Below are 133,000 nucleotides of genomic sequence, written 5' to 3'. Positions count from 1 at the left end.
GCTTATATGGCCAATTACTTTGACTAAAAATAAACAAAAAGTTTCAATGTGTGTATATGTAATTTGTATACTGGCTAACAAAAATTTTCTTAAAATACGACTTGTGAGGTTTAGGCCTAAAGTCCACGAGATTATCTAAATTTTCATTTACAATGTACAATGTAACCGTTACATATTTTGGTCACAAAATATATTAAGATATTATTCACTAGTGATTACTCCGTCGCTGATACCATGTGTATTGAGCTAAAGTGAGTTTAACTTTGGATTCTTCGTAATTTCACCTATTATTTTTCTCTTGTTTTGTTTTTCTTACAATCCCTTTGTATACTCTAACTTTCTCGAGTCATAATCTTACCAAAAATATTAAAGCTGCTCAGATTTAATTGTATCCATTTATAACAATATCAACATATTTCCTCGTACCCCATGTATCAAATGATCTTTTGGAAAACTAGTTGCCACTGTATAGCGTGCAAATTGTTTAAAATAAAATAAAAGAGAAACCTCCTTAGTTTAACAAAAATGAAAACAAGATCCAAATCTAGCAAAAGACTATTCTAAAGTTTAACAGAATAAAAATAAACTAATTTTACCATATATCTTGCATTTGATACAGTCTATTATATCGAATCGTTGGTAACAACTAACAACAGCTACACCTACATATCTGCCTCATTTTTAGAACAGATCAACAAAAATAAAGGCATTTGTTCTTTTTCTAAATCAAATTTTCAAAAGATTGCATTAACAGCAAGCTATATTATAGGATCTAAGTGGATTTGTTAAAAGACATTTTACTGTTATTATCTCTGTCACCTATTAAATATTTTGTAATATATATTTATTTTAATTTGTTGGGGGTAACAAAAAATTACTTTAACCATTGGATAACTACAAATCAGTCTGAAATTTGGGTAATTAAAAACCTGTCTAAGCTCTTGGATAAATACAATTTTGTTTCTAACTTTTTTGAATATCTACTTCAAAATAATATGTAAAAACACAAAATTAAAGTCATTTGTTCTTTTTTCTTAATCAAATTTTCAAAAGATTGCATTAACAGCAAGCTATATTATAGGATATAAGTGGAGTTGTTAAAAGATATTTTACTGTTACCATTTCTGTCACCTATTAATTATTTTGTAATATATATTTATTCTAATTTGTTGGGGGTAACAAAAAATTACTTTAACCATTGGATAACTACAAATCAGTCTGACTCTTGGGTAATTAAAAGCCTGTCTAACCTCTTGGGTAAATACAATTTTGTTTCCACATTTTTTGAATATCTACTTCAAAATAATATGTAAAAACACAAATTAAATTACAAACAACAATTTTTCACATGATCTTAATAAATTATACTAATTTCAACTAGAATGTACTAAAACATTGTAAATAACCATGATGTTAACAAAAGGAGCAAATGTTGAAAACTTGTCTTGTGAAAAAACCTTGATTGCTAAAAATAAGTTTGTTATTTCTTCATTCCAAACGGTTGCGAACAGTACGATTGGTATCGCACTTATGATGAAGCTTTAAAATGCAACTCGCATAGCCTCCTAACGTACTGTTTTTGGTGATGACTTTGACTTTTCTATATTCCAATACGATATAAATATATTCTTATTTTTGTATATTATCTAATTATTAAAAGAGGTCACCATCATCTGTTAATATAACTTCTCTGCCCGGTTGGTTTTCATCACTAGTTCTAGAATATGAGTTCTCAAAACGTTCGAAGTTCATTATAATTGGTCATTGATCGTGGGAAGCCAGCGGGTTGAATTCACGTGAAGACCCAACAGCTCGAGCCACCGTGGAGGCGATGGAGCCGACGAAGAGACAGACGTAACTGGTGATGAGGAGAGTGAGAGATCGCTAGTTGTTGTTGTTGATTTGGGATGACTCTACCATCACTCAGTTTTATCTCTATTTGTTTTGTTAATCTTTTCTTAATTATGTCAATTTTGTTTGTTTTCTTGATTTATTTGTAACAGTGTTTTTGCATGGAAGAGAGAAATGACGAGGAGAATGAAGAAGAAGTGTTGAAAAAGCGATGATGATTCAGTCTCCAACAACCACAACACATACACACACTCACTCGATATACATATATTCTGGTTTTTATCGAAATCAAGAAACTACTAAATTATTATATTCAGAGTCAAATGAATTCATTTTTCAATTAATGTTGATGCATTAATAATACTAAAAATGCAGTTAGGTCTAAAAATGACTATTAATAAGAGATTATCGTAGTTTTTAGTTAGGATTTTTAGCATGTCATTCATAAAATATTCTTCTAGAGAGGGAATCTTCTATATATATAAAAAATGATCAAAAATTTCCCTCAAATATATAATTTTTATATATTTTTTTGTTGGACAAAACTAAATTTCTTATCTAAAAAGTCTAATAATATATCTTCTATAAATTAATGTTATATTAAGATCGTGGACAAAAGAGTTAAAAAAAAAAAAAAAAAGAGAGAGAGAGTTCGCCTTAGCCGTCTCCCAAACTTTGAGATCTCCGTTTGCCCTCTCCGGTGACCGGCGCTCTTCGCCGTAACCGTGAGAGGGCCTCTGTTCCTCTGTGGTTCGTTAATTCCTGTTTTTGTTTCGCATTGGTGAGATCTGGTAGTTTGATGGGGTTGTTAGTGAGTCAATCCTTAGTTGGTCTTCATGGTGAGGTTTGGTAGGCGTTCGTTGGAGTGTTGCCCTTCCTCCCCAGCGGTTTCAGGAGAAGTCTCCTTTGGTGCTTCTCGTTTTTGTGACCATGGGCTTTTGTGGTCTTCTGATTGTGTAAGCTAATCCTCCCATCTTTCTCCTCCGTCTCTTAGCTTGGTTTAGGTGTTTAGTTTTGGTTGCAGTGGTGTTGGCCTTCGATTGGGGAGTATTTGTTTGTTTCGTGTTCAGACTTTGTGTTTGTGTTGAGGAAGCAGTTTGAGCAGCCTTATCTTTGAAGGTCTCTGATTACAAGTAAAGATGATGATGCCGGATTATAGATCAACGGTTGGTTTGAAGAATAAATGCCATTGTCGTTTGCTTGTTTCTGTCTCAGATGTTGTAGTTACTCTTGTTCTTATCTTCGTTTCGAAGCTGCAGTTGTGGTTTGGTTGTGTAGTGGATCTTCGTCAGTTCCGTCCAGCCGTTGCCTTTCCTCCCGTTCATTGTCTCTTCGGTTCAGCTTGTGCTCCTTGCAGGTTCGATTTCTTTCTTAGCAGAAGTTTCGTGTTTTAGTGATTGGTTGTGGTAGTCTTCAAAGATTAGAGAGATTCTTCTCCTTGGCATTCACGGTGTGTGTTAGCTAGCTTGATCCTTCGTCAGTCTCGATCCTGTGATTGGTGTTTTTTCGAGAAGTTGTTCCTTGCTCCTTGTCTCTGCCTTCGTGATCGGTGTAGATCAGTTAGCTTTTTGGCGGACTCTAGTTAGACGTTAAGAGACGTATCAGTCGTCATCGTCGCATCTGGAAGTGTGTTCGAGGCTCTATGTCCTTCTATGAGGCTCTTTACTTGCCGGGTTATGTTGTCCTTGTTCTTGAGAGATTGGCTCTCTTTGTGATAGGAGAAGGTAGATGTTATCTACGATTTGGCCGTGGGCTTTCGTGATAAATTGCATTTGCTGGTGTTTCAGGAGAAGAAGTCTCTCTTTTCTTTTGGTGCTATCCTTTTTTAAGGTCTGCCTAAAACTTCTGCTTTTATGTTTAGGAATTGTCCTCTTTCGATTTTGGTCTTAGTATTATCTGCTTGCATTTGTAGTTTTCTTCGTCTCCTTTGGATAAGGTTTAGTTTCCGGGAACTTCTCTTTGTTTGCCGGCTTAGTTTCCCTCTTTTGGGCTGTAGACTCTGGGGATATCTTTGTTTTCCGCCGGCATAAATTGTAATTCACAATATATCTTTTATGTTCTATAATATTATCAGATGACAAAAAAAGATTAATGTTATATTAAAATCTTTATATTGGTAAAAACAAGAAAATAAAAGTAACTTTGACAAAGTATGCGTAACATCTTCTTTTTTTTCTCATGAGTTTTCCAGAAATGAAACTTCCTTTTTACTTTTCTTACACACTAATATTAAAAGAAGTTATATTGAGTTTTTCTATCCATTTTTAGCTTATATAGAAGATTCAATGTGTGTAACACGTTCAGTCTGCAGTCTCCACGCATAAATACACACACCCACAATATACACTAATTAATGACTAATGTGCATATATATATATATATATATATATATGTGTGTGTGCTAGCTTTTTGGCATAGATACAAATGTATTCATTTTATATATATAGTCGAATAAATTATTCTAGATAACGTGATGTTCGTTAGTCGTCGTTACTAACAAATGTACTTAAAATACGGCTTATGAGGGTTAGCCTAATGTCCACGAGATTATCAAATTTTTTTGTTAGCTTTTTAGCACATCGTCCGTACGTATACGTATTATGATATGCTTTTGAAATTGTTATATCTCACGATACTAAAATTTACATCACGATATTTTTTCTTGAATTATCTAAATATGATAAATGCAAAATTTACGTCACGATTCTTAAAAAAAATGAGAGGGAAACAAAATTATTTTCCTTTTGTTCTTTTTCTTCTTAAAAATCCATCGTATAGTAATAGACTAATAGTATATACTATATACTCATACGAAAAAAAATCATAAGAGCTGGCCACATTTAATTGTATCCATTTATAACACAATCTTATCAACACATTTCCTCGTAGACCCCTAGTTTCAGAAATAGAGTGCAGAGAATTTGTGGCATAGATGATCTAGGAAAACTATAATGCCGCTGTATATCATGCATATTTTAAATGAAAACATAATGAGAAAACAATGAAAACAAGATTCCAAACTGAACGAAAGAATATTCTAAAGTTTAAGAGAATAAAAATAAACTAATTTTACCATAGATCTTGATACTGTCTGTTTAAACTTTTTAAACAAACATGTATGACACGAATTGTTGGTAACAACAACTACATATCCGCATGATTCCTAGAACAGACAAATTAAAATAAAGGCTTTGTATTTTCTTATCAAATCTCAAAAGAAAATTTAAAAAAATTATTAAAAGTTACTGTTATGATCTCTGTCACCTATTAATTATCTTTTCAATATATATTTATTTTATTTTTTTGGGCTTTTAAACAAAATTTACTTAACTATTGATTAACTACAAATCAGTTTGACTTTTGCATTAATTACAAATCATTAATTACAAATTAGTTTGACTCTTGCATAAACATAAATTTTTTTTTATTTTTTATTTATTACTTAAAAGTTGAAGTTAGTTTTAAAAATTTATCATATATAATTACAAATATTAAAAGAATCAAGATGATTTTAGAAAAACATACATTTGAATACTTACTAAAAATGATCTAAAACACACAAAATTTAAATTACAAAACAACAATTCACACACAATATGATTTTTTTTACACTAACATATTATTGAAAAATCAAATGCTCGTTTGATTGGATTCTAAAAACTATTGTATCTTATTCAATAGAAACTCTTGACTTATAAAGCCTTTTACAATAACATGATCCAAAAATTAAGCCACAAGAACAGAAAAACAAACTTGACTCTAACTTGACTGTAATACTCGATCTATTATTGATTACTAATTTAAGACTCGATCAGACTTACAACAACTTCAACGGCTCCTTTATTCCAATGTTGATTTGCTCCAACAAACCCTCCTTAAACTAAACTTGATGCTCAAAGCTTAGCTTATCTGTGACATAGCAAATTCCCAACTTGCTCCATAGACTTTCAAACACATCATGTTTTAACGCCTTCGTGAAAATGTCTGCAACTTGCTCACTTGATCCGCAATGCTTGAGATGTATTACTCCTTCGTTCACCAGATCCCTTACGAAATGAAAACGAACTCCTATGTGTTTGCATCTTCCATAAAAGACTGGATATTTCGATAACTTGATCGTAGACGTGCTGTCATACATGATGACAGTGCTTTCTTCTCCATCATATCCCAGTTCCTTAAAGACCCTCTTGAACCAAATAGCTTGGCATGCACATATTGATGCTGCTACATACTCCGCTTCAGTTGTAAAGAGTGTAATGATAGGTTGTTTCTTTGATAACCAAGCAACAACTACTTCATCCTGATGTGCTCTTTCTACCGTCGGCATCTGCAGCAAAATCACTATCGGTGTAAACCCAAACCTCTATAGTTTCTTCCCGTTTGTACCAAATTCCATAATCCATAGTACCTCTCAAGTTTCTCAGTATTCTCTTAGCTGCTTGCAGATGTAATTGAGTAGGCTTAGCCATGTGCCGACTTAAAAGACTTACAGTGAATTGCAGATTAGGTCTCGTGGTGGTGAGATACATGAGACTTCCAATTATATGTTTGTAGAGAGTATTATCTATCTTCTCTCCTTCTTCATCCACATCAAGTTTACTTCCAGGCACCATTAGATTGTAGACTACATTGCAATTCTCCATGTTGAAATGCTTCAGCACTTCAAGAGCATACTTTGCCTAAGAAATATGAATTCTGTTTGATGTCTGGAGTACTTCAATTCCCAAAAAATACGTCATCTTGCCTAAATCAGTCATGTCAAACTCTCTCTGCATCGACTGATTGAATTCTCTCATCATTGAGACATCATCACCAGTGTAGATTAGATCATCTACATAAACACTAACAAAGAGAATGTTACTGTGTTTATTGCTCTTAAGGAACAAAGTTTCTTCATTATGAGATTTCTTGAAACCTTCCTTGACAAAGAATTTCTCAATTCGACTAAACCAGGTCCTTGGAGTTTGTTTTAGTCCATACAACACTTTGTGAAGCTTGTACACTTTGTCTTCATCTTCCTCAACTACATACCTCTTTGGTTATTATGTAGACATCTTCCACAAAAACTCCATGGAGAAAAGCTGATGGATGTCCCATCCTTTGTGTGCTGTTGTAGATAGAATCATTTTGATAGTATCCGTTCTAGCAATGAGCATAAAATTTAGTGTAATCGATTCCATATTCTTGAGAATATCCCTTGGCTACCAAACGAGCTTTGAATTTGGTTATTCCTCATGTTCGTTGAGCTTTTCTTGTAAATCCACTTTACTCCAATACACTTTGCTCCTTTTGGTAAGTCTGTAAGTTACCATGTCTGATTTTTCTCGATTGACTTTATCTCCTCATCCATAGCTTCTTTCCAGTTAAGATATTTTTCTGCTTCTTCAAAAGTTGATGAATCTGACGAATTAATCTCCACCATATTAACTTTGTCTTCTTCATCATCAATCTCATCCCCAGTGACATAGTCATTGAGGTAACGAGGACGCCTCGTAGTTCATTCCTCCCTGACTTCAGGTTGATGCTCAATTCCATCAGTTTGAGCTTCTTCTACAATTTATGTGGCATGCTCCTCTGCATCACCATCAAAATCTTCTTGATCAATTGCTTCCAATGACATGTTATCATCATTCCACATAAGCTCAATTTCCTTTGGACCTTAAACTTCCTAATTCCAGTCTCTTGTTTCTTCAAATACCACGTCTCTGCTTACTACAATTTTCTTGTTTCTTGGATTGTATAAGCGATATCCCTTTGATTCATCAGAGAAACCAAGTAAATATACAGGTAATACTCTTGTCATCGAGCTTACCTTGTTTCTCAGATGGATCTTATGCTCCTCAGGACTCTTGGAATACACCAGGATGTTAGCGATGAAGATGATGACAAACTCATCCAAAAAATCCTGGAACACATTGTTCATTAACCTCATAAATGCAGTTGGCGCATTATTCAAACCAAAGGGCATCACCACAAACTCATAGTGCCCATACCTCGTCCAACTCGTTTATCGGAATCTGATGGTACCCAAATCCCAAGTAAATCTTGGAGAACCAAGTAGCACCCCTCAACTGATCCAACAACTCATTAATCCGTGGAAGAGGGTACTTGTTCTTCATAGTGACTCGGTGCAAACCCCGATAATCTATGAACAAGTAGAAACTTCCGTCTTTCTTCTTAACAAACAATATCAGTGTTTCCCACGATGAAGTGCTAGGACGAATGAATCCCTTATCTAACAAATCCTCCAACTGATTCTTCAGCTCTGCCATCTTCGCTGGAACCATCTGTAGGGTGCCTTAGACAATGGCGTTGTCCCTGGTTCAAAATCTATCGTGAAGGGATGAGATCGTGATGGAGGTAACCCCTTGAACAACTGAAAAACCTCCTCAAACTCCCAAACCACAGGGATCTCACCCACATCAACCTGCCCTACAGACTCCAGCATAGAGATAGTAGCCAAGTGCGCCTCCCGAACCTTACTGATCATCTTCTCTGCTTGCACAGCTGAGATAACCAGAGTCCCTGAAGTCGGACTCACTCCCTGATAAACCAGTCTCTTCGCTCTGGGCTGCTCAAATACAACTCTACTCCGATGACAATCCAAATGGACTCTATAGCAATGCAACCAATCCATGCCAACTATAACATCATACAACTCCACTGGGCTGATAACCATATATGCTAGCATTGACTCTCCAACAAACTGAATATCCACACCTCTCTCCCGTCCATGGACCTAGATCATCCCGCCTCCAACAACCTTAACGGCCTTGTATTGTTCTCTAGGATCTCCATGAATGTTGCCACTCTCGGTACACTCTGGGGTAATGAAGCATTGAGTTTCTCCATAATCAAACAACATGTGCGACCTAAACCCGCCCACCAACAGGGTCCCTTCACAAATCTAATGTGCTAAGAAACCTAACATCTTTACCAGAGGAAATTATCAAATTTAAACTACTTAAATTTATCAAGTTTAAGTCTTAGAAGTTATACTTCTGATCGCTACGGCACTGGTTCCTCCCATCTCTACAGTCGTGTACAGACGCGGTGACGCTGGTAATGGCAACACCGTCTATCCAACGTGTTGCACTCTTGGCTGCATCGCTGCCACAACCATCAGATGTAGCTTGGGACACGCTGATCTGAGGTGTCCAGCCTCTATGAAATGGTAGCATACCACGTCATCAGCGATGCTGGCAGGTTGCCCCTCTTTGCTCCAAGTTACCACACCCAAAGCACCACATATAGCTGGACACGGCCCGTTGTAAGGCATCAAACTTCAGCTTCTGCCCCTGCGCAGGCTTGCCTTCCTTGCTAGGAACAGAATGCGGTTGAGTCTGCTTTGGCTGCACTGGAAGACTCCCCACCACCACATGTGCTCTCAAGTCATCCTCTAATCCAGCTGCAGTCTCCACCAACTCCACTCTTGTAGCGTAACTCCTCACCCTGCACCGATTCCTCAGGTCATCGCGAAGAGCCAGCAAGAATCTCCGCACCTGAGTCGATTCTGATTCCAAAGCACGGCCTGCATACACCACAAGCCGACTGAACTCCGCGTCTAGCTCCCGCACAGTGCGGTTTCCTTGGGTTAACCCCAAGACTGCACCTCCATGTGATCAAGTGCCTCTTGCGGGAAATACTTAGCATTAAACTCTCCCACAAAGTCCATCTAACTCATTTCTCGTCGCACTCTACGGGCCGTCACCAACCTCCACCACATATGCGCATTTCCTGAAAGGTAGTGCGCTACCAAGTTCAACCGATACAGGTCGGGACACCGAAGCGACTGGAACAAGTCTTCCATCTGCTCTCTCCACTCATACGCCACACTCAGATCTGTGCCTGCTGGGAAGTATCCTGCACCAGAATGCCGTAACTGCACCAACATCTGAACATATTATGCATCCACTACCTCGGCCCCCGGCTGCTTACTTGCCTGCAAGCCAAGCACATGTTGCACCCTGGAGCCAGTCCACCAACCATTGGCGGCACTACAAGAGCCTGCGCCAGCACCTGAGCCAGTAAGTTTGTCAGAAAATCATCCCAACCTGGGGTACCACCCGCTGCAACCCTCACACCCGGCGCAACACCATTACTGACACCGAGCCCACCAGCCCCGTGGATACTACCACCAGCCAAGCCCCCAGGCTCTCCAGGATGAACCTGCGTCTCTGCCACCTCTTCACTGGCCATGCTCTGGACTACACTCACACTGGTCTCAGGAACCTGTCCCCGACCCCTACCACGACTACGCCCACGGCCACGACCACGACCACGATCATGCCCAACAACTCCAACATCTTTAACCATCTGTATCACCAAGAACAGAAAGCTAAGAAAACAACTTAACGCACTACTCAAGGAAAACAAAACTTACCGTGGAATCACATTGAATGCTCGAAGAGGATGTTCTAGGACCTCATGCCACACACAAGCATTCAATCCAAACAACCATATCACAAAGCACACAGTGAACCTATACCTAGAACCGTAACGGCTCTGATAGCAAACTGAAACAACCCGACCCATTTTTTTTTAATACCCTAATATCTAATGATCCCATACTCACTAGCAACCTAACCCCATCAAACAACAGCGAATAACATGAAAAAATACTATTTATCCAATAACCAACAACGAATAAACGACTAAAATAATTCCAACATCTTAAACATGTCATAAAAAAAAATCATAGAACCAACAACCTAGCATCCATTCTAGACTACTAAGTTCCACTCTAGCATTCTAACAGAAGCACAAAGCAAATAACCGAGCCTCTAGAACATCTTCCTTTTCATCGCTTTGATTCCACGATCACACTTTACCTTTACCTGCACCACAACACAAATGAGATGCGTGAGTATTATCATAAATACTCTAAGAGGCGATTCTCCCATCTACTGAACTATACACACAAGCAGAAAGACAAACACAACAATATACAAAGAAATAAGCAATCCCCGATAACTCTGAACACACGCGTCGAGTCTGTGCACTTGCGTCGACCAACGCACTCCTTTCATCGACCGACACACTCTTTTCGTCGATCGATGCATCGTTCGATGCAAGGCGTCGATCGATGCACTTCTTGCATCGACCAATGCAACTCTTTGCGTCGCTCTAAAATCCCTAACTGCATCGACCAATGCACACCTTGCATCGATCGATGCAGTCACGCGTGTCATCACCTCTTGCACTCTCTCGGCTCCAAACCATCGCCTCAACATCGGTAGGGCCAAATCTGCCTCCCATGAGCCACGAACATCACGAAAAACGCTCACATCAAACACAAAAGAAATCAAAACACACCAAATCATACAAATTACACATCTAACGGCTTAGAGCATGACCAATGCACATCCTTAAATGAGTGTCACAAACTTTTAATAATATTAAAAGTAATATTAATCTAAGTTAGATCTTCAAATCCTTGTTTTTATTTTTTGTCCTCCCACTAGTCATCCTTGGGTGTCTTATACAATCCCTTGAAGATTCTCACAACTCCAAACCATAAAATCCAGAGACATATCACATAACTAATCACAATTATATACCATGGATCATCGGATACAAAGCAAAGATTCATTAGATACAAAGCGAAGGTTCTGAGTGATGAAGGCTAGAGAGAGAGAGAGAGAGGCTTACTTCGACATGTACCATGGATCATCGACTTCATTGTTTACTCGAGAAGAAACTTGTAATTAGAAAAGATGACCACGACATGTGACAGAGAGTTGAAACTTGAAAAGATTACCCATTCAATGCACCACCTGAGAGCACAAAAAATGAAAGTCTCTTTATCGGTCAAGTCTAGGTATTGCTTGAGCTTGTAGCTATCAAGTATCAATTATGGAGAGACCCCGATTGAGCTTCCCTGCAAAAAAAAAAAATAGAATACACAAGTGTTTGATGTGAGTTGATTAAGTTTTGATGAACCGCATACATTTTAGTCAAGTCTTGTCCATTCGAAGAACATGATCATTTACCTCTTCACCAGCAGGGAGCAAATGGATTGAACGCAAGAGCCAACTGTTGTCCTGCAACATCAAATCAAAATGCATTAGATACTTTTTACATTCTCAGCCTAAGGAAGAGCATACTTTCTGCTTGAGTCATCTTCGGATAGATCACAAGTGACGATATCTCCAGGACCAGAAGGGTTTGCACCAGACTCTTCATATTCCAAGGGAACAGATTCGTCATTCTCATGCTTGTAGTAACGACCATCCTTGCTACAATAATACCAACCATCATCTAGATCATGATAAAACCCACTACTGCAATTCAAAAGATTCAAAACAAAGTTAGCATCCTAAAAACCAATACAATTATCAAAAACATAAGGTAATATCTTATATTGTAAAATTATAAAAGATCCAAGCTTTTTAACACAAGGACATCATCAGACCTAAACAGCGAGCTAAGGAAATTAGGTAAATATAATAAAATCCCTAGAGTCGAGAGAACATGAGTAAAATTTGAAAAGAGAAGGACATCATCAGACCTAAACAGCGAGCCAAGGTTCTTGGTCGTTGGGTTCCTGCTGTAACTCTTTATCGTTGTCGGACATGAGGATTAGCCTGGAGGACAATCAAAAAGATCACTACTTTGACGTAATCAAATTAGCACTCGATCCAATTAACAAAGGACTTTTCTATAATAGATTTCGACATCAAATGAATATGTGGAAAAGAAGATGTTTGCTTCAATTGGTTTGTTCTGGTTTTTTTCATTGTTCGTGAGAGAGAGAGGAACAAACAAAGAAGAGAGAAAGAAAAAAAATAGAACAAAGCCAATGCATTTTTGACACGTGGGTGTCTCTGGATATCTAAATTGGTATGGGCAGAGACCTGTGTCTCTGAAAAATAAGGATTAAAACTTTATTTTTTTATTATATTACTAAAAAAATAAAACACATCCCACAGGATGTGCAATGGGATTGTTCTTAGAAAAACAATGATCACGCACTCACCTTTGCAAAACAGAGAGAATGGACCACACACAAACAGAGACAGCACCACAACACACTCCTAACACGTTCACGACCTCAGATCTCTAACCACAAGAACATATCTCTCAGGAACAAGCACAAAACTTACAGGAAATTCTCTGGAAACTTTTCTCTCTTTTGCAGAAGAAAAAATGGCTAAAACAAACCAAAGGCATTGACAATAAGTTTTTATAGAGGATCCCTAGATTTCCAGAACCCCAAAACGCAGCAACATGTGTATTTGACTTAACTTGTCCTGCAGAAGAATACATTTCATCGATCGATACAGGCTTGCATCGATCGAGACACATTCCAAAAACGGAATTTCGGTTAACAGATATTACAGTTTTGATAACTGTGTTTTTGCATGAAAGAGAGATTTGAGGGAGAAGATAAGAAGTGTTGAAAAAGCGTTGATGGTTTAGTATCCAACAACATATACACACACTTACTCAATATATATACTGCGTTTTTTTATCTAAATCAATATACTATTCTTTTCTTTTTTCTTCACATCAAGTACATTGCATGGCATTGAGTCCGTTACTAAAACTAGTAAACTACGGTTAGGTTTAGGTTTAAAGAGGGTTATTAATTAAGAGATTAGTTTTTTGTTAGGATTTCTAGCATGTTAATCACTCCACGCATAAACAAACACACACACTCACACACTAATGTACGTAGAATAAATTGTTCTAGATAATGTGATGTTGTGAGATTTAGGCCTGAAGTCCACGAGATTATTTTTAACATTGTTATATATAAAGAATACTCAAATTTACATCACGATATTTTTCTTGAATTGGCTAAATATGATAATAATAAAATAACAGTATTTGTTACAAAATAAATTAAGATTTCATTGATACCATGTCTTTTTCTAAACAATATATAAAGTTTTTTCAGCTAAAGTGAGTTTAACTTTGGATTCATCTTAACTTTCACCTTTTCTCTCTTGTTTTGTTTTTGATAATTCCATTGTATACTCTAATTTTCTTGAGTCATACTCATATAAAAAAATATAGAAGCTGGTCACATTTAATAATTGTATCCATTTATAACAATCTTATCAACATATTTCCTCGTAGACCCCTACTTTCAGAAATATATTACAGAGATTTTGTGGCATCAGTGATCTAGGGAAACTAGTTGCCACTGTATATATAGCGTGCAAATTTTTTTAAATAACCTAAAGAGAAAACTCCTTCATTTTTAAAAAAAAAATGAAAAAAGATCCAAGTCTAGCTAAAGAATATTCTAAAGTAGAGAATTAAAAAATTATATCGAATTGTTGGTAACAATATCTACCTAAAAAAAACATGTATCTAGAACAGATCAACTGAAATAAATGTATTTGTTTTCACATTAACAGCAACCTATACAATAGGATGTGATTTAAGTTTTAAAAATAACATTTTACTTTTGTATTCAATTTTTTTTCAAATTCTTTTGAATATATTTAGGTAGGCTATGCGAGTTGCGTTTTTAAAGCTTCATCATTAGTGTGATACCAATCTTACTATCGTAGTTTGTATTTGTATAAACAATAGTAGCAATAAACAATGAACAATCGTAGTAGTTTCTTACCTCGATAATCGTGGTTTGTATTTGTAATCGTGGTTTCTATCGTTAGTTTATTGGTTTTTCAGAAAAACTTTTTTCTGTAATTGTGTTTTTGCATTGAGTGACTGAGTGAATGTGTTATTGTTGGGGACTGAACCATCATCGCTTTTTCAACACTTCTTCTATTTTGTCTTTTATTTCTCTCTTCCATGCAGAAGCACAAATATAATTACAAATATATTTTATAGTTTATTTGTAATTGTGTTTTTGCATAGAAAAAAATGAAAAATAAGAGAAAGCTCTGAAAAAGCGATGATGGTTCAGTATCCAACCACAACACATACACACACTCACTCAAAGTATATATATATATATTGTGGTTTTAATCGAAATCAAGATACCACAAAATTGTTATATTCAGAGTCAAATAAATTTATTTTATAAATAATGTTGATGCATTAACACTAAAAATACGGTTAGGTCTAAAGAGGATTTCTAAGAGATTATCGTAGTTTTTAGTTAGGATTTTAAGCATGTCATTCATAAGATATGCTTCTAGAAAGAGGATAAAAGAAATAAATAAATTCCTTATTTAACATCGCGATATATTTCCTTGAATTGTCTAAATATGATAACTGCAAAATTTACAATACGATTATTCTTAATTTTCACTTATTAAGAAAAATGAGAGGAAACAATATTATTTTTCATTTGTGTTTTTTCTTCTTCTAATTTCATTGTATACCTAACTTTCTCCAGTCATACTCATACCAAAACTATAAAAGCTTGCCACATTTAATTGCATCCATTTATAACAATCTTATCAACATATGTCCTCGTAGACCCCTGGTTTCAAATTAGAGTGCAGAGAATTTATGGCATAGATGATCTAGAAAAACTATAATGAGAAAATAAAGAGAAAAATATGAAAACAAGATTCCAACTAAACCGCATTCTAAACGAAAGAATATTCTAAATTTTAAGTAAACAAAAATAAACTGATTTTACCATATATTTGGCGTTTGATACAGTCTGTTTTAACAAATAAATATGACACGAATCGTTGGTAACAAACAACAGCTACATATCCGCATAATTCCTAGAACAGACAAATTAAAATAAAGCATTTGTATATTCTTATCAATTGTCAAAAGAAATCAAATAAACTAAAAGCTATTGTTATGATCTTTGTCATCAATTGATTATCACTTTAATATACATTTATTTTGATTTTTTGAAATAATAAAAAGATTTACTTTAACCATTGGTTAACTACAGATCAGTTTGACTTTTGCATTAATTACAAACTAGTGTGACTGTTGAACCAAAAATAAATTTTTTTAATTTTTTCTTTTTTTTTGTTACTCAAAGTTAGTTTCATTTCAAAAGATTAGAGGGAGGTATTCAACTTATATTTTAAAAGATTCTAGAGTAATACTTGTTATTCAATTGATGATTTTTAAAAATCTTTTAAAATCCTATGTTATTCAACCTAAACTTTATGTAAAATCACTTAGAATAATTTACAATCTCTTGTTATTCAATCAGTCATTTATAAAACTTACTTGAAATATATTGTTATTCAATATATCACAATTTTTTTAAAAAATGGTATTTTGAATGATTCTAGGAGACTTGTTTTGTTTTTTTAGTTGAAAAGTATGTCTAATAAAATCATACATTTTGAAGTAGAATTTTGAAAGATTTCAAAAAAAAAAAAAACTGTCTAATACGAAAGATAAACTCAACTATTTTTTGTTTTTTTGATAAACTTCAATCGATGTCTGCAACTTTCTTACCGGCAACAAATGCGTCTTCCACCGGTCTCAACGTTGTTAGAGATCTCTTTGCTGGAGATTTTCCGACGACAGCTCGAAACCTTAAAACTTCCGCCGATCAACAGCCACCTTCTCTAGCGCTGAAGTCTCTGCCGCCAATTTCAACTATGGAAACCTCAGATTGAAACAGTCCTTGGTTTAGTATTGACGTACGTGCGGGGAAGTTTTTAATACAAATGAATTAGCGTTATGCCCTTTTCTAATCTGTTGCCACTGCACACTCCATTATGCAGAGTTGAAGTACTGATGTCCTTTGATAGTAAAATCTTTTATGACATTGTTGTCTGAAATGTGTGACTTCCATGAGTTATAGCTTTGGTTTAAACCCATCATGATTTTACTGGGCATTTCATGGTCATGAGTGCCTCCTCAACCTGAAGCTTCGTTCGTCTACCACCATCTTTGTTTGGACAAAATTCTCTGTTTTGTCATCTTCTTATTATGCTTTTTTTTTTCTTTATATTCAATACCAACAAAATAGACACTTTGTTTCCTCTAACTACAATGTCTTTTTCTATTATTAGTGCTGTTTTATATTTTTCTCCGTGAATAATTTTCAATTTCTCATGTTCATAACTCTTCTAATAAATATATAAGACCAAACCAAGAGGCTTCCCTCTGCCTGCTCCACTCGTATGTGAAGTTTAACTTCCTAAATCATTGAATACTAGATCAGCTTGACCAGATTTAAACTCTGGTGGTTGGATTGTAATTGTTGTTGCTGTTGCGGTGGAAGCGGCGATTGCCGATCAAGGAGGTTCAATAGCAAAAGGTGAACCTGAGAAATCAAAAATGATTTGTGACTGTTGTTGCTGTGGTGGAGGCTGCCTTTTCCGTTTAATGAACACAGGACATAGCTCCAGAATCTTGATCTGAATTTGTTAATGATACTTAGAATTATATACATGTTGTTACGTTCTTAAGAAGATGCAGACACTGTTACATCTAGGCCTGCGACTTCGGTTTATTCGGATCAATTCGGTTCGGTTTTTCGGTTTAATCGGAAACTGAAAACTCTACCGAAAATAACCGAATAAGATTACGGTTCGGGTCGGTTTGGTTTCAGTTAATTTCGGTTTAACCGAAACTAACCGAAAATTTTTGAGTTTTGGTGACCGATAGTGAAAATCGTTGTATTCCATGGCCATGAGAAAGGCATATAAAGTCACGATTCATGAGCCACTCTACTCTGCGGAACATAAAATAATCTAAGTAGAAGAAGAATTATAATCTAAGGAGTAGATATGAGAAAAAAGAAGAAAACTTAGAAAAGGAACAGATAAGAGGAGTAGGAATGAAGAAGAGGGGGGCCGAATAAAGAAGCAAATAAATGAGAATATCTTTGTGCTTTTAGGGTTTGTATTCTAAATGGGTTTGAAATAAACTGGGCTTCTGTTTCGTGTAGCCCAAATTCTAATATTGTTTTTTCTCCTAATTTAAACTGTAGAAATTAAATTGGCCACTTTCTTTGGGCTTTTTTTTTTTTTTTTTTTGAGGTTTTTATGTTATATACATACACATATATGTATTTTCTTCTTTGTGTATGCTCGACCACAATCGTGGAAAACAGATCTTGGGAATGATTATGGTGTAGACGACAACGTCGGCTGAGGATTGAGGAAGATGGTGAAGTGATTCATATCTTTCGGTTAACCATTCGGATATGATGAACCGAACCGAACCGAAGCGATAACCGAACTTGATTTATAAAGCTGCCGATCGGTTCAGCTCTCTTCACTGAAGCCAACCCGAAAACCGAGAATTTCGGTTCGGTTCGGTTCGGTATTCTCGGTTCGGGTAATTATCGCAGGCCTAGTTACATCTTTAAAAAAACAAAGATATATTTGAGTTATAAAATATTTTAAAATCACCCAAAGTTTAACGATAGAATCTCATAGAATCACATTTCATTTATAAAAAAAATAATATAAAAGCTATAAAACACAATCAAATCTCTTAAAAGCTCATCTAAATCTTCCAAAATTCCAAAATGTTAAAATCTTATCAAATCCTTTAAAATTCAAGTTGAATACCCCTCTATATATAGATACACAGATTAGAATAATCAAAGATGATTTTAATAAAATCAACATACATTTGAATACTTACTAAAAAATGATGTAAAACACACAAAATTTAATTTGCAAAACAATAATTCAACACATTATGATTTTTTAACATTAACATAGTCTACTTATTTCAGTTGAAATGTACCAAGACATTAGAAACAACCGAGCCTTTTCCTCCGAACTCCTCCTCTTCCTAGAGCCAAACAAAAGTAAAACGAAAGAATATCGATCATTGTATGTAGTCTTACTTTGCCATAAAAAAATTTTTTCACATCGGCTCCACTATGTTTCAACACCTTAAATCCTAGACAAACCACCACTTCCACCAATTGCACCAAATATTTAGAGATCAATATTAATAGTGTAACGTAAACATAGTAACTAGTTTTTAAAACTAAAAAGAAAAAGAAAAAACTTAGCAACATTTAGTTATATTACAATGATAATCGAATAAGAAATTACAATGGAAGAGAGAAAAATGATAAAATGGAAAATGGCCAAAGAAAATCCAGGAAAGCGGAAATAAATTAGACGGAGCATAGGTCACTTAGTTGATCGAACCATCGACTAACCACCGACAGTTAGAATGTAAGAATTGGTCTGAAATATTGCCAGTAACATAACTGGCGAACATAAAAATTAAAAAATCGCCGATCTCGATCCAAGGACAATCTAACCATCAATTCATCTTCACAGGTATAGGCAAATTCAATCCATACAAAACCTCAACATGCCATAATTGTACTCAAAGCTAAATCATCAAATTCGTTGCAACAACCTTCGTCATTAATCACTATTATCGAGCCGAGTTATCAATTTGGTCATATAAGCAAACAACGCACACAAAAGCCAAAATGTCTGAAAATTTTGTCGAAAGAAGTTCTCAAGACACATAGTGCAACTCACCGAGCCTATGCGCAAATGAATTCCATTTAAAATAACCACTATCACGATGAAAAATTTAGCATGATAAACAATCTAAAACAATGACCAGTCAAGCAGAAAATGTCTCACTTTGCTACAAGAATATCTCATCACAACAACTCCACCAAGCTTGAACAAATATAAAGGCATTTGTTTTCTTTTATCAAATTCTCAAAAAATCAATAAAACAATTTTTTAGCCAAAAATAAATAAATAAAATCATTACCACCAAGCTAAATTACACACCCCATGAATTCTAGAATAGATCAACTAAAATAAAGACATTTTATTATTATATAAAATTCTCACCAAAGTAAAATAAAAATAAAAACATCAACTACAAACTAAATTATAGGATGTGATTAAAGTTGTTAAAAAGTGATTTTACTGTTATGATCTCTGTCACCTATTAATTATCTTTTAAATATATATTTATTTGAAACTTTTGTAGTTACAAAAAGTTACTTTAGCCATTGAATAATTACAAAAATTTGACTCTTGCGTACAAATTTATCTTACTTTTGGATAAATAATATTTTTAATATTTTTCATATTTTTGTTCTTTTTTTTTGTCAATCAAATGCTCGAGTTAGTTTTAAATTTTATCATATGTAAATATTTCAGATATAGATATATATAGGAAAAAGTAAGCTGATTTTAAAAAACATAAAAAAGTAAATAAGTTAGCAAGTGCAATAGGTGGAAAATTGCGGGAAAAATGTTTGAAGTTGTTTATGTTTGCCGGTTATGTTATGGGTTTCAAAAAAATGAAGATCGACTAAGGAATAACAACAAAAATATATAAAACAAATGATAAAAAAATAAAAAAAAATGGACAACGACGACAGAAGAAGACGAATGAAAAATTGAATGAAAGAAAGGTCAATTAGTGGATCAAACCATCGACTAACCACTGATAGTTACAGTGGAAGAATTGATGCGAGATACCACCAATAACATAACCGACGAATCAAAGTAATATATGATCCACATCTAAGGCGCGCTTAACCACCGATTTATCCTATAGATGAACAATTTCAACCTATCATATATGTATCCTAAGCCGAATCACCAACTTCATTGCAACTAACCACTGCCACTAACCGATACTATCGGGTTTATTGATTTATTTCCTTGAGCAAGCAACACATAATAACAACCAAAAATTCCAGAGGCATCGTCGAAAGCCTCTACGCAAAATCAAGTTGATCCTAGTTAACCACCAGTATGATGAACAAACGAAGCCTTTTCCTCCGAACCATTCCCCGTCCTAAAGCAAAACAAAAGTAGGAAGAGAGAGCACGAACATTAGAATACCTTATCACATCGACTCAACTATGCTTCAACAACACCAAAACCCTGGACAATCTACCAACTCCGCCAATTGTACTTTATATCTGGGACATTATTAATAATGAAACATAGACAAAATATATACGTTTTGAAATTATAGATAATTGAGTTTCTAGAACATATCAACTAAAATAAAGTCACTTGATTTCGTTTATCAAATTTTTTTTGAAGTATTAACAGCAAGCTAAATTATAGGATGTGATTAAAGTTGTTAGAATAGATGTTAGGGAATTGTTTTGATATTATATAATCTAGTAATTATCATTCTAATATAGATTTCTTCAAGCTTGCTGAGGTATCTAGTAAAGTTGTGGCCCAATGGTTGAAGGAAAAAAAAAAAAAAAAAAAGCTTGAGTCATAAGGAATCCTAATCCTACCAAGTTGTGGTTACCAAAAGGATTAGGATAACAACAAAAATATATTTAGGAGTTATCTAAATATACAAAGTCTAATAGGATTGGGTTTTGGTTTTATAAGTTCTCTATATAAAGAGATGCAGGGTGTTGCATAATTTATAGAGTTGAGAGAACAAAAGAACAAGCTTTAGGTTTTGAGAAAGTTTCCTAAAGATTAATAAAAGAGAGTGATTCTTTTAATTCTCGTGTTCTACAATCTTTTTGATACTATTAAAAGTTATATCAAAACTATATGTTATTTCTAATTCCCTGCCAATCTTTTAAACACTGATTAATAAAGTTGTTTAGGCCACTATTCCATAATTGGTACTAGTTCTGCTGTGATAATTTAATATACAATGCATTCTTAATATATAACTCATTCGTTACATTCAAGTAGTATTTGCTCTCTTGACTTGTGGAGAAGCTCATAAAGTGTGCACGAACAAAAATATGGGAGTAAGTAAAAGTAGATAAAAACAAAAAAATTCTTAGAGCTTTACTAGCCAACTAGATAATAACCCGTGCTGGTAGCGAGGAGAATTTTTTTTTATTTTGTTATTTGTTAATAGTCTCTCCGTTTCAAAATATAGGATGTTTTAAGCAAAACACGCATATTAAGAAGTTTTTACTTTTAAAAAGTTCAACCAATCAGAAACAATACTGCATAATATAAAATACTAAACTAATCTAAAAGTTGTATTGAAATTTGAAAGCATCCTATATTATGAAACAAAAAACTTCTCCAAAACATCTTATATTTTGAAACGGAGGGAGTATTATGTTTATGTTGTATCATTCATTTACATGTTATATAATATAGTACTATATGGTGAATTTTGATTCATATTAAACTACTAATAGGTAGGCTTGGAAACTACTACCGATACTCGTATTGGACCCGTTTTTCGGTTTGTATACGTCCTGTAAAAAGGTACCCGCAGCTTTAGGGTCGTGTGAAGGGTATAATAATTATATTATCCATGAATAATGATCGAGTATCGGATATTAATTTAATTTTTGAGCGTCTCGTTACCCGTCTCATTACCCGTTTTATTACCCGACTCATAAATACACGTTAATATTTTGTAGAATAATGTTACCAGCATGAGGAAATATTTATGTAAATTTGGATTGGTTTGGTACAAAATAATAGTAGAAAATTTATTAATTCTATACATTTTATAAAATCATATATTTAATTTACTTAAGGTCATACTCTGATTTTGACCCGTAGTTGGTACTACTATTTTGGTTTGGTGCAATATCAAATTCGTTAATTATACATTCGGTCAAGCCAAAAAAATCCAACAAAATATGTATTGACCTGTGATTTGGTATTAAAAATTGATGTGATCGTGTTTAGAGATCTTAATATACCAAATTTACAAATTGAAGTTATTGGTATAACATGTTGTATATTAATTTTATAGGTGAAAATTACAATTAGGTTATATATATTATCAATATTATACACTTAGTATTGTTTATATAGTGAATATTGTGTATAAACAATTAAGTTTTAGCCAATTAAATAGTTTGTTATTATTTCCTAAGATTTATGAAACAATAAATAGAGTTTTATTATTTTGTAAACAAATCTAAACTTTCTTTTTGTTAGTTATTAGAATAATTAAAATATAATAGCATTTTCGTAATATGTCACATCAGAACTGGTTAAATTTTTAACAACTTAGCTTAAATAAGTATATAGATATATTTCAAAAATATAAACAATGTTGTATCCTAATTTTAATATATATTTGTTATTATTAAATAATTTAGATATTTAAATATTTAATCTTAGTTTTATAAATAAATTTAAGTTTTATAATTTTCTAAATAGTTTGTTATTGTTTCCTAAGAATTTTGAAACAATAAATATAATCTGTTTAATTATTTTATTACATAATTTCGAAATAATTTTATTAAATAATTTCAAAATTATTTTATTAATGATTTCTTGTAACCTAATAAATTAATAATTACTATTTTTCTGGATAATCATTTTCAGGTTACAACAAATTAATATTAAAATTCTGTTATTATATTTTGTATTAAAATACAGTGACATTTTGTGTAATATTTTACATAGAATAAGATTATTTGTTTAAAGGGTTGCTTAAATAAGTATATAGATTCCCACAATATCATAACAGAAGATATTATCTCAAGTTTTTTTTTTTTATAAATTGATTCACTAATCTGTCATGAGATAATAAGTTTTGAGTAAAAAACTTACGCATAAATATTTGGGTAATATTAATAGATACCACAATTCTAAAACTAAATTAAGTAAATACCATCGGTTTGGTTTTATGTTAATAAATACCATCGGCTGGCTAAATGAGAGTAAGTATAAAGTCATAAACACCCTCACATGTGTGAGAGAGTTTAATTGTGTACTTAAAACTATCTGTGTATTAAAAAAAAAACATTTAAAAAAAAACACATATAATGGAAACATGTAATGTGAGAGAGATTCAACGATTCAACGTAGGGAAGAGAGAGAGGTAGAGAGAGAGGAAGGGAGAGAGGGGAAGAGGAGAAGGGATTCACTTTTTCAGATTCAACGTAGGGAAGAGAGAGGGAGGGAGAGAGGGGAGAGAGAGGAAGGGATTCACTTTTTCAGAACGTTGGGGAGGGAAAGAGGGGGAGAGAGAGAGGTGAGAGAGAGGAAGGGAGAAAGGGGAAGAAGGCTAAAGTAGTCACATAAAAATGTAAAATTGTGCAATCTGCTAATGTACTATTGTGGTATTTACTTAATTTTGTTTTAAAATTGTGCTATTCAGTACATATTCTCTAAATATTTCATGATTTTCGACATCACAAAATGTTGTCTATTGTTGTTGTATCTTTTTTTTTTGTCAACTATTAGGCCACAACTGGCCGGCCCATTAGCCAAATTCCTATATTCGTAGAAGCCGGGACTCGATCCCGGTATGATGGTGCCTTCTACAAATGAATTTACCTCCTGCCACTGCACTAATGTCACTTCACTATTATTGTTGTATCATGATACCCACATTTGGCAATATCCGATTTATGTAGAATGTTGCATACGGTTTATCATTTCAAATTATTAGAAAATATTTGTGTTATCTGCTTGCTTGAGTAACGAATCTTCACATCACACCAAACCAGCATAATTAGATTAGTAAGTTGGTTGGATATAACTTTTTGATATATATTTATATCTAACAATTATTTTATTAATATTTGTTGTTAAGCATCTAATACATTTTTGAAAAAAATGTCACAAAATAAACTTACAACCAAAATAATAAACGTACACCACAAGCCAACAAATCAGCCTTCTAGTCAAACAGTGATTAGGAAGCCGTTGGGTACACCGCACATCATTAAACACATGAAAAGTTTGAGAATCTTAATAAAGCGGATGTTACACGTGTACCAAGCTTGCCATGCAGCATACGTTACATTACATTCTTACTTTTGGTTTCCTATTTTGAGAGGTGTTTAATATATCTAAATTAACCATTGTTTAGTATACACTTTTAATTGTTTCAAATTAATTAATCGTATGATATTAGGCAAATTAATTAAAATTTGAACTTATGTATAATGTATGGTATATATCTCCAATCTCCAATATAATAGATAAAATAACATGACATTAATTAAATCGATGTAATACCACATTTGGTCTAGTGTTAAATGGATCTTGGATAAATACAATTCATATCCAAAAACAATCAGACAAAACTTCTTTATTGGAAAGACAAAAGAAAACATCGTTGTCAAATAAAATTTTGCCAACACATGATGATTGATAAGCGGAAACTTTTCCTCACCACTATGAGAAACAAAAATTGTAATTCTTTTTTTTTTGCCAGTCACTAGCCAAATGTCGTAAAAGACTAGTAACTTCGAAGTCAAGCTTCTAAAGACTATAAGCAAATCGGCGACTGATGCAACAAGGGATCATTGGAAAATGATGTGTAAATTTCATCAAGTCTTGGAATTTCTGAACGAGCAATTTTGTATTTTGGTTAGAGGGATATAATATTTTCTGGATATAATATTTCAATATGTTTTATACAAACTCATTTTTCTCTGAATGCATGTGTAATATTGAAAAAATCACAATTTTTCCTTGAATACATGAGTCAAATGCTATTTCAAATTTACAAATTAGGCTACTTTTAAAGTAAAACAGGGTTTGTATAGTTCTTTTGTTAAACTTTTGGTTTAACTTTTGTTAAACTTTTTATAAAACATGTTGTTAAACTTTTATAAAACATGAACAAACAGAGTGATCTCACTTCTGTCTCAAAGCACATCAATAAATGGTGATAATGTTCACGTTGCAAATAAAATTTAAGATGGTAATTAATCATGTTTCTCTCGCATAGCATATCTCCCATAAGAAAATGTTTTGCGTTTGCGAGCAAACAAATGTGGTTGGGGAAAAAAACAATGAAATAGTAGATAAATAAAAAAATTAATTAGAGGAAAATGATCAAAACGGTTTCGTGGTGTAGTTGGTTATCACGTCAGTCTAACACACTGAAGGTCTCCGGTTCGAACCCGGGCGAAGCCAATACTTTGGTGTTCTTCTTTTTATTTTTTGTGCAGGCATATACACATTGGGCCTTTATGAAAAGTGTAATGTACGTAGACTATGAATGGATCTGTTTTAGACTAGATGCTTCAAACATTTTTAAGCGACCCGTAAACAGATTTCGAGTTTTGCCTTAAAAGAAAAAAAATGGTAACCTCTTTGATGTTCAAAATGGTTTCGTGATGTAGTTGGTTCTCACGTCAGCATAACACACTGAAGGTCTTGGTTCAAACCCGGGCGCAGCCGTATATCTTTATTTCATTATTAAGATAGGATCAATTTCTTGTTTTTTTTTTTTTTTTTTTTGTTGAAACACCAAGTTTAGATCAAGATAGACACAGTTCATATCAAAAGGTGAATTTCCTACAGAATTAACATTATACATTTGTTCAAATATTTAGCAGGATCCTATGTATAGAGTATCTGAAAAGAATTGTACAAACATCCAAATCTGAAACGTAAAAATAAATAATCAGAGATTGAATCCAATTTTAAAAGAAGAAAAAAACATGTCTCAGCTACTCACAAAATTATACAAAATTGCTTTGTGAGAAATTGAACTACTTCGAGTTGGTGTGGTTGACATCGTTGAGTCCCTGTGAGGAAGAAGAAGAAGACACAAAGCTCAAAAACAATGCAAACAAAAACACATTGTTTACAGGGACATGGTTTTCGAAACTTACTAGACGTTTAAATGATTTGTTGTTCATCGATCTTGCTTTCTCCAACGGCTTAGCTTGATCCAGAGCCTGAGACAACACGGTTTTGTTAACTATAGAACATATTCAAGAAACCGTTTTAATAAGCTGAAGAGAAAGGACAAAAGACAAATCGAGTTTTGTGTTTCACCTGAATCATAGACTCCACACGACGCCGCATTCTGGTATGCATAAATCCCTCTGAGAACTGTGATAATACAACAAAACAAATTCATATTCGCAAAGAGACAGAGAGAGACTTGAGTGTTTAGTATTTTTAGTGCATATGAAAGAAAGATTAACCTTGACATGGTAACTAACATAAGCATGAAAGGTTGATAAATTCCAGACAGTACGATCAAGCTTTTTCCCTTCTACATGCCGAGGAAATATGACTGCGATATATCGATGTTCTCAAAGTAAGTCTCTTTCAGATTGGTACTACTACCGACGCAAATTGAGATCAAACAGAATACTTTTTAGAGAGATCATACCAAAAGTAACAAAACCGGCATTAGCAGATAGTGTTTCTTTAGGAGCTCCCTCTAATTCCTGCGGTGCGGTTGGAGACCACGAACAAGATGGTGCAGTATTAAGCGCAGCAGCACGCCTAGCCTCTACAAATTCCTATATTATAAGATCCAATCTTTTCAGTAAGAAACTACAGAGGTCAAAACCTGTCTCAACATTTTAACTTTGTCCATTATGTCACCTTTAGGAAAGAAGTCGCTAGAACTGTGTCGACAGAGTCTTTAAACCTCATAGGAAAAGCCACGGTGACTTTATCCGCCTGTGATGCACACTTAAGTTATTTATCCCTCTATAACCTTACTAGAAATAAGAATCAACATCAATTGTTAAAACATGAAACTCTTCACGAGTGGATATATACCTGAGGCACGAGGAAAAATGTCTCGTTAGGTCTATGCATAATTGCTACAAGCCTATCCAGCTCAGGAGCAACCGTCCTTGAAGCTAAATGCTTGAAAATGATTTTTAACGGCGCACCCATTACCACTTCTCTAATGGAAGCTAACTTCGTTAATAACTCTGCCAAAATGAATGAGAGAATTAAAACAGACTTCCAAATCGAAACAAATCAAGTCATTTTATCGATTAGAGAAAGAGACTCTCAACCTTCATCAGGACGAACTTTAGAGAAATTGAGCTTAAGGGTAAGACTAAAACCATCTCTTGGAGGATCAAGAATTTGGAAACCAGTCCCGTAAGTAGTTTTAATAGCTTCTATAGCTCCTAAAGGAAGTCCATCAAAGGACATTGCTTCAGGTGGTGGGTTTGGTAACGAAACCGAAAGCAACAAAAGATTTGGATTCTTCATTGTCACCTAACCAAACAAAATCCCCATTATATATGTATATCTCAGAACATATAACAAAGAATCATATGGATCTCACACAGGTCAAAAAAAAAAAAAAAAAAAAAATCACCTGAACATGGTAACGAACATCATCGAATTCAATCCATTGATAATCTAGCTCCACTGCTTTATCAAGACTGAACCACACAAAACACACAAAACAAAGTATTGAACTTTATCACCATTCTACAAAACCGATTTCTAAGATTCCTTAACCAAATCAAAATCAAACAAATGGGTCTAATTGCTACAGAGTATCTAAAACTAAAACTACAAGAAAGATGAGAGATTTTTAAGAATCGAAATGACTCACTTCTGAGCTCGTGTCAATAGCGTCTGAAGAAGAAACCTTGAATGCGATTGCAACAGTATCATCGATCACCTTTCTCGCGAATTCCTCAAAAACAGTCGATCTTTTTCTCACGGGATCTAATCGGAGAAGCGAGAGAAGAGAGAGAGCTCGTCGGAGATAAAAAAAACAAAAAAGACGACCGATCCCTGAGAGAGATTCTCTCTGGTCGCTACTTGAACGTTTCTTCGATAACTTTTTTGGAATTTTACTCTCTGTTAATTTTTTTTCAACTCAGACATATCAAACTACGCCGTTTTTGTGAATTTTAATGGCCCATAGGCCCAATTATATAAGACCAGCCCAGTTCTTGCTATATAAGTTCTTTGACCTTAAACATTCCAAAATATTGAATTTGAATGTTGCAAATATTTGTATGTTTTGTGTAAGCAGTGGCAAAATTAGGGTTTTGAAGATATTTTTTTGGCTGTTGTTTATATCTGGTTATGTTGGTTGTAGTGTGGCTTTTTCTAATATTTAAGAATGTAATAAAAATGAATGCTTTTTTTTAGAATATGCTTTAAATCTTATTATATAAACTTGGGTTTTGAAAGTTAGCCATTAACAAGATTTTGACATGTGTCAAATTATCAATTTCAGATTTTGACATGTGTAAAAGTTACTATTTAATAAGAAGAATTTGATTACAACAAAATAAAAAATTTTGTATTTAAAAAATCTTATTATATTAAGTTGAGTTTTGAAAGTTAGCCATTAATAAGATTTAGACATGTGTCAAGTTATCAATCTAAGATTTTGACATGTGTAAAAGTTAATATTTAATAGGAGAAATTTGATTATAACAAAAATAAAATATTTTGATTAAAAAATTATTAATAATGTAAATAGATAAATATCAAAAATTACAGAATTTATTAAAAATTATTAATAATGTAAATAGATAAATATCAAAAATTACAGAATTTATAAAAATATTTAATTTTTAAAAAAATAATAATCTAAGATTTTGACATGTGTAAAAGTTAATATTTAATAGGAGGAATTTGATTACAGCAAAAATAAAATATTTTGTTTAAAAAATTATTAAGAATGTAAATAGATAAATATCAAAAAATACAGAATTTATAAAAAAAATAAAAATTTTTAAAAAATAATTATAATCTAAGATTTTGACATGTGTAAAAGTTAATATTTAATAGGAGGAATTGGATTACAGCAAAAAAAAAATATATTTTGTTCAAAAAAATATTAATAATGCAAATAGATAAATATCAAAAATTACAGAACTTATAAAAAATATAATTATAAAAAGATTATATATATATTAATATATATCATTAAATTCGAAATTATAATATTATTTACTTATTTTTAATTTTAAGTTATTAATTCTACAAAAAAATAGGAAAAGGGATTAAGGAAAATATACAGTTAATTATTAATTCTAAATTTTGTAAATGCTCACTTATATAAACATAGATAGTCTCATATTTAAATAATTTATTTAAAAACACTACTTTCAATTTTGTTTAATTGAGAACATTTTTTAAATGGGGAGGTTAATTTTCCTTATTTTTTAAATCCAAAATTTTTTCATGCTTTCTTCTTTTTTCAGTTGAGAATAGGTAAGATTAATATGTTGACAAAAAAAAAGATTAATATATGCGTATTCTTTTCCTAATACTGTATTTTAAAATTTATTGAACGATTTTCAGATTGTTTTATTTAATTTATATTTTCATATTTAAATTATTTGTGATTCATATACTACCGTGCTTATAATTATTGGTTGGTCATAAACCCTTCTTTTTTTTTGTAAACATAATTGTTACCATTATTCATTCAATCTCAAAGGGAGATAATGAGTAGAACCTCATCAACCTAATGGATGAATAAATAAGCTAATCTAACACAAACTTACAACAAACATAGATATATAGATTGGAAAAACATAAATCGTAGTTGATAGATCTACGGGAGCTCATAGACTGTGACACCCTGGTTTGCAAAAATGTTTAAAAGAATTGATTTTGCCACATATGTCACCAAAATGAAATTATTTTTTCGGTCAAGGGTCCTGAGAGAACTTCATGATGGGTGATTTTCTTGGAAATGATTGTCGGAACTGTACGAGTGAGAACAAAACATAGAAAAAATCATTTGTTGATTTGTAAGGTCGGTAAACAAGTTTTTAAAGCTTCCCAGACGTAACAAACCGACCATCAAATATGGGTGGGTTCACGGACCGGGAATAGATGTAGGGCCCACTTAGGAAGGTGGGCCTATGGACTGAGAGTGGACATGGGCTCACTAAACATGGTGGCGGTTGGAGCGTTACAGAGACAGAGGCTACATCGTGGTGTGTCAAAGACATTTACACGAATACATTGGGAAATATAGCATTAGTTATTATCGAAAGATTTTGTGACGTTCGAAAAAAAGTTTTTACTTTCATTGGTTGTTGGAGCAAGCCCTTTTGAGATAACAAAAAAACGTGAATATGTTCTCTCCACAAAGAAGGAGGACAGAGCCGAGGTTTTCTCTATGGTGTAGAAGGTTGAACACAAGGTTATCTCTCCAAGGGAGGAAGGTGGAGGAGGTTGGACGCAAGGTTATCTTCCCAAGAGAGGAAGACGGAGCCAAGGTTTTCTCCATGGTGGAGGAGGTTGAATGCAAGGTTCTCTCCATAAGGGATGAGGGCAGAGCCAAGGTGTTCTCTATGATGATCATACATTATTGTGATGATACATCATTGATTAGTATATTATGTAATATATTTTTAATTCGAAATGTTTTTTGAGCCAACAATTTTAGTAATTAAAAAAATATGCAGAAGTGAAAGTAAAATAGTTGGATTAGTGTGTTCATATAGACATTTTCTAAGTGGTGATAAAAAATATATTTGTAACATAAAGTATATTTAGGTGTAAAAAAATAAAAATACAACAAATTTTAATATATTTAATTTAATTTAATTTATAAAATATCAAACCCGCACATCGTGCAGTTGAACATAAAAGACAAAAATTAGTGGAGCAATATTTTTGTATTAAATAACTTGGAAAATGACCGTTTTTGTGTGCTTTTAAAATTGAGAAATTTTAATTTGGATAAGATTACAAAAAATTTAGCCCTATTCAGATTTTTCTGTCGAAGATTTAATTAGAAAATAATATACATTAGCTTTTCATCGATGAAAAGATAAGATATTTGATCTATATGGTATATATATATCTAGATATATATATCAAAATTTTAAATTGACCAGTGGGACAAAGACAAATAGCATATGCATGTGAAGTGTTTATTTTAATAAATAGGAAAATAGACTAGTATAGTTTGTAAATGTAATTTAACGAACAATAAATGTTTATACGATCAATTTAGTTATTTTTAGTTTTAATGACCTTAAGCTTTTAAAATATTCCATTAAAATTATTATTTTATCTTTTGACGACAAATATGTTTTTTAGGTTAGATATGAAAGCTACATATCTATATAAAAAGAGGATCGTTTTTATATAGCTTTAAAATGTCTATTGAGCTTTGATCGTGGCCCGACGGATGTGAGAGGTGAAGGAAGGAGCCTCAAAAACAAAACTGGCTCACGTATCTATACGCACACATATACACATACGGTCATACTGCATCGATATATATATATATATATATATATATAGATAGATATATATGCATGTACATATAAATATGCGAAGATATATATACATTTCTTAATCTTTATATATATACGACATAGCAAAATGAGTAATGTTAGCAAGATAGGTCGTCGCATGGTCTTGGCAAAAGAGGAACTGCTAGTGACGTATCTTCGCCATTGCAAATAGATCCATAAGACCAAGCAAGAATTTTTGAAAGAAAAGAAGAACAGTCGTACGTACGTTATTTATATAACTAGAAATTTTGGATTCAAGTACAGACTGTGTACCCAAGACTCGTTAAAGAATCGAATACTTTTATCTTTAGAAACATGCCAATATCATAATTGAAATCTTTATAGAAAGAAAACAAATTAAACCTGTATGACAGTATCCCTAATATCTAGATGGATTTTTCAACAATGACGAAGTTCTTTTCTTCTATGCTTATTATTTTTGTTTATAAATCGTGAAAGATTTAAATCTTTGCTATATATAAATAGTCTTGCTCAATACTCGAAATTAACTTTTGAAAGTTAAAAATAACTCTCCGAACCAAAGAGTGACTGAACCCGGATACAGGAGAACTAATTAATTAATCTCTCTTGTACGACCACCAAAACTTATAGTATGTTGCAGTACTTTTTGTTTCATTATAGTGATAGGTTAGACTACTAATGTAACCTGTGTGATATGTTAGATTACTACAGTAAAACCTCTATAAATTAATAAAGTCGGGACCATGAAATTTTATTAATTTATAGAGGTTTTATTTTATCGATAAATTAATAATTTATAGAGAGATTTTCCTAATTTGGTAAAAAAATATTAAAAATAAGATTTAATCTTTATAACTAATATTTTTATAAAATAAATTACAATGAAAATAATAATTATCATGTTTTGAAGATAGCACTCAAAGATTTTTATATAGTAAAAATATTAAAAATGAACTCTAATAAAAATTAATGTGTAGATATATATATATATATATATATATATATTAAGATAATTTTATATAATTATTAATTTATTTTATTGATGGGACCATATATTTACAAAAGAATTTCAAACAAAATATTATTTTATTATATTATCGAATAATATCCAAAATTACACTAGTCCCAATTTGGGACAAGAGAAATTTATTAATTTACCGAGTATTAATTTATAGAGGTTCTACTGTACGTAGTAATTATACGAATTTCATGACGTCTTTTATGATACAAGACATTGACAAATAAACTTCGCAACAAGAATTCATGAACTAGTCTACAGTAAATCGTATTCTTTTTGTTTGGTGTATATACATATTTACAATCAAATTAGTTGATATAGTGTTAGATTCCATTGGAATATCATTCCAGAATAATGTAACTGTTATGGTACAATTAGTAAGCACAATTTATTACTTATGAAGTTGTAAGACTTTTAAACGGTTCTAAAAATCTAATACACAATTATCGTTAAATATTACTATTGGTAATTTGGTATACCAGTCTACGGGTCTAATTAAATATTACCAGAAAGTGTCGTAAAAACAAGGAGTACTAGAAAGTAATATCAAATATGGATAAGGTGAGTCATTGCCACGCATGTTGTCGAGTACGTACAATTACGAAGGCCCATCATTTTTTATATTATACGTCATTGAATCGACGAATTGAACACTATATATCTGCGTATATATAATATTATATATAAGTTACTTGTACGTATATTAAGTGAAAGATTCTTGTAGGACAGTATAATACAATGGATAAAGTCTTAACTTATGAGTTCAATTCAATTGACTGCACAACTATGCAGCGATAACCTTTCTACTATTATTTTCCGTAGTTCTATATGAATAACAAACCATAAACACAACTATACACATATATAGTCTAGTGTGTTGATAAGTTGTTATAAGAATTGTGTTACAAAATGCAACACGTAAATAGCTAGCTAGAACCAAGTAAAACCATACATCACATGCATGTGCTAAATGTGTGAAAACAGATACATTCATATCGAATAATGAACGTGAATTCGAGTGATCACATGGACTACCTTTAATTTCAAACCTTGTTTTGTCTCATTACATGTCGGAGAACGAAACCACCTAATTTCTAGTTTGCCCATCACGGGATGCTCTCTACTTCTTCTTGATATATTCGCTTCAGTATTCTTTAACAAAAATTTATATGATAAAAAAACATAACTTAATTTGTATGGCTTGGCTACATAACTTAACTGATATATATATTCCCTTTCTCTCAACTGATCCTAATTTTATTATTAATCCAGGTTCTAAAATTAACTACATTAACGTAGTCGTAGATACTCTAAATACACACCAATGTTCGGCCAGATAATTAGTCGTGCCGAAACAGAATATATTTCAGTTTCTCTCATGTACGTAGCAATCATGACTCATGCGTGATGTTCTTAAAATTTTTATCTTAATGAAAATAATTCTACGAAAGGGTACTAAAAGTGATATATATGATTATATATAGTTCTAATTAACCAGAGTAGATATATTAAATATCTTTGCTGCTTACAAAATGAAAGATTCCATCTAAGATATGATTTTCTCATTTCATCTTGTTTGACAAATACATTTTGTTTTTGTTCAGCACTAATCATATCAATCACTTGTTATGCACTAATGGCAACGTTTATTAAGCAACAACAAATTTGGAACCTGTTTTCTAAACAGTAAAAAAAAAAAATGTTTTATTGGTTTTGCGGTGGTCCCTTTGTTTTGTAATCTCATTTTCACCGCAAACTAAAACTAGATTTTGTTTGATTTGGTGATCTTGTATCGCAGTGAGTGGTTAAGACTTAAAGATCTCACGTGACGATGCATTGACTCATCAACGCGAATTTTACACGGCTCGATTTAATTATAAACCATTACTTCAAAACTAATTAATTTAACAACAGCGACCAGTATATATAACTTAATAGTAATTGTTTTCAAGCAAAACCCAATAATTGATATATAAAATACTAAAACTTTAATAACGACTAGATTAGGATGCGTGGTACACCGCGGAGCAAAATTATTTATAATTAAAATATTTAAATTATAAGTTATATTTATTGGTTAAATATGTTATAATTATATAATAATTGTTAAATAAATTATATAATACCACAATATAATTTATTTTTTACATAATATTTATTTGATTAGATATGTATATTCTCTGATACCGACAGTGTTAACAAAATAATGAAATAATGTTTTATCCGTGTAATACCGAATTAATGATATTTTATAATTTATATAAATATCGATAAAACTCGTCCCGCTATATAACCCCGTCCCAAGATATTTTAACTCACACTATATCATCTTAATTTTTTATATTTATTGTGTATCTACGGTATAATATTTATCATATTTAACTTTTTAAAAGTTTTAAATATTTTCATATTTAACCTTTTAAAATTCTTTGAAATAAAGAACCGGAATAAACTGAACAAAAGTTTTTAAAGTTTGAATTCAGAATCATTTTAGTCTCTTTTATAGTATGATTCTAAACTATTGCCATTTTTTTTTAATGATGTGGGATATTGTACCCATATTTTTTATTCATCTATTGAATAATAATATATGTCCGTTTTAAAAATTTTGCATTACATCATATGCAGGAAAAAATCACAATTTTTATTAACTAAATGTAATATAGAATAATTCAAGTTAATTTAAATGTAAATTCAAATAAAAATGAAAGGGAATGAGGTAGAAAGACTTCCTTATTTTTTTAATCTTACCTATAATTAATTTTGAAGTTTTGGTAACTAATATTAAAGTCAATGCATTAAATGTAAAAACCTTCTCAAAAGTATTTTTAAGCAAAAACTGCTGCAAAAATACTAGTATATATATGGGAATTTTAACAACGATATGGGTATAATTCATAACCCAGCTAAACAATTATGATAATTACTTTTGTTAGAAAACACAAGAAAAATATAATTAAAAGTGATAAGTAAAATGTAAATTTTTAAAAATTTCCGTATGGATTTATAGTAATGATCTGTAAGTGAAAGTTCAAATAGTGCTATTAATTAGCTATAAATATGTCAATAGAAATCATATGTACTTTATACTATATTTTTACTGAAAATTTTGTACAAAGAAACAATAAAAGTAGATAAAATATATTCCTGTGCAGCACAGGCTGTGCTACAAATAATTAAATTATTTTAAAGAGTAATATGTATTTATTTATTTAAATATACTCTTTTTGTTTTTGAATAAATTGTAATCATCTTATTTCATTATTATTTACCGTATTTTTCAATCAATAAGGAGTTCAATATTCATTCTGTCTCAACTACATTGATGTTTTGACAATTTCACATATATTAAAAAATTAAAATTTTATTTATAAATTAATTTATAATTATATTTTGGTAGAAAGAGAAAATCTAGACTATAGAAAGCATGCTATGTGGAGAAAACATAAATTTAAAAATTATTTCAATTTTTTCAATATATAATATCAATTTTTTAGAGACAAGAAAAAATTCTAAAATATCAATGTATCAGAGACAAAGACTGAGAGATTACTCAATAATAAACAGTAATGTGTGAAGGAATTTTAGGTATTGATTGGTAACCACTTTACAAAGCGGTACAAAGCTGTACAAACATACAGTTTTAAAGTTTACCAATCACAAAAACTTAATCAAAAATTTTATTAAAAGTTTTACTCTTAACTTTTTTGTACAGCTTTCACTTAAAGTTTTTTCTTACAGCTTTGCACTATTCATTAAAACCTTACAGCTTTTTTGTACAGCTTTGGCTACGTTAACAATCAGACCCTTAAAATTTGGAGAAGTTAAGAATAATTAAAAATTATTAAAAAAAAAGAAGAAGAAAGAAATGGTAGTTGTCGGCAAAGAAATAGAAAGAGTGGGACCAATCCCGTAAATAAGAACGGTCAACTGTCACTTTGTCAGTAGGTCAACAGAAGAGTGGGACCCACGAAGGCTTGTAAGATGAGATGACGTGGCCCAACCGTTAGTAGCCGACACCCAACGGACCAACCTCCCCCTTCCTCTATCTTCCGACATTCACTTTGGTTCCTCTCTTAATCTCTCTCTCTCTCAACCTTTTTCGGATTTATCTTATGAACCACATATTAGTTTCATTTCATTCATCACAACATTATTTATTTTTCTGTTAATTATTATTTATTCCATCGCTACTATTTTGTTTATACTCATTTCGCATGTTCACATATTTTATAAGGAGTTCCTTGTCCCTAATTATATAGTATTATTCATTAGCTTGGATGGTGAAGTGCATTTGACACGTTCGATACATTTTAGAGTGTTCAATACAGTACTCATTGATTAAGGGTACCCATTACCATTGGTTGAAACTATTTATTTACAATCTACGAAATAAATAAATAAAGTATCATATATGGGTGATTATAATAAGATTTTATCTCTAATAACAAAAGTTTAGTCACTTTGTGCAAGGACTTTCTTGGTTCAGCGAAATCACTTTCACACGTAACACATGAAAAGATGCAAAATGACGATTTTGATTCCCTTACGTGTCGCGTCATGTATTAGAGTGAAGAATCTAAATACTATATTACTCATGTATTTGATTGTAATTGTACTTCTATTTACTTAGTATTACATCAAATATTAAAGTCATATTGTTTTTCTTATGCGCTAAAAAAAACAATACAAAAATGGAAGTGTCAAGTTTCAATATATATATATACATATTGTATATATATATATATATATATATATATATGTGTGTGTGTGTGTGTGTTGATGTTGAAATATAGATATTTGCATCATGTTTGTAATTTTTAAAACCAAAGTTTAACCGTTGGGAAAGTAGATGAACATGCATTAAGGAGTAATCGTTATTATTGTCTTGGTCTCATGGAGAACACATGGGAATAAATATGCGTTTGTCCAAAAAAAAAAAAAAAAAAGGTATAAATATGCTTTCCGAATAGAAAACAACAGAGAAATAATTATAGAGTAGACATATCAAGTGTTATACGAACTTACGAAACATTAATGTTTCCACACCAGATGGTGTTTTTTCTCTCTAAAATATAGTATTATCTCAAAGAGAGATTGTGAATGGATTCCGATCAAAACTCTCTTTTAAAAGGGATGATCCTGTTCGAGTTCGGACATTAGCTAGCTAGATACAGCTTCAGCAGTGTGGCGTGTGTTCATACGTTGGGTTGCCACATAAATTAAACACTGAACTCGTATCTTTCTGTTTGGGCAACCAATCATGGAGTTCTCTTTTAATTTTATTATAGTTTGGTTGAAAAAAAAAAAAAAAAAAAAAATTAAACACTGAAAAAATAGGTTGGGCGGCATACTAGCTTTTTTCAACACCCCACCATCGTATGTGCGTGGATAGGGTAGCACAATTATGTCATACTCTTTCTTTCAACGATGTGCGTACTTGGTTGCTTATATTACTTGATGGATTGATGCAAAAGAATACATCTTAATGCTAATGCGGAAGACTACTTATTCAAGTGTTCCTTTGAAGACTATGAATGTTACATGTCGACTGGTACATAAAAACAAAAACCAAAAAAAGTTATGTCGAGTTTTGATTGACCAAAGAACTTATAGTTATCAACAAACATCCACATAGACATCGTAACCATATTATAACTATATGATTTAAATTATATGAATATACATATCCGATTGTTTTACTCTTGTGGTGATTAAATTAAATTTTGATATGATTTTTTGCATTAGTTTTCTATGCTTAAATTTATATTAAAATGCTAATTGGTAACATCAAATTTAAATTAAAAATAATTTGAAATGATAGAAACATTGTAACTGACTAAGTTAACACCTAGTTTAATAAAATGATTTGAATATAAATTATTAATAAAATAATACAACATTATAATTAATTTCAACATCAATAAGACTATTTGATATAAGGGATATAATAAAATAATACAACATTATAACTTTTCTTGTATCAATTCAGTTTTTCTGATCATGTTGTGGATGTTGTCAAAGAGGATCAATGTAATAGATCACTTAAAAGTAAACTGAATCAATTTACGAATTTTATCCAAAAAAGTGAAGTGACAGGATATTTGAAAAAAACAAATTCTAACTTAAGGAAAAAATTAACCAAATATACTTCCACTTTAATTGATTGGTGCACTTTGAAGCAATAGAGAGAAAAATATAATAGAATATGAATAGGAAACAAAGTAAATGTGAAAACTGAAAATTAATGATATAACATTTTCCTCCACCAAATATAAGAAAAAACGATTTATTCTCCTTTAACACAGTAGAAAAAAGTATCAGTTCAATTACTTTGTTGGTAATTTTTTTAACAATACACAGAGTAATATTACTAGTTTTTACTTTTTGCTCTTTAACAAAGCTTTTCAACTACTACTGTATTAAGTTTTAACCATTGGCATTGTATTCTTCATATAAACAAAGAAAAGTACATTTTGATTGCGACCCAAAACAAACAAAAAAAGTTTAATTTGTACTGAATACAAAAAAAACACTAGGAGGAAATTCATTAAGACAAAAGTTATGAACATTGATTATGTTTGACCACCAATAAGTTGACATGTGGAGCTGACGATGTACCGACACGACGCTAACTAGGCGCCACACTAGACATGGCTCTTCCAGTCACCACCACGTCACCCTCACCCTTTTAAGAAAAGAATAAAACAACTTAGGTCACTCTCTTCTTTTTTTCATCGTTCATATAACTCTTTCTTTGGGAAACTTATTGCCCTTACAAGTTTTAAATATTAATATATATATATAAGTGTTTTGTCATATGATACAGTCACACATATCTCACTATTCGTTTGTAATACATAATCGCATGTGCAAAATTCAAAGTGGATAGAATTTATATAGTTGGCCTATTGTTGTCTTATTATATATCATTAATTACTGGAAAAGCCAAACTAGTTATTAGCCTACACTCATTTTGTTATGGGCATATAAATATTATATCATTTTGGTACTTACTTACACTTTATTTTTTGATAACCAGACCATTTTTTACATCTGATTTATATTTATGTTTTAAATTTTAATATAAATTTGGAATCATTTTTAATAAGATTATGATGAATCCACGTACATTAACTTAGAATTTGAATTCGGATATATATGGTAGAATTAAAAAAGATCTTTCTATCTAGTTGAACGGGCATTGCACTTGGGTAAATGGACATTAGGTTATATATGATGTAACAATATGATATATAGGTAACTGCAAATGAGCGATATACACACTGAATAAATAATTCCAATCTACCAACATATAAATTTAAATATTAGAAATGCTGATTGTGAAGATCTCAGTCCGATAAAAATCAAAGTTATGCAGCGTTATCCATACTTTTCAAAAATGGATTACGGGTCAAATTTGGTGTGACGTAGACCAACTAACCTGATCCAATGGATGAATTTAAATTAATTTGCAAGGAAGTTTAGTTTAATATAATATATCGTAAAAAAGAGCATGGACTTTGTCACTCTTGTCTCAATAGGAATAGAATAATCGTTAAGCTTCCGAAACAAACGCAGATGCAACATTTGACCAGACCCAAGAGATATGACACGTGGCGTACAGTGGGACACACTGATGGGTTTGGTAAAGGACCGACAGAGCCACCGATTCACTCTCTCACATTCGTGGCTCGTGGGTTGCAATGTCATGTCCCTAATAATAATAATAAGGAATGATTTAGAAAAGAAAAAAACATCGATCCTACGTGATTACAAGTGTTCGATCGATTCATGGATGATTTTGGTCCCATTTGACTACATTAAGCAATAAGCAGGTGTAATAACTAAATTTGGGGTCACTATTATAAATGCAAGTTAATTGCAACTCTGCGGAAATTTTAGAAAAAAGTAGAAATAAAGTTGGTTCCCACCCATTCCATCACATACTCGAAAGTAGTATATGCAAGAAAAAAACAATAGTATATAACAATATTATATAAACAATATGGCACCAGATAAAGATGCAAATAAAAACTAATGTTTCATGCATGTTTTGTTGATAATTTACTAGGATTTGTACTCTTTGTTTGTGTCAAATAGTTCAAGTGGTTGTATATATATAATTTATTTGTTGTCATGCATTTTATTTTTATTCACTCAGTTTGTTCAGCAGATTTAGATACTTATAGTAATTCTTGCCAGAATAATAATGATAGAATTTAACCAAAAGGTAAACTAAAATGAAAGGATAAAAAAAAAAATTCCATGTTAATAGAGAGTCATTGGACAGTAGAAGATAGGATCATAAAGTGTGCATATGCATGTATGAATGTTAGTTGGTAGTTATAAGTTTGGTGGGTTTCTTAAAAATTAAATATTAAAGATTACTCCTTTGACCCTTTCTTTACTTTTTTTGTTTTGTTTTGTTTACCTTTCTCTAATTATTTCCCTCTTCTTTGCAATTTAATTTCTCATTTTTTTCTTAATTTACTTTTTGACTTACACAAAGATAAAAAGCACACATTTCTTTAAAATTTATAGTGATAACTAAATAGTAGTAAATTATCTGTTCCGTTCCACTCATATTTACGATATGATTAAAGAACACCTATATTCGTGTATTTAAAATTTTTAATTGTTGATTTTACCAAAGAAAACTAGCAATACCATTTTCACAGTAGACTTTTACATTTCTTAGTAATTTCTCGATATATAAAAATATACTATGTCCAACGATCGGTTAGAAACTCGACGAATGTCGCAATACTTAACCAACAATGCCACATATCAACATTTTTGTTCATGTATGTAAATGAAAAACAAAAGATTAAAAAAAAAACAGTAAAGCAATAGAAGATAACATTGTTTTATTTTTCTTTAGTAATAAATTTTGATAGAAAGATAACATTGTTGGGCTCAAATGATTATGGTATTTCAATTGTTTATTACAACAATTAACCAATTGTTTAAATACCGTAGAGTAAAAACATGGTAACTACGCCATTATACGATTCGTATGATCATGGCCATGAATGATTAACCAATGCTAGGATTCCCTTTCAGAAACTAATTTTTAAATGGCAATTGTCTTACATGCGTTGAAAGATCCAGTGACCAATAATTAGTAATCTGATCTCTTGATTATATTCTGATTTTGGTTTCAGATTTTTTTTTTTAATTTGAATTTCGATATCAAATTATTTATTTACAATAAAGGAGTTCCCTGGTTTGGGCCAAACGGAAAACGTAAAAAATGCGAACAACGTCGTTGTAAACTTCCACGTTTATGCGGACAGGGATCAAACCGGTGGGTCCAATACGACCAATGCTAGATCTCTAAAGCATGTGATCACAAGATCTTGCTTCAGTAAAAAGTAAAATCCAAAATAAATATAAACCATAAGAATTTTAAACGGGGTTGTTAACCAAATTAAAATAAATTGATCAAAATTAAGGATTTTAAAAAATATTTTATAGAAGTATATATTGGTTATAATCGGGCCCAAATAGAATTATTCGAAATTCGATTGTCCTTATAGTTTTATATTACATAAGCATAATATAAAAAAATCATCAAGTCCATAACTAAAAACCGGTTGGTCAGCTTCACTTAGAAAAAACAAACACATTTCTATATCTCTAGTCGAATTGATTAAGTTGTGTGCAATTTAGATACGTGGTCAAAAGAAGGAAAAAGAAAGATAACATTAGTGATTAGTCGGAGAAGAATAGTGATTAGTTAATACCGTTATAGTGGTCCATCTGAGTGGTCACAGTGCTAAAGACAGGCCGATAACTCATGTCCACAGAACCTTTCATATTTCACATCCAATACGCAAAATGGAGCACATATATATATATTTTAACTATAATAAAGTTACTACATGTAAATCTGAGTGACTAGTTCAATTTATAATAATCCGCGCTACCAGCGCGGAGAATTTTTTTTATTTTTTTATTTTATTTTGTTATTTGTTAATATTATGTTTATGTTGTATCATTTATTTACATGTTATATAATATAATACTATATGGTGAATTTTGATTCATATTAAAATACTAATAGGTAGGTCTGGAAACTACTACCGATACTCGTATTGGACCCGTTTTTTGGTTTGTATCCGTCCCGAAAAAAGGTACCCGCAGCTTTAGGATCGAGTGAAGGGTATAATAATTATATTATCCATGAATAATGATCGAGTATCGGATATTAATTTAATTTTTGAGCGTTTCGTTACCCGTCTTATTACCCGTTTTATTACCCGACTCATAGATACACGTTAATATTTTGTAGAATAATGTTACCAGCGTGAGAAAATATTTATGTAAATTTGGATTTTTTTGTTACAAAATAATAGTAGAAAATTTATTAATTCTATACATTTTATAAAATCATATAATTAATTTACTTATGGTCATACTCTGATTTCGATCCGTAGTTGGTACTACTATTTTGGTTTGGTGCAATATCAAATTCGTTAATTATACATTCGGTAAAGCCAAAAAAATCTAATAAAACATGTATTGACCCGTGATTTGGTATTACAAATTGATGTGATCGTGTTTAGAGATCTTAATATAGCAAATTTACAAATTGAAGTTATTGGTATAAGTATAACATGTTGTATGTTAATTTTATAGGTGAAAATTACAATTAGGTTATGTATATTATCAATATTATACACTTAGTATTGTTTATATAGTGAATATTGTATATAAACAATTAAGTTTTAGCCAATTAAATAGTTTGTTACTATTTCCTAAGATTTATGAAACAATAAATAGAGTTTTATTATTTTGTAAACAAATTTAAACTTTTCTTTTGTTAGTTATTAGAATAATTAAAATATAATAGCATTTTCGTAATATGTCACATCAGAACTGGTTAAATTTTTAACAACATAGCTTAAATAAGTATATAGATATATTTTAAAAATATAAACAATGTTGTATCCTAATTTTAATATATATTTGTTATTATTTAATATAGATATGTAAATATTTAATCTTAGTTTTATAAATAAATTTAAGTTTTATAATTTTCTAATAGTTTGTTATTGTTTCCTAAGATTTCTGAAACAATAAATCGAATCTGTTTAATTATTTTATTAAATAATTTCGAAATTATTTTATTAATGATTTCTTGTAATCTAATAAATTAATAATAATTATTTTTTTTGGATAAATTAATATTAAGATTCTGTTATTATATTTTGTATTGAAATACAATGACATTTTGTGTAATATTTTACATGGAGTAGGGTTATTTGTTTAAAGGATTACTTAAATAAGTATATAAATACACCGTTATTAATCTTTTGACATATTTTCTTACTCGAATATATATATTACCTTGAAATTAACCAACATTATTTATCAATTATCTAATTTTGTGTATTAGGTAACTAACAAATTTTGTTTTACCGTATACTACTAGTTGTTAGTATGTGTTTTTTGGGTTCATGGTAAGAAATTTTAATGTACTAAGATGAAATCATGAAAAACAAACAAGAGCATTCCGAACCATAATATTGTTGTTGTTGTTTTTTTTTTTTTTTTTTTTTTTATTAGAAATTACAATATCTTTTGAGCCCTTCAAATTCTTAATTCATTTTTGTGCTATACTACAAAGTTTGTTACCAGACAATTCGATGTTATGAAGACACAAAATATTATCTAATGCATATTATGATTCATGAGTTATGAAGATTTATATTCCTGTTGTTTTCATATTCTGTGTTTAATGAAGATTGTTATACAACTTCTGGCAAACCTAAATATTCAATATGTTTTTTCTCTTAATGATTAATTTTTACATTTTAAATGAGGATTAGGAATTTGAATAAACTAAAAATCATATATATATATATATATATATATATATATTTAACAAAGCCAAAATAAAATTATTATTGAAAAATGAATTTATAGATGCACCTATAAATTAACCATTTTGAGTAATATAACAAACTCAGCTTGTGAAGTGACTTTAGTGTAATGACCAATAGTAAGTCTTTAATGCACAAGACACAATCACAACATGGATCGAATCCCGTTCTCTACGAATGTATGAATTAGATTAATGGACCGGTTTGTTGTGGCCCAATGGTTGACAAAAAAAAAAAAAACTCAGGTTAACTTGAAAAGAGGGAAAGAGTAATTTTAAAATAAAAATATTAATAAAGTTGATTAAAATTTACAATTAATTTAACAAAAATAAATGTTACAAATTATCAAACTACATATTTTTTTAAATAAAAAAAACCCATACATACGTCCGGGCATCGGCAAAATTTTGAGAAATATGACAATCAAATCATATCAGAGTATAAATAAATAATTATACCGTAGTTATTTCATTAGTGATTTAATTAAATTTGTTTACAATCAGAGATAGGTAAAATAAGAACAATACTTCGGTTCACCCCTAGGGATGAACCTCTCCATTCACCCCCTTAAAAAATAAGGAAATAAAATCTATATATATTATTATAAAATTAAAAACTTAAACCGCTCTTTAATAAACCCAAACCGACATATATAAAATCTAAACCCTAACCATCTTATTTATGAACCCAACTGATATATAATTTCATTCTACTTATAAAATCTAAACCCTAACCATCTCATTTGTAAACCCAAACCGACATATAATTTCGTTCTAATTGTGAAATCTAAACCCTAACATCTCATTTGTGAACCCAAACCGACATATAATTTTGTTCTACTTGTAAAATGTAAACCCTAACTATCTCATTTGTGAACCCAAACCGACATATAATTTCGTTCTAATTGTAAAATCTAAACCCTAACCACCTCATTTGTAAACCTAAACCGACATATAATTTCGTTTTAATTATAAAATGTAAACTCTAACCACTTCATTTGTAAATCCAAACCGACATATAATTTTATTCTAATTTTAAAAATCTAAACCAAGCCAATATTTAACTTTCCTTAATTAAAAGTATACAGAATTTATTTCCTTAATTTGGTTTGCTTTTTAATTTAATTTTGATTTATTTTTTAAATGAAATATTAGATGGAAGATTCTGATTGGTTGAAAGAAGAGAGGATGAATAGAAACCTAAATATTTTTCGTAAAATAAATATAACAGTAGGATCCGCAAATATAAATCCAAATATAGAAATGAATAAAGAAAATAAAATATAGGTGGAGCCGTGGAGGGTTTTTACATTGGGGGGTTTTTGAGAGTGAGAGAGAGAGAGAGAGAGGCGCTCTTCTTCGCTGCTATTACAGTGTTTCTCTCTTCTCTTTATAAAACGGCTTCCGTCGTCAATGGCGTGAACCTAAAAAAAAAATTAAAACTCTCATTCTTCTCTCTTCTCTCTTCTCTCTTCTCCATCGTTTTCACACTTTTCTCGCCGCCCTTTATCCTTATCCGATAAACCCACAAACCCCAACAAGACACAGTTTCTCTCTTTTCTTCTATTTAATAAATCCAGAGCCGTCGGGAAAAACAAACACAACCGCTGGTGCTTACCCTCAGGTCAGTCTCTTTCACTCTCTCTGATTTAGGAATCTCTCTGTGTTCTGAGTTTGATACACATGGAAATGTAACAGCTTTTGCTCTGTTTTGGATACTGATTTCGAAACCAATAACCAGAGAAAGTTTCATATTTTTCAAAAATATTTTTTTTTTTTTTTTTGGTCATTCTCTGTGTTTTGCGTTTAAGGAGATGTTAAATCTACAACAATCCAATTTCTCTTTTAAGCATTTCAAAAGCTTCGTCCTTTCCCATTTTCTGGTTTCTGCTACTCTGCTTGTAACCATCCACTTGCTTCTGTTTCTTTGACTGTCGACTGATTTGGTTTCTCCTCCTTTGGTTGCTGGTACAGGAGGACTAGTTGAATTTACACTTAAGAAAAAGTTTTGTTTTGAAATCGGAAGGAAGAAGATGAAGTACGTGCTTGTGACAGGCGGTGTTGTGAGTGGATTAGGCAAAGGAGTAACAGCTAGTAGTATTGGTGTTCTCCTTAAAGCTTGTGGTCTTCGTGTTACTTCTATCAAAATCGGTACTTTACTTGCTTTTTTATACTCTTCTCTCTTCTCTCTGGTTGAGTCAATTCAAATGATGTTTTTGCTTACGGAGCACTCAAAAATCTTCTTCCAGATCCTTATCTAAACACTGATGCTGGAACCATGTCTCCATTTGAGCATGGTGAAGTCTTTGTCTTGGACGATGGTGGTGAGGTAAACTAAATATGTCTTTCTTTCTTTTTGTTTTGTAACTTTTTGGAAAAGATTAAAAGACTTGAGCTTTTTGACAACTTTTTTTTTTTTTTTTTTTTTGATGTGATTCTTGGAAAAAGGTGGATCTTGATCTTGGGAACTACGAGAGGTTTTTAGATATTAAATTAACCAGAGACAATAACATCACTACTGGAAAAATTTACCAGGTAAGTAAGATCTAGATCTCAACTAATTGTTAGGTTGATTGATGAGTTAGGTTGCGAGTTAATCTTCTTATACACTTCTCTGTCTGTTTCACACAGCATGTTATTGCTAAAGAGAGGAAAGGAGATTATTTGGGAAAGACTGTTCAGGTTGATAAATAAGAACTCTTTTACTTTTCTTTTTTTTCTTTCTAATTACATGTTCTCGTGTTGGTTTTCTTGTAACTCATAAAGTGTTTTGGTTGTAATGATCTAAGGTTGTTCCTCATGTCACTGATGCTATTCAAGATTGGATTGAGAGAGTTGCTGTTATTCCTGTTGATGGAGAAGAGGGTCCTGCTGATGTTTGTGTTATCGAATTAGGGGGAACTATAGGTTACACACAAAAAAAACTACAAAATTAAGTTTTTTTTTTTGTTTCTTGGCTTTGCTTCTTCTGTGTAAACAGAGATTTTGTTTTTATGTATGCAGGTGATATTGAATCTGCACCTTTTATTGAGGCGCTAGGCCAATTCTCTTACCGTGTTGGTAAGCATCATTTTCCTCATACCATTTGAATCCAAAAGAAAAGACTGAGGGGATTTGGTGGATATGATGAAATTAACTAATGGATCTTTTGGTTGGTGGTTGAGTTCAGGCCCAGGGAATTTCTGTCTGGTCCATGTCAGCCTCGTGCCTGTGCTTAATGTTGTTGGTGAACAGGTATATATATATATAACTTTTCTTGAAATGAAGCAACCATGATGTGACATCATTTGATTATGTATGTCTACATTTACTTCATTTGCTTTTGTTACTTTTTCTTTCAGAAAACTAAGCCAACACAGCATAGTGTCCGAGGACTACGAGGCTTGGGCTTGACGCCGGATATCTTAGCTTGTCGGAGCACAAAGGTTCGTTTTCTTTGCTTGCTTCTTCATCTTGACTTTCAAATCTGTTTCCATCCCAAAGTTATGTTCTGATATAAAAAAGTCTCAAACTTTTGCTTCATTAAGGCACTTGAAGATAATGTGAAAGAGAAACTAGCTCAATTTTGCCATGTCCCAGTAAGATTCTATACGATGCTGTTTATTGTCCCTTGTTGTTATGTTCTGTACTTGAAATCTCTTTAATTTACCAGCTTATGGTTCTTGTTTCAGCTTGAGTATATCTTCACTCTCTATGATATTCCCAACATTTGGCATATTCCTTTGTTGCTAAAGGTACCTTTTCTCAACTAAAACTATTTGTAGTCACTGAACCGGTTATTATAAATCCATCAAGACAACATTGCTCAATGCACATATTTTGCTTGAACAGGAGCAGAAAGCTCACCTGGCAATCTCAAAAGTGCTCAATCTTGCTAGGTATGTATCGTGTCTTGTTTTTCTTGGTATGTGGCTTGTTTGATTTGCGACTGAAATGGATTGGAACTGATCTTTTATTGTTTATTAAACAGTATTCTTAAAGAGCCTTCTCTAGGGGAATGGACTTCCAGAGCTGAATTATGTGACAATTTACATGTGCCGGTGGGTCTCAGCTCTCAGCTACTTCTTAGAAACTGTAACCTTAACATCTCTTACTTAAAGCATCCAATCATTTTTACAGGTGAGAATCGCTGTTGTGGGGAAATATACAGGTCTCTCCGATGCTTATCTCTCAGTCTTGAAGGTAGAAACTTAAGCATCAACCTCTCATTTGATAGTGTATGAATAAACTAAATGATTTCCTTGCTTCGGTTCTCACATTTGGATTAACTTGTTTAGGCTCTCTTACATGCTTCTGTGGCTTGTCGCAAAAAGCTCGTAGTTGATTGGGTTCCAGCTTGTGATCTTGAAAAAGAAACTGAGAAAGAGGTTCGTAAACTGATATTACATGTATGCATCTACCTTCTAACCAAAACTTAAGCTAAGTCATGGTTTTATTTTTGTTTCGTTTAAGCAGAATCCAGATGCGTATAAAGCTGCTTGGAAGTTGCTAAAGGTTTGAACTGTTTGCCCATTTTTACAACTTCAATCATCAAGAAGCCTTGTGTAAGCTCATTCTCTATTGGTATCTTCTTCAGGGAGTAGATGGAGTTCTTGTCCCTGGAGGTTTTGGTGATAGGGGAGTGGAAGGGAAGATTCTTGCTGCAAAATATGCTCGTGAAAACAAAATCCCTTTCCTTGGTATTTGTCTCGGGATGCAGATTGCTGTCATCGAGTTTGCACGATCAGTTCTCTCCTTGCACGATGCCAACAGCACTGAATTTAAACCCGAAACCAAACATCCGTGCATCGTTTTCATGCCCGAGGTTCGAACATTCTTCGTCTCTTTACTCGGAAATGAAACTGTTTCACCTGATTTTAATATATTTCCATGCTCGGTGGGTTTATATATAGGGTTCGAGAACTCATATGGGAGGCACTATGCGCTTAGGTTCAAGAAAATCCTTCTTCAATGTCAAAGACAGCAAATCCGCAAAACTGTAAGAACCATTGACCTATAGTTACTCCCTTAGTTCATCTTCAACATTTTGAATGCGAAAGATTACTTAACATGATTCTTTCACCTCGTTTCTTACAGATACGGGAACAAAAGCTTTGTCGATGAGAGGCATCGCCATAGATATGAGGTATGGATATTGTATACAAATTCTCTTATATCCACCAGTTAATATGAAAAAGGTGAGTTTTTTTTTAATATAGACACACATACACAAACACTTGCAGGTGAATCCTGATATGGTTGAACGCCTTGAGAAGGCTGGTCTCTCTTTTGCTGCAAAAGATGAAACTGGCAAACGCATGGAGGTCTGTTTTATTCTTTTAAACTATTGTCTCTCTAGTACAAATCCAAATCATTGACTAATCTTATACTGAAAATTGTAGATCATTGAACTCCCGAACCATCCTTTCTTTATCGGTGCTCAATTCCACCCTGAGTTCAAATCCAGACCCGGGAAAGCTTCTCCTCTATTTTTAGGTCCGAACCCTTTTCTTAATCAGTCTGAAAGACCAAACTTTAAAACAACTCATGTCTTTATAACAATCTTTTGCACATTCTTTTTATTGCAGGACTCATTGCAGCATCGTGTGGGGAGCTAGACACAGTCATGAATCCAGCAGCTGTTCCTCAACATCTGATTAGTAGCAACGGTCCAAAAAATGTTTTTGTCAATGGAACCTTAAAGAAATCTCCCAACGGCGTGGCTGATGTAAGATATAACAACGGCTACTGCAATGGCCTCTACACTAGATAGCTTGCATTAGCCGAGTTCTCTACCGCTTTCTCTCTCCATTAGAATTGCTTCGTCTTTCGATTCTAGTTTGGATTTTGGTTTGCTTTTCTTTTTTTTCATAATGTTAGGATTTTTTCCTCTGTGCATATGATCCAAAGCCTTTTTGTTCAGGTTGTGTTAGACTCTTTTTAACAGACTATGTTCTGGAAAAGACTCTAGCGTGAAACGTCTGAAAGTGGCGGGTTGATTCCCCTGGTTTGTTTGTTTTTTTCTCATCGAAAGGGGATTTCATATGATCATATGTATTGGTGGAACATTTTGTATCTTGATTTGGTCTGAATGTGGAAGACGCATTTGATAAATAAAACTCTTAGCAAGACTTTATGAAATAACTCTGTATTTAGTAGGTTTGGTTAGCATTGTTACAAAAGCTTTTGGTTTCGTTTCAGCTCACTCAAAAATAATAAAATTAAATGGTTTTTTTTTTATTCCGGTTTTTAATTTAAATTTGAATACTTTTTGTTTAATATTTGGTAAGCAAAATTGTCATTTTTAAGCCTTGAATGGATGCAGATATTGGAGTAGTTTTTGATTTTCTATTTTGCAAAAATCAAAATTTTTAGCCATTCAAGATTATGGTTTTTTTTCCTCAAAACCATTCCAAGATTATGTGATAAACATAGTTTTTTTCCAACAAATTTCCAGTAATATTTTTTTTTGAAAAATCATTATCATTCTTTTCATAAGAATAAAATGAAAAGACTTAAAAAACGTTCTTAAAAAGAGAGTTATAGATAAAAACCAAGTTCTCATTCAAAATTTGCAAGAACTATTACACTAAAAAACAAAAACCAGAAAAATCAAAACTAAAAACCATGAACCAAAAACCAAAAACTAATTAAAAACTGCAAAACGTTAATTTGAAATTTCAGCATCATCACTACTAACATTTTCTTGTATATTTCTCATTTTGCTCATTCTAGTTGAACTAATTTTGTGTATTACTTACAGCATCCTCCTCCCCAGTCCCATCTTTGCTTAGTTAGTACAAAACTCTTGATTTTGGCTTTCATATTAAATCGAGCTATGCATTATTAAATTATTTGCTAAATGTTGAAATTTTAGTTATAATAGTATGTTAAAAATAGTATTTTCTATTAAATTCTTTGTTGATATTTCTGGTTGTCATTGAAATTTGAAACTACCATACTAAACCGAATTGCATATAGCCCTTTTTCCTTTTCTGGTTTTAACTTTTGCAAAACTGATAAACCACAAACCAAATTGTACAAAATCAAATGACATACAAATTTAAAGGATTTCCTATTGCACTCCTCATCTACTATGACCATACAACTAGAATCACCATATACTTTCACCCTCTATCCAATTCACCTTTATAATAACTATAATTTTCCTAACTCAATCCAATCTAAAAAATTATTCTTAATTAACCAAATTCAATTAATTTATTTAATTACGATTTAAAATTGTAAAATCGCTTTTTTTTTTTTGTTTTGCGACTAGAGTAATTTTTATCAATTCGCGTTTGTTATTTCATTCCTTATGATTCGAACGATGAATGATAGAGAAGTGAATATACACGATGCTTTCGGAATGAAAGCTTTATTCGCTAACAAATTAACATATATTATTTTCTTTCTTCAGAATCAATTCTAATCTAATATGATAGTCCTTCTTGACTATCATTCTTTGGATGAATTTTCCAAATCTTCTAATATTAACAACATTTTCTTTTATATCGATTCGTTTATTCATTTTCTTTAATCTTGTTTCGAAATAAAGGAAATTTATCGAAAATAGATAAAAATATATTCAAGTTAATGTATCTAAATTAAGTTTTATATATGAAGAGGTGCAAAAGAACGTACCTTCGTAACTGTTCGTGGCTACTTAAAAGACCAACAAAGACTCTTTAGCTCTTTTCATATCAAAACTCCTTTTTCATCTTCTTCCTTCAGCAAGGTAAAAGTCCTTTGATCTTCTCTTCAAAGTTTTAAAACTATAGGTCTCTCTATCTTTTTTAATCTTTTGGTTTGTGTGTTCTCAGAGCTATGCAGGACCATCACAGAGCTATTCTGAAAGAAAAACTTGAGGCTAACCTAGGAAGAAGAATCATTTTTGCTGAGCTTGATACAGGAGGAAAAATTCTCCGATGTCCAAATTGTCACGGTCCAGTCAAAACTGATCTCGGTATATATATAACATCAAATTTTTGTTTACTTTCTCTATTGTTACATTTTTTTTTTGTGTGTGTTTTTTTTTCCTAACTATTTTTAATGACTATAGGAGACTGGATGGCATATAAGTTTCAATGTGAAAGATGCAAAGCTAATTTATCTTTTAGAAACAGCACAGCAGAAACAGCGAGATTTTGTAATATCTCACGTCGTCCTGTGCAAAGTACGTAGGTTCTTGAAAAAATCAAGAAACAGAAATTTTTTGAGGTTCCTAAAATTGAATCAATGGATCTGATTTTTCTAATCTTATTTTTGTTTCATGAAAATATTATTTTAGACAATCTTGTAATGCTTGTGTGTGGCGGGTGTCAAGCGAAAGTGATTCACCAAAGAGGTGACAAAACTGTGAAATGTTCTGACTGCCAACACATCAATATTACAACAGTAATTTCTCTATTTTTCTCTTATCATTTTAAAGAATTGTTGGCAAACTCTATCAAAACTCTAATGTTTGTTTTTTGTTTTAGGTTGGAAGAACTTATGGGGTTCGTCCACCTAACCAAGGTCCTCCGCAATTTAGCCGGTTTGTTCGGCCTCAAGTTAACCTAATTGATTGTCCTCAAGGTACCCAGGTTGTTCCTCCTCACGTTAACCTGGTTCTTCCTCCTCACGTTAACGTGCTTGTTCCTCCTCAAGCTAACCGAGATCATCTGCCAGCTTACCGGGTTTTACCTGTTCAAGTTAACAAGGATCTTCCTCTAGTTTACCGGCTTGTTCCTGATCAACATAACCTGCAGGGCAATCCACAATTTAACCGGTTTGCTCCTCAGCACGTTAACCGGGTTGCTCCTCAGCAAGTTAACCGGGTTGCTCCTCAGCACGTTAACCGGGTTACTCCTGAGCAAGTTAGCCAGGTTACTCAGCAAGTTAGTCAGGTTACTCAGCAAGTTAACCGGGTTGTTCCTCCTAGAGTTAATCAAGATCCTCTGCAAGTTTACCAGGTTGCTCTTCAGCAAGTTAACCAGGTTGTTCCTCAGCAAGTTAACCGGGTTGTTCCTCCTCGAGTTTACCGCCGGAGGAACCGTGTAGCAACTGCTGAAACTGAATCAACTGCGAGTTCTCCTTTCATTGTGAGTAAAAATGTTAAACCGTTATCTCTCTCTCTCTCTTAAAATGTACTAATAATAAGATGCTTTTACTCTTGTTGCAGCCAAGGCCTGAGATCACTGTAGTTGAATACCCTGATAATGCTGTTTCTGAATCTGTAATTATCTCTTCTACTTCTCTCACTGATTCATTCATACAAACCTTTTTAGGTTGCATTCTATTGTTTTTTTTTTTTTTTGAAAACATTGTGTTCTTTTGATTGTGTTTCGTTTAGGTAAGGAATGTTGCAACCAAGAGAGTAATAGAAGTAGAAGAAGACAAGACAGAAGCAGCAGGAAGCAAGAAGACTCGTCTCTGATCGATTCAAAGTAGTGCCAAAAATTTCTATTTGTTTGTTTTTACACATTTTAGTTTCGTTTAGTTCTTTCCTCAGTTAGATCAAACTCTCTCTTGTGGAGATGTTGTTTTGGTCTCTTTCCTGCTTTTTAATTTTTATTTTTTTTTGTAATTTGAACTAAGAAATTTATAGTTCGTACCTGTTTTGATTGATTTCAAAGTTATGGTTCCAAAATATAAGAAATATAAAAGCACGGGGATGAAATTCGAAATTTCTATAAAAAGAGGCGTTTTGGATTAAGGGAAAAAAAAAGAAAGAAAGAAAGAATCGGTCAAACACTTTACTTTTTCCGACGCGGAGAGAAAACAAAACAAAACCCGAAGACGACGTATCGTTCAACGGCGATGGCATGGAGCCGTAATTAACCACACAATCTAAAGGGTAATATAGTAACTTTAGCTTCAAAGATGAGATCGTACGGTACGATGATGTTACTTAACGCAGATCTGTTATAAAAAAAAGAACACTGTGTTGCGTTTCTCTCCTTTGGCGGGTGTGTTGGTTGTCTAACTTCCTCGTGTTTTTCTTGTCTTTCTCTGTCTCAATCTCTAAATTTTTTTTAATCTTTATTCTTTATTTTATTTTTATTTAGTATTATCGATTCGATTTTTTTTTATTATTTTTTATAATTTATAAAATATTCTATGTTTCGATAGAAGAAAAAAGTAGATTCTTGTAATCAGAGAAAATAAATCGCAAAGACACTTCTTCTCCTCATGAAATCTCAGCCGTTGGTTTGAGGTATACTCCATCCATCTCCTTACGACCTTTCCTTTTTCTAAAAAAAATTTGTAAACTTGTTGAATACTAATATAATTTCCTAATCCTGGTAAACTAGTGAATTAATATTAGTATTATTTTTTGTAAATGGATATTTTTATAAGTTCCTAATCCTGGTTAAGGTCGGTTTTGTTATTTTCTGAGTTCCTTCTTATATTCGTTACTAGGTCAATTAAAATCTCATTCTTAAATTTTCCCAGATTCGGGTATTTCTACTTTAACTGCGAATTCAATTTCTAATATCATTAATTTGGAAACAAAAATAAAACGAAAAAAAAACAAAGAAGCAAAACAACTTTCAAAGCTTTCTCGTTTATTATAAGGTAAAAAAACAAAAATTTATCTCTGATTGAATATAAATCAATATATATGTGATATTTTGATGTTCTTGTTATCTGATTGAATATAAATCAAATTGATCCTATCTCTCTGTTTCTTCTGTGAATTGAATTCTAGGGTTAGGGCTCTTCTTTAACTTTTCTTTATTTTGGATATAGCTTTAAGCCTTTGGATATATATATATATGTAATTTTGTTTGATAAACATCGTTTTCTTATCTTTTTTTTTTTTTTTTTTTTTTTTTTTTTTTTTCTTCTTCTCAGTTTCATTGGCTCTCAATCGAAGAAAACTTTTTAGCTTATAGAATTTTGCTATTGAGGATTGATTTTTAATTCAATATGGGCAATCTCAACGTTGTTCCATTAGATTCTGAGATCAAAGAGGTTCGTTTCTCCATGTTTTCATTCGTATCTGATATCGTTATTGTTTACTGGTTTCTTGTGAATTACTGAGATTGTAAAATTTAGCTATTGGTGTTATTCATCATAATAGATAGAGACAATTATTTATTTTTCCCGGATCTCGTTTGTTAACTTGATTTGGCAAGATAACTAATCAATCATAAGATCATTAGATCCCTTTGTTAATGTTGAATTCTGTATTGGTTTTTGTTGTTTTGGTTGATCTTGTGATGATGATCACAGTTTCTAGCTCTGTTTAATTTGAATTCGTTATGCATAAATCGAAACACAAATCTATGAGAATTTGGTGAAGTGATAAACTTATGTGGGGTGTTTTTTTTTTTAAAAACAGGAGGATATATCTTTGAAGAATCATAATCCAGACAAGGACAAGGACACAAACATGGAACCACCTACTAGTCCACGTCATAGGAAGGTAAGAGAGTTTATGATGTAATCTGATGCAAACCAAAAAGTTTTAAAATCTTGTTAACAACTTTGATCTTACATCATGTTTTTTTTTTATTGTATATGTTAAAGGTTGATGCTAGATGGTTACCAGCTGAAGCTCAGAGGCCGATCATCGATGACGCACCGGTGTTCAATCCATCGTTAGAGGTACTTTAACTTCTTTGTTTCTGTGAAATTGATTGAGATTTTTGAAGTTTCTTTTGTTTGATGTTTTGAGTTCTTGATCATTAGGAGTTTGAAGATCCACTATCTTACATCGAAAAGATACGTCCACAAGCAGAACCGTTTGGTATCTGTCGAATCATCCCACCACCGACATGGAAACCTCCTTGCAGGCTGAAGGAGAAGAGTATATGGGAGAATATAAAGTTTCCTACCCGGATTCAGACGGTGGACCTTCTTCAGAACCGAGAGCCGATGAAAAAGAAACCGAAGAGTAGAAAACGGAAAAGGAGAAGAAACTCTAGGATGGGTTCGTCTAAGAGACGATCTGGTTCCTCTCCTTCTGAATCGACTTCATCTCCCGAGGCTGAGGAGAAGTTTGGTTTCAACTCTGGTTCAGACTTCACTCTTGATGAGTTTGAGAAATATGCTCTGCATTTTAAAGACTCCTACTTCGAAAAGAAAGATTCTGGTGGAGATATAGTGAAATGGACACCGTCTGTGGATGACATAGAAGGCGAGTACTGGCGTATAATCGAACAACCAACAGATGAAGTGGAGGTAAAGAAACAGACCCTTTCACCAATACAACACATACAGTACATACATATATAAAATTATTAAAATACAATTTTGTATTTCAGGTATACTATGGTGCTGACTTGGAGAATGGGGTACTTGGAAGCGGGTTTTATAAAAGAACAGAACAGTTATCCGGTAGCGAGATGGATCAGTACACAGTTTCTGGCTGGAACTTGAATAACTTACCGCGTCTCCCTGGCTCTGTACTCTCTTTTGAGGATTGTGATATCTCAGGAGTTCTAGTTCCATGGCTCTATGTGGGAATGTGTTTTTCATCATTTTGTTGGGTAAGTGCACTTTCACAATTTGATTAGTTATAAAATTTTCTTCTCTTATGTGTGGATGGTTGATTGTTTCTTTGTGTTTGAACAGCATGTGGAGGACCATCATTTATATTCACTGAACTATCATCACTTTGGGGAGCCAAAAGTATGGTATGGTGTACCAGGAAGCAATGCAACCGCTCTCGAGAAGGCGATGAGGAAACACCTACCTGACCTGTTTGGTGAACAGCCTGATCTACTTCATGGCCTGGTTAGGAAGCAAACCATCTACTTGATTTATACTTTGTTCCTGTTTCATCTCCACCATGTTTAGAGACTAACTCTTCGTTTTTTAACTTGATTCAGGTTACTCAGTTTTCACCTTCAATCCTGAAAGATGAAGGAGTTCAAGCTTACAGGGTGGTTCAGAATGCAGGGGAGTATGTACTGACATTCCCGAGGGCGTATCATGCTGGATTCAACTGCGGTTTCAACTGCGCAGAAGCGGTTAATGTTGCTCCTGTTGATTGGTTGGCTCATGGACAGAACGCTGTGGAACTATACAGTAAAGAGACAAGAAAGACTTCTCTGTCTCACGACAAACTTCTTCTTGGAGCAGCTTATGAAGCGGTTAAGGCTCTTTGGGAACTCTCAGCTTCTGAGGAAAAAGGAAGTACAACCAACTTGCGATGGAAGAGTTTCTGTGGGAAGAACGGAACACTTACCAACGCGATACAGGTAATGAAAAAGGATCACTACTCGAGTCATGATACTGAATATGGTTTGAACTTTCTAATGCTTACTTGGTTCATTTTGTTTTGACAGGCTCGGTTACAGATGGAGGAGGAAAGAATTGCAGCTCTTGGAAGGGACTCTTCGAGCTTGATGAAGATGGAGAAGGACTTTGATTCAAACTGCGAAAGGGAATGCTTCTCATGCTTTTATGATCTGCATCTGGCAGCTTCTGGCTGCAAGTGCTCTCCTGATGAATACGCGTGCCTTAAACACGCAGATGATCTTTGTTCATGCGATGAGAAAGATGACTTTATCCTTCTCCGGTACACAATGGATGAGTTAAGCTCATTGGTCAGAGCATTGGAAGGGGAATCAGATGATTTAAAGATATGGGCTTCCAAGGTCTTAGGCATTGAACACAGTGATGAAGATCAGACAAAGACTAGTTCAGTTGTAAGTGAGGAGAAGAAGCTAAAGGAAGGTTCGTTTGATCTGAACATTGACTTAGAGTTGGATTGCCAAGAGGACCTTAAAGAAGAAGAAGTCAGCACCAGTGGCGGCGAGTTAACCTCCTCAGAGAATCTTGGTGTATCGGTCGAGCCTATAAACCTTGGGAGCTTGAATTTTGGAAAGCTTTGGTGCAATAAGCATGCTATTTTCCCAAAAAGTACAATCTTTGAGAAACCTTTTCTTTAATGTTACTTAACCAGAAGCTTGCTCAAAAAGGTTGTTAAGATGTTTTTACTACTTTTGCAGAGTTCAGGAGTCGTGTCAAGTTCTACAATGTGCGTGATCCAACAAAAATGAGCAATTACATCTCTGAGGTTTTGGATGGAGGACTCATGGGTCCATTGTTCAAAGTAAAGCCTTTCCCCACAACAATACAATTCTATTTGATAAAACTGAATCATGAAAAGTAATGCTAACACTAGAATTTTCTTGCTTGCTCAGGTTACTCTGGAAGAATCTTCAGACGAGATCTTCTACAATGTCTCAGCCCAACTATGCTGGGAAATGGTGTTGCAGAGAGTTAAAGATACATCCAATAGTCTTGGTCTTCCTAGTTTACCGCAGTTGGAGAATATCAATGGGCTTCAAATGTTTGGTTTCCTCTCACCCTCTATAGTTCAGGTAACAAATTCAATTCCTAGCCTTGTTCTACATTAAAGTCCTATCGTTCTTTACTCTTTACACAACTTGCAATCCTTCTCTACAGGCCATTGAAGCTCTTGACCCAAACCATCAACTCGTTGAGTACTGGAACCACAAGAACCAAGCCTCATCAGACTCAAAAGATCACTTCATGTCATCAAACTGTTCCGTGAGTTTAACCAAAGGAAAACTTTTTGGAGTAGATTTGATGTAACTCAAGAAGCCAACAAGACAGTTCCAACTCCAAGACGACGACAACAAAAACAACAATGACATCTTTTAGATAGATAGAATAAATTTATTTCTGATTATATTTTCTTTTTGGTTTTGGGAGCATTTATACATAATCTTTTGTTCTTTTTTTTGTTTTTTTTCTTTTCGTGAACAATAACCTAAGCTTAGCGTTAGAAGTGTAAACTAGAAAGTTCGATTCTTTCGCTAATGCGGAAACTCATACAATAAAATAGAAAAATTCTTCTTTAAATTCAAGAAAATTCATATTTCTTAATGTGACAAAACTTCACATTATGTACAGAGTTTCACAAAATCTTGAAAAGACTAAAAAATCTTGAAAATAACCAAAAAGAAACCCCTATATTTTTCCCGCCTTTAGTTGAATCTTGACGGTTAATACTCCGGAAAACGTCACCGGAACATAGAGTCAGAACAAAGCCAGAGCCACCAATGGAACCAAGAACGAGCCAGTTGATGAGTAATGTGCAGTGAACAACGAAACAGAGGTTTGATTGGTATCATCACCGTCACCATTATCGTCGTTACCACCAAGAGGTCCAAAACCACCATGCTGATGACGACGGCGGCGACGAGAACGTCGACGAGGACGGAGACTATCAGCAAAAGCAGTATCACCGTTACCTAGATCGCCGTAACGTGAGAAATCAAGCGTGGAAGCAACACCGTGAAGAGCGATAGAAGAAGAGATGAAAAGATCCGGTTCAGAGACAAGAACGCCGTCGAGGGTGTAACCGGAAGCAGAGTTGTTAGTGACTACGATTGAGTTTCCGGGGAGAAGAGTGGGAAGACGAGAGAGTGGTTTCAAGAGACGGAGATCAGTGAACGAGAGACGTTGAGGTACGATGTGGTAAGCGACGGAGAGACGAAGTGGGTTATTAGCATTGTCTCCGGTGGAGGAGGAGGAGACGTCGGCGGAGTCGAAATCGCTTGGGATGAAAAAGGTGGCGGAGAGAGGGATACCGAACTGATCGTCGACGGAGGAGAGGAAATCGGCGGCCCAGTCACGGAAATCTCCGGCTCCGATCATTGCTTCGATGATTCTGTCGGCGTGTTGGTGATCTTGCGACGTGAGATACGGAGGAGGAGAAGCGGCGGAGGTGAGGAGTGAGACGGTGGTGATGAGGATGATGAGGAGGAGATGGCTTGAGGTGGCCATCGGAGAATTAAAACGGCGGGCGAAGTTGTAACAGAAACAGAGAGAATCTTTTTTTTTTGAGTTCGTTCGTTAGGATTATGTAAACAGTGAAAGAAGAAAGAACTAACTTCTTCTTTTATATACTTCTTTCATATACCTCTCTGGTTAAATCGTTGTGGTTGTGGAGAGGAAGGATGAGTTAAACCGGTTTGGTTTTGGGGATGGTTTTAGTTATTAACGGAGATTTTTGATTGTATAGAATAATACTATAGAACTGTGAAATTGATCAGTTTCGGTTTCGACTTTTGGGCAAAGAGTCAAAACCAAAATGTTTATTCTCAAAATTCTCGGTGATGATGGGCTAACTACTTTTTTAATCATAAATAATTAAAGACAAGTGGTTTTTCTAATTTATGTGAAAATTTTGAATTAGATCACAAAAATACTAAAAAAATATAATATATTGTTTAGTATTAAAATTTAAATTTGCTATGTGAATTACATGAAATATTGTCAATTTCAACATATACTGGAATAGTATTAAGTCGAAGTTTAACGATTACGAGTTAGACGATCCATGTCGTTCTGCAAGTCATTTTGGTCATTTTTGGATGTCATATGACAAAAAATGACTAAAAATGAAGTCGTACAACACATCAAAAAAACGGATTTCAATATCTAGTTTTTTTTGCCACACCACATCCAAAAATGCTTTAGAAATAATAATTTTTTGAACTTTTTATTATATATGGTCTCATCAATAATATAAATTAATAATTTTATAAAATTATCGATATATATATATATATATATATATATACACATTCATTTTTGTTAGAGTTTTTTTCTAATATTTTTACTGTGTCGGAAACGTTTATATTATCTTCAAATATGATAATTGCTGTTTTCTTTGTAACTGATTCTAATAAAAGATTTTTTTAACGATAAAATCTATTTAAAAAAAATTATGAAAAACTTCTCTAGAAATTATTAATTATTAGTTTATTGATAAATTAAAACTTTTCTAAATGAATAAATTTTCACTATTCCAATGTTATTAATTTATAGAAATTTTATTGTTTCTTGATATAAAAAATCAATCGTGTGGTAAAATATAAAATAAAAAATGTTATTTGGCTTGGATCATGTCTCTTCATCTGCGTACCTGTTGGATCATCCAATAGATGGTCTATGGCTTTGCTGGAGTGTTGCCAGTTATATGTTTGAGATTCAGACATTTAAATGGACAGATGTATTCTGGTGTTTTGGTGGAATTTAGGAACGATATTACGAGTCAGATTTATCAGTTTATTGATACAATATGGGATATGGGACTAAACATGGAGGAGGTGCATAAGATTGCGTAGTTTTAGTTGCTTCGATTTAATCAAATGTGTAGTTTTAGTTGCTTCAATTTAATACTGAAATATGTCATGTGTAATATATATATATATATATATATTTTTTTTTGACAACTCATGTGTAATATAATATGATAGACTTTTGATTAATTACTTCAATATATATAAGAAAAATTACCAAAAAGGTCAAATGTGTTGTCTAATATTTAAGAGAATCATAAAATTATGTATATCATTGTTATTTTAAAATGAAGGAAATTAGAAAACACAATGACGATAACCAAAAGGATCGTAAAACTAGTATACTATTAGAATATTAACTCTAATTAATTAGAAGACGGTTAGAGGCACTATATGTATGAGAAACAATTTAATGCATTTTTTTAAGGAAAAAAGATAGCTACCTACACGAAGTATTGGTGAATACATGGTCACAAATGCCAAGTATAGTATTGTATACTCAACTACACAAAGTATATGTATTACATGACCACATGCATGAACTATATGATGTTATGCAGTCAACATCATAGACATATAATCTAGTACACCGGTCAGTTGACTCCGGCGAAGACCGACGTTGACTCCGGCATTGACCAACACTAAAAAAATCTAAATTAAAAAAAAAAAATATTATAGTAAATTATTTATGGGTTTTCATGATTAAAAGACATTTTCTATTCAATATCTAAATATTTTATATATATCTCTAATATATTCATTCTTATAATTAATTACTTTTTATTTTTCAAGCTAAAGTAAATAGTTAAATAAAAATCATTTATAATTATTTTTCAAGATATAAAAACAATTTATAATTATTTTCAAGATATATATGTATATATATATAAATCTCTCATAATCAGATTATTTAATTACTACAAAATCAATAAAATCAAATTCAACTACTTTCATTAGAAAATAATATGCAAAAGATTGAGTATATGACTCTTTACTCTAAATTTTGCATGGTAAATGTTATAAAAAAGTTTAGACACTCTTTACTTTAAAATTTACAAACTCAAAATAACATATAACCAACAAAAAATTAACAATATTTACTTTTAACATATGAACATTTTCATTTTTACTCTCTTTTACACAATTACAATATGTTAAATTATTTTTTAGAAATTTTTTTTAAGATTTGGGTTCTCTATATTACATTTAGGATATATTTAGGAAATATATTAAAAATATCTTTAGATATTGAATTAACATATAAACAACAACAAAAAAATTCACAATATTTACTTTTAACATATGAACATTTTCATTTTTACCCTCTTTTACACAATTACAATATGTTAAATTAATTTTTAGAATTTTTTTTAAGGTTTGGGTTTTCTATTTTACATTTAAGATATATTTAAGAAATATATAAAAATATTTAGATATTGAATAGAATATTTTTTAATTAATACAAACCATAAATGATTTAATATAATAATTTCTTATTTTTATTTTTAATTTTAGAAAAAATTTGGTCAACACCGGAGTCAACACCGGTCTTCACCGGAATTAATCAATCAGTGTACCAAATTGTATGTCTATAGTGTTGAACACATAACATCATATAGTTCATGCATGTGGTCATGTAATACATATATTTCGTGTAGTTGAGTATACAATAATATAGTTGGTATGTGTGGCCATGTATTCACCTATACTTCATGTAGCTAGCCATCTTTTTTCCTTTTTTTAACTACAGTTATTGTCCACTTTTTCTATAATCAGTCACGAGATTTGATGAACACTACTCTCTTAATAGAGGCAATCGGAAAATTCTCAATCAAGGTAATGATCACCAAAATTCTTAAAACACACTATCCAAAATTTAAATACAATTGTTTCCTTATTTCATAAAAAATAATTTTATATGTTTTGTAATGCTTTTTAAGTAGTAATAATAATAAATTTTCAAAAAAAAACTAGTGATTGAAAATATAAATAATTATATGAAATACTTTTGATTTATAGTTTTGGATAAATGTCGATGTACAAGAGTTGCGCATACATAATTGTGTGGCGGTGAGATAATTCAAGATAACACTTGTGTAGATAATTCAAGGTTCGTATTTATTACTCAATGAGATAAGTTTTTTTTATTACATAGTTTACATTCATCTAGTTAATAGTCACATGAATTTTGGAAAAACACCATAGGATGAGATTAAATTTGCAAATTACCATTTTTTAATATATATCTTTGTAATTATCTGTCATATGGCTTGAATAATGATCTTCAATTTCTCCTTATAAAATGTTTTAGTATTGTTGACAAAAAAAAAACAAATGCTTTTGTATTTTTTTTTGCCTTTTTCCATATAATATCAATATCTTGTTTTTTTTTTTTTTTTACTTTTCCCTAAAATTATTAAATCCATAAAAAAATCGTTAGTATCGTTTTTAACTTCAAAGATAGAACATCTTTGTGTGGATTATTTGTTGATGATAATAAACCGACAAATGGATTATTTATTACTCGATCTATAAATACCAATAAATAGTTCTCTAAGACATCAACTATTAAAGTTATTGTATCTAAAACCACAATCTGAAATATGTGATCGGGACCTTTGTATGGAGTCAAAGCATCTTGTGAATTTGCATACTCCAAGCAATCCATCATTTTTAGGAAATGAGCAGAAAGCTCAACTGGAATCTGGATGAGTGTAGGAAATAATATCTCTATCTGATGAAAATGAAAACAATTTTTTTTTGATTAGGTGTAAGGAAATAAAGAGAGAACTAATATAATGATAATAGAACTGATGCATAATCCAACAAAATACACAACTGATGCTTTGCCTCTAATGGAATCATAAATAAAAAAAATTTGTGGAAGGCATATATATACTGATCCAGTTATGTTAATTTCATATCAAGTTAGTACATGTGTGTTTAGAAATGTCACCCGCTAATCCTATAATAAAAAAGTGATCTTATTTCCCACACATCAACAAGCCACAAAACCACTAGCATTTAGACAAACTCCATCATATCTCAGCAAACCTAGAAAGATGAACCAATCAATCATCAGCATGCAATATAGTAATTGACTTGTGATCCAAGTTCATCAAGTACTTGTTTTTCCCCACAACTAAAAAAATATAGAAAAACTCACTAACTAATCAAAATGTAAGTCGATTCTAATTGGTAAACGAAATTGACTTTTCCATAAATTTCCCAAGTAGACCAGAAACATAATGTAGGATCAAAACTGAAATTGTGTTCATGAAGAAATAAAGAAAGTTGGTAAGAAAATACAAAATACAATGTGAAAAGATCAAGATAGTAGCGAGCATCATCTTACTACTATAAACGATCAAGATCGTAGGGAGTACCTTGACGCGTTTTTGAAGCTAATTGAACTTCCAACTTGGACTTTCGATGTTGTTGCACCGAACGATGATTGAAGCAAATTTTTCCTACAAATCTACGGATTCAATGAAAAAGATAGAGAGAAGCCAATGTACCAAAAACTAGAGACGCTGATTATATTTAAAAGCAGAGTGGCGTAAGCTTTTTTGCCGACACATGACGATGAAAGATAAAGGTTCCAACTGAAATAAATTGCTCCTTACGTCGGGGTTTGAATTCAGATTTGTGATATTTAGTCTTTTTTTTTTTTTGGTTTGGTTTCGAATTTAAAGATTTAGTGTATATGCCTTTTCTAAAACTGGAATTATATGCTGGATTCTGTAACGCCCGCGTCCTGCGATCCTAAAGGGGGGCAATTTGTGTTAAGGAAAATGATCGCTAGTTGAGCTAAAGTAGCTAAGATACTAGCTCAACTAGCTGGAATATAAGCTGAACGAGATGAACGAGCTCGATGAACAAGTCAGTCCAGCTGCGGACAGCTGCGTCCAGCTGCGTCCAGCTGCGTCCAGCTGCCAGTCAGCTACCACTAGCTCGACCAAGCTCGTCCAGCGGTAGTGGACAGTGTGCGGGTCAGCTGGGGAGCTCGTGGACGGTCATGGGACGCGGTGACGGACGGGCATGACTGAACAGGCATGACCGAATAGGCATGACCGTCGTTCGTATTGGCCATGACCAATAGTTCATGACCGTCGTTTGTGTCGGCCATGATCAATCGGCCATGACCAATCGTTCGTGTCGGTTCGGTCATGCCTGTTCGGTCATATATGTTCGGTCATGCCTGTTCGATCATGCCTGTTCGGTCATGCCTATTCGGTCATGCCTGTTCGGTCATGCCCGTCCGTCACCACGTCCCATGACCGTCCACGAGATCCCCAGCTGACCCGCACACTGTCCACTACCGTCCAGCTGGACGAGCTTGGTCGAGCTAGTGGTAGCTGACTGACAGCTGGCCGAGCTGACGCTAGCTGGCCGAGAGCTGTCCTCAGCTGGACAGACTTGTTCGTCGAGCTCGTTCAGCTCGTTCAGCTTATATTCCAGCTAGTTGAGCTAGTATCTTAGCTACTTTAACTCAACTAGCGATCATTTTCCTTAAAACAAATTGCCCCCCTTTAGGATCGCGGGACGTGGGCGTTACAAATCTACCCCCTTAAAATGAATTCGTCCTCGAATTCGGTGGGTTTAGTAATTCCCAACCTTTTGGTCGCTGTATCCCGACCTTCTGGTCGATGTCTTCTGACCGTGGTCCTACTCGGACGCGGTCGTATTCCGACCTTCTGGTCAATGTTTCCCGAACGTTGTCCTTCCCAGACGCGGTCATAATTTCCAACCTTCTGGTCGATGTTTCCCGACCGTGGTCCTTGTCTCCTGACCGTGTTCCTACCCAGACACGGTCGTAATTTCCGACCTTTAGTCGATACTTTCCCGACCTTCTGGTCGATATGCTATGTGTTCGACGTTTTGAACCATCGCTCGATTCACAAGTGCATCTTGGCGAATACATTCACATTCCCAAGCATGCTGCCGATCTTATTAGAGATTTCAATTTCGTCCGAACACATAACACAATTGCATACGTCCTCACAGGATCGCGCATGCTCTGATACCAACTTGAAAGACTCCGACCCGGATGTCCCAACGTCCACGGTCACAGCTTCCATTCGGCCCCATTCCCGGCCGAATATCCTTTAACTCGTCTACTTAGCTTTGGCTCGCGGTCTTGCTTTGTAGACCTTTATACGCAGCGGAATATCATATGAACCTTGACCATCCCTTTGTGCTTAGCCATACAACCAACCAACCCCACAGGCTTTGCACAGATTAGGGATGGGGACTTATAGTCCCTTCGGTTCACGGCGATCGGTTGCGCTGTCGGCTTCCTGTACCACTCGTGTCCGAAGCTTGGTACCGGACGTACCATCCGTTGACCTATCGGTCTTACCTTGGTACCTCGGTCGACTTGTCGGTCTTGGTATCAGAGCCACGTCCGATCGAACAATCCGACACCATAATCAAATTGCCGATCGACCACTGACCGGGCCGATACGTTCGACTGACTTGTCGACCACCCGACCGATCAATCCAACCTACGGCTCGTATCGTTGATCCTTTGATCTCCCGATCCGACTAGCGATTGATTCACCGGTCGACCCTCGATCGATCCGTCTATTGTCGCGGATCATCGATTACCTTTCGATCAGTCCGACGCTACGATCGAACCGTCGATCATCCTGCGATCAGTCCGACTCTATGGCCAAACTGCCGCTTATCCTTCAATCGGTTCGACCCGATTGTCGAACCGTCGCTCGTCTCATCGTACCGTCGATAGAGAGATAGCGTGCACATCAGTTCGGACGATGTACCGTAGTACTCGCCGAGCCGCACCTCCTTTTCTTCTTAGGCGTTGATGGATGATGGTGGTGTTAGAAATGAAGGCAACACCCTCTATTTATAGGGTTCTGGCCAAAGTCTAGGTCCCCAAAGGTACCTGTCCGACAAGACCCTTCGATCGTGTACGTTCGGCCGTACCTGTTCGGCCATGACCGATCGTCCGTGTCGGTTCGGTCATGCCTGTTCAGTCATGCCCGTCCGTCCATACCCGTTCGTCATCGCGTCCCATGATCGTCCACGAGCTCCCCAGCTGACCCGCACACTGTCCACTACCGTCCAGCTGGACGAGCTTGGTCGAGCTAGTGGTAGCTTACTGGCAGCTGGCCGAGCTGACGCTAGCTGGCTAAGAGCTATCCGCAGCTGGACGCAGCTGGACGCAGCTTGCCGCAGCTGAACTGACTTGTTCATCGAACTCGTTCAGCTCGTTCAGCTTATATTCCAACTAGTTGAGCTAGTAGCTTAGCTACTTAAGCTCAGCTAGCGATCATTTTCCTTAAAACAAATTGCCCCTCTTTAGGATCGCGGGACGCGGGCGTTACAAATCTACTCGTCCTCGAATTCGGTGGGTTTAGTAATTTCCGACCTTTTGGTCGACATTTCCTGACCGTGGTCCTTCCCGGACGCGGTCATAATTTCTGACCTTCGGGTTGATATTTCTTGACCTTGGTCCTTTCCGGACGCGGTCATAATTCCCGACCTTCTGGTCGATGTTTCCTGACCGTGGTCCTTCCCGGACGCGGTCTCAATTTCTGACCCTTGGTCGATATGCTATGTGTTCGACGTTTGAACAATCGCTCGATTCACGAGCACATCTTGGCGAACACATTCCCGTTCCCAAGCATGTTTTCAGTCTTATCAGAGATTTCCATTTCGTCCGAACACATAGCATAACTGCACACGTCCTCACAGGATCGCGCATGCTATGATACCAACTAAAGGTCTACACTTGAATTCCCACACTTGAATTCATCAGATGACTCAGGTAGAGGGGGATAATATGGATTCGACCTCTACCCATCTCGCTACAGATCCCAACAGAGGGTGGCTGCCACTAATTTCCCTGCATTTTTACGGGTTATCGCTGCTTTGTAGATGGATCTTAGAAAGCGTGGGATCTGTTTGCTAGTGCAGAATGGCTTTGTACCTCGTTTCAGGATGCGTCGCTGACTAGAGGAGCCACCAATTTCCGACGAAGTCTCTCTCCCTTACATGCTGAAGTAGAAGCTTTCATTTGGGTGGTTGGGTGCATGATCAGACATGACTTTAGAGATGTAGCGTTTTATACAGACTGTTCAGACTTGGTGAAGATAGTGTCTTTTCCTTCGGACTGTCCAGCTTCTCGGCGTACCTCGACGACATCAAGATTGACATGAAAGAATTTTTGTCTTTCTCATTATCTTTTATCTCTAGAAACGCAAATGTAATTGCGGATTCTTTGGCACGCAAAGCGCGTACTTCTTCGCAAGAAAAAGAGGATAACAAAACAAGAAACAAAGCAAGGACTGAGGGAGAAATCACGGGGAGGCAGGCGTCTGAGGGTCTTTGTTGCAAGATTGAACACATGAAAATGAAAACTCAAGAGAAACTCTTAAAAACACCAAATCAAGCTGAGGAGAGAAACCACTGCGCATCCTTGAGTTATAAGGTGGAGCCAATGAGGAAGCGTTTGATGGTCCTTGTTGCAATATTGTACACACATATGCTGAGGCATGGACTATTACACTTCTTGTGACCAAAACGGTCATTACGGGTGAAATAGATGGAGTTTGGCTCAGTACCAAGGGTATGGTCAGCAGACATGGTGATACCCAATTAAAAAACAGGGCCTCGTCACCTATAGATTCAACCTCAACAAGGTTGGTGTCGTAGATATTCAGGTCTAGCCCTTTCGGATCACTCTTGAAGACGCGGAAGATCCTAGAGCTTTCACAGACTGGCTCGTTAGCCTAGTATAGACCAAAAACCTCTCCTAATGTTGTAACAGCAATGCTATCGCCAAATGAGATAAGCTTTTTTCCAAAACTACCACTAGGCCTATTTGGCTTTCACATTGGACAGCTAGGGAACACAGACACATCCTTGAAACCATCTTATCCAGACAAATCCATGTGTCGATTGCAGCCACAGTGTGCTAGGTAGTAAAGACTGTAACCTTTGAGCACAACATCTTTTAGGCCTTGGAACTCCCTGCGAACATTGAGCCATATTGGAATAACTCGCGGTAACGTAAATTCCTTTTCTTGCAAAAGCCTAAAAACTGACCTTGATGAAATTACCACATATTTACACGTCTATTTGTAAATTCTCAACCAAGATAATGAATGATCATCGAAATATATAAATTAAGATAGGGGATTAATTACTAACAAGTAACATATCTAAATTTCAACCGAGATAATGAATGATCATCGAAATTCTTGGAACACACTATTCTAAATTAAAAATTCAAATAACTATTTACCTTGTTAATAGAAAATAATTTTATACTTTTTTGTAATGCACTTTTAATAGCAATAACCATAACAATCAAAAACTAGTAATTGAATATATATAAATTAATAATGAAATTTTTCTCCAAATACCACATTTTATGTTTTTTCCAAAAATATCACACTTTAGTTTTTTTCAAAAATACCAAAAAAATTATTTTACAATAATACCACCAACTTTTAAGGATGTAGAATTCGTTTTTCTAGGTTTGGATTGACAATTTTAGATTTATGGTATAATTTTTATTTAGAATAAAGTTTTAGTTTTTAAGATTTAGGGTTTAGTTTTGAATATTAAACACTGTATCAATAAAATTGTAACATGTCAACAAAACCAAATTAATTTTTAAAAACATATAAAACAATAAATTATTGTCGATCAAATAAAGAAAACGAAAACAATTTAACACATATTTTTAATAAAATAATTAATTAAAAAAACACAAACTAATATTTTGGTTTGTTCTAATTCCACATATATCTCCCCACCTTCCCACCTTCTCTACGGTTTTCTTTTTTCATAGCATAACTAATCTTAATGAAAGTTAAATCAGTTGTTTCAAAACCGATAAATATTTAAAAGAAAATTTCTCATTCTCTGTATTTTGTCTCTCCACTGAAATTTGGAAGAAGGTTAAATATGCAGTCTATGTAAAGGTATAGACAACGACAATCACTTAAACCGCTTGGAAACGCGCCAAGCAAACGCTTTTATTCAAACTTATAAAACTCCCTTTTACAAGTTATGAATCTAAGCCTACTCTTTTGTCTATCTAACACAACACCATGTGTAGATCTAAAAGAGTAAAACACACTCACCTTCAAAGCTCTTTTTGTTTGCTTGAAGGTTTACAAATCTCTCAAACTTATCCCACGAGTGCTGGCTCTTTTTGCGGCTAGCCCTCGTCTCTTTTAAACCCTTCACTCACGATCTCTAACCTAGATCTTGTGAATCCCTAACTAAAAGGAAATATTCCTTATCCTAAGAAATATCCTCCCTTAACTCTCTCAATCAAATATACACTCAATATCTTCGTGTATATCTTGATCTTCTTCTTCCTTCCTCTTCACGCTTCTTATCACGGCATCCATAATCTTCTTTCACGTCAGCCCATCTGCCACGTCAGCATATCAGCACTCTGAGACACTTCGCAAGCTCCTGTCACCTTCAGAGCTCTGATGCACTTACAATCTCCCCCTTTTTGACTGAATCTTGCCACACAAGCAACCGCAGCATCAAACCTGAAAACACACAGACAACACAGCCAAGACAAGAACACAACCGTACTAGCAAAATATTCAAGCAATCAACATAAAACGGTTAACCGATAAAGACTTGTAAAAATAAATTGTTCAAAGCCAAAACAGAAACAAAATAAAACAAGTCTCAAGTCTTAAACAGGGGAGAAACAATAAAAACAGAAACAATAAAAACAGTGAGCAACAATAACAACTGCTCCCCCATAGCTTAATCTCCCCCTCAGGCCTCTGAATCAGACTCATCTCCCCCTGCATGTTTGGCACAATTTAGTCAAAAATACCAAGAAACTAAACATGAAACTGGAGCAAACATCAAAGTAAGAAACTACTTACCAGCGTCCAAGGCATCTTGCAGGATCTTGATCGCCAACCGGATGGCTTTGCGCTCTGCAGATGTACCATTGTGAATAGTCTTTTCAGCGGGCTGCGACACAGTCTTCTTCCTCTTTGTCTTTTTCACATCTTGTTGCTGAAGACTCGGAACAGGTCGCTGAGCTGCAAGGAGCTGATGAATAAGGCTAGGAAAAGGTAGACAAAACCCTGACTGAGCTTGCAGACCCAACTGTATGATCTGTTCATAGATCATCCTCCCAAAATCAAATGGAATACGATGCATGATCATGTAGATCACCATGGCTCTGTTCGCGGATATGTATCCTGTATTCACCGTGGGAGACCAGTTGCTGCAACAAATCTTATTCAGATGCTTGATCACTGGGTCCTTGATTGCCGTCGACACAAGCTGCTTGCAGGTCTTCACTTGACCACCAGACAAAAAGAGTGCGAGATCCTCCTCCAAGATTGCAGCTGTCTGTAGCTTTTGTTCACGAACATCAACTGATTGGAGACCAAACAAGGCATTGATGCGGCTTGGGGAAAACTCGTACATCTAATCTCTGACAAGCACATCAACTGAGTTTCCTTCAACCTTAACTGTAGGAAGATTTGCCCAGAACTCACAAACAACCTCAGAATCATAAGGGACAATTTGGGTGACTGTTTTCAACAGACCAGCTTGATCAAGCAGCTCCCTAGTAGAAACACCTACTCCCTGAGTATAGCAAACCTCAGCAGCTATGGTTCGAGAGGTGAAGAAACCATACCGTCGAGCAGCCTCAGCAGACATGAACCGTTTTGTGTCAAAGTCCTTTGATGATGCACCGCGTGAGGAGGACACACTCTTGTCCTTTCGGAGAGACGGACGCTTGGATTCACGACCATCCGTATCCGCAGCTAATTGTCTTTTATGCAGACGAGACGAGATCCCCTGATTCGACACTGTGGGAACAGGAACATCACCAGTGAGATCGACCACCGGAAATCGAGAAGTCACCTCTCTCGGTGGAGAAGACGAGGAGTCGCAGGTCTCTTGGTTCCCGTGAGACGGCGAGGGAACGTGATTCACCCGAGTCGGTGATGCGGTGACAGATTCCTCCCGAGGTTGGTAAACCACCATAGCAGTTGCGGGATCGATCAGAGCATGTGGAGTGGGCGGAGGCAACGAGGACGGTGGAGTGTGAAGCTCCTCATCTGAGCTGGAGTCATAGTGGAAACCACTAAAGATGGACTTCATCGTTGATAGAGCGTTGATCGAATGGAGAAAGAGAGATTTTGAGCAGAAGATTAATCCACACAGGATTGAAATTGCAAAGGTGATGAGGAAAACGCCAAAACCCTAGCTCCTATATATTCCAGGATTTCTATGATCTGTTCTAGCTCCAGTTCCTGCCTTAGACCAACACAACTCAGAGAAATAGTTAGACTTCCTCAGATTTATGAATCTGTTGAAATCCAGAGGCTTAGTAAACAAATCAGCCAATTGAAAATCAGTGCTCACATGGTCTATCTCAATCAGTTTTGCCTCAACAAGTTCACGAATAAAGTGGTGTCTAATATCTATGTGTTTTGTTCTAGAATGCTGGACAGGATTCTTAGAGATGTTTATAGCACTCAAATTATCGCAATGAATTAACAAAGTGTCAGAATCCATACCATAGTCAGAGGACATTTGTCGCATCCATAGGAGCTGGGTACAACAGCTGCCCAAGGCAATGTATTCTGCCTCAGCGGTTGACAGTGAGACACTGTTCTGCTTCTTGCTGTGCCATGAAATTAGATTGTTGCCCATAAAGAAGCATCCTCTACTAGTACTTCGGCGATCATCCACAGAACCTGCCCAATCAGCATCGTAGTACTCGCTCAGACTGGTGTTGGTATCCTTGGTGAAGGAAATACCAAAGTTCACTGTCCCCTTGACGTATTTGATGATCTTCTTGACTACTAGTAAGTGAGACAACTTAGGCTTGGCCTGGTACCGTGCGCAAATCCCCATTGACAGACAAATATCAGGCCTACTTGCTGTCAGGTAGAGCAAGCTCCCAATCATACCTCTGTATAGTCGTTCATCCACATCCTCTCCTTCCTCATCTTTTGAAAGCTTGTCATTGACTCCCATAGGTACCTTGGCTTCTTTACTCTTCCCTAAACCAAATCGCTGTACCAATTCTTTAGCATAGGTGCTTTGAGACACAAAGATCCCATCAGCTGATTGTTCTACTTGCAGACCAAGGAAGTATTTCAGCTCTCCCACCATACTCATCTCAAACTCCTGTGACATGTTCTTCACAAACCTTTGCACCAGAGATTGACAGGTAGAACCAAAAATAATATCGTCCACGTAGATCTGAACAAACATCAAGGCATTGTCGCTGTTGAGAACAAACAGTGTCTTGTCTACACTTCCACGAACATATCCTTGATCCAGAAGAAACGTTGTTAACCTCTCATACCATGCTCTTGGAGCCTGCTTGAGACCATATAGTGCTTTCTTCAGACGGTACACATGCTTAGGATGTTGTGGGTTCTCAAAACCTTTTGGCTGTTCTACAAACACTTCTTCTTGTAGAATCCCATTCAGAAATGCACTCTTAACATCCATCTGATGTAATGTTAACTTGAGAGCACATGACATACCAAACATGAACCTGATAGATTCTAGCCTTGCTACCGGAGCAAAGGTTTCATCAAAGTCAACTCCTTCGACTTGGGAGTAACCTTGGGCCACAAGTCTTACTTTATTTCTCACAATACATCCACTGGCATCACTCTTATTCTTGAAGATCCACTTTGTTCCCACTATATTGACATTAGCTGGCCGTTTAGTGAGTTCCCACACATTGTTGCGCTCAAATTGTTCCAGCTCATCTTGCATTGCAGCAACCCAGAACTCATCCCGAAGAGCCTCTTTGTGATTCTTTGGTTCCATAGTGGAAACAAAACAGGCAAATTGAACTATCTCAGAGTCCTGGGAGACTGTGTCTTGAACTACAGTCTTCTGTTTCCTTCCAGCCAGCTGAGCAAAGTCAATCTGTTTGCCCCTGGTAACTCTACCCCCCTGAATCGCACCGATAACATCGCCTGAGGAGTGATTCCGATGAACCTGAGAAGCTGGAGGAAGCTCGTCTGTTGACAGTCCAGGGCTGGCATGATCACTAACACTCCCAGAGGCTTGCTCAGACTTCTCATCATCAGTTACCAGATCCTTGTCAGAGAGAACAAGCACCATATCAATTCGTTGAAACGAAGTATCATCAAAGACAACATTTACTGTTTCCTGAACTGATCTTGTGCGTTTGTTGTAAACACGAAAAGCAGTGCTGTGTCCGGAGTAACCAAGAAAGATCCCTTCATCACTCTTCGAGTCAAATTTACCCAACTGATCCTTGTCATTCAGAATGTAGCATAGACAGCCAAACACATGAAAGTAGCTTACAGTTGGTGGCTTACCTTTCCACAACTCATAGGGAGTCTTGCTGGTTCCTGGCCGGACATACACACGATTGATAATGTAGCAAGCAGTATTGACAGCTTCATCCCAAAACCGATGTGGCACTTGATTCCCATGCAGTATAGCTCTCGCCATTTCTTGAAGTGTTCTGTTCTTTCTTTCAACAACACCATTCTGCTCTGAAGTTCTCGGAGCAGAGTACTGATGAACAATGCCCTGATTTCCGCAGAATTGATCAAACTTGTCATTCTGAAACTCTCCTCCATGATCGCTCCTAATAGCTTGGATTGAACATTTTTCACTTTTAATCTGCAGGGCAAGAATGCGAAAGCATTCAAGAGCATCAGCTTTTTCACAAAGAAATCGCACCCAGGTGTAGCGAGTGAAATCGTCCACCATGACAAAGATGAATCGTCGTCCAGAAATGCTCTGAACTTGAATTGGACCCATCAAATCCATATGTACTAACTGAAGTGCATGGCTAGTGCGAACATCTGTCACAGGCCCATGAGACGTCTTGACTTGCTTGCCTTTGTTGCAAGGACCACATATGAAATGTGGATCACCTTTCAGCTTTGGAATTCCACGCACAACCTCTTGATTAGCCAATTTCATCATTGTGCGAATGTTGATATGACCAAGCTTCTGGTGCCACAGTTCTGTATCCAACTCAGCAGTCGTGTTAAAGCACTTTATTGATGATTTCCACATGTAACAGTTGTTACCAGATCTCATGCCTCTAAGTCGTATTGACCCTTGTTGATCCACAGCCTTGCACCCCTTCTTGGTGAATGTGACATCTAGACCTTCATCACACAACTGACTGATACTCTTCAACCCTTCGACCAGAAAGACATCCTTAAGATGTGGTTGAGAATCACCACTGGTTGTGCCTTTTCCTCGGATTGTACCCTTTCCTCCATCACCAAAAGTAACTCTCCCTCTAGCAACACCTTCTAGATGTGATAGATTATCACGGGCACCAGTCATATGCCTGGAGCAACCACTGTCAAAATACCACTTGGCCTGATCAACCTCTGTTTTTTCTGCTGTGAAAGCCACATGACAGTAGAGATCATCTTTCCTGACATACTCCTGTGTGTTTCTCCTCACAGCTGGATAAAACCCACGGCGTTGTATAAGGTTAGACACACGATTCTGGAACTGATAGCATTGGGCTTTATAGTGAGTTAGATGCCCACAATACCAACATCCTCTTCGTCTACTACGCTGAACAGGTCTTTGAGACGTCTGCAGAAACCCACTAGAGACACATGACGGCCTAGTATTTACCTCAGGAAACACAACCATCCTTGGATTTCTTGAATTCGGATTCACAGGAACCTGATCACACCTCCTAGTCGTTTGAGAGAACTTCCTCTCCTTCTGCTCTGGTGCAGACTCCACTCCTTTGACGAATTTAGTGGTTGGGTTGGTGTTTGTTCCTTGGTAACCCAGACCCCACTTCAGATTGCTGGATTTTCCAGTGCTCAGCAGTGTATCGAGATCTTTGGTTCCTTTATTCAGCATCCTGATATTCTTCAGCTGTTCATCTAACTGCTTCTCAAGTCGCAGAGTCTTTGCCTTTTCTTCACTTAATTCTTTAGAGATCATGGCAACATGAAGCTGTAAGGTATCTCTCTCAGAAGTTAACTGTGTGTTGTCTTGAGTCTTCTGAACCACCGTTTTGATGAGAAGCTCTATCTGATCTTCTACTGACAAATCTGCCTCTTCTCCTTCTGAATCAGAATTCACCTTCTCATCCACGTCCTTGGTGTCCAGCACCACATCATCTTCTTCATCTTCCTCAATGACACCCAGCAGTGCAAGGAAGCTGTTAAGAACCTCTCCTTTGCCGACCTCTTCATCTGAGTCGCTTTCACTCCAAGTGATGTAGGACTTCTGCTTGTTTTCTCGTGAAGGACAATCAAACTTGGTGTGACCGTAGCCCTTACATCCATAGCATTGCAAGGAATTCTTCCGTTTGTTGTTTGGACATTCAGACTTGTAATGCCCAAAACCCTTACATTCAGCACACTGTCGTTCTTGCTTGTCACCCTTCCTGATTTCCTTATCAGTATCGGATTTCAAGACCGGTGATGTTCCCTTCCGCTGACCTCTTTCCATCTTGCGAAAGTATTTCTTAACCAGCAAGCCAACTTTTTCTTCATCTGCAACTTCCTGAGACTCTGCAATCTTCTGTTCCTCAATGGCTTTGAGAGCAAATGATTTCTCATTTATCTTTTCCTTCTTCTTCAGCTGTATCTCAAATGCCTGCATCATCCCAACTACTTGATTGTACTTGAGCTCATCAGAATTCAGCGAAACATCAATAGCAGACCTGTGTGGTTGAAACTTATCTGGCAGACTCCTGAGAAATTTCTTCACCAGCTTCTTGTCCTTGTAGCGTTTACCCAGAACTACAGCTTCTTGTGCAATACCACTCAGACGACTGCTATACTCAGCAACTGACTCAGTTTCTGTCATGTGCAAGTTTTCAAAATCTGAAGCGAGATTGTCCAGCCTTGTACGTTTGACCCTACTTGTGCCTTCAAACGTGACTACCAGAATGTCCCATGCTTCCTTGGCCGCTTCACATCCTTGAACTTGATTGAAAATGTCCCTAGGCAAAGACTTGAAGATAACTGACAGAGCCTGTGAGTTATGTTTGGACTCCGCTTTTTCTTCGGCCGTCCATTTCTTCCTGTGCTTAAGCACCAAGTCTCCCTTCTCATTTTTCTCCGTCGGATGAGACCAACCATCTTCCACCGCAAACCAAGCTTCCATGTCAATGCTTGAGATGGCCTGCTTGATTGACACTTTCCAAAAACCAAAGCACTCAGGATCGAGTTTCAATGGTGATTGAACCGCAACAAAATCCAGTGATTTCTCCATACCCTTGCCGCAAGATCTCACCTGTTGAAAAAGGATATCAGAACTTTTTATCAGGTGCTTGCTCTGATACCAATTGTAAAGGTATAGAGAACGACAATCACTTAAACCGCTTGGAAACGCGCTAAGCAAACGCTTTTATTCAAACTTATAAAACTCCCTTTTACAAGTTATGAATCTAAGCCTAATCTTTTGTGGGAAAACGTCCTGGTTCCCCATGAGAACTATGATATCGTACCAGATGGAGCCCGATCTTTACCCCAGTCCCAGATGGCTCTCCTGAAATTCTTCTCAATCTATATACCCATATATCTGTAATTTACGTTTTGTATCTCCATGAGAATAGAAGATATCATCTATTTCACCATTGCTATAGGTTTAATTGGTTTACTATTTGATTAACCGAGTGACGAAGTTTACAAACCAAAATAAACCTGATTTCAACCCGATTAAAACCTGATTTTGACCCGATTAGAAACATAACCCTCAACCGAGAAATCCCTAAAATCACATTTTAACCTCTTTTTTGTTTTCTCTCGCGACGAACCCTAGAAAATCAAATTTCACCATCGATTTCTCAAATTGAATCGATGGATTTAATAATCCGATCTGGTTTTGGGCAACAAGATGGTATTGGGCAAAGAGATGGTGTTGGAGAACGAGAGTACGATGAAGAAGGAGAGGATCGAGATGAATTTCACGTCGATATGCTTGCTCAGGAATTTACCGATGCTGAAGAGTCGATTCGTCATGATACGTACCCAGAAAGTGACGACGAGGAAGAAGGTCGTGGTCGTGGTGCGGGTCCAGAGAGGGTGTTTACGGATATCGGACGTGGTGATGGAACTTTGTGGAAAGACCAATCCTTCTACAATGGGGTCGCATTCAAGGAGAGTGTCTTGGACTATGCACTACATACTGGTTACAATTTGAAGCAATACAGGTATGACAAAGATAAACTCGGGTTTAGATGTGTTGGGGATAAGGGCAATTGTGAGTGGAAAGTGTTTGCTGCACTTCTTCCAAACGCATCTTTGTGGAAGATTACGAAATACATTGATAAGCATTGTTGTACCCCCAATGGCGAGTGTGAGATGTTTAAGGTCCCAGTCATAGCTAGAATTTTTCTCGATAAGATTAGAGAGGAACCGGATCATTACAAGCCTTTGAGGATTGAACAGATTATCATGGAAAGGTGGAAGATATCCGCTACTAGGCCACAATGTCAAGCTGCTCGGAGAAAGGCTTTGGGATGGATAGAGTATGAGTATGAACAACAGTTTGCACGACTGCGAGATTACCAAGCTGAGATCTTGGAAGCAAATCCAGGGTCTGTTGTGGAGATTGATACAATTAAGAATGATGCTGGTCAAGACGTCTTCAATCGGTTTTATGTTTGTTTCGATGCCCTTAGAAGAACTTGGAAACAGACTTGCCGGCCAATAATAGGAGTTGATGGCGCCTTCTTAAAGGCAAAGATCAAGGGACAGTTGCTTGCTGCATTAGGCAGAGATGCAGACAATGGCATCTATCCAATAGCCTGGTGTGTTGTTCAAGTTGAGAACAAAGACAATTGGTTATGGTTTGTGAAGAGATTGAAGACTGACCTGGATCTAAACGAGGGAGATGGTTACATTTTAGTGTCTGATCCACAAAAGGTATGTATCTAACTAATTTATTATATTGGTTAATAAATGTGAATGCTCTCGTTTTTAATATGTTTGGTTTTTGGTTCTCAATTAGGGGTTGATAAAAGCTGTGGAGTTGGAGTTACCACAAATAGAGCATAGAATGTGTGTTAGACACATCTATGGGAACTTGAAGAAGACTCATCCTTCCAAGAAGCAAATCAAGCCACTCCTCTGGCATATGGCTTGGAGCTATAATGCAAAACAGTTCGGTGAGAGACTGGAACAGATACACGCTTATGACACTGGTGTGTATGATGATGTTATGAAGTCGAAACCAAAGAGCTGGTGTCGTGCCTTCTATAAGTTGGGGGGTTATTGCGAAGATGTTGACAACAACTTCACAGAATCTTTCAACAAGACCATCGACAAAGCAAGGGAGAAACCGTTTGTGGCAATGTTGGAGACAGTTAGAAGACTGTCTATGGTTCAGATTGCCAAACGTTCAGCTCTCTCTCATTCTCACAAAGGTAATTAACTTTATTCAAAATTTAATGCAATTTTCTACGATTGTCTATGATTTTATTCAAAGACTGTCTATGATTTCTACATATTTAATGCAATGTTCTTGGTTTTTGATGTTTCAGGTTTATGTACTCCATATGTGGCAAGGTTTCTTGCTAAAGAGCATGACAAAGCTTCGGAATGCCAGGTGCATCCTTCTACTAATGGGTGCTTTGAAGTCACACTGGATGGAGACAAACACAGAGTTAGTTTACAAAATATGACTTGTACCTGCAAAAAATATCAAATATGTGGTATTCCATGTGAGCATGCCTATGGAGTGATTCTGAAGAGGACGTTAAGTGCTGATGACTATGTCTGCCAGTGGTTTCGAACTGCTATGTGGAGGCTTAACTACACAAATGGCATTACTCCACAAAGGGGTGCTCGTCACTGGCCTTCGACTTTAGGTGAGAATGTTCATGTTCCACCTGAGCCACCACAACCTGGGAGAAAGAAGATAACCAAGGCAGACAAGAAGAGGAAGCCAGGTGTAAATGAGTCTCCTGTCAAGAAGAAACCAAAACATAAAAAAAGGATAATGCACTGTGGAATTTGTGGTTCTGATCAGCATAACCATAGGTACCACCAGAAGAAGAATCAAACACAGGTTGTTAATCGGTTTTTTCTCATTTTATTTGTTATAATGAGTCTCTTGTTCTCATTTTTTGGAATTTGCGGTTTTTCAGGCTTCTCAGGGTGGTGGAGGAGAAGTTGTTCAAGGTGGTGGACTTTCTCAAGATGGTGGTGGACTTTCTCAATCTGGTGGAGGAGAAGTTGTTCAGGGTGGTGGAGGACTATCTCAAGGTGGTGGAGGACTTTCACAAGCCTGAATATTGAAGATTATGGTAGTAGGGGTCTGTTTTTTGGTTTAAGAGACTAGTTGGATCTGTATTTTGGTCGAATAGACTAGTAGGGTTATGTTTTTGGTCTGTGATCATGTTGAGAACATGATTTCAAAACGTTATCATTCTGCTTGTTTTCAGAACATGTGTTCATCATGTTCTGCCTTTTATGAAATGTGGAATGTCTTATCTTATTAAATGCAATAGCAGCACCAACAGGAGTTCACACTCAACACCAAAACAAACAAGAGCATAAAGCAGAGCATACAACCGAACAACAATAGATTACAACCGAACAATAGTTTACAATAGCTCATCATACAAGCTTAAACAGAGCAAACAAGATCATAAAACCGAAAACACATACAATTATACTCTTATTCATCCTACATTGCAATTCAGCTTTTGCTTCCAACAAAACTTCTTCAACCCTCTCACAAAGCTCTTTTTCGAACTCCATTTGCATCTTCTCAAATTTCAGCTTCTGTTCTTGCAATGTCTCTATTGTACGCTCTTTCATCTCTTCTTTTACTCTCTCAAATTGAACACCCAATGTTGCTACCTCGTCCAACAATGCCTCATCGACCCACTTAAAGATGTGGTTATCGTTCACAAGCTAACATTATATCATAGAATACAATGAAAATTGATGAGAAGGATTAGGCTCGGATTTGGATTAGGTCGATGTCTACATCAAACAAAGCATAACATAGTACCTTCTTTGCTGCTGCTTCTCGACATCGAAAGTATCTCCGAGAAGGATTAGGCTCGGATTTGGAATTCTTTGCCACGATTTGTTCCCCACACCAGCATCTCTTAGGCACGCCAACGACGAATCCTCTTTGTCGAACATTTGATGAACCACTCGAACCTCCAGAAACGGTACTCATGGTTGCAAAGATCGATTTAAGAATTTTATGCTTTTAGGGTTTGAGGATTTGGGGATTTTAATGAAGTTATAGATGTGTTATAGATGTATCGTCTCGGGTCGGATTATTAACATCAGTCGGGTTTTATTTTTGGTTTTCTATTTGGTATGAACGGTTTCGTATCGGTTCACTCTTTAAACCGATAACATCCCGATATATGGGTATATAGATTGAGAAGAATTTCAGGAGAGCCATCTGGGACGGGGGTAAAGATCGGGCTCCATCTGGTACGATATCATAGTTCTCATGGGGAACCAGGACGTTTTCCCATCTTTTGTCTATCTAACACAACACCCTGTGTAGATCTAAAAGAGTAAAACACACTCACCTTCAAAGCTCTTTTTGTTTGCTCGAAGGTTTACAAATCTCTCAAACTTATCCCACGAGTGCTGGCTCTTTTTGCGGCTAGCCCTCGTCTCTTTTAAACCCTTCACTCATGATCTCTAACCAAGATCTTGTGAATCCCTAACTAAAAGGAAATATTCCTTATCCTAAGAAATATCCTCCCTTAACTCTCTCAATCAAATATACACTCAATATCTTCGTGTATATCTTGATCTTCTTCTTCCTTCCTCTTCACGCTTCTTATCACGGCGTCCATAATCTTCTTTCACGTCAGCCCATCTACCACGTCAGCATATCAGCACTCTGAGATACTTCGCAAGCTCCTGTCACCTTCAGAGCTCTGATGCACTTACAGTTTATGGATAAATTCAAGTCCATGACAAGTTTTACTGCCTCCAAACATATATGCCGGTAATTTTCTACTTTATGTTGAAACAATTTACATATAAATCTTTGTTTTTATTCTGCAATTAAAGTAACATTCTATTCGATTTTCTGAAGGAGTATAAGTGAGAGATGCCAAATGAACAATAGCATGGTCGGATAAGAAGTTGAAGAAACAAGAACAAAACAAGGGTTGCAACGACTTACTTCAAAATCTGGACTGGCATGGCATTTTAATAAAGGAAGCAAGGAATGACAATAAGGAAATAAAGGAAGCAAGGAATGACAATAAGGAATGACAATAAGGAAAAAAATATAATAGTGTTCGTTATGCCAAAAAAAGGTACTTACGTAGTTCAGTTTTTTGCATACGGTTCTTTGATTCCTTTGCATTTCCTTAGTTTGGCTATAAAACTAATACTATTGTTTTTGAAACTTGGTGAGTTCTTTAGTTACATGCATGTCATCTATTATAGATGATCTATAAAAGCGTTAACAAGACCACATATTTGTGTCCCTAAACCCAATATCTTTCATTTATCCCAGATTAATAAAAAGTAGTATATTGAGACTGTACAGAGTAATTCAAATAAAGTTAGGCTAAAAACACTTCTCCATAACATGATACTTTCGAGAGCATAAATCTATATTTAAACATTTTTTTTGGACAAAAATATAAATTTATGTAGTGTTAGTACATGTCAAACTGGAAATGTAAACTTTATATAATTTAATACTTAGGTGATTCTTAAACCGTACGTAGTACGGGTATATATTACTAGTATTACATAAATCAGTCAAATATCAACAATATTTGTCCGGATATTATATAAATCTTTTGTTGACGATAACATTTGGATTAGCCCAAAGAAATACAAACAACAAAGGATCATTTTCTCGTGTTTTTTTTTTACGTTTCTTTCTGTTCTTAAACATCATCACAAGCTTATTCGTAACTCTATGGCAACATCGGCCGCTTGATCAGCTCTTCATCCAGGTGAAGCTACCGGGACTCTCGAGCTTGTTAAACTTTGGAACATATATATGTTTCTTGAGACACGTAGGCGTCAAGTGAGCTCTAATTATGATTCCTGATATTCCATGTGATTCTGCTTTCTAGACACACCTTCCTATTTCTGTGTCTTACAACTGCGGGACACACAAATGATATATACATGAATATGAAGGATACATGTGCTTACGTATTGAGAGTGAACTGAGCAGAGATCCCAACAAATATTTGTAAAGATTCTACTATCAAATAAGTCCTGAGAGTGAACTTAAAAGAACCACCACTCAGCTGCGTCTATACTTTCGGGAAGAATGTTTTGATTGCAAAATGTTCCAATTAATCTAACAATTAAAAAGAAAAACCGAGCAAAAAGAAGAAAAAGAAATTTCTAAACTTTGGGCAAGGATTCTTTACCCATCATGACTATGGTTTTAGACAACACATCATTTATATTGTTCAAGATCTAACAAATCCCATAGTAGCAAACCGATTTGTTTGGTACCTAAAAAACAACACATATAAGTTGACTAAAAAAAACAAAGAGGGATATATCATATCCTAAAAATAAATAAAACAATTACAAAAACCTTATATTTTCAACATGTTCTGGTAATATATAGACGTTACATACATCAACAATCTTTCCTATTCCATAACAGTGCCTAAAATTTTCATCATCAGCAATTCCTTCAAGCGTAACTCTTCTGATGTTGCTTGTTTCTACATGGTAGTAGAAAACGTAGAAGGCTTTGAATTGCAGATGGTAGCGACAAGATTCATCAAATATGGAAACCGATAGTAATCAAAGTCAATAACTGTATCATTACCTTAACTTGTTAATGTAAACTTCGGTTATTATAGAAAGTTTATGGATTCTCCCTTGTATATAAAAAAGATTTAACGATGAACAAATCTTCTTTTTCTCCATTGAGTCTCAGTTTACGCCTTTACGGTTTTCTTCTTCTTCTTCTTTTCACGTAAGCTTCCTTCAATGGCTAACCCAAACCAATCCGTCCGGGTACTTCTTCCTCTCTCTATCAATCTCTCAATCTATCTATATTATAATCATCTATCGCTCTCTCTTCAGTTGCTAATGATTAGCTTATGTAAATTTTGCAGACTTGCATACTAAAAGTCGATCTAAAGTGTTGCACCGGTTGCCAAAAAAAAGCAAGCATCAAGTTGAAGAGTATCTCTGGTAAGAAAAAAGTCCAATTTACTTCTGAAGTGCGAGACTCGTATAAGTCTTATAACATGAGATAATTCTTAATACTTTTGTTTCCAACGTAAGCAGGTGTAAACGAAGTGTCGTATAACAGCGAAAAAGGGCTTATGAAAGTCACAGGTGACGTAGAACCTACGGCTCTGGTTCGTAAACTTACCAAATGTGGCAAAAAAAACAGAGCTCTTCTCAGTTAAGTACCAGCTTGAGCGACGATGAAGGTGACACTTCTTCTTCTGACTCTACTAGTTCATTTTGGCATGTACCAGCAAAGTTTGAGAATGGTCCTCCAGTTGCGGCCTCCGCAGCCGATGATGCCTTATCCACAAATGATGCAACAACAACTACAAGTCTACAACCAATGATGCAGCAACAACCACAGGTTATCTTATCATATGGAAGCAGAGATAGCTATGAAAGTGCAGAGGATTCACCAGGTACATCTGGCAATGAAACCACAAAGAAGTTACCAGATGGGAGGGGTGTTGAAAGCACTGAAAGCTCACCGAAAGCTAGTGATGTGGAACTCACTGAGAGCTCGGCAAAAGCAAGTGGTACTGCAATAACTGGGAACTTGAGAGATCTCGGTCCTGCTGAATCGAATCCGGATGCTGAAAACTCTGAACCTAAAATCCCCCAGGAGACAAAGGAAACAGAGGTTGCAGCTGAAGCAGATGCCAAAGAAACCAAAGAAGCTGTGAAGGAACCAGAGAAGGTGTAGCTTCAGTTGAGGGCTTTACTCTGCTTATAATATAAAATCTTTTGTTGATGATAATTAACGTTGTGATTAGACCAAACAAATACAAACAACAAAGGATCACACATACTTTTTCACACAGTGGAGAAGCCAGCTAGCTACTTCACGTGTCAAAATGGAAAACGGGAATCGAGAAGTTAGCAAAAGTGTATACTTTGAATACTTTGAATTGACGACCAACAGGATCGTATCTGATAGGTTAAAAATCTGGAGTGAATGGATGAAGAGGAAGCTGAGGGCAAAGGCAAGGAAGGTTGGAGCTTTGGTGAAGAGTTTACCGAAAGAAGACATAGGTAGGCAAGTGTGTGAGAGCCTCTATCTCAGGGAGAAGGTTTACTGTGTAATTCACTTAAGCTATTGCTGTGTCGTTTTGGTTTTAAGGTACATTGAGGGTCTGTATTTAAGTTGGTTGCCCGATTTAGGGTTCTTCATCAAATGAATAAACAACAAAACAATTCCTAATCTCTTTCTTCTTCTCTTCTCTCTATCTCTAATCTCTTCTCTTATCTCTTCTCTTATCTCTTCTCCGCCATTAACGGCGCAATACCCTCTCTCCCTCATTATTTCTGGTTACGTTTCTATTCTGATAAGCTCCAAAGCTTATCATTGGTGCTTTCATTGAGAGCTTTTCATGATGGCTCTATTAGAACTCGAGACATGGTATTCTATCGTGGGATTAAGAAACTCTATGCTAGAGATGGCTGCAAGTCTGAGTGTGGGAAATCCCTTCAAGGAATATATCTTAAATCTCCTCAAAGGACGATTTGGTGAAGACTACAAACGAGACATAATTTCTGGCTGGGACCTTCCTTCTCCACCGATGGCTGAAGAGCAAAAGGAGATGCAAGAGGATCCAGGACCACAGCAGTCAAGCTTAGACAACCTATTTCCAGCAGAAAACACAAAGATATCTCTGGGGAATTTCGTCGAGCAAGTGGTGGACCAGAAACAAGAAGTTTGGATGGTGGATTCTTTAACAGAAAATCATAAAAAGGATTTGAATGTTAACGATTCTGGACTTCTTCAACAGTCTCAAGATTCTTTTGAGCTTGTGAACCCTTTGAATCAGAATGCAGTGAGCAAAATTTCTCATGGATGCAAGTTGTCGTATACTTTGCTGGTAAGGAAAAATATGGGAGTGAGAAGGATCTCTGTCAACCGAAGATATCATAGAGCCCGTATAAAGAAATCCACCAAGTATAAACCACGACCTGATTTGGTGGAAGCTTGTCAAAGATATGGTATGTTCCTCGATTCTCCAAGTTTCAGAGTTTGTAAAGCTAATAGTCGTCTCCAACTGGAAAAAATCGATTGTTGACCGTGGCGTGAAGCGAGGGAATCATCTCTTTAGTTATGATTTTCAATGACATGATCATATTACTTATCTTAGTCATGATGATCAGATTATGTTTGAAAATCGGAGTAGTTCAACTGAGTTTATTAAGGCTGCTAAAGAGTTGGAACATGAATACATGAGAGTAGTAGAGGTTGGGTTTCAAGGAACAACTGACGGTGTAGATAAGGTCAGATTGGTTGCTCCACAATTGCTATGTTTTGCGTTTTCATGGGGTTCATATAGATGCCTGAGAAATGGGTCAAGTTATCTTAAGGAACTCGCTGCTCATCTTGAGTTGTATGTGTGGGATCCGGGCCAAGTTAAGATCTCCATAGAGCTCAGCCAGATCAGTAAAGTCAAAAGAAGGGTTCAAGGTACTTTATTTGTTCATGATTACAACTTGTTGATCGCAAAAGCTGATGTTGTTCATCAGATATCGATGGAAGTTGGTAACCATGAGAAACAAACCACAAGATTGTGTGTGGTTGGTAGCATGTTCGGGACTAAAATACGACTATTTGATTGTCCTCTCTTTAACCGAGTGTGGGAACCAGGTGGAATCTCAGCTGCACAAGTTGAACTAGACTGGTTAGTGGTTTGCTTTGGTCGTGATAGAATTGTTGATGATGCTATTCTTCGAGTTTGTAACGGCATTAAAGAACCAATTGATCCTGGAAAAGCTACTCGCGTATGGGAGTTTGGTGGTTTAGAAGATAGACAGCTTCTGTGGGATTGGTTAGAGAAGAATAGTAAACAGATTGAACTGGACATTGCTGAGTTTTGGAGATTCAAAACATTTGATAATGAGTTTCTAGTGTCAAGCCAGAAGATACAGCAAAGTCATTACATGTTCGTAAATGGACCCAAGGAGAAGACACAAAAGCTAGATAGTGAGTGTAATGGGGTAATTTTGGAAGCTTTAGCATCGCTGCTACAGAACAATCAGCGCGTGTCACTCCATCTTGAGGACAAGATGGAACTTACAGGGGCGAGTAGTAGAAGGTGTGGATGGTTGGTCTTTGATAGAGGGAAAGAGGATAGAATCTCAGATGGTATTAGGTTGTGGAGCTTAATACAGAAGAGTTATAAGATAAGTCTAGTGGGGTAACGAAATGGGATGTGAAAGAGTTGTGTGCTGAGTATAAAAAGGAGAGTAAGAGGCTGCAGTCACTCTTTATTTCAGAACATGCTAATCGTATTTGGAAACTTGGTGGAATTTCAGTTGATGAGATAAATAGTGATGCACGACGACAATGGATTGAAGCTCTCATAAAAGCTAGGATTCTCAAGATAATAGAGGAGTATTCTGGAAATCTTTTGGCTTCAACAGTGGCTTATGGATTCTTTCATTCTCCAAGACCGCCTGAGCTGTTCCTCTTCAAAATTTGTCCATGGAATTGGACGCCAATACCACTTGATCAACACAAATAAATCTTAGTAATGTCAGATGGATCTCTCTTAAGACCAAAACATTGCGAGAACATGAAGAACATTACGGTGGTTATTCAAGTAGAAGGAACAAGTGGTAGAGAATGTAGCTCAACAAAGGTAACTACGAGATCCCAACTTGAGGACAAGTTGGCTCTTCAGGACCGGAGTATTGATAGGTTAAGAATCTGGAGTGAATGGATGAAGAGGAAGCTGAGGGCAAAGGCAAGGAAGGTTGGAGCTTTGGTGAAGAGTTTACCGAAAGAAGACATAGGTAGGCAAGTGTGTGAGAGCCTCTATCTCAGGGAGAAGGTTTACTGTGTAATTCACTTAAGCTATTGCTGTGTCGTTTTGGTCTTAAGGTACATTGAGGGTCTGTATTTAAGTTGGTTGCCCGATTTAGGGTTCTTCATCAAATGAATAAACAACAAAACAATTCCTAATCTCTTTCTTCTTCTCTTCTCTCTATCTCTAATCTCTTCTCTTATCTCTTCTCTTATCTCTTCTCCGCCATTAACGGCGCAATACCCTCTCTCCCTCATTATTTCTGGTTACGTTTCTATTCTGATAAGCTCCAAAGCTTATCATTGGTGCTTTCATTGAGAGCTTTTCATGATGGCTCTATCAGAACTCGAGACATGGTATTCTATCGTGGGATTAAGAAACTCTATGCTAGAGATGGCTGCAAGTCTGAGTGTGGGAAATCCCTTCAAGGAATATATCTTAAATCTCCTCAAAGGACGATTTGGTGAAGACTACAAACGAGACATAATTTCTGGCTGGGACCTTCCTTCTCCACCGATGGCTGAAGAGCAAAAGGAGATGCAAGAGGGTCCAGGACCACAGCAGTCAAGCTTAGACAACCTATTTCCAGCAGAAAACTCAAAGATATCTCTGAGTAATTTCGTCGAGCAAGTGGTGGACCAGAAACAAGAAGTTTGGATGGTGGATTCTTTAACAGAAAATCATAAAAAGGATTTGAATGTTAACGATTCTGGACTTCTTCAACAGTCTCAAGATTGTTTTGAGCTTGTGAACCCTTTGAATCAGAATGCAGTGAGCAAAATTTCTCATGGATGCAATTTGTCGTATACTTTGCTGGTAAGGAAAAATCTGGGAGTGAGAAGGATCTCTGTCAACCGAAGATATCATAGAGCCCGTATAAAGAAATCCACCAAGTATAAACCATGACCTGATTTGGTGGAAGCTTGTCAAAGATATGGTATGTTCCTCGATTCTCCAAGTTTCAGAGTTTGTAAAGCTAATAGTCGTCTCCAACTGGGAAAAAATCGATTGTTGACCGAGGCGTGAAGCGAGGGAATCATCTCTTTAGTTATGATTTTCAACGACATGATCATATTACTTATCTTAGTCATGATGATCAGATTATGTTTGAAAATCGGAGTAGTTCAACTGAGTTTATTAAGGCTGCTAAAGAGTTGGAACATGAATACATGAGAGTAGTAGAGGTTGGGTTTCAAGGAACAACTGAGGGTGTAGATAAGGTCAGATTGGTTGCTCCACAATTGCTATGTTTTGTGTTTTCATGGGGTTCATATAGATGCCTGAGAAATGGGTCAAGTTATCCTAAGGAACTCGCTGCTCATCTTGAGTTGTATGTGTGGGATCCGGGCCAAGTTAAGATCTCCATAGAGCTCAGCCAGATCAGTAAAGTCAAAGGAAGGGTTCAAGGTACTTTATTTGTTCATGATTACAACTTGTTGATCGCAAAAGCTGATGTTGTTCATCAGATATCGATGGAAGTTGGTAACCATGAGAAACAAACCACAAGATTGTGTGTGGTTGGTAGCATGTTCGGGACTAAAATACGACTATTTGATTGTCCTCTCTTTAACCGAGTGTGGGAACCAGGTGGAATCTCAGCTGCACAAGTTGAACTAGACTGGTTAGTGGTTTGCTTTGGTCGTGATAGAATTGTTGATGATGCTATTCTTGGAGTTTGTAACGGCATTAAAGAACCAATTGATCCTGGAAGAGCTACTCGCGTATGGGAGTTTGGTGGTTTAGAAGATAGACAACTTCGGTGGGATTGGTTAGAGAAGAATAGTAAACAGATTGAACTGGACATTGCTAAGTTTTGGAGATTCAAAACATTTGATAATGAGTTTCTAGTGTCAAGCCAGAAGATACAGCAAAGTCATTACATGTTCGTAAATGGACCCAAGGAGAAGACACAAAAGCTAGATAGTGAGTGTAATGGGGTAATTTTGGAAGCTTTAGCATCGCTGCTACAGAACAATCAGCGCGTGTCACTCCATCTTGAGGACAAGATGGAACTTACAGGGGCGAGTAGTAGAAGGTGTGGATGGTTGGTCTTTGATAGAGGGAAAGAGGATAGAATCTCTGATGGTATTAGGTTGTGGAGCTTAATACAGAAGAATTATAAGATAAGTCTAGTGGGGTAACGAAATGGGATGTGAAAGAGTTGTGTGCTGAGTATAAAAAGGAGAGTAAGAGGCTGCAGTTACTCTTTATTTCAGAACATGCTAATCGTATTTGGAAACCTGGTGGAATTTCAGTTGATGTGATAAATAGTGATGCACGACGACAATGGATTGAAGCTCTCATAAAAGCTAGGATTCTCAAGATCATAGAGGAGTATTCTGAAAATCTTTTGGCTTCAACAGTGGCTTATGGATTCTTTCATTCTCCAAGACCGCCTGAGCTGTTCCTCTTCAAAATTTGTCCATGGAATTGGACGCCAATACCACTTGATCAACACAAAGAAGTCTTAGTAATGTCAGATGGATCTCCCTTAAGACCAAAACATTGCAAGAACATGAAGAACATTACGGTGGTTATTCAAGTAGAAGGAACAAGTGGTAGAGAATGTAGCTCAACAAAGGTAACTACGAGATCCCAACTTGAGGACAAGTTGGCTCTTCAGGACCGGAGTATTGGTAGGTTAAGAATCTGGAGTGAATGGATGAAGAGGAAGCTGAGGGCAAAGGCAAGGAAGGTTGGAGCTTTCGTGAAGAGTTTACCGAAAGAAGACATAGGTAGGCAAGTGTGTGAGAGCCTCTATCTCAGGGAGAAGGTTTACTGTGTAATTCACTTAAGCTATTGTTGTGTCGTTTTGGTCTTAAGGTACATTGAGGGTCTGTATTTAAGTTGGTTGCCCGATTTAGGGTTCTTCATCAAATGAATAAACAACAAAACAATTCCTAATCTCTTTCTTCTTCTCTTCTCTCTATCTCTAATCTCTTCTCTTATCTCTTCTCTTATCTCTTCTCCGCCATTAACGGCGCAATACCCTCTCTCCCTCATTATTTCTGGTTACGTTTCTATTTTGATAAGCTCCAAAGCTTATCATTGGTGCTTTCTTTGAGAGCTTTTCATGATGGCTCTATCAGAACTCGAGACATGGTATTCTATCGTGGGATTAAGAAACTCTATGCTAGAGATGGCTGCAAGTCTGAGTGTGGGAAATCCCTTCAAGGAATATATCTTAAATCTCCTCAAAGGACGATTTGGTGAAGACTACAAACGAGACATAATTTCTGGCTGGGACCTTCCTTCTCCACCGATGGCTGAAGAGCAAAAGGAGATGCAAGAGGGTCCAGGACCACAGCAGTCAAGCTTAGACAACCTGTTTCCAGCAGAAAACTCAAAGATATCTCTGAGGAATTTCGTCGAGCAAGTGGTGGACCAGAAACAAGAAGTTTGGATGGTGGATTCTTTAACAGAAAATCATAAAAAGGATTTGAATGTTAACGATTCTGGACTTCTTCAACAGTCTCAAGATTGTTTTGAGCTTGTGAACCCTTTGAATCAGAATGTAGTGAGCAAAATTTCTCATGGATGCAATTTGTCGTATACTTTGCTGGTAAGGAAAAATCTGGGAGTGAGAAGGATCTCTGTCAACCGAAGATATCATAGAGCCCGTATAAAGAAATCCACCAAGTATAAACCACGACCTGATTTGGTGGAAGCATGTCAAAGATATGGTATGTTCCTCGATTCTCCAAGTTTCAGAGTTTGTAAAGCTAATAGTCGTCTTCAACTGGGAAAAAAATCGATTGTTGACCGAGGCGTGAAGCGAGGTAATCATCTCTTTAGTTATGATTTTCAACGACATGATCATATTACTTATCTTAGTCATGATGATCAGATTATGTTTGAAAATCGAAGTAGTTCAACTGAGTTTATTAAGGCTGCTAAAGAGTTGGAACATGAATACATGAGAGTAGTAGAGGTTGGGTTTCAAGGAACAACTGAGGGTGTAGATAAGGTCAGATTGGTTGCTCCACAATTGCTATGTTTTGCGTTTTCATGGGGTTCATATAGATGCCTGAGAAATGGGTCAAGTTATCCTAAGGAACTCGCTGCTCATCTTGAGTTGTATGTGTGGGATCCGGGCCAAGTTAAGATCTCCATAGAGCTCAGCCAGATCAGTAAAGTCAAAGAAAGGGTTCAAGGTACTTTATTTGTTCATGATTACAACTTGTTGATCGCAAAAGCTGATGTTGTTCATCAGATATCAATGGAAGTTGGTAACCATGAGAAACAAACCACAAGATTGTGTGTGGTTGGTAGCATGTTCGGGACTAAAATACGACTATTTGATTGTCCTCTCTTTAACCGAGTGTGGGAACCAGGTGGAATCTCAGCTGCACAAGTTGAACTAGACTGGTTAGTGGTTTGCTTTGGTCGTGATAGAATTGTTGATGATGCTATTCTTGGAGTTTGTAACGGCATTAAAGAACCAATTGATCATGGAAGAGCTACTCGCGTATGGGAGTTTGGTGGTTTAGAAGATAGACAACTTCTGTGGGATTGGTTAGAGAAGAATAGTAAACAGATTGAACTGGACATTGCAGAGTTTTGGAGATTCAAAACATTTGATAATGAGTTTCTAGTGTCAAGCCAGAAGATACAGCAAAGTCATTACATGTTCGTAAATGGACCCAAGGAGAAGACACAAAAGCTAGATAGTGACTGTAATGGGGTAATTTTGGAAGCTTTAGCATCGCTGCTACAGAACAATCAGCGCGTGTCACTCCATCTTGAGGACAAGATGGAACTTACAGGGGCGAGTAGTAGAAGGTGTGGATGGTTGGTCTTTGATAGAGGGAAAGAGGATAGAATCTCAGATGGTATTAGGTTGTGGAGCTTAATACAGAAGAATTATAAGATAAGTCTAGTGGGGTAACGAAATGGGACGTGAAAGAGTTGTGTGCTGAGTATAAAAAGGAGAGTAAGAGGCTGCAGTTACTCTTTATTTCAGAACATGCTAATCGTATTTGGAAACCTGGTGGAATTTCAGTTGATGAGATAAATAGTGATGCACGACGACAATGGATTGAAGCTCTCATAAAAGCTAGGATTCTCAAGATTATAGAGGAGTATTCTGAAAATCTTTTGGCTTCAACAGTGGCTTATGGATTCTTTCATTCTCCAAGACCGCTTGAGCTGTTCCTCTTCAAAATTTGTCCATGGAATTGGACGCCAATACCACTTGATCAACACAAAGAAGTCTTAGTAATGTCAGATGGATCTCCCTTAAGACCAAAACATTGCGAGAACATGAAGAACATTACGGTGGTTATTCAAGTAGAAGGAACAAGTGGTAGAGAATGTAGCTCAACAAAGGTAACTACGAGATCCCAACTTGAAGACAAGTTGGCTCTTCAGGACCGGAGTATTGATAGGTTAAGAATCTGGAGTGAATGGATGAAGAGGAAGCTGAGGGCAAAGGCAAGGAAGGTTGGAGCTTTGGTGAAGAGTTTACCGAAAGAAGACATAGGTAGGCAAGTGTGTGAGAACCTCTATCTCAGGGAGAAGGTTTACTGTGTAATTCACTTAAGCTATTGCTGTGTCGTTTTGGTCTTAAGGTACATTGAGGGTCTGTATTTAAGTTGGTTGCCCGATTTAGGGTTCTTCATCAAATGAATAAATAACAAAACAATTCCTAATCTCTTTCTTCTACTCTTCTCTCTATCTCTAATCTCTTCTCTTATCTCTTCTCTTATCTCCTCTCCGCCATTAACGACGCAATACCTCTCTCCCTCATTATTTCTGGTTACGTTTCTATTCTGATAAGCTCCAAAGCTTATCAGTATCCCAAACAGGCGCGGGGTCCGAAGATGGTGGGTACGGTAACGACTTGCTTTGTGGCTGGATTACATATAACGAAGTTATTAAGATTATTAGTACCACAAGCGACGAAGCCGTTGATGGAAGGACACTTGGAGGCGTAATCCATGTACACAGAAGGTATTGTAATGTCTAGATTGGCGACCAAAGAAGAAGATGATGATGATGATTTCTCTTCCTCGTATGAAGTGGAGAAGATGAAGAGACGCTTGGCACTGTTAGTAAAAGTGATTGTGAAACGCGATTCTCGCATGGCGGAGAAGGAATCGACGAATATCTAGCTTCGGATGGTGGAAGACCACATCTTTGACACGCATCGGAACTTCATAAGAGACTTCGCCGGCAATCTAGTCAGTATCTCAATCTCTAGGTCATGAGGGATGCACGGATCTAGCTTGTCTTTCTCCTTGCGTTTCATGGCAGTTCCCCAAACAAAAACCTTTGGATTTCGACTCGGAACAAAAAAGGAGCTTTCTTTTGGTGGGTCTTCCTTCTTCTTCTGGAAACTTCGCAGGCAATCGAATCGATTCAATCGAGTCTCAAGCTTTAGAGATGATATAGATTGGTGGGGATGATAAACCAAACCAAACCGGAATTGATTTATGTGATAAACCGAGAGAATCTAATTTTTTTGCAATTACTGATTTTATTTCTTTTCTGATTAATTATTTTTGATTCCATTAATATAATAATCTATAGAGTAGAACCTCTATAAATTAATACTCTTTAAATTAATATTCGCTATAAATTAATAAATTCTTCCGGTCCCGAGTTGGGCCGGTGTAAAAAATGACACATTTCGATAAAATAATAAGATAATAATTTTTTTGGAAATTCTATGTAAAAATACGGTCCCATCAATATCATAAATTAATAATCAAGTAAACTAAATATATATATATAATAGTACATATATATCTAAGAAAATCTAGTGAGATATGATTTATATTATTGTTTCCCTATCTAAAAAAATCTAGTGAAATATGATTTTATTGTTGTTTGCCTATTTTTGAATTTGCATTCTTGTTAGAGCTCATCTCTCATATTTTTTACTGTTATCTTTCCAAATCGCATCTAAAAATTGTGAATATCCATAGATGCAATAATTGTTTCTTTAGTAACTGGTTTTAAAGATAACGTAATATCTTCTTCGACTTCATCATTACCATGAAAGATAGTAGTAGCAATTTCTTCTAAACTCTAAACTTCTAACATTTATCATTTTTACTTAGATAATCTAGTAAACAATTGACATTCATCCTATTACGATAACTAAGATTATAAATTCAAAAAATCTTTAAAAGTGTGAATGATAACAAAAGTATCTTATTTTGTAATATAAAATTTCTAAAATTATGAAAATAAGAAAATCTCTTCATAAATTAAAACCTCTATAAATTAATAAAATTTCATGGTCCCGACCTTATTAATTTATAGAGGTTTTACTGTACTAGTATTTTTGCATTACTTTTTGCTCAAAAATACTTGTTGGAAAGATTTTGTATTTAATGCAATTGACTTTAATATTAGTTACCAAAAATTTTAAAATTAATCATAAGTAAGATTTTTGAAAAAAGGATTTCTGTCTACCTCATTTAAACATAAATATATGATTCTCTTTCATTTTATTTGAATTTATATTTAAATTATCATGAATTATTCTATAATACATTTAGTTAATAAAAATTGTGAATTTTTTCTTACATATGATGTAAAAAAAAAAAATTTAAACGGACATATATTACTCAATAGATGAATAAAAAAATACGGGTACAATATCCCACATCATCTAAAAAACTAGGGAATAGTTCAGATTCATACTATAAAAGAGACCAAAATGATTAAGAATACAAATGAGTAGAAAGCTTAATTTATCAGGCATTCAAACTTTAAAACTTTTATTTGGTTTATTCCGGTTCATGGAATGCTATAAATATCAGGCATTCAAACTTAAAAAACTATTATAAGTATTTAAAACTTTTATAAAATTAAATATTATAAATATTTATATTTTATAAAACATATAAATATTAAAAATATTTATCTTTTTAGAAAGTTAAACTTTATAATATATTAATACAATTTAAAAGCTTATGAAATTTCAAATATTATAAATATTTAAACTTTATAAGAAGTTTAAATATTATAAATATTTCAACTTTTAAAAAAGTTAGAAGACCTTTAAAATATTAATAATATATTTAAACTATTACAAAACTTCAAATATGAGAAATACTCAACCGTTTTAAGAATTCTAAGTATTATAAATATTTAAACTTTATAAGAAGAGCCAATCTTATAAAATGTAAATGGTTATAATCTTAATAAATAACATATCAACTCAATCTAATATTTATAATACAAAAAAATAAATATTAAAAATTAAGATGATATAATGCAAGTTAAAATATCTTGGGACGGGGTTATATAGCGAGACGGGTTTTGTCGATATTTATATAAATTGAAAAAATCATTAATTTGGTGTTACACGGGTAAAACATCATTTCATTATTTTGTTAACACTATTGGTATCAGAGAATAGATATATCTAATTAAATTGATTAAATAAATATTATGTAAAAAATAAATTATATTACGGTATTATATAGTTTAAACTATAAAATTAACAATTATTATATAATTATTTAACCAATAAATACAACTTATAATTTAAATATTTTAATTATAAATAATTTGTCTCGCGGTGTACTGCGGGTCCTAATCTAGTAATAATAATAATTCGATGTTTTATTTGATTGAACACGAATATCACCCTAGATCATACTGATTTAAACGTATTCCTTGGTTTAGTTCCGTTGAACTATTTCCTAACATTACATGTTATCAATACACTCATTTAAAGCAAATCAATTTTTTCACTAAATATATTAAAATATTCAAATTTAAAATATTTTATTTATATTCAAATACTCAAGGTATGTAATAATATTCAAACTAGGTAACAATCCGCTCTATGTGCGAGAAAAATCTATACAGAGAAAATTAGTGTTATGAGTAAAATTATTTTCAAGGATGTAAATTTTTTTTGTGTATAAACAAAATTTATAACCCGTGAAAATATGTTTAGATCAAACTACTATGTATCAACTAAATATATAATCCACTTTTCTTCGATCTATATAAGATTTTTTTTTTGGTTTATTATTTTTTTTTTGTGTAAGAATATGTTTTACACGTGAAATATTATACCAATAGTTTTAAATAAGTCAATTGCCTATTATTGTGATAATTTTATTTTGAAAAATTTAAATATGTGAATAGTTATCAGTTTTTTTAATAGGTGAATAAATTCGGGTTTTGAAAATATTTTAGATCTAATAATGTTATATTTTAATAATTAAGTATGTAAAAAAATGATTAAAATAAATTTTAAAATTAAAATATTTGATTTTTAATTAATTGAAAAGGAATATTCCTTAATCATTCAATAGCAATTATGTGTAAATATCTATAAAAATGAGAGCAATAAATTCATTGGTGTCTCGAGCTCTCTAACGATGACACATCAACATTTTCTTGAGAATGCTTCTATTAATATAGTAGGTTTTAACACGCGGTACACCGCGGGGAAATATATATATATATATATATATTCATATTAAATTTTTATAATTTATAATTTAGTATTTCAATTATATTATTAGGTATTTTGGTGTTATATCTATATATATAACATTTTTTTTTTTACGGTTTTTATCGAGTATTAAAGTTATGTGATTAAACTTTTGGTCGTCCTAGATCTAACCCGTAAAACATATATAATTTAGTAAAAAAATTATTGTTGTTTATTGAGTGCAACTAAACAATTAGAAGGTATCAAATGATATTAATATTTCTATTTAACTAATCATAGATCAGACTAATTTCAATTCTAACCCGTTTAAACATTTGATCGGTGAGCTCTTAAAATAAATGTTATTTTGTATTGGTGCGCTTTAAATAGTTATACGAATATATGATACAGAGAAATACTTTGAAAATCGGTTGTATCATTTAAATTTAAGAGATTATAACATCTCTAAAGATAATTTTAGAGATTTTATGGGTTAAAACTTTAATGGTTAGAGTTGTTTTTGGAAAACGCGACATGTATAGATGTTGTTAAGATTTTATGGCAAGAAACGTAATAAATGTTGGTCAATTTTAGAAGTTTTAGTAATTGAGTTTCTGTGAAATGTTATTTTTGAAGGGTTAATATTGTAAATAAAAATTTACATAAGCAAAACTAAAAAGGCATAACACAAAATGTACTTCAAAAATATTAATATAGATAGAGGATTTTAACAAAAATTACATATTATAATTGATATGGTTTGGTTTATGTGATAAACCGAGCAAATCTAATTTCTGCAATTATTGATTTTATTTCTTTTCTGATTCATTACTTTGATTGTATTGAAAAAAAAAACAATGTTTTCTTTGATTAAACACGAATATCACCGTAGATCATACTGATTTAAACGTGTTCCTTGGTTCAGCTTCGTTGAACCATTTCCCAACATTTTATTTTTTGATTAAGTTAATTGCTCCAACTCTCATTCCTGCTAAATAGTGTCATCAGGTCACTTAACAAAACTTTTCTTGTTAGCTTCAGTTCAAATCAAATGATGCAAGAATGAGAACTTTTAAATATCTCACCATCTGAGTTTATACTTGGTACATATGGAGAAGGCAGGTCTTGAAATTGCCAGATTTTTCGAATATGGAAACCGACAATAGCTATCAAAGTCAGTAAAATGTATCATTACCTTAACTTGTTAATGTAAAAATTCGGTAATTATGGAAAGTTTATGGATTCTCCCTTGTCTACAAAAGATTTAACGATGCCTATTGTACAAAGAAAAATACTTTTCACTTCTAGGGTGAACCTTTGAATCCATTCCCTCCCCTCTCAACCAATCAGAATATTCTATCTAATATTTTATTTAAAAAATAAATCAAAATTAAATTAAAAGGCAAAACAAATTAAAGAAACCAATTCTGTATACTTTTAATTAAGGAAAATTAAATATTGGCTTGATTTAGATTTTTAAAATTATAACAAAATTATGTGTCGGTTTGGTTTTAAAATAAGGTGATTAGAGTTTAGATTTTACAATGAAAACAATTATGTGTCTGTTTGAGTTTACAAATGAAGTGTTAGGATTTAGATTTTACAATGAACGAAATTATATATCGTTTTGGGTTTACAATGAGGTGGTTAGGGTTTAGATTTTTTCAATTAGAACGAAATTATATGTCGGTTTGGGTTTACCAAATGAGGTAGTTAGAGTTTAGATTTTACAGTTAGAACAAAATTATATGTCGGTTTGGGTTTACAAATAAGATGGTTAGACTTTAGATATTTTACAACTCCTAACCATGTTAGGTTTACAAATAACATGGTTAGAGTTTAGATTTTATAATTAGAATGAAATTACATATCGGTTTAAGTTTATAAATGAGATGATTTAAAGTTTTTAATTTTATAATAATGAATACTCCCAGATTTTATTTCTTTATTTTATAAGAGATGAATGAAGAGAGTTTGTACAAGAACAATATTCTTAATACTTTTAGTTTCCAATGAAAACAGGTGTAAACGAAGTGGCGTATAACAGCGAAAAAGGGCTCATGACAGTCAGAGGTGACGTAGAACCTACGGCTCTGGTTCGTAAACTTAATAAATGTGGCAAAAAAAACAGAGCTCTTCTCGGTTAAGTACCAGATTGAAGATGATGATCTAAAGAGCGACGATGAAGATGGCACTTTTTAATTAATTTTCGTTTGTTGTTTGAATATGTAACTAATAAGAAGCTGACAAATGTTAAAATAAAAGATTTCTGGTTAGGAGACCACCATTGTGGATGGTCTAATCAATTTAGACTAAGAGTTGTTATAGTGTAAGAGTAGGTAGCATAACATTGCTTGTAGAAGTAGTGAGTCAAGTACCTAGAATTATGGTCTAGTGGAAAGTCATGATTAGAGACTATATAAGTGAGTGTAGTGCAGCAAGTGGAGAGAATCACTGTGTGTGTTGTGTTTGTAACAAAGTATCCTTGTGATCCGAAATATTAATGTAGAAGATTTAAAAAAAAATTTCTCTCTTACTAGTAGTTTATTAATTTGTGTTCTTACGAGTGATGTGCTTCTGTTATCAAGAGAGAATAAAAACAGAGCACAAAGGAGAAACTAGAGGAGATATGGTGAGCCTCTGAGTGAAACAGAGGAGAAACATGAAAATGCAACAGGGAATCGCAAAGGTATCTTTTTATTTATTTTTATTTTGGGGGTCTTCTTTGCAAAGACAGGATCAATACTAGGTCATTGCTTGCCACTTGCCAGAATCTTCCACAGCAAGTAAAGAGTTGTGTTCAATACTAAAATCACCAGAAATAAGACTAGAAAAGAACACTTGAAAATATAAGCAACGCTAAACATTCACATGTCAGCAAATGCAAATCATGAGTCCTACTAAAGTTTGTCAAGCTCTTAAATCAAGATCCTACTATAACAAAAAAAAAAAAATCAAGATCCTTAGAGAAAAGGATACATAAAACAGATCATAGAGAGGCAATACTTTCGACGTGTTGGGGTGAGATGGAGACGTAACATTGCCCTGTGATTCTGTAACGGCGCCTAAACTCTTCATCGTCAGCAATTCCTAGTAGCCAAACTCTTCTCATGTCTTTTCTATCAACATTGTAGTAAAAAATGTAGTATGGTTGAACATCATTTGAGAGTCGTTTTGGTGCGAAAATGATTTCACCAGCTTTGTTAGTGCCCGGGGAAGTGATATTCCTACCCATCCCCAAAGAGAAAGGAAGCTCAAATGTTTGCTTGGACCAATCATGTGTCGTCACATCTTCTAGTATCCATAAATCAAAACTACGGAAATCAGCATGAGGATGTCTTGCAACGGAAGCTAGCTTGGCTTTGTATTCTATGAGAATAGATTCACCCTCCCAGCAAACAACAGCCATAGGCGCTTTGATAAAGCTCAGCCTCTCATATCTAACATCAAAACACACAATCACCGGACTTTTGGTTCGGGTTGGGGTCCAAGCAGCATAATACACGAACCCATTGATACATTTTGATTTGGTAACAGTGAAATGAGGCGGGCTGGTAAACCTATTGCGTGTCCATGAAGATTCTCCTCCTCCAAGTGTTAAAACCTCGTACACTAGAGAATCATGAGGCTGATGAGGATAAGACACCATGGTCAATGCTTTGAATTGATCTCCAACAGGATCGTATCCCCAGGATGTGCGTGCCCCGGCACATGGTAGGGTAGTGAATTTGTTGGTGCTGGGGTTACAGACAATGAACGGAAAACTGCTAATACACCCGATTAAGCCATGGACAGATTGACAGGAGGAGGCGTTAGACAAGTACACTGAAGGTATTGTCATATGGAAAGTGGTTGCCAAAGAAGAAGATTTCTCATCCTCGTAGGAAGACGAGAAGACGAAGTGACGAACAAACGCCAGTCATTAACCATGGCTTGTGAACCGCAGCAGAAAGTGATTGAAAAGACATAGCGTAGTAAGAATTGACGAACCTTTGGTTTCGGATGATGGAAGACCACGTCTTTGACACGCATAGAAACTTCATAAGAGACTTGGCAGGCAATCTAGTGAGTATAGCCTCCTCTAGGTCAAGAGGGATGGGATTTGCCTCAATACGTTGTCTCTTCTCGCGTTTCATGGCGCCTAGCCGCCTACCAAAAAACAAACTGTAGATTCGACTCGGCAAAGGAAGTTCTGAGCAGAGGAGTTATGTCAAAAGGGAGTTTTTTTTTTTTTTTTTTGATGAGTAATGAGTTTATACTTAAGATCTGGGGAGCAAACCTTTCATTGTTGTTTTCTTATGTTGTATTATACTGGTTCTTTAATAATACCCTTTATAATAAAACGGAAGTACACAATATTGAAGTACACAACATTGTTTTGTTTTGTAGACTATATAATTTTAATAAGTTGGTTACAAATAGGTTATAAATTAATTTGTTACAGTTAAATAGTGGATACAACCATAATTGTTTCCAAAAATTTTAAAGGGGATATTCCAAATTGATAGATTAAATGGTTACCAAAAATCTTAAAGAAAATATTTTAAATTGATAGATTAATTGATTACAAGATAAATAGTGGGTGCAACCAAAATAATTTATTTTTGGAAGCACATTGTTTTCAAAAATCTTAAAGAGAATATTCCAAATTTATTTTCGGCAGATTTTATTGCTAGACTACATTGTTAACAAACTTATTAAAGATAATAAAAATATATTATAAAGCATAAAAAAGAATAAAATCTTGGTAATTCATCACACTTAATCGTGATTTGTTATAGCACAGATCAATAAAATGTCACTATAATATAAAAAAAATCAAAAAAAGATTTCTTGCTAGAGCACCGTTTTAAATTTCAAAAAATATGATCTCTCAGATTAAATTAAAGTTTGGAATAATGTTGTTTGGTAGGATTTCTCGGTTAAGATGATTTTAACAAACATATGTTACATATTTGATCATAAAATTAATATGCAGTATACTATGGGTTAAGTCATAGAATTAACAATTAAAATACATTATATAATTTTAAACACTAAACAAATAAAATAAAATTAACAAATAAAAATTTAAATTTTTTTATCACAACTTAATATGTGGTATAGATTTTACAAAATAGATATTATTTTCATAAGTCATATTCATCATATGATTTCATGGCATAATCTCCTATTAAAAAACAAAAACTTAGAAAAAAAATCATATATACGATATTTTCAATAAAAATTACAATATAAACAAAAAGAATTTTAATCTGTGCTATAGCACGGATCATATTCTAGTACAACTTTAAGAGAGAAAACAAAAACAAATAAAACTAGGTTAAATCCCAGCCGTTTGGGAGGGTTCAATTCCTTTTTTTCTTTCCTGTTCATGATAAATCTTCAAAGATTACGTGGATTATTTTCACCCGATCGATGTGAATATTATTAGGTAGTCAAACATAATTTTATTTATGATGTCCAACCTAATTCTCATGTCAAATCCATTTGGGCTTGGTTTACGGTCTAATATTGTTGTTTAATGTTTTCACTTTTCATTGATAAATTTTATACAATATTAGTCTATAGATCAAATACTAGCAAATCTAAATATAGTTGATGTGACTTGTTTATGATCAAAGACTAGCAAAACTAAATAGTTGATGTGACTTGTTTATGTACAGTTGAAGACTATTTGGTCTAATGTGCTTTCTCCAAAGTCTAATGGCATATAAACCTTAAAGAGTAATACTAAAGATGCGTGCGTGAGAGTTGTATTCCAACTCTTGTCGTCTGATAGTACAAAATATCTTGAAAATACGAATATTATGCCACTAATGTAATACTAATATGTTTGAATCAAAAATAGAGGGGGAGAGAGGTGAATTAAATAGCTTTGTGTAAGTCTCTCTCACCGACGCTTCTTTCCTTCTCCATGTCTTGATCGTCTTGGAGCTTCGTCTTCTTCTTCACTTTCACTCTCTTCGTTTCTTAAACTGTTCCGACCTCGAACTGCTCCATGTCATGTGAATGTGATGCATCCTGATTTTGTTGATCCGTCCCCACTCCTGTCTCCTCGCTTCTCTCAGGTGTTGGTTGGGCCAGGACGTGCTGATGATGTTGCTGGTGGATAATACATCGTTGTTGTTCCCGGATCAGATATGATACTCTCATCTTTTTGCCAATCATCTTTCCCGATTAAGCCACTTTGCTAATTCTCCGGCTCTCGTTCCTGCTAAATAGTGTCATCAGGTCACTTAACAAAACTTTTCTTGTTAGCTTCAGTTCAAAACAAATGATGCAAGAATGAGAACTTTTAAATATCTCACATCTGAGTTTGAATTGACTTGGTACATATGGATGGAGAAGGCAGGTCTTGAAATTGCCAGATTTTTCGAATATGGAAACCGACAATAGCTATCAAAGTCAATAAAATGTATCATTACCTTAACTTGTTATTGTAAAAATTCGGTAATTATGGAAAGTTTATGGATTCTCCCTTTGTATATAAAATATTTAACGATGCCTATTAATACAAATCTTCTTTTTCTCCATTGAGTTTCAGTTTAGGGTTTCTTCTTCTTCTTCTTTTCACCAAGCTTCCTTCACAATGGCGGACCCAAACCAATCCGTCCGGGTACTTCTTCCTCTCTCTCTCAATCTCTCAATCTATCTATCTATCTATCTATCTATCACTCTCTCTCTCTCTTTAGTTGCTAATTAATGATTTAGCTGTGTAAATCTTGCAGACTTGCATACTAAAAGTCGATCTAAAGTGTTGCACCGGTTGCCAAAAAAAAGCAGGCATCAAGTTGAAGAGTATCTCTGGTAATAAGAAAAAGTCCAACTTACTTTTGAAGTGCTTCTTGACTCATATATATAAGTCTTATAACATGAGATAATTCTTAGTACTTAGTTTTCAATGAAAACAGGTGTAAACGAAGTGGAGTACAACAGCAAAAAAGGACTCATGACAGTCACAGGTAACGTTGAACCTATGGCTCTGGTTCGTAAACTTAATAAATGTGGCAAGAAAACAGAGCTCTTCTCAGTTAAGTACCAGATTGAAGATGATGATCTAAAGAGCGACGATGAAGATGGCACTTCTTCTTCTTCTTCTTCTTCTTCTTCTGACTCTGCTAGTTCATGTTATGATCCTAAACCCATGGAAAGTGAATTGCTAGAGAAGATGAAGCAGAAGAATAAGAGAGGGCTACGAAAAAAACTTTCTTTTCTATTCTGTTTGACCAGTAAATCAAAGGTTGTACAGCCTTTACCGATGCGAAACCGAAACTGGCATGTCCCATCAAAGTTTCAGAATGGTCCATCGCAGTTGTGGCCTCCGCAACCGTTGATGCCCTATTCACAAGTGATGCAACCACAACAACCACAAGTTCCAAAGAAGCAGTGAAGGTACCAGAGAAGGTCTAGCTTGAGTTCAGGGCTTTACTCAACCGGGTCTCTTTTAACTATACTATTTTGTGTTAGGAGACATTCACAAGATAATATCAGTATTTAACATTTTCTTCCTTTTTAATAAAAGATAATTTATGAGAGTATTGGGACCAATGTGCGGACACTTTATAATAGATAAACAATGTGACACTGTCTGCTAACAAGTCGAACCAGGCAGTGCCGGCTTAAACATATTAGATGTCTCTAGGCAAACTAAAAAAAATGCCCCTTAACCTATAGAAAAACTTATTGATTTTTTTTAGATCTCTTTGGTTCATATAATTTTTTTTTTGTGTCATTTTCTAGCTTATAAACTTTTTTTTTTTGCGCCTCTTTCTAGCTTACAAAGTTTTTTGTGTGCCTCTTTAACTTACAAATTTTTTTTTTGTGCTCCTTTTTAGCTTACAAAGTTTTTTTTTGTGTATTTTTTAGATTATAATTTTTTTTTTGCCCCTTTCTAGCTTACAAAGTTTTTTTTTCCTGTACCTTTTTAACTTACAAATTTTTTTTTGTACTCCTTTTCTTATATACGTATATGCAGTCGCACTGCCCGCCCTCCTAGTCAACCAGGTCAAAATGCCGAAATACGTACGTTTCATAAATGCTTTTTCTTTGTCGTCGTAATACGAACGAGTGGTAGTGCATATGTGATGCCAACAAAAAAAATTTCTACTCTCTAGACTCTAGTCATCGAAGACCCTAAAAAGGTAAAATAAGAACTATATTTGTCTGCATATTATATAAATCTTTTGTTGATGATATGTACATGAATATGAAGGAGACATGTGCTTACGTATTGAGAGTGAACTTAGCAGAGATCCCAACAAGTATTTGTAAAGATTCTACTATCAAATAAGTCCTGATCAGAGAGTGAACTTAAAAAAAACACCACTCAGCTGCGTCTATACTCTAGGGAAGAATGTTTTGATTGCAAAACGTAAAATGTTCCAATTAATCTAACAATTAAAAGAAAAACAGAACAAAAAGAAGAATAAGACATTTATAATTTTTGAGCAAGGATTCTGTACCCATCATAAAAATTAATCACTATAGAGTAGACTATGGGTTTAGAAAAAATAAATTTGAGCAAATCCCATAGTATCAAACCAATTAGTTTGGTACATAAAAATCAACACAAATATGTTGAGTAGGAAAAAACAAAGAGGGTCATATCCGTGAATTAAAAATGTTTACAAAAACCTAATATTTTCAACATGTTCTGGTGATATATAGACGTTACATACATCTTTTCCAATTCCATAACAGTGCCTAAAACTTTCATCATCAGCAATTCCTTCAAGCCTAACTCTTCTAATGTTGCTTGTTTCTACATGGTAGTAGAAAATGTAGAAGGGTTGAAGATGGTAGCGTGACAAGATTTTTGGGGCTAGAATGATCTCCCCAACCTTGTTAGTGCCTGGAAAAGACAACTGAAAACCCCCAACATAATCCCACAGAGAAAATGGAATCTCACATGTTTGTTTTGACCATTCGTGTTTCTCCATGTCTTCTAACACCCACAAATCAAAACTATGGAAACAAGCCAAAGGGTATCTTACGATGGAAGCTAATTTCCCTTTGTATTCCATCAAAATTGAATCATTCCACCATCCTACGACATCCCTAGGTGCTTTGATAAAATTTATCTTCTCTGATCTAACATCAAAACAAACGATCACTGGATTCATATTTACTTTTGGAGTCCAACCACCATAATACACAACCCCGTTGATGCATACTTTCATAGTTAGAGGGGAATAAGGTGGAACATTGTTGTTACCTCTGATTTGCCTCCATGAATATTTTTTTTTATCACCTTTTAGAGTTAGCACCAAGTGCTCTACACTATCATTATTAGGTATGCGAGAAGAAATGAGTGACAAAGCTTTGAACTGATCATCCACCGGATCGTACCCTAAACATTTGCCTCTCATATCAGGAGCGCGGCGTGAGGGTAAGCTTGGTAAGACAATGACTTGTCTGGTGCTAGGGTTACATACCATGAACCCACCTACAAGTGAACAGCCTATGAAGCCACGGACGGAAACACACCTTGACGCAGGGTTGCTACAAACGCTTAAACATGGTATTGTCATATGGTGATTGGTTACTAAAAAAGAAGATTCATGTCCCTCGTGTGAAGACGAGAAGAAGAACAAGCGCTTCTCCTCACGCTTGGCGAATATACCGTTGGTGAAAGCGACTATAAACCGTGGTCGTGTCGAGGAGATTGAGTAGAAGGAATCGATGAACACTTGGCTACGGATAATGGAAGACCACGACTTAGAAACGGATTTGAACTTCATAAGAGACTTGGCTGGCAACCTGGTGAGAATCTCCACTGTTAGATCAAGAGGGATATGATCTATCTCCTTGCGTTGTTTCATGATGACGGCTGCCCTAGAATCTTCTACTTGTTTTGTTTTGTAAATTGTAAAGAAGAGATCAGAGGGAAAATTATAAAGACACAACATAAGTAACTCCACTTGCTCTCTGTTTCACCAGATATCTCAGCTTAATAGGCTTTACTTGGTCCAAGCCCAAACCGAGTGGGAAGCCCAAACCGTCATATCTCTTGTAGCTTGCTTGTGATTCAGGCTTTCTCTTCACATCATCACTGTTGCCATAGTTCTGCTCGGATTAGGTTGCAAACTCAAATCCATGCACTTAGGATTAGGGTTGCAGAACACTGAGAAACTTCAATGACTAACATTTATGTAGTTCTTAAATCTTCTACCTCAATAATTACTCTTTTCCGGGATCTGATTTTTACTCTGTACTACTCACTACACGATAACCTAACCTTATTGATAGAGAAGGCTTTTATGTTTAGGAAAGACCTATTACTTGGAAGAAGAAAAAAAAAACTCACTAATGCAATCTCATATAGCTCCATAGAGAAACAATAGAAATGATACACATACAGAATTTTGAAAAACAAAACTCGAGTTTCAGAGAATCTTGAAAGAATAGTTTCGGGTACCTAAAAAAAAAGAGATATACCAGACTGATACTCCGGAACAGGTCATCCAGTGAGAAATTAGCAAAGCTCGTGAGAATCTTTAAAGGAATACTGAGATCATGGTGCATCAGTCTCCATGTTGTCCACAGATAGAAGTTCTTGGAAGTAATGCATCATTTCCTGTAACGCATCATTGTCTTCAGCTGCATCTGATATCGCATTGTCCACCGGTTCTTCCATAATTTCTTCAATGTCCCTCATTGGCTGATCTTCAGCTACACCATCACCAAAGGTGCCCATAAGAGGTTGAGATTCATCAAACGGTTGAGCTAGAGTCGAATCATCTCCAGGGTTATAAACCATGTGACTCACAACCACAAGAGATTGTTGAGAAGGGAGGCGGTATTCGTACTGATGCCATCCACAGTGCCTGTTTTGCTTGTCTATGAAAATCATCTTTTTGCTTTTCCCCGATCGTCTGACCTTCCTCAAGAATCGCAGTGCTCTTTCTGTGCACCCATCTCCCGTTTTTGTTCCCTGTGCCCACAGTTCGCTTAATCTTGTTCGCTGATCCTTTGCATTTCCTTGTTACGAAGTACCAGTATTCTCCTTGGTGAAAGTAGTCGTTCGGATTGTGGTCGAGCAAATCAGGATGCTTTTCATACACGTCTAGGTCTTCGATGAGACAGCTATCAATCCTAGCATCGTTGATCTCCGGTTCTAGAAATTCTCTCATCACCTCATTGTCTTTGGGACAGAATCGAACACATTTTGGTAAAACAAGTTCGGCGGCCATAGCTGAAAACAAAAAAAAAATCAATGTAAAAATCAACAATGACATTATTTTGGTATACCATACAAACTTTCACCGTGAAAGTTTCACGGAGTCTTGATTAAAGAAAAAAAAAAAACAAAACTTGCAGCAAAACAGAGAAATACTTAAGACTTCGCCTAATACTCAACACAGTTTCAAAGAATCTTGAAAGAAGTAAACCTTAAAACAAGAATACCTCTGGCTCTACGAAATAGTTTGCTGAGACTGTGCTATTGAAACGGAAGCGACGAAGACTCGAGAGGCCAAGGACAAAGACTATCGGCTAAAGCAGTATCGCCGTAAAGTGAGGAGTTAAGCGACGGAGATTGTTGAAAGAGAGACGTTGAAGAAAGAATGATGTTGTAAGTGAGGGGAATTAACGCCGCCGTTGGAAGAAGATACGTCGTCGAGTAGCGCCGCCGTTGGCAAGAAGATACGTCGTTGGAGTGCGAAAACCCGAATTGTTCGACGACGGCGGATATGATTCTGTTGCGTGCTGTGACGGAGGAGATGCGGCGCAAGATACTCCGGTGGCGGAGTTAAGGAGAAGAAGAAGAGATGATCATCGGAGAATCAACTCGGTGGTGAAGTTGTAACAGAGAGAAGTGAATCGATCTTGGAGTCTGTTAAAAGTTCGTTACGAGCTACAGTAACTCAATTATATATATATACCTGCTTAAATCATGATGGGTCGTATCGGTTTGGTTAAAGCAAACCGGTCAAACATATATATATATATATTGATTAACTGAAAAGCTTCCTTCAAATACATATATTTTTTTCCTATTCTTTTGGTTCGATACTAAATTGGTTCAGAAATAATTAAGAATATGAATGAGATCAATACCGGGATTTAAGACTTTATTTGTTTTACTACCCGAGTACAAAGATGTTGAAAACAAATTATTAGTTTTTTGGGTGGGATTTTTATCATCACCTTGCTATTAGTTTTTTTTTACTTATTGAGTTGAGTGAATTATTATGATAACAATGCATTACTTTTTTTTGAGATGATGTTTTCGAAATTGGATCGGAAGCCGAATAATTAGTGTTTGGGTCACGGTTCAATATGGTCTGATTGAATCGAACCCGGTGAAACTGTCTAAATACGTTTCATAAGTGCTTTTTCTTTGTCGTAATACGAACGAGTAGTAGTGCTAGCTAGTACATGTGTGATGCGGAAAAAAAAAAATATGTCTACTCTCTAGATAGACTCTAGTCTCTAGTCACCGAAGACCCTAAAAAGGTAAAATGACAACCATATTTGTCTGCGCATATTATATTAATCTTTTGTTGATGATAAAATTGTGATTAGAGCAAAGAAATACCAATACCATTCGTGTTTCTCCATGTCTACCCACAAATCAAAAGTATGAAAAATTGAAAACAAGCAAAAGGGTACCACAATGGAGCTAACTTTTTTTTTTTTTTTTGTAAAACTGTGAATTTTCATTACTGAAACTCAATTGTAATGCTTACAATAGCTTGAAAAAACAATAGATATCCTGTGTTACAAAAAAAATAAAAAAACAGAGGATATCAGCCCACAACAAACATGAAAAGCAGAGTATGGGACTCTGGTTTTCCTAGACATACTTCAACCAGTCTTGCATCAATTGCTTGAAGTTTTTCCTGTGTCTCTTGGCCAAAATAGCATCGCGTATTAGACGGTCTAGAAGCCTGAACAGAATGTGAGGAGGAGTTGCTACGTTGGTGTGCAGGCGTGCATTTCGCTCTGACCAGATGGCGTAGATGGTAGCCTGAGCCACCAGCCTTCTGAGAGTCAAATTGGACGTTAAGTCAGATAAGTCCAACCAACAGTTAAACGCGCTCCAGGTTTGAAAGACAAACGGTCTGTAGCCTAGTCGCCTAGTTACTTCCAGCCAAAGGTCTTCGCTTAACTCACAGGACAAGAACAAATGATCTCGAGTTTCGGCCTGAGAACCACAAACGCAACAGGTTTCCTCAACTTGCATACCCCAACTTACCAGTCGCGCTCTTGTTGGAAGGCGATTTAGTTGTGTGATCCACATCGTAAAAGCATGTCTGGGGACTGATCCTTTGTACCACACTTGTTTGGTCCAAACTGGTGGGGCTTGCCGAGGCCTCATTACCTCCCAGGTTTTCCTCGCACTAAAGCGATCCAGTGACTCTTCCCCAGTTGACCACAGATAGATATCAGGAACAGGGCATGAAGAGGGAATGCGCTGTGTCGTGAGATAGGTATGCAGGAGTTCAGCTTGCGGCGACCTGGCGAGTCTGAGAGACCAACCTGTGTCTGAGCACGCTTGGGCTACCGTTGCTTGTAGGGGTATACCCGTTTGTCGAGGACCTGAGGTACCCAAGTGGTTGATGAGCGGACCAAACGGGGACCAAAAATCATACCAGAAACTTGCCCTCTGTCCATTACCCACCTCACAACGCAGAAAGAGTGCAGCAAGTGGTCGCAAGTGGAGGATGGTTTTCCATGTCCACGAGTACTGCTTTTTCTCATCAATCTGCCATCAAAATCGAAGCGTTCCACCATCCTACGACGTCCCTAGGTGCTTTGATAAAATTTATCTTCTCTGATTTGACATCAAAACAAACGATCTCTGAATACGAAGGATACATGTGCTTACGTACGCTCGTCGTAACATAAAAAGATAAAAGAGGAAGGTTAAATGCTTGTAGGAGATGTTTACTGTTTATTATTAACATAAATCACATCAAAATAGTTAATATATATATAAAACAACCACAAACTCGTCACAAATGTATTCATATATAAGTCATAACTATATCTCTTATAGTACTATAGGAGAACTCAAAACGAAAGAGGACGTATGATTCGAACTTAAAAGGCAAGTACGTACGTCTAATTTAAGGGGGGCAATGACCACTAAAAGAGGAAGCTCCATTTCTATGTACGTAAGCATAGTTTTTCATATTTATTTCAACCCAAGTTACTTTCGATTTGGTTAAGCCATAATATATATCACCAACATGCATCAAATCTAGCAGCAATATGCAATAGGATCTGAAAACGTTTTTGTCTCACTGAGATGCAACATTTAACAAAAATCGATATAACCTGTGAGTTTAGAATCAGTCCGGGTTTGTTTTGACATCTCTAGGTATGACTATGAGATATGCTCTTTGAGTTGACTCGTAGCTGCTGAGAATGTATTTGCTTGGGTTGTTGATGCTCGTGAATGACAAAGTAAAGAACCTGACTTATTATTTAACAGAGAGAGGCAATCTTAGTGGTAGTGAAAAAGTTGAGGTTAAATAACTTTTTAAGGTGTGTAGTAACGGAAGATGTTAAAAGTTGCCTAATTTTGTGCGGTCAAAGAAAATCTAGTAGTTTAAGAATTAGAGTTTCTTTTTCGAAATTGTGAAAGATAAGGTTCTATATTGGGACAATTTGAAAACTATACAAAATTTGAAAAGAAATTTGAAAATTACACTTAATCTTATAGTTATTTGAAAACTACACATTTTGAAATGAAAATGGACAGAAATACCCTTATTATTAAATAATTTTAACAATTAAATAAAAATAATAAAAACTTAACTTATAATTAAAAATAAATCAACTTTAAAAATAAATTACTTTTTAAAATTGTTTAATTCGGAATTAATTATATAATAATTTAAAATTATAACGAAAATTACTTATTGTATTTTAATGATTACATGAATTAATTTTTGATCTTAAAATTTTGATTAAAGTAAAAGAATTTAAATATTTTTGTTGATATTATTTAGATTTAAATTTATTTAAAAATAAATAATTCAAGATTATACAATTTATAATATATATATATATATATATCAATGTTTTAGACTTTTTTTAATTAAGGTTGATTTATTTATAATGTCGACTTTTTGAACAATCGGTATGTATTTTTACTTCTATTGACTTAATTATCTTTGTCATCGACTTATATTAGAACAGTTGACTTATATTATGGCTAGTGGATTTATAACATAGTCGATTTTTTTAACTGTTGACTTATTTTTTTTGTTCATCGATTTATATTTGTTTTCTGTTTGATTTGTTTATTTATTGTTGACTTATTATATTCTACATTGATTTATTAATAAGGGCGATATTTTGAATGGTTGACTTAAGTTTAATTTTTGTAAACTTATTTATTTTTTCATCGATTTATTTTAAAATTGTCGACTTTTTTTTTGTTTGACTGTTTTTTTACAAAGTCGACTTTTGATGATGTTAACTTATTTTTTTTGTTTGTTGATTTATATTTTTTTCCGTTGATTTGTTTGGTCTTAGTAGACTTTATTTCATTTTAAGTTGACTTATTAATATGATTGACTTTTTAACTGTAGACTTATATTTTATTCCTGCTGATTTATGTTTTTTCTTTGTTGACTTATATTAAATAGTCGATTTCTTCTTTTATTAATTGATTTGTTACATAGTAGATTTTTTTGAACTGTTGATTTATTTTCTAAAAGCTCACAATTTTTTATTATTTTATTAAAGTTAACAATTTTCAAAATAAATTAAAATATATAATTATTTTTCAAAACTAATTTATTAAATGAAAACTAATATTATCTAAAGCATTTACTAAACATAAATGGAAAAAAGAAAAATTCTAATTAATTTAATTTTAATTTTTATATAATAAATTTTTAAAATTGAATTACTAAATAATACCAGATCTTTAATCACGATTGAGTAACAGATTATTGGATCGTGATCCACGGTCTTAATTTATTTTATCTTAATTTAATATTTTAGTTATTGATTAATATTATATATAATAAATTAATTCATAATTTTTTTAAAAAAATTCTGAAAAATTTCGAATATCTAGTTTACATATTATTTTTAAAAATAAAATTTTCAAATAAATTAATTTAATTATATTGTATTTAACTGCGATTTTGTCATTTTTGTATTGTTTCTGTTTTATAAAACAACTTTTTATTTTTTTTAATCTGAATTTTAATTTTCTTTATTGATTAATATTTTCTATATTAAACTACTTCATCATTATCAAAAAAAATTCTATATCTAAAATATAAACAGTGATTTTTAAAAATAATTTTCTAACAATGATGAGTTTAATTATTTTGTGTTTATTTTTTAATATTTAATTAATTATTAATTAAGGGTATATGTTATTTATTTTATCTTAATTTAATCTTTTAGTTATTGATTAATATTATATATAATAAATTAATTCATAATTTTTTAAAAAACAGTTCAGGAAATTTTCGAATATCTAGTTTACATATTATTTTTAAAAATAAAATTTTCAAATAAATTAATTTAATTATATTGTATTTAGTTTAATTTAATTTGTAACCAAGGACAAAATAGTCATTTAGTTCAATCTATAAGGTATATTTCAAAGACTTAAAAGATTTAGTATAGAGTTCAAATTTCCTATTAAGTTTGAGGTATGTATTCTAATTTTTTCTTCTATATTTTGTTACTATTTTCCTATTTATCATTCAATGAAATAAGTTGTTTTTTATATAATTAATATTTATCTAGTTATTGTCACAGGAATTTTGGGAAAACAACCTACGGTGAGATTACTTCTTTTGAAAACAATAACAAAACTACCACTTCTTTTATTTTGAAAACTACCACTTCTTTTATTTTTCTTAAATTAATTCTTATTTAAATAATTAAACAATAACAAAACATAATTAGTACAATAATCCACAAAAATTTTTGGAAACCCATTATTATTATTGTTCTATCTCCTAATTTGATGAATCTTTTGTGCTTCTTTTGATGTAGGAATGACTCAATTCAAAAGTGTTCAGTTTGCTCCAATGGAAGAAGAGTTGATGGAAGATTTTCTCATATCGAGACTGAGGGGTGAAATAAACAGGCCAGATTGTTTCATCAGAGACTTCAACATCTACGGACTTCCCCTGTGGGCTATCAATACCCTACTAACATTCTTTCGAGCTGAAAAATTCTGGTTCTTTGTTGTAAGAAATAAGATCATCATAATTCGTCCCAGCCAAATAGATACATCCACGATAATTCTGATAACGGTCGCTAGAGATATAGCTCGAAGAAGCCAATCATCTGGAGTACACATACTCTCGATTACTGAGAAATATTTGACTTTGTAACTTTCGAAAATAGGAAGACAGGTTGGATACACAACGAATATGTGAGGGCTCTTAACGATGGAACATTCCAAGATATTGCACTGTTCATCTCTTCAAAGATCAAAATTATTTTTATTAATAATAATTTAATTTTGTAATATAATAATTTTCATATTTTCACAATGTATTGACAGAAAATATATTTTTGATATAAACTTCATGTTAAACTAATCTTAAAGCTCGATTTGAAAATTATATAAACAGTAAAATAAATTTAGAAGACGTTTATATCGTAAATAAAAACTAAATTTTTTTAAATTACTCTTAAATTTTTATTGTAGGTTAATATTAATTATTAATATTTAATAGGACATATAGAAAATTTATTATATACACATTAAAAGTAGTATTAGTATCATTTAAATTTGATTTATTTAATACTTAATACGTTTCAAAAGATATTTTTATTTTTTAGTTACTATTTACTATTTATTATTTTGTTTATTATCTACATATTTTCCTTTCATTTATCAAAACATATATTTCCTAATTTTTTTTCTTTCTAATGGATAACAATACCAACCTAAGAAACAAAAAATAGAAAATATTTCTTTTTTATTTATTTTAAGCAGGAGGAGATAATTCAGATATTTCCTGTATTATTATGATTATTATTATTATTATATTGTTATTATTGTTATTATTATTATTATTATTATTATTATTATTATTATTATTATTATTATTATTATTATTATTATTATTATTATTATTATTATTATTATTATTAGTATTATTATTATTAATATTAGGAAATTCAAATAGACGTTTATTCTATTTTATAATAATACTAATAAAAAAATATGGGAGATTTAAAACGTTTGCGATTCTTCTTCAGTCTGAATTTTCCGATAGAAGCGCTCCTCCCACCGCCCACTCCGGCCGCCCACCCCCGACACACCCAGAAAAGGAAACTCCCAAACAGGAAATCGAGTTTTTATATGATTTTCTCTCAATATTTCTTCTCCCCGACTCGATTTTGTGTTTTAAAAAAGGAACCTCCTTGAAGACCAAAAAAAAAAAAACCTCCTTTGCAATTCTCTCTCTGACTTCTTCGAGAGTTGTCGAATTTGTGTTGAAAGGAACCTCCTTTGCAATTCTCCCTTGTTTCTACGAGTCGAATTCAGAGTTTCGCCATGAAACGAAGGGACGCTGAGAAGGACAGGTTCTGTGGCAGCCGAAGTCAGTTAAGATCCGATCCCTCTTGATCTAAAAAGCTCACTAGCTTGCCTGCCAAAGTTTCTGGTGATATGAGACTCTAAGTTTCATGCGAGCACCTAGGGATGTTGTGCTTTGGGAGGGTGACTCGAAATTCATAGAGTATAGTGGCAAGTTAGCTTCTATTGTAAGAGAGCTTTTCAGCTTTACTAGTTTTGGTTTGTGGATATTAGAAGATGTCGAGAAACAGCATTGGTCTAAGCAAACTTTTGAGCTTCCCTTCCCTTTGACGAACATGACTTCCCCTGGCACCAACAAGGCTGGTGAAATCATTTTTTCCACATACTCTCTGCCACAAGATGTTCAACCCTTTTACATTTTCTACTACAATCTTCAAAGACAAGACATCACAAGAGTTAGGCTGCAAGGAATTGCAGATACTGACGAGTTTCGGCGCAGATATGGACTCATCGACACATGTTGCGTCTCTATCTCACCCGAACACGTTGAGAGTATTGCCTCCTTTTAATGTGTGTTTTATGTATTTCTTTTTATTGTAAGAGCTTGACAAACTCTGTAGCTTTTTCTTCTTCTTATCATAATTTAAAGCATTGGTTTTTCTACACTAAGCAATCTAGTTTAGGCTCCCCAAAGTGACTACAATTCAATGATATATATATATATATATCTCTGGCAGAAATTGATCCTTGATCACTTTCTAGGTGACTCAGGCCTACATTGCTTCCTTCTAATGTTAAGTTACACGCTGTTCAAAGCATTACCTGCTACCGTCATGCCAGCTTTTCGTCCTTGGCTACAAATTCCTAATCTTGAAGGAAGAGGTTTGTCCGAAGATCTCTGTTTCTCCATTGCTTGGTTCTGTTTTCTTGTTGATGTCTTTTAACTTGTGTTTCTGCATCTTTTCAACACCTGAGTTCAAAGCTGTCATTAATGAAGAACTTGCCTTACTACTATTAATTCTATCTCTCTGGTTGAGTCAATGATGTTTGTCAAACCATTATGCTGGAACCATGTCTCCCACTCGAATGGTGGTGCGGTTTAAAATTTCTACTTTAAATCTAAAGATAACAATTTTTCAATGGTTTTTCACTTTCTGATGTGATTTGACAAAAGGTGGATCTTGATTTTGGAAACTGCGAGAGGTTTGTAGTTATCAGATTCACCCGAGATAACAAAACACTATTACCAGGAAAATTTATATGGTAAGATTTAGATCTCTAACTATCAGTAGAGATTGATGAGTTAGGAGGTTCACCAAATCTCATAAACTCAGTTTTTGGATATGTACGTATGATGTGTTAGGCTGCATCTTTCAGTGGTGGTTAAGTACTTAAGTTCAGTCCCAGGGAATTTTTTTCTGGTCCACACCGGATAATTTTAGCTTGAAATTTGTTTCATCTAGGAATTATAGTATCTCGTTGTGTTAATCTTTTTGGTTTGATATTAAAGGCACAACCTTTTTCTTCATTAAGGCATTTGAAAAGTATGTGAAAGAAAAACTACCTCAATTTTGCCAGTGTTTCAGGTATGTTCTTACGACATAGAGAAAAGGGTTTGGTCTTTTTGGAGTCTGAGTTTCGTCCGTTGGTATGATTCCCGGGTTCTCAAATCCAATCAATTTTCTTGAACTATCATTACTAAGGAACTGGTGAATCTACAAAGATTGCATTCAGGACCCTTTTAGTCGATATTTTTAATCTTACAGAGATCTGCTTTTTACTAAATGAACTAATTAATCTCATTCTCATTAAAGAAATAAAATGTGCAAAGTATGCTTTACATACAGACTCTAACTTGGTTTACTCTATACACTTAAACCAGAATAAAATAGAGATTAGAACCGGTTTATATTATACCAGTTAACAGATACATCACAATAGTCCCCCTCAAGATGGGACAAAGAGATTGATCAGACCCATCTTGCCCATTAAGTAGTGGAACGGAGCAGGATGGAGAGCCTTAGTGAATGGATCTGCAAGTTGTTCCTCAGAACAAACATGAATCAACTAAAACCAACCTGCAAGTAACCTCTCTCTAACGCTGTGACAGTCTTTTTCCATGTGCTTTGTGCGCTCACGAAAGACTGGGTTGCGAGCAATGTGAATCGCAGCTTCATTATCACAGTAAAAGAAAGTAGGTTTGACAAGCCGAACCTGAAACTCTTTGAGGAAAAATGTGAGCCACAGAAGTTCATCAGAAGCAAAAGAGAGGCTTCGGTATTCAGCTTCAGTAGATGATTTTGCAACAATTTGTTGCTTCTTAGACTTCCAAGAGATAAGTGAAGAGCCCAAGAAGAAACAGTAGCCATTAGTAGACCTTCTGGAATCCTTACACGAACCATAGTCAGCATCCGCATAAACAATAAGCTGTAAGTCAGATTTGGAGGAGTAGAACAAGCCTTGACCCACTGTTCCTTTGATATACGCCAGAATAGTGTGCAGAGCTTGCCAATGATCTTTGCGAGGAGCCTCTGAATACTGACTTAGTTTATTTACAGCAAAGGTCAGGTCAGGTCTCAGGATCTGTAGGTACATCAAACGGCCAATGAGACGCCGATAGGACTTAGCATCAACAAAATCACCTCCTGTATCTTTCGTAAGTTTGATATTAGGATCAAGAGGAACAGGAGATGGTTTGCATCCCAACATACCAGTATCCACCAGCAGATCAAGAGCATATTTACGTTGACAAACCGTGATTCCAGAAGCTGATCTTGCTATTTCCAAACCCAAGAAATATTTCAATGGTCCCAAATCACGAAGCTTGAAATGAGATTGAAGTTGTTGTTTTAGAATTATCCACCTCCGCATCATTGTTACTGGCGATGAGTATGTCATCCACATACACCAACACACACATGAAAACAGTCCCTGTGATCTTAAAGAAACAAGTATGGTCGCAATAAGAAGTAGTAAATCCCAAACCGAAAAGAGTAGTGGAAAACTTAAGGAACCATTGTCGAGAGGCTTGCTTAAGACCATATAGAGACTTCTTTAGCTTGCAAACTGCATTGGGAGGTAAGGAGTCCCCCTTACTAGATGCATAGCCAGGTGGTAACTTCATGTATATCTCTTCATCAAGATCACCATTCAGAAAAGCATTAGAGATGTCAAGTTGTGTTAGGGAAAAACCATGAATGGCTGAGATAGCAAGTAGCAGCTTAACAGATGTAAGCTTAGCAACATGTGAGAAAGTTTCATGAAAATCAACACCTTCCTCTTGGGTATATCCCTTAGCAACCAGCCTTGCTTTATACCGCTCAATACTTCCATCGACATTAAACTTGATTTTGAAAATCCACTTACAGCCAATAGGAATCTTATTCGGAGGTAGTGAGCAGATTTCCCAAGTACCCGTCACTTCCAAAGCATCAATTTCAGTCCCCATAGCACCACACCAAACCTTATGTTTCTTTGCCTCAGTATAGGTTCTGGGTTCAAGTTCTTTATCAATGGAGACTAAAAAGGAGTAATAAACGGGAGAAAGATTACCATAAGAGAGGTATTGAGATATTTCATGTATGGTTGAGGACCCTACTGAATGACAGTAGTAATCCTGAAGATAAGCAGGTGTTTTTGTTCTCCTGTGGGATGTTTGAGTAGAAGACTCAGGAACATCAGTTATAGGGTTAGCAGAAGGCTGAACCTCTACAGAAGGAGAAGATAGAGAAGTATCTTCGCCAGATGAGGTAGATGACACAGGAGAATTTTGAATCAAATTAGGAAAAAAGTCAATAGTAGCAGGAGACATATCTGATTTGACAAAAGGAAAGAGCTCTTCATGGAACACCACATGTCTTGAGATAAAGATAGTGTTACTCTCAAGATCAAGGAGCTTGTATCCTTTGTATCCAGAAGGATAACCAAGGAAGATACAAGCTTTAGCTCTGGGATCAAATTTATGTCTGTTCTTGGGAGAGGTAGAAGCATAACAAAGGCAACCAAAGATTTTTAGTTGACTATAATCTGGTTGTTTCTTTGTAAGAACCTCAAAAGGACTTTTATCTTCAAGAATCGGAGCAGGTAAGCGATTAATGAGATGAACTGCGGTGAGAATGCAATCACCCCAGTAAGGAATAGGAATGTGAGATTGAAAAAATAGAGCTCTAGCAACATTGAGGATATGTTGATGTTTTCTTTCCACAACAGAATTTTGTTGTGGGGTTTCAGGACAAGCATGGAAAGATTGAATGCCTTTAGATTGAAAAAGATATTTAAAAAGAAGTTCTGGAGCATTGTCGGATCTAACCCCCTTAAGCTTAGTTTTATATTGAGTTTCTATCATCTTAATAAAGTTGGAAAAGATTTGTAAAACATCAGACTTTTGTTTAAGAAGATAAACCCAAGTTGCTCTTGAACAATCATCAACAATAGTTAGAAAGTATTTGAAACCATCATGAGTAGGAACTGAGAAAGGCCCCCAAGTGTCTATATGAACTAGATCAAAAGGTTTATTACTGATGTTATTATGGGAAATAAAAGGAATATGTTTTTGTTTTGAAAGATGACAGACCTTACAATGAGAATTTGAATTATTCTTTTGTTTAGAAAAATCTAAGATGTTTTGCATAGGTAACAACTTAGACATAGAGGGATGTCCTTGCCTTTTATGCCACAATTCAGGACTAGAAACAACATTTGCGAAAATAGGAACATTATTAAGAAGGATACCTGACAAAGAAAGAGAATCTATATCCAGAAAATAGAGGTTTGCCACTTCGTTACCCTTCCCAATCATTAGGCCCCGATCCTGAATTTCACAACAATAATCATCAAACCAGACCCCATAACCTAGTTGCTTAGCAAGAGAGCTGACACTGAGAAGGTTAAATTTGAATTGAGGGATGAAAAGAACTTTTTCTAAGGTTAAATTACTACCCAATGTAACAGTTCCTAGACCGACAATGCTCACGAGACCGCCATTAGGCAAGGAAACAATAGTGTTTGAGAGGATAGTGAGATTAGAAAAAGAACTTTTATCATTTGCTAAACACCAATCTCAAGACTCTGTAAGTTTCATGTTATGTGTTTATATCGGTTCAACACTTGCTAAACACCATCCAATCTCTTATGATGCTTACCCTTCTTTCCTTTGATAGGCTGACTGGAGAAATACCAGTATATGCAACCGCCCCGAAATATACTCAGGTCCTATAGTGTTAGATGATCAAAACGATTTAAGGTATGGAATGAATATGTACTAAAGCTGTTGAACACGTCGCCTGGTTTCAAATTCCAAATATTTGGCTGGAAACATGTTGTCTCGACAGGCTGAAACAGGAGCTTTCCTTACTGCGAGCACAAATATGTTTGGCCAATCTTATTCTATAACTGTCTTATGTCAAAACATTATTCGATGTTACACTTATCTCTTCTTTGTTTCTTGGTTCCAATATCCTTACTGCTAGCATGTGTGGCCATATTTGTCAAAACATTATTAATTATTACACTAACCTCTCTTTTCTTTCTTGGTTCAAATATTCTTTTGTGCAGTGATCTTTGGCTATAATAAATTCACATGGCCATATAAAAAGTTATTTTTAAACGGACCTTTTTAAACTACTGCCTTTTTTCTACGTATAAGGATATAATAAACAGCATATGAATATGATGATATGATTAATATAGGTTAAAGACACTTATTTACAGTATTACCGATGAGGATGGTCTGAGAGCTCACTCGCAAGAAATAGTCTGTAAGAGCATTTTGTAAATCTTATTAATCATTGGCCAATTTGTTACTGTTACTAACTCATTGTACTATATACCTCTCTGGTTAAATGTTGTGGAGGAAGGATGCGTTAAACCGGTTTGGTTTAGGGGATGGTTTTAATGATTAACCGAGATTTTTGATTGTATAGAATAATAGAACTGTGAAATTGATCCGGTTTGGTCAAAGAGTCAAAACCAAAATGTTTATTCTCACCATTCTTGGTGATGATGGGCTAAGTACTTGGCACTCTTCAGTCTTCACTCACTTGTTAGATTTAAGCATTAAATTGTTGTCCTCTTAGCGTGTAGCACCTTTTTAATTATAAATAATTAAAGATATGATTTTTCTTATTTATGTGAAATTTTAGAATAACTAAATTTTTAAAAAACTTTACGAGTAATTTTTTACCAGAATTTTGAATTAGATCACAAAAGTTCCAAAAAAATCTAAGGTGTAGTTTATTATTGCTTCGATTATTTTGAGAAAGTACTAAAAGATGTCACTTGCAATTTAATATGATAAACTTTTAATAAATTACTTCAAAATATATAAATTTTTTTTTTTACCAAAAATATCAAATGTGTAGTCTAAATATATGGAAGAATCATAAAATTATGTATATCTTTTTTTAGTGAAGAAAATTAGGCAACACAATGAGGATAACCAAAAAGAGCGCAAACCTGATATAGTATTAGAATTTTAATCCAAATTAATATGAAAACCACTTAGAGACAATATGTGTATGGAAAAATAAAGAATGATGCATCTTTTCAAACTACGATTATTGTACACATTTTCTACAATCAGTCACAAGATTTGATGAACACTAATTTCATAATAGAAGCAAGCACTATACACAAATTTTCAATCTAAATATATATATATTTTGTTTTTTCGTATTAATAAAAATAATTTTATACAGTTGATAACACATTTATAATTATATAGATTGAGTTATCTCACCACCACACAATTATGTATGCGCAACTCTAACACACTTATATATATATTTTTCAATCATTAATTCTTGAATTTGTATGTTTGCTCATATCACAATGTATCTCCTACTCATGTATATTTCTCACACCATAAGATTTGTATGTTTGCTATCAAAACAAAAATCATCACATACAAAAGATCAATCCAAGCAAAATCGCACAATCAAAATTAAGACTTACATATTCTTTCAATCCAGATGAAACTTAAGAATCCTTAATTGTTTGATTGAAAGGAAAACATAAAGTGCTGAAAATCCAGTATTCAAATTCCTAAATTTTTGGATTTAATTCTAATGAATATAGTTAATTAGAATTTATACATTAATGCTTAGAAAAGAAATTGATAACGGTTTCCAATATTACATAAATAAAATTGATAACTATTATAATTGTCCTTGTTAAGAGAGCATAATATTTGAAATAAAAAACAATAGTTATGGAAAATCAAAACTGGCGTCTACGGTTCGCTCCCTTAGACCAAGACATATTTGAGAAGGTCCTCATCCCTAAGCTGGCACTTGCAGACCGTAGACGCTAGTTTTGATTTATAATATATGATGTTTTCAAATTTGTATATAATTTTTAGATGTTTGTAATTAATTGGTTGAACTTTTTAAAATTAGCAATTTCTTAATTTACGTGTTTTTAGTTAAAACGTCTTATATTTTGAAACGGAGGGAGTATATGTGAAGTAGAAAGATATTCCGATTTTTTTTTCTGGCACTAAATGATTATAGTAGTTCTTATTGGCTTTTAAGTTTTGTTGCTCTTGTTTTGGCAATTGGACTCAAGAATCACATCCTTTTTTGTTGTGAAAAATTAATTCAATATCAATCATTATTTTAATTTTTGTAGGTCACAAATATATAGCAGCCAACAAGTTTGGACCATAAGTTTTGCCATTGGCAGTTAAAGATTACAACATAAAATAAAAAATAAGTAAGCCCAAATCATCTCTTGAGAGGAGTTTTGTGTTTAAATATAAAGGTTTCTGAGAAGATCTTATATCTGTCTGCAACTCCTTCTAGGCATCTACGTCAACATTCTTCGATGTATAAATTTAGAAGCAAAGAATTATATAAAGTTGTAAAATTTAACTCCTAAAATGTGAATTTATGTATTCATTTCGTATATATTGTTGATCCATTGCCGTTATTAACTAGTTCGATCACCTAACGAAGTTAAACTTGTAAATGTTGATATTGTCGGAACACAAAACCACTTTTCTCTCTTTTCAATATATATCAACAGTATCATTGGCTCTTATTTATATTTACGAAAGGTTACGTAATACATAGAATATCTTAATCGATCATTTATCTGATGCACATTCCCAAATGGATCTCGTCTTACTCAATAAATCGGCATTGTAGATGAATTTTTAAAACGCTGTTCGATTATTCAAAGCTTTTTCTCCACTCGAAAGTCACATCTTGATTATTACTACCAAAAGTTTCACTTATGGTATGTCACTGGTAATATGCAAAAGAAAAAGAAAAAGGACTTGCATCTGAAATCCCCTATCATTTGTTTAAACTGCAACTTGCAAAGAAATGAATACCATAAGTGCAAGCAACACTTATTCCTCCACACCTACATGAACAAAGTAATAAAATCACAGTACTTCTTAATTGATCATGAGCAAGACAAAACTGATTGGTCCAATATAATTAACCTAACCATGTGGTCATGCTTATGCTTGCTAAGGTCAACTATTCTTTTATATTAGCATCCCCTGTTTTTAAAATCCCCGCCTAGCACCGATTACGCCCCGTAAAATCGCTAGGTCCACCATCTCCGCCTCGATTAATGACTAATCCCCTCCTAGCATCGATGATCCAATTATATCTATATAATTTGATTATAATCCGTCTAATCCTATTACTTTCCGCTTAATTTTGTATATAATGATTATTTTTAAAGCCAAATATAAATCAAATATACATTTTTGTTATTTAGACATTTAAATTAAAAATTTATGATGTTTTACAATAACTAATGTACAAACTTTTAATGAAAATCATAAATTTTCTTTCAAAATTATGTTTTTATGTGTTTACCGTAATTTTAAAGACAATACTATAGTTTTATATTTTATTTGATATTTTTATTTTCAACATAAACAGAATTATACATATACTTTAATACTATTTATTTTTATTTATTATTAATTTAATAAAAAACCCTAAAACTAGTTCCCGATTAATCCCGTTTAATCTCGATTTTCTCGCTAGGCGCTAGGCCCACCCTGACCGTCCGACTAACGCCTAGCAATTTTTTAAAACAGGGTTAGCATCTAAGATATTAGGCGGCTTGTGTAAAAATGTCACATCACAATCCCAAGTAAGGACTTTCATGAATATTGAAAATAGCTTGATCATCTCCTCACCAACCAACTACGTTCCTACCATAGAACTCAAGTAATGTATTTCTCAATATATAAATAAATCAAACACTAGCTTTGAACGTTTGACGGTTCAACAACAAAAATTATACTACAATCTGGTTCCATAAAAGAAAAACTTACCATTTTTTTTTTAATGCAAAAGCTTGCGTTGGTGTCATATCATATATTTTTGTGTTTTCTTAAGAATTCACGATATATATTCAGAATATATGAAGCATATAATTCAACTAAAATATACAAAAATGACGCATATAAGCAAGTGTACTGCCGGCGTGCATGGAAACATGATTTTGAGGTGCGACCAATAATCCTTATATTAGTAAAAAAAAAAAAAGTAAAAGAATTGAAGAAAAAATTAGCCTATAAATAGTTTAAGATGAACACAGGAAAATGATCGCGCAAGAGAAACTCTTGAAAACACCAAATCAAGCTGAGGGGAGAAGCCACTGCGCATCCTTGAGTTTTAAGGTGGAGCCACTGAAGAAGCGTTTGATGGTCCTTGTTGCAATATTGTACACACATATGTCGAGGCATGGAATATTACAAGACGGGTGACCGAAACGGTCATTACGGGTGAAATAGATGGAGTTTGGCTTAATACCAAGGGTAAGATCAGCAGGCACGGTGATACCCAAATCGAAAGACAGGGCCTCATCACCTAGAGATTCAACCTCAACAAGGGTGGAGATCCGGTCTAGCCCCTTAGGATAACTCTTGAAGACGCGGAAGATCCAGACAGGCTCGTAAGCCCTGGTATAGACCAACAAAACGTCTCCTGATATTGTAACAGCAATGCTATCGCCAGATGAGATAAGCTTTTTTACTCCGGTTATTCCCAAATCACTGTAACACCCGCAAACCAATTTTTGGTATTTTGGTAAGGGTGTCGATCGACACCTTCTCGTGAGGCATCGATCGACACCAGTTGTGGCCAGTTTGATCGGTTCGTTTTTAATTATCCGGTTTGCGTGGTTGGTTTAGAGAATCCCTAAATCGAGTGTAAAAGAGGGAAAACGACCCAAGGTCGTGTTTTTTGTCTGTATTCGCCGTTTTTGAGAGAAAAACAAAGAGAGAGTGTTCTTGAGCTTTTTGGGAAAAGTGTGGGAGATTCCTTGCTGTTCTTGAGAGATTTGGAGCTAGGAAAAAGTTAGAAGCTTGCTAGGAGGGAGGATTTCGTTCCTACTGGTCAGAATCTTCCTGGAGAGAGGTGAGTGCATGACCATGGCTTATCTAAGCTAAGATCTCTAGATTTTATGTGATTTGGTGCTTATGTGGTTGTTTCTTTGAGTTCTCTATGGTATTTCGTCACTGTTTTGGCTGGGTTTGGCTTCTGGGAGTGCAAGGAGCGGATTGGAGAAGATTGGAGGCGAGATTCAGAGTTTCTGATCGAAAGAAATTGCTGCTTGGCAACAGTGTCGGTCGACACCAGTTGGGGTGTCGGTCGACACCAACGCGAGGACGGCTCGAGACTTTGGTGAGTGTCGATCGATGCCATGTGGAGGTGTCGGTCGACACCAGTATGGTGTCGGTCGACACCAGATTGTCAGTGTCGATCGACACCCTTCTTTCAGCTACAATGGATTGTTGTGTGCTTTGTATATTGCCTGGTTTGTTTATTTGATTGTCGATTGTGGCTTGTAGAGATCTTATTGCTTGTGTGTATAGCCCAGTAGTTGGGAGAATTGCCTCACTAAGTATTTGTGATAATACTTACGCATCTCAATTGTTGTTTGTGGTGTGCAGGTAAAGGCAAAGTGTGATCGTGGAATCAAAGGCAATGAAGAGGAGGATGTTCTAGGGACTCGATTGGATGTTGGCTGGCATTGTTAGGTTGCTAGAGTGGAGTCATTAGAAACATTGCTAGGTTGCTGGTTCCTTGTTTCTTGTTGTTTGGTATTTGACTATTGTTGATGCTATGGTTATTGGTTATTGTTGGAGTATTATTGGATATTTAATTGGTGTTGTTATTTCTGCTGATGATTGTGAATGTGGTTAGATGGCTAGTGGATATGGGACCACTAGTTGTAGTTTTATTTATTATATTATATTTATTATTATTATTATTTTTTTTTTTAAAAAAAGGTTGGTCGTTTCAATCACCACTAGGCCGCCTAGATGGCTTCCACATTTGAAAGCTAGGGAGCACATACACATCCTTGAAACCATCTTGTCCAGACAAATCCAGTTCTCGAATGTAGCAACGGTGCGACAGGTAGTAAAGACAGGTGACCTTTGAGCACCACATCTTGTAGGCCTCGATACTCCCTGGGAACATGGACCCTGTTCCGTACTGGAATATCGCGATAATAGAAATCCCCATTCCTGCAAAAGCCTAAAAACTGGCCTTCCTGAAATTGCCACACAACAACATAGTCAACTCATTCTTCTTCTTGTCTTCTACCCAAAAAAAGACCTCTCAGATATTTGGTAGTCTTAGGATGCGAAGCACCAGGCATATAAAGTTTAACTAGGTGATACCCCGTGCTACAGCACGGGATTATATATTTTGTTAGTTACTTGTTTTTGTAATTTGTATTTTTGTAATATAGCTTTTTTATTTTGATTTATTTTTGTAACAACCCGTCCCGTGGACCCCGCTAGCCTCACTGCTAGCCGCCCAAACGGACCCCAAGCTGGCCCTGCAGGGCATCGATCCTAACCCCTCACTGGGCAAATGGAACTAATCATCCAAATCCACAGTAGGTTATTGGTGTACCAGGCGTTCCTCGAACCCTGGTCCCCACCCTTTAACAACCTTCCCACAGGACAAGCTGTCACCAATTGATCTGCTGTGGATTTGGATGATTAGTTCCATTTGCCCAGTGAGGAGTTAGGATCGATGCCCTGCAGGGCCAGCTTGGGGTCTGTTTGGGCGGCTAGCAGTGAGGCTAGCGGGGTCCACGGGACGGGTTGTTACAATAAAAATCGATTTTTATGTGACAACCCGTCCCGTTGACCCCACTAGCCCACTGCTAGCTTGCCCCCATAGGCCCGAAGCTGGCCCTGCAGGGCATCGATCCTAACCCCTCACTGGGCAAATGGAACTATTAATCCAAATCCACAGTAGGTTATTGGTGCGTCAGGCGTTCCTCGAACCCTGGTCCCCACCCTTTAACAACCTTCCCACAGGACAAGCTGTCACCAATTGACCTGCAGATCAATCAACGGTGAATTCATTATCTCCTACTCGCTCAACTTTATAAAGGCCACCCTTGATTGACTCTAGAGCCGGAAGATGGATCCTCTCCTCGCTAAACACATCTACGATATAGAGATCCGATCGAGATTCATCTAACACCAGGAACCACTTACCCGAGTTTGCTAGGTATCGATACCCTGAAAAGTCACTCTTCGTCTCGTAAACCTTGTCTTCGTCAGGGTTGTACACACGACAACCGCTCTCTTCTAGAGACAGCAACAACAATGGAAGAGATCCGCTTTTTGGATCAAAAACCAAAGCCGGACGCGGGACCTTAATGCACTCGTTATACTTAGGACTCCCGCTTCGTTTTGAATTACCAACTCCGTCTGCTGGTCGATCTACTACATCCTCCATCATCTCGTCTGCTGCTGAGATGGAAGCTTCAAAGTTACGCAAATGTTTTTATCTCTCTATGTATATACACAATTAGGGCTTTCTCGAGGGCTACCAAGCCCAATACAACATTATCATGGACCTGTAAACTATTATGGTTTTGCTTTTATTTTCCCCAACTGTTCTTTCATTATCATGGTAATAGAATATGTTGCATCTTTTCGTACATTTTTGTAGTATATTTTTATTTTATTTGAGAATTTGTTAAAAATATAACTAATACAGTGTATGTTAATATTAATATAATTTATATTAAAAAGCTACTTTTTAAAAGGGATGAAGTAAGGATTACCAATTTATCCAACCGTTGATTGAAGATTGAGGCAGAAGCAGTAAGTAATAGCAGCAGCAGTTCACATGCAGTGAGCAAAACATGCGATATTAAGAGATCATTTTGACAGGAAGCTTTGTCACTACTCACTAATGTGCTACGAAACATGCATGCAACAAAGGTATATGTATATACTAGAAAAAGTCCCACGCATCGCATGGGTAAACGTAATAAACTATACAATATTTTCTAACTAATATACATTGAAATATATTTAATTATTTTAAATAAATTTAATAATTATTATTATAAATATTGTAACTATCAATATTCAAATTATTTAGTTATTTATTCTATCATTGAATATTATTGTAAGAATTTCATAAGTATTTCGCATAAAAATTATTAAAAAAAAAGATACATGAATTCAGTTGACCAAAAAGTATACAAATTCATAACGACGTATTAAAGTAAATGTAATTTTTGAAATTATAATATAAAAATTAAAACTTTGACAAACATATACAATTGCTAAGTAAATAACATTACAGATTGGCTAAACATTAAATAAAGTTAAATTATTTGATGTAATTAAAAAAACGGTGAGGCCTTTTTTAAAAAACAAACAAATTAATTTTAAATCGACATAAGTTCCACCAGTAATATCGGTAAAAAATATATATAAGCTCGCCATTCATCAGATCTTGTAGGTTCTATATCATCCTCGTCCATATAACTTCTTTTCAAATTACTTAATTTGTCCACAAAGATATCATGGGGAATTATGATGGTCACAATAAAACTTAATAAGAAAAATATAATGTAAATTAAACATGATAAGCAAAAGATAAACACTCAGCTTAGGTTTTTGATGGAGATGATGAACTTACCAAATTATGATGATCAATACAATGACGTGAATTCACATAATTAGTAGACCTTCTTCTCATAGTTTACTATTTAGTACATAAGTTTTTTATTTCTTTTGTGAAGAGCAAAAAAACATTAAGATTTTTCTAGATTTGCAGAGATCAACTTTTTTTAAACTTGACCAAAAGAAACCAAATGTGTACATATATGAGTAATGTATGTATATTAAAATTCTAAATTAATGGAAGAGACAAAAAGAAGTAACCACACATCAAAATAAAAGATGATAGTGATTTGAAGCAGCATCAACATGAACATATCATATGTATCCAATCAACATTTGGTTTTATGTTCATCATTTGGTTGACTACTTAAAGACTAATATGAATTTTAGAAACTTAATAAAATAGGCATGCTAAACAACATTAGCCAACTGTAAACAATAAAGAAGAATTAAAAACTGAAGGTAAAGAAGATAGACATAACTTGTGTAAAATGAGCCTTGGACATTTTTAGATTTAACATTTTCTATAGAAAAAACACATTTTACATGTTCATTTCCTCATATGCTCCAAATTTTAAATTAAATTATAAAATTTTATATTACAAAATTTATAAACTTATGTGAGGTGTAAAATATGATGTGTGATGAAGACGTTGCCTTGATATTTATAGTGAAAATTGTTTTTGCTTTACCTTTTGTTTATGCGATAATACTTAGTAATATCATGAAAGGTTTTCAGTTTTTTTTTTTTTCAAACATCATGGGACTTATGGTTACATTTCTAATAATAAATATGCCATAAATTTTGAATGCATTTTTTCATCTTTATTGTAAAACATAAATTGTATGGCAATTAATACATTAAAGTGTATTGTGTGAGTTACATTTTAAAAATACATAATAAATTATTCTTATGATTATTATTAAATCTTGAAGTTATTTAAGAATTAACACAAAAATGGCACCAACTGAATACATCATGGATCTTCAGAATTCATCTTATGGCAATTATATTTTTATGTCTAGAAATTATTTTAATTTATCTAATAAATAAATTGATCATACCCAAAAAAACTGATATTTAATGTAAAAAATAAAGAAATATCAAATTTTATATCTTTAAATAAAATGAGTTGATAATATGACGTAAAAATTGTGAACTAAATAGTGAAAAATGTTTAACAACAAATAAATATTATAATTTTCATATCTTGATATTATTTTTGAATGAAATTAATTGATATTATTTTAAAATAAAATGAATTAATAACATGACATACAAAATGTAAACTAAAAATTGGAAAATATATTACAACAAAGAAACATTATAAGTTTTCATATCTTGGTTTTATTTTAGAATGAAATTAATTGATCATTTGGCGCAAAACATTATATTTATATTGTATTATTTACTTCCTAACAAATGATAATATTATGGTAACTATATAAAATATTAATAAGTGATACCTCAGTAGTAAATATATAATTACTAAATGGGAGTGCGCGGAGAGCGCTAGTATTGGAGGAGATCCCGTGAGAGAAAGGGTGTTGTCAGGATTACAGGAGGGAAGTTCCTGAGAGTCTTTGGTTGAGTGAGTGATGTGGATATTCATATCGCGGGGGGAGTGGAGACCGGCAGATTTGATTATCAGTCCAGTTGAGCTGTATGATGTAATTATGGGGATGGATTGGTTGCATCGTCATAGGGTGTATTTGGATCGCTATAGGGGCATGGTGGTCTTTGAGCGTCCAGAAGGGAAGTTGGTATTTGAGGGAGTGAGACCGACTTTGGGGAGTCTCGTGATCTCGGCTGTGCAGGCTAGGAAGATGATCGAGAAGGGTGTGAAGCCTACTTGGTTACGATTTCGATGCTGGAGTCAGTGGGGCAGTCTTCTGTATAAGGATGTGTTCTAGTCGTTGCAAGGGTTACCACCATCTCAGTATGATCCCTTCACGATAGAGTTGGAACCAAGGACAACGCCGTTTTCTAAGACGCCCTATAGGATGGCTCCAGCAGAGATGGCAGAGCTGAAGAAGCAGCTGGAGGATTTGTTGAGCAAGGATTTTATCCGTCATAGTTGTTCACTGTGGGGAGCACCCGTGCTGTTTGTTAAGAAGAAGGACGTGAGTTTCCGGTTGTGTATCGACTATCGGGGTTTGAACCGGGTCACTGTGAAGAACAAGTACCCTCTCCCGAGGATTGATGAGTTGTTGGATCAGTTGAGGGGTGCTACTTGGTTCTCCAAGATTGACTTGGCATCGGGTTATCATCAGATTCTGATACATGAGGCAGATATGAGGAAAACTGCCTTCAGGACGAGGTACGGGCATTATGAGTTTGTGATGATGCTGTTTGGTTTGACAAACGCGCCAGCTGCATTTATGAGATTGATGACCAGCGTGTTTCAGGAGTTTCTGGACGTGTCTGTCATCATTTTCATCGACGATATCCTGGTATATTCCAAGAGTCCTGAGGAGCATGCAGTACATCTGAGAGCAGTTATGGAGAAGCGGCGGGAACATAAGTTGTTTGCTAAACTGAGTAAATGTTGTTTCTGGCAGCGTGAGATGGGGTTCTTGGGTCACATTGTTTTTGCAGAGGGAGTTTCAGTGGATCCCGAGAAGATTCAGGCCATCAGGGAGTGGTCAAGACCACAGAGTGCCA

General features: G+C 34.6%; 8 protein-coding genes, 1 long non-coding RNA gene, 1 other non-coding gene and 3 pseudogenes across 16 annotated transcripts; 7 read left to right on the top strand and 6 right to left on the bottom strand.

Moving 5' to 3' along the window:
- The first annotated feature begins 25,479 nt into the window (after positions 1–25,479).
- TRNAV-AAC (transfer RNA valine (anticodon AAC)) lies at positions 25,480–25,553 on the top strand. Its single transcript has one exon. It is a non-coding gene; the product is annotated as a tRNA-Val (tRNA).
- Positions 25,554–25,919: 366 nt separating this feature from the next.
- LOC104759570 (actin-related protein 2/3 complex subunit 2A) lies at positions 25,920–28,397 on the bottom strand. Of its 2 annotated transcripts, XM_087496188.1 has the most exons (11): positions 27,964–28,397; positions 27,721–27,787; positions 27,410–27,617; positions 27,165–27,322; positions 26,985–27,062; positions 26,767–26,899; positions 26,576–26,667; positions 26,424–26,480; positions 26,258–26,323; positions 26,101–26,170; positions 25,920–26,025 (listed from the first exon to the last, which is right to left on the bottom strand). In XM_087496188.1, exons 1-10 carry the CDS (start codon positions 28,023–28,025, stop codon positions 26,135–26,137), a joined length of 957 nt encoding a protein of 318 aa, XP_087352314.1. In that variant the 5' UTR covers positions 28,026–28,397; the 3' UTR covers positions 25,920–26,025; positions 26,101–26,134. The 2 variants fall into 2 exon arrangements, with proteins under 2 accessions (XP_087352314.1, XP_087352313.1); XM_087496187.1 differs by having other exon boundaries at positions 25,920–26,170.
- Positions 28,398–45,770: 17,373 nt separating this feature from the next.
- LOC104757473 (uncharacterized) lies at positions 45,771–50,643 on the top strand. The gene is made up of 22 exons (XM_010480220.2): positions 45,771–46,147; positions 46,498–46,674; positions 46,773–46,852; positions 46,972–47,058; positions 47,155–47,205; positions 47,313–47,430; positions 47,527–47,583; positions 47,693–47,757; positions 47,865–47,948; positions 48,051–48,101; positions 48,195–48,257; positions 48,355–48,401; positions 48,494–48,563; positions 48,643–48,705; positions 48,801–48,890; positions 48,979–49,017; positions 49,100–49,327; positions 49,416–49,501; positions 49,600–49,648; positions 49,746–49,826; positions 49,905–49,998; positions 50,091–50,643. The coding sequence occupies exons 2-22, from the start codon at positions 46,557–46,559 to the stop codon at positions 50,273–50,275; spliced, it is 1,806 nt and encodes a 601-aa protein (XP_010478522.1). The 5' UTR covers positions 45,771–46,147; positions 46,498–46,556; the 3' UTR covers positions 50,276–50,643.
- Positions 50,644–52,329: 1,686 nt separating this feature from the next.
- Positions 52,330–54,118, top strand: LOC104759569 (uncharacterized). The gene is made up of 6 exons (XM_087493912.1): positions 52,330–52,468; positions 52,565–52,678; positions 52,793–52,899; positions 52,983–53,585; positions 53,666–53,719; positions 53,837–54,118. The coding sequence occupies exons 1-6, from the start codon at positions 52,330–52,332 to the stop codon at positions 53,918–53,920; spliced, it is 1,101 nt and encodes a 366-aa protein (XP_087350038.1). The 3' UTR covers positions 53,921–54,118.
- A 90-nt stretch (positions 54,119–54,208) lies between these two features.
- Positions 54,209–59,328, top strand: LOC104757472 (lysine-specific demethylase JMJ18). Of its 6 annotated transcripts, none has more exons than XM_087494155.1 (12): positions 54,229–54,452; positions 54,616–54,700; positions 55,832–55,915; positions 56,020–56,097; positions 56,182–56,673; positions 56,757–56,981; positions 57,067–57,228; positions 57,324–57,695; positions 57,783–58,359; positions 58,449–58,552; positions 58,644–58,823; positions 58,909–59,328. In XM_087494155.1, the coding sequence occupies exons 3-12, from the start codon at positions 55,883–55,885 to the stop codon at positions 59,056–59,058; spliced, it is 2,373 nt and encodes a 790-aa protein (XP_087350281.1). In that variant the 5' UTR covers positions 54,229–54,452; positions 54,616–54,700; positions 55,832–55,882; the 3' UTR covers positions 59,059–59,328. The 6 variants fall into 6 exon arrangements, with proteins under 6 accessions (XP_010478520.1, XP_087350281.1, XP_010478517.1 ...); XM_010480215.3 differs by lacking the exons at positions 54,229–54,452; positions 54,616–54,700 and adding exons at positions 54,751–55,062; positions 55,342–55,461; XM_010480216.3 differs by lacking the exons at positions 54,229–54,452; positions 54,616–54,700 and adding exons at positions 55,055–55,196; positions 55,342–55,461.
- A 70-nt stretch (positions 59,329–59,398) lies between these two features.
- LOC104759568 (uncharacterized) lies at positions 59,399–60,300 on the bottom strand. The gene has a single exon (XM_010482475.2). It carries the CDS (start codon positions 60,253–60,255, stop codon positions 59,506–59,508), a length of 750 nt encoding a protein of 249 aa, XP_010480777.1. The 5' UTR covers positions 60,256–60,300; the 3' UTR covers positions 59,399–59,505.
- A 17,696-nt stretch (positions 60,301–77,996) lies between these two features.
- On the top strand, positions 77,997–81,033 carry LOC147924138 (uncharacterized; annotated as a pseudogene).
- A 66-nt stretch (positions 81,034–81,099) lies between these two features.
- Positions 81,100–81,803, bottom strand: LOC147924137 (uncharacterized protein At4g04775-like). Its single transcript, XM_087494056.1, has 2 exons — positions 81,549–81,803; positions 81,100–81,448 (listed from the first exon to the last, which is right to left on the bottom strand). The coding sequence occupies exons 1-2, from the start codon at positions 81,720–81,722 to the stop codon at positions 81,149–81,151; spliced, it is 474 nt and encodes a 157-aa protein (XP_087350182.1). The 5' UTR covers positions 81,723–81,803; the 3' UTR covers positions 81,100–81,148.
- A 19,122-nt stretch (positions 81,804–100,925) lies between these two features.
- On the bottom strand, positions 100,926–104,107 carry LOC104759567 (F-box protein At1g30790 pseudogene; annotated as a pseudogene).
- Positions 104,108–104,528: 421 nt separating this feature from the next.
- Positions 104,529–105,329, top strand: LOC104759566 (uncharacterized). Its single transcript, XM_010482473.2, has 3 exons — positions 104,529–104,555; positions 104,668–104,746; positions 104,851–105,329. Exons 1-3 carry the CDS (start codon positions 104,529–104,531, stop codon positions 105,327–105,329), a joined length of 585 nt encoding a protein of 194 aa, XP_010480775.2.
- Positions 105,330–106,563: 1,234 nt separating this feature from the next.
- LOC104759565 (F-box protein At1g30790-like) lies at positions 106,564–107,760 on the bottom strand. The gene has a single exon (XM_010482472.2). The coding sequence runs from the start codon at positions 107,758–107,760 to the stop codon at positions 106,564–106,566; it is 1,197 nt and encodes a 398-aa protein (XP_010480774.1).
- A 9,250-nt stretch (positions 107,761–117,010) lies between these two features.
- LOC147924136 (uncharacterized) lies at positions 117,011–121,955 on the top strand. Its single transcript, XR_015586031.1, has 2 exons — positions 117,011–117,299; positions 121,577–121,955. It is a non-coding gene; the product is annotated as an uncharacterized LOC147924136 (long non-coding RNA).
- Positions 121,956–126,020: 4,065 nt separating this feature from the next.
- Positions 126,021–129,151, bottom strand: LOC104759564 (F-box protein At5g25290-like; annotated as a pseudogene).
- Positions 129,152–133,000: the final 3,849 nt, after the last annotated feature.

The sequence above is a fragment of the Camelina sativa genome, chromosome 17, assembly GCF_030686135.1.
Source record: "Camelina sativa cultivar CO46 ecotype springtype chromosome 17, ASM3068613v1".
Classification (NCBI taxonomy): Eukaryota; Viridiplantae; Streptophyta; class Magnoliopsida; order Brassicales; family Brassicaceae; genus Camelina; species Camelina sativa.
Note: the sequence above shows the minus strand (reverse complement) of the source record. Positions and strands in the feature narration are given on the sequence as shown.

What these genes read in the sequence shown, in the direction of transcription:
- LOC104757473 (XM_010480220.2), top strand. Translation starts at nt 46,557, where the DNA reads ATGAAGTACGTGCTTGTGACAGGCGGTGTTGTGAGTGGATTAGGCAAA. An exon ending in CCAATTCTCTTACCGTGTTG is followed by an intron (nt 47,584 to 47,692) that starts GTAAGCATCATT and finishes GGTTGAGTTCAG; the next exon opens with GCCCAGGGAATTTCTGTCTG. An exon ending in CTGCTTGGAAGTTGCTAAAG is followed by an intron (nt 49,018 to 49,099) that starts GTTTGAACTGTT and finishes TATCTTCTTCAG; the next exon opens with GGAGTAGATGGAGTTCTTGT.
- LOC104759569 (XM_087493912.1), top strand. Translation starts at nt 52,330, where the DNA reads ATGCAGGACCATCACAGAGCTATTCTGAAAGAAAAACTTGAGGCTAAC. An exon ending in TCCAGTCAAAACTGATCTCG is followed by an intron (nt 52,469 to 52,564) that starts GTATATATATAA and finishes TAATGACTATAG; the next exon opens with GAGACTGGATGGCATATAAG. An exon ending in ATAATGCTGTTTCTGAATCT is followed by an intron (nt 53,720 to 53,836) that starts GTAATTATCTCT and finishes TGTTTCGTTTAG; the next exon opens with GTAAGGAATGTTGCAACCAA.
- LOC104757472 (XM_010480215.3), top strand. Translation starts at nt 55,417, where the DNA reads ATGGGCAATCTCAACGTTGTTCCATTAGATTCTGAGATCAAAGAG. An exon ending in AACCAACAGATGAAGTGGAG is followed by an intron (nt 56,674 to 56,756) that starts GTAAAGAAACAG and finishes TTTGTATTTCAG; the next exon opens with GTATACTATGGTGCTGACTT. An exon ending in GCATGCTATTTTCCCAAAAA is followed by an intron (nt 58,360 to 58,448) that starts GTACAATCTTTG and finishes CTACTTTTGCAG; the next exon opens with AGTTCAGGAGTCGTGTCAAG.
- LOC104759570 (XM_087496187.1), bottom strand. Translation starts at nt 28,025, where the DNA reads ATGATACTGTTGCAATCGCATTCAAGGTTTCTTCTTCAGACGCTATTG. An exon ending in TAAAGTTCGTCCTGATGAAG is followed by an intron (nt 27,323 to 27,409) that starts GTTGAGAGTCTC and finishes TCATTTTGGCAG; the next exon opens with AGTTATTAACGAAGTTAGCT. An exon ending in CATTTTTCCTCGTGCCTCAG is followed by an intron (nt 27,063 to 27,164) that starts GTATATATCCAC and finishes TGTGCATCACAG; the next exon opens with GCGGATAAAGTCACCGTGGC.
- LOC104759566 (XM_010482473.2), top strand. Translation starts at nt 104,529, where the DNA reads ATGGCGGACCCAAACCAATCCGTCCGG. An exon ending in ACCCAAACCAATCCGTCCGG is followed by an intron (nt 104,556 to 104,667) that starts GTACTTCTTCCT and finishes TAAATCTTGCAG; the next exon opens with ACTTGCATACTAAAAGTCGA. An exon ending in CAAGTTGAAGAGTATCTCTG is followed by an intron (nt 104,747 to 104,850) that starts GTAATAAGAAAA and finishes CAATGAAAACAG; the next exon opens with GTGTAAACGAAGTGGAGTAC.
- LOC147924137 (XM_087494056.1), bottom strand. Translation starts at nt 81,722, where the DNA reads ATGAGTACCGTTTCTGGAGGTTCGAGTGGTTCATCAAATGTTCGACAA. An exon ending in GAGAAGCAGCAGCAAAGAAG is followed by an intron (nt 81,449 to 81,548) that starts GTACTATGTTAT and finishes ATATAATGTTAG; the next exon opens with CTTGTGAACGATAACCACAT.
- LOC104759565 (XM_010482472.2), bottom strand. Translation starts at nt 107,760, where the DNA reads ATGAAACAACGCAAGGAGATAGATCATATCCCTCTTGATCTAACAGTG.
- LOC104759568 (XM_010482475.2), bottom strand. Translation starts at nt 60,255, where the DNA reads ATGGCCACCTCAAGCCATCTCCTCCTCATCATCCTCATCACCACCGTC.